At 36.8% G+C, this 144,179-nt stretch overlaps 1 non-coding gene and 5 pseudogenes across 1 annotated transcript; 2 read left to right on the forward strand and 4 right to left on the reverse strand.

The window, feature by feature from the left end:
• Positions 1–22,520: 22,520 nt before the first annotated feature.
• Positions 22,521–22,628, reverse strand: LOC148555046 (small nucleolar RNA R71). Its single transcript, XR_015888273.1, has one exon. It is a non-coding gene; the product is annotated as a small nucleolar RNA R71 (small nucleolar RNA).
• Positions 22,629–31,785: 9,157 nt separating this feature from the next.
• Positions 31,786–34,237, forward strand: LOC107648175 (proline transporter 1-like; annotated as a pseudogene).
• Positions 34,238–35,648: 1,411 nt separating this feature from the next.
• LOC148555047 (uncharacterized) lies at positions 35,649–35,946 on the reverse strand (annotated as a pseudogene).
• Positions 35,947–39,112: 3,166 nt separating this feature from the next.
• LOC107646850 (organic cation/carnitine transporter 4-like) lies at positions 39,113–72,385 on the reverse strand (annotated as a pseudogene).
• Positions 72,386–76,627: 4,242 nt separating this feature from the next.
• On the forward strand, positions 76,628–80,626 carry LOC107648174 (proline transporter 1-like; annotated as a pseudogene).
• A 1,441-nt stretch (positions 80,627–82,067) lies between these two features.
• Positions 82,068–88,940, reverse strand: LOC107646849 (organic cation/carnitine transporter 4 pseudogene; annotated as a pseudogene).
• Between the last annotated feature and the right edge of the window lie 55,239 nt (positions 88,941–144,179).

Raw genomic sequence — 144,179 nt, forward strand, 5'->3', positions numbered from 1 at the left:
GTTGTTAGGCATGCGGTCCTAGTATGATGAACAGAGCTAATTGTCACTGATCATCCTATTCACCATGTTGAAGAACGAGTATACATCTTAGAATTAAATCAAGCATGGATCGAAGAGAAACAGTAATACTTTTATTAATTCATAGGACTCAGCAGGGCTCCTCCCCTCAACCTAGGAGGTTTAGAAACTCATACTGAAAAGAAAACACAATGGTAAAATGAAATATGGTGTAAAGTATGGTAAAAGTGTTCTAAATAACATAAATCTAATCCCTTAAATACTAAACAGATGACTAGTAAGGGTAAAACAGTTTAGTGCTAAAATCTACTTCTAGGGCGCACTTGGTGAGTGTTTGGGCTGAGCTTTGATGAGATCCACATGCTATGAGGTCTCTAGGGTGTTGAACGCTGGCTAGGGGGTCCTCTTTGGGCGTTTGGACGCTGGTCTCTACTCCTTGGGCGCTAGACGCCTGAAAGGGGGCAGGAGGCTGGCGTTGGAGGCCGATTTTAGGCCTTCTAATCTGAAGCAAAGTATAAACTATTATACATTGCTGGAAAGCTCTAGAAGTTAGATTTCCATAGCCATTGCGAACGCTCCATTTGGGCTTCTGTAGCTCCAGAAAAGCTCTTCCGAATGCAAGGAGGTCAGATCCGGACAACATCTGCAATGCTTTCTCTGTCTCTGAATCAGAATTTTGCTCCAGCTCCTCAATTTCAGCCAGAAATTACCTGAAATTACACAAAAATACACAAACTCAAAGTAGAATCCAAAAATGTGAATTTAACACTAAAACCTATAAAAACTTAATGAAGACTAAACAAAACATGCTAAAAACTATATGAAAATGATGCCAAAAAGCGCATAAAATATCTGCTCATCACAACACAAATCTTAAACTCTTGCTTGTCTCCAAGCAACTAAAAAGACAGTAGGATAAAAAGATAATTAAGATACAATAAATCTCAGAGTTTCCAATGAAGCTCAGTTACAATTAGATGAGCGTGACTTAGTAGCTTTTTGCTTTTGAATAGTTTTGGCATCTCACTATCCATTGAAACTCAAAATGGTTGGTATCTTTACGAACTTAGAATCTAGATGATATTATTGACTCTCCTAGTTTAGTTCTTTCTTATTCTTTAACACAGCTTTCAAATTCATGACCGTGACCCTGAGCACTTTGTTTTCCAGTATTACCACCGGATACATAAATGCCATAGACACTTTACCTGGGTGAACCTTTGCAGATTGTGATTCGGCTTTGCTAGAATCCCCAGATAGAGGTGTCTAGAGTTCTTAAGCACACTCTTTTTGCTTTGGATCACGACTTTAACCACTCAGTCTCAAGCTTTTCACTTTACACCTTCACGCTACAAGCACATGGTTACGGACAGCTTGGTTGAGCCGCTTAGGCCAGGATTTTATTCCTTGTAGGCCCTCCTAACCACTGATACTCAAAGCCTTGGATCCTTTTACCCTTACCTTTTGGTTTAAAGGGTTATTGGCTTTTTCAATCAGCCCTCATTTTCTTGCATTTTTGGGAAGTAATGGATTTTTCTCTTTTATTTTTTTGCCATTTTTTTCTTTCTTTTTCGCATGCAATAAAATTTGTTTCTTTTGCAACATGCTTTTTCTTTTTCTTTTTGCTACTTTTTCTTGCTTCAAGAATCAATTTATTTAGATTTTTCAGATTACCAAATGTGGGAGAAACAATACAAAGGAGAGTGCCTTTCCACGTTTCCCACACCGTCATCACGACAAGAGACGGAACTTCCGTCCTCAACTTGCCATTCGAAACATTTTCAAGTTAACGAGCAAGTGGGATCGCACCCAAATCTTGCCCTCTCGACCATTCCGGCCACACACATCAACATTTAGAACTATATAAACCATTCAACACATTCCTCATGAATTCCAGTACAATTGCAACCACAAATTGTCAATCTTTTTCTTTTAAATACGTATACATACACATATCACAACTTCTCATCCCAGCCAACCAATTCATTTTAATTCATTAACAACCACATTAACTTCAATATTTATGTCCTATATCCACTAACATACACTATACACGAATTCAACTTATCCTGCTGTCAACTAGCCTAAGTTTTCACGTTACATTATATATTATATACGAGAAACCAAAACCATACCTTGGCCGATTTCTCGAGGGAGAAGGCTCGGGCTACTGCTACAGAGGCTGCTGCGAATTTCGCTGAGGATATGGCCAAGAAGGCTAAGGAGAGTTACACCCGGACCTATGGTGAGCTTCTGGACGCCAAGGAAAAGCTCCAGTCTGCTTATGATAATTATGCTGAGCTTTAGGGCCATGTGGTGAGTGGCATGACTACCCTGTATGAGAATTTGAAGGCTCAGGTTCGGATTCTTGTTCCAGATGCCGACCTTACCTTATTCAGCGTGGATAACATTGTTGAGGATGGTAAGACCGTGCCAGCTCCTGATGACGACGAGGTTTCCGCACCAGATCCTTCCGTCAAATCCTCTTCAGCCCCTTCTACCGAGGTGCCCCGACCTGAGGCAAATCCCGAGGTCAAGATCTTGAATGGTCCAGACGGTGTGGTCGGCGCTACGCCGATCTCAGTCATCCCTCCTTCTCCTCAGGATGCAGCGATCGGAGCAGTGCTGGACCCTTTGTGATTCTCTCTTTTATTTCTTTTTGTAATTATGTATTTGATAAGGTCCGACTTGTGGGCCTTTGAACTCCTGATTTTGTAACAGTTTGGATACTTTTTCTTTGATAGTTGCTATTTAGCAACTTTTTGGGTTTTAATCAAAGCACTTTCGCCCTTGAGCTTAGGTAATCCCGCGGGCTTTTGATGCTTCATATTGTGCTATATTTTGTGTTAACTGTGCTGGTGATTCGAGGAGTGATTTTTGTCCTTGTGGGTTCTTGTGTTCTGGGATGTTTGGAACTTTCTTTGGCTAACATCCTTTGAGGTAGTGTTCACTTTGTGAACTTCTACCTTTGCTTTTTGGATCGCGCCTCTTCTTTGTTTTGGCGATATCGTCCTTGCGGCTTGTTTCCCGGCCTTTTCAGTCGACCTTCAATAACCTTTTTGGGTAGTGTTCTCATGCGGAACCTTTTCCTTTTTGTTTACTTGGACGAATTTTTAGCCCTTTTCTTGGGGGTGCTTTTGCTTTTTAAGTAATGTCCATTTCATACTTTTAACCTTTCTAGCTTAGCACTTTGGCGCTAGGTTTTTCAACCTTTTTGGCCTTTGTATGGGGTTGTTCCTTTTTTAGTGATCCTTTCAGATGGTTCGACTTTTCTGTCGGGTCTTTCAAAGTTATTTTTAGCAACCCTTTTTATCCGACCTCGTTAGGTCATTTTACATAGGTTACTTTGTATAACTTCTTGCATTAATTTGAGTTTTGTTACTTCACCTTGCTGACCTTTGTGATCGGGCGATGAACTTTGCGTTATTAATGTGTCTTGGTAGGAAATTTTTTAGAGAATATTTTGTTTCTATTAAGTAGTAAAATATGAAGATAAGATATAAATAAGAGTATGTACATATGAGGGCGTACCCTACAAGTCGGGCATCCTTTGGGCCTTGGCGTGGTGCCTCATTAAAAAACCTTTTGGTGGGGGAAAAAGAGCGCACCTTGATTAAAGGCCTTGTTCTAACTATAGTACCTTCTTAGGTTACAGGCGTGCCAAGACCTCAGGAACTCTTGCACTTGGAGGTCGGCCACCTTATAGTAACCTTTTCCTAGTACTTCTGTAACCCAGTATGGTCCTTTGCAATTAGCTGCTAGCTTTCCTTCTCCTGAACGACCTGATCCGATGTCATTTCGGATCAGGATGAGGTCGTTGGTAGCGAAGCTTCATTGGATTACCTTCCGGTTGTACCTTGTGGCCATTCGACACTTCAGGGCTTCCTCTCTGATTCGAGCTCTTTCTCGAACCTCTGGGAGCAGGTTGAGTTCTTCCTTTGGTGCTTGGGTGTTGGTGTCCTCGTTGTAAAGGATCACCCTAGGGGATCTTTCCTCTATTTCTACGGGGATCATTGCCTCCATTCTGTAAGCAAGTCAGAAGGGTGACTCCCCGATGGTGGAGTGTGGTGTCGTCCGGTACGCCCATAGGACTAGTGGGAGTTCTTCAGCTCAGGCTCCTTTTGCGTCTTGCAGACGGCATTTCAACCCGGCCAGTATGACCTTGTTGGCGGCTTCCGCCTGCCCGTTGGCTTGTGGGTGTTCTACTGAGGTGAACTGGTGCTTTATTTTTAGATCAACCACCATGTTCCTGAAGCCTGTGTTAGTGAACTGAGTACCATTGTTCATAGTGATAGAGTAGGGAACCCCGAACCTTGTGACAGTGTTTCTATATATAAACTTCCGACTTCTTTGGGCAGTGGCAGCGGCTAACGGCTCTACCTCAATCCACTTTGTGAAGTAGTCTACTCCTACAAGGAGGAATTTGACTTACCCTGACCCCTGGGGGAATGGTCCAAGGAGGTCGAGCGCCCACTTTGTGAACGGCCAGGGTGAAGTGACGTAGATGAGCTCTTCGGGAGGGGCGATATGGAAGTTGGCGTGTTTCTGGCATGGGGGGCACATTTTGATGAACTCTGTTGCTTCCTTCTGCAAGGTCGGCCAGTAGAAGCTGGCTCGGAGGACCTTTTTGGATAGAGCCCGTGTCCCGAGGTGGTTGCCACACATGCCACTGTGAACTTCCTCCAAGACCTCCTTTGTGGAAGAGATCGGGACACACTTGAGGAAGGGTGTTGAAATCCCTCTTCTGTATAGGATATCGCCTACCAGGGTGTAATATTGTGCTTCCCTTATGAGCTTTTTTGCTTCCTTTTTATCTATGGGGAGCGTTTCAGACTTGAGGTAGCTGATGATGGGGGTCATCCATCCTTGGTCTTGGTCGGATATGTTTAGGACCTTCTCTTCCTCCGAGGTCGATGGGTTTTGTAGGGTTTCCTGGATGAGGCTTCTATTATTGCCCCCTGGTTTGGTGCTGGCTAGTTTTGAAAATGCATCGGCTCGGACATTTTGCTCCCGAGGTATGTGTCGGATCTCATATCCCATGAATTTTCTGAGCTGCTCTTTGGTTTTGTCTAGGTATTTTTTCATGGTGGGATCCTTTGCCTGGTAACTTACTTCTATCTACGAGGTAACTACTTGTGAATCGCTGAAGATGGTAAACTTTTGGGCTCCGACATCCTTGGCCATCTTCAAACCAGCCAGTAGGACTTCATATTCGGCTTGATTATTTGAGGCGGGGAACTCAAACTTTAAGGAGAGTTCGAGTCGGGTCCCTTGGTCACTCTCCAAGATAACGCCAGCTCCACTCCCGGCTTTGTTTGATGAGCCGTCAACATAGAGGTTCCAATCAATGGGGGTTCCTGGGGTGTCAGTGTATTCTGTGACGAAGTCGGCCAGGTACTGGGACTTGATGCCCGTCCAAGCTTCGTACTTGAGGTCGAGTTCGGACAGCTCGATTGCCCATTGTAGGATAATTCCAGCCAAGTCGGTTTTCTGTAAGATACCTTTCATGGGTTGGTTGGTCCGTACTCTGATGATGTGGGCTTGAAAGTATGGTCGAAGCCGACGGGAGGTAAGTATGAGAGCGTAAGCAAACTTTTCTATCTTTTGGTAATTTAGTTCAGCCCCTTGTAATGCCTTACTGATAAAGTAAATGGGTTGTTGCCCATTATCGTCTTCTCTGACTAGCACTAATGCTATCGCCCAACTTCCAACGGTGAGGTATAGTATCAGTTCTTCTCCTTGTTGAGGTCGGGTCAGGATAGGTGGTTGCCCTAGGAATGTCTTAAAGTCTTGAAAGGCTTGTTCGCATTCTTGGGTCCATTCAAACATCTTTCCTTTCCTTAGGGTTGCATAGAAAGGCAGAGATCTTAGGGCCGATCCGGCTAGGAATCTAGACAGGGCTGCTAGTCTTCCATTCAACTGTTAGACCTCCTTGACGTAGGTCGGGCTTTTCATGTTGATTATAGCTCGACATTCGTCCGGGTTTTCCTCGATCCCTCTTTGGGTGAGCATGAACCCTAGGAATTTGCCAGCTTCTACCGCGAAAGTACATTTCGTGGGATTTAGTCTCATCCCGTGTTTTCTTATGGTACCGAATACTTTGGCGAGGTCGGGTAGCAGTATTTCTTCCCTTTGGGTTTTTACCATCATGTCATCTACGTAGACTTCCATCATCTTTCCGATGTGGTTGGCGAATACTTTGTTCATCAACCTCTGATATGTAGCCCCCGTGTTCTTGAGTCCGAATGGCATGACTACGTAGCAGTAGTTTGCCTTTGGGGTGAGGAACGAGGTTTTCTCTTGGTCGGGTTGATCCATTGGGATCTGGTTGTACCCTGAGTAGGCGTCCATGAAGGAGAGGTACTTGTACCTTGATGAGGCATCGACTAGGGTGTCGATGTTTGGAAGGAGGTAGGGATCTTTAGGGCAGGCTTTGTTGAGATCGGTGTAGTCTACGCACATTCGGCATTTTCCATTTGGCTTTTTGACCAGTATAATGTTGGCCAGCCATAGGGGGTACCTGACTTCCCTTATGAAAGCTGCCTCTAGCAAGGCTTGTAGCTGTTCCTCTATGACTTGTGATCTTTTTGGCCCGAGCTTTCTGCGCTTCTACTGCACTGGTCGGGATCCAGGGTACACCATCAGTTTGTGGCACATTAATCCAAGATCTATGCCAGGCATGTCTGCGGCCTTCCAAGCGAAGAGGTCAGAGTTGTCCTTTAGGAACTTTATTAGCAGCTCCTTTAGGTCTCCTTTTAGGTTTGCACCAATGTTTGTTGTTTTATCTATGGTGTCTCCAATTTGGACCACTTCAGTCTCGCCTTCTGGTTGAGGACAAAATTCTTTGCAAGCCTGGGTTCCCCCGAGCTTGATGGTATTGGCTTTTTTTCCTCTGGGGTAGCCTTTAAGGTTCAGAGTTTCGTTATAATAGCATCGCGCAAGCTTTTGGTCTCCTTTTATGGTGGCTATGCCTTCTGGGGTTGGAAATTTCATGCATAGGTGGAGAGTGGAGACTATCGCAGCAAGCTGATTTAATGTCATCCGACCTATAAGGGCGTTGTATGTGGAGTTCACGTCAACCACGATATAGTCTATGTTCAACGTTCTAGACCAGGTTCCCTTTCCAAAGGTCGTGTGCAGTGGGATGTACCCAAGGGGCTGGATCGGGGCGTCTCCTAGTTTGAACAGTCTGTTGGGATATGCTCTAAGCTCCTTTTCTTGTAGTCCGAGCTTGTCGAAGGTGGATTTGAATAAGATGTCTGCGGAGCTCTCCTGATCAACCGGTGTTCGGTGGAGGTTGGCATTGGCTAGTATGATGGTAATGACCACGGGGTCATTATGCCCAGGGATGATGCCCACGGCATCTTCTTTGGTGAAGGCGATAGTGGGGAGGTCGGGTGACCTGCCCCCTTCCCCGACATGGTATACTTCTTTAAGGTGTCTTTTGCGGGATAATTTGGAGATTCCCCCTCCTGCAAATCCTCCGCTGATCGTATGGATGTGCCTTTCTGGGGTGGGGGGGGACGTTCAGCTCGTCCGCCCTCTTCATCAGTGGAGTGTCCGGGATAATTTGGAGATTCCCCCTCCTGCAAATCCTCTTTTTTGGCTCATTCGTTCTGTTAGCGAGGAATCGATCTAATCTTCCTTCTCGGGCCAATTTTTCTATGACATTCTTTAAGTCGTAGCATTCATTAGTGGAGTGTCCATAGATCCGGTGGTATTCGTAGTATTTGGTCTGACTTCCTCCCCTCTTGTGTTTAATTGGGCAGGGAGGTGGGATCTTTTCTATGTTGCATATTTTTCGGTAGATGTCTACTAAAGATACCCGAAGGGGGGTATAGTTATGGTATTTTCTGGGCTTCTCTGTGGATTGATCTTCCTTTTTCTTTAATTCCTTGTCTTTGTCCCGAGGTGGGTAGGAGAACTCGAGTTTAGAGGTTTCTCCTAATCGGAAGTTTTTCTTCATGTTAATGTATTTCTCAGCCCGTTCTTGCACTTTATTTAGGGATGTGGGGTGTTTTTTAGATATGGAGTGGCTGAAAGGTCTCTCACATAGACCGTTGATGAGTCCTATGATAGCTGCTTCTGTGGGAAAGTTTTGTATGTCGAGGCATGCTTTATTGAATCTTTCCATATAGCTACGGAGGCTTTCCTGATCTCCTTGTTTGATTCCTAGCAGGCTTGAAGCATGTTTGGCTTTGTCCTTTTGTATGGAGAAACTGGCTAAGAATATTTTGGCAAGATCGTCAAAGTTTGTGATTGATCTTTGGGGCAGGCTGTTGAACCACTTTATTGCTGTTTTGGTCAGGGTAGTCGGGAAGGCTTTGCAACGGGTTGTGTCCGAGGCATCCGTGAGATACATCCGACTCCTAAAATTGCTGAGGTGATGGCTCGGGTCAGACGTGCCATCATACGGGGTCATGTTGGGAGCTTTGAACTCTTTCGGGACTTTAGCTTTCATAATTCTTCTGTGAACGGGTCTCGGTCATTGTGGGGGCTAGTTTCGTGGTTGGATCAAGTGGTTTTAGTTTTTAGGTCAGTTTCGAGTTTTAGGAGCTTGTCTTCTAGCTCCCGTCGCCACCTTGTTTCTCTTCGGAGGTTTCGCTCGGCTTCTCGTTGCCGTTCGGCCTCTTGTTCTAGCTGTTTTAGGTGATCCTGCTGTTCACGAATGGCCTCTAGGATTTCCGTGCTTTGAGGCTGCTTTTCTCCCTTGGAGTGGTGTACATCCTTGGGGGAGGTTGGCGTAGCTTCTGTGTTCTTAAATGGCGTTCCTTCTTCTAATATGGATGTATGGTCGTTGGTAGGAGGGTTGTTTGCCATGACGGTAGGATGACTTCCAGGTCTCCGACAACAGCGCCAATGTTCCGAGGTTTACCTGAAACAGGAGAGGCCGATCTCGGACGAGATCTTCTATTCTGGCTGAGACTGCTGCGTCCGACTGGTTGGAGGAGGAGGTATTGCTGATCCTCTTTCACCGGATGAGGGTAGTACCTGCAAGAGACTCCGATGCTTAAGTCAGTACGGGCTTTTTTGGCAGGTTTTCTGTAGAATTGGAATATGAGTTATACATGGGTGCTTCAGTGTATTTATAGTAGTGTTTGACGATCTTCCTTTGAGATAAGTTTGTTATCTTATCTTATCTTTTGTGAATGAGATCAAATTTTTTGCCAACCGCCTTCTGGTAGTCGGTGGTCCTTTCATTCTGGGCCTTCTTGGGCCTCTGTGGCGGTTTACCCGAGCTCTTTATGAAGAGGTCAGTGGTGAGCCAACCTCTAAAGAGGTCGGTCGATTTGCTTTAGTCCAACCCAGACCTTCTAGCTCAGTCCAGGGTATGAACAGTAGGCATTCTAAAATTAAAAATGTTTATCTTTAAAAATAAATCCCCTACCTCAATTAGCCAAAATTGAAGAATTTAAATACGGTAAACCCAATATTATGAATCCACAGCAGCAGCGGCGCTCCATCAAATTCCAGCACATGTTCTCAGCTTCGGTGGTGACTCAGCAGCAGCCTCCAAACAAAGCCGGCAGCTACCTCCAGTAACGACGGCGGCAAGGTAATTTACGATAACCACAAAACAGTAGTGATTCTAACGGTGGTTTCCGACAGCGATGGTAGCGTGCAGCGTGACGGCGGACCACACCCGCAGCAGCAACGACAGTCACAGTGGCTCCTCTATCTCGCGGTTCTGCCTCCCTTCCTCTACGCCTCTGGCAGCGATGGCCAAGGCTTTAGTGACGGCTTCGTTCATCACCTCTTCTCTCTCACTCTCTCGCTCTCCTCTGTTTGCGATTCACAGTGGCGACAGAGGCAAAGCACGATGGCGACGCGACGACAAAGGTGAATGGCGACGAAGGCGGCTAGCTCCAGCGACGGTGACAGGTCCTAATGAGGACGACGATGGCGACAGCGGCTGACCTCGGCAGCGAGCTCGCAACAGACGTGACGCCATTCTTCTCTGTTTTTCCTTTCTCTCTCTCTGCGTTTTTTTTTCTCTGGTTTTGTGTTAGGTTTAGGAAGAAAGGGGTGGGGGCTGCGTTCAGAGGATGGGGAAAGAGGAGAATAAGGGTTAGGCTTTCCGAATTCAGGAATTAGGCTTTCTGATTTAATTTTGGAATTTATGGTTAGAAATTTGGATTTTATAAAGGAATAAGGATAGATATGAATAGATATTTTGATAAAATTGGAGGGTAGAGTAATTTTAAAATCAAATGTACTCTATTAAAAATATTTCAGAATATTATTTATCAATATGTTGCTAAGTTCAATTAATTGTTTCTAATTTAAAATATTAAATTAATGAATTAATTATACTCTATAAAGTATAGTTTAAATTTGAAATATCAATTATCTAATTTAAATTATTTAAATCTTTATCATTTTTCATTACCAGAACTTAATTTTGAATTATATAAAATAATCAATTTCAATAAAATTTTACAAGAATATTAATTAACTTAAACTCAAAATATTTATAAGATCAATTTAATTATTCTTATTAGATTATTTTCAAGAAATAAGAAACTTGAGTTAAATTATAATTTATTCAAATTAAAAGTTACTTAAATTAAGTTATATAATTCTTTCTTTTTTTCAATTACAAAAATTATAATTTCATTTATATCAAATATTCAATAAAAATTATATAAAAATTCTAATTAATTTAATCTCCAATTATTATATAAAAAATTACATATAACTCCTAATTATTTTTAAATTCAAAGTATCATAAAGTTTTTATTTAATTACTTTCACTAAAAAATAATTTTCTTAAAATAAAATCCTCAACAAACATAATAAATTTAATTATCCAAAAACTCAGGATGTTACATTCTACCCACCTTAGAAAAATTTGTCCTTGAAAATTGTTATAATAAAATAAGTTCAAACTTAAATCAAACAAAACAGAATCCATGAAGAGAAGCTTAGGCATTGTCAAGGATGATGGATGAATATTCGAAAAGAGTCACGTAAGCAATCAGATTCACAGGCAAGCAAAGGTATACTAGAATAACAAAGTATGGTTGGAAAACATTTGAAACAAAAAATTTAAATGATGGATGTTCGAAACAAAGAATTATGCTGCAAGTAATCAAGGAAGATATAACACCAAGTCACATTGGCACGAATAGAGATTATACATCGAAACGGAGATAACTTCATAACCTCTAACGCTCCTAAACCCCGCGAATCGCATTATCTATTACTTCTATTTCATCTATGATAACCCATTAGTGTTCCCATATACATAAATCATTAGTGTTAAGTTGGCCAGACCTAATACCATGAGGTATACAATAGTAGACTAACAACGTTAATCATCAGACAGTCATGCATATAAAACTCAAACTCGATCTTCTTATCAAAACAAGCCACAAAGCATGTCAGACACTCAGAGTATGCAGTGAAGCATAGACAGTCCATTCCCAAGGCTCTAACAGGAATGAACTGCTCTGATACCATATTGTAACGACCCAACTTCCAGTACATCATGATCATACCAAAAGTAAGGCGTTACTATCCTGTTTCTCTTATTAACCATTTAATATTGAGCCTTTTATTCGATATCGCATTTCAACTTTTAAGAAAAATGTCAGAAAATTATGTTATTTATCAAAATCATATATCAAAGACCACCAAAGAATATTAATCACATAATTATTAATAATAATAAATGTTATACAAAAGAATTTAAATAAAACTCAGTTATAACTCCTATCCCTCTATACAAGATAAAATCTAAAGCAACAAGGGCGAGGGAATTCAATGAAAGAAACTTAACTCATAAACCTATCTCATAAATAAATTCTATAATCGCCCCTAGCTTTAAATGGATTCCTCGAACCTGTGTCACTGAAAGGGTGGAAGATTTTGGGGTGAAAACAAACCACACGTTTTTAGTAGGGAATGCAAATGCCGTAAAAGTAATGAAATAAAATGCAAATAATTAACATACTCAAGAAAACTATATTTTATCAAACCTTTTGAAAATACTCTTAGTTTTACTTTAACTAATAAATCACCTCTTTTAAAATCTCTAAACTCAAAACAAATTTTAATTCTAAGACTAGTCACATAAACCATTTTCAGCTACATAATTAATTTTCAATCACAACGTCAATTCTTAATCATTTTAAAACATTCACAAACTAATAGTACAAGCAAGAGATTCAATTCAACATACAACCAAATCACAACAAGACAAGTAGCATGATTATAAAGAAATAAAACAAGAAAACATAATCAAATACAGATGCGCAAACAAGGATGATGCATGTCTAGTCCTAATGCAGGCAATGAGCTCATTTGTTTGTTACTAACCCGCTCCCGACGTTACCTAGCGACCTTTGTCTGAATAAGGCTTTCCTGTTGGCAATACTCACTGCAAGCAACCTTTGTCTTGCAGGGCAGCACTTATTAGCCGATATACACCCAATACACTCACTGTAAGCAACCTCTGTCTTACAGCAGTACAACACACACACACACTGTAAGTAACCTTTGTTTACAGGAGTACAACACACTCACTGTAAGCAACTTCTGTCTTACAGGAGTACACTTTAACTGTGTGTATCTCGATACCTTTATAAGCAGCCTCTGTCTTACAGCAAAGCATTATAGCAAGGTATCCCAGGAAAGCGTTCTCAGTGGTCCCACCACCATCTATCTGACTGTCTTCTCGCAGTAGATGAGTATACAATAATACTTTAATCTTTATTCTCTTTCTCATTTAGAGTTTCTTTTATAATTGTGAATATGCAAGCGGGACAAAACCCATGTCCTTGCCAACAACTTCATAAACAGAATACCTTTCCTCAAAAGAATCATTGAAGTTATCATCATTAGTTATTATTCTTGTTATTCATCTTTAGTTTCATATTCTTATGTATATCTCTCTCTTTCTCTATTCAATCATGCTGTACAAACTTTACGACTTCCACTTTTTTAACATCTTAACTCGAACCAATTTTAAAACTAATTTCCAGTTTAATTCTCTTTCAAATGACTCAAGAAAATCATTTGTTTTAAATTCTGCAAATACTTTTCAAAACATAATTCTTTCATTAAAAGTAATCAAATAAAACTCTTTCTCAAGTTTACTAACTTCCCAAAGACACAAAAACCATCTCTCTTTACCATTCAAATTTAAATGTTATAAATTTGTTAAACTTCTAAAAAAGTAATCATTTATTTCAAGCCCAAAGGATAACTCTCTTCATATTGAATCAATCTGAAAACATAATTTCTTTCTTAAATAATTCAAACTCAAAACATAAACCTTTCCTTGGTAAATTGAATTCAAAATAGTGTAATTCTTTTCTCAACTAAATAAAATTCAAAACATAATTCATTCTATTCTTAATGAATCAAGTCTAAATAAAATTATTTTCGTAATAAATTCAGCCCAAACATAATACTTTACTCAATAAATAAAACTCAAATAATATAACTTTCCAAATCTAAATCCTCTAAAATAACTTTTTCAAGTAAAACCTCAGATTTTACAAAATTTCGGCAACACCTCTTCTAAAACTCAGACTTAGCCACCCTTACGGGTTCCCTCTTTCTCAACAAATCACCAGCCCTTTTATCAACAGTTATCACGACGACATATTCTCAATAAACAACTCACCCCAATTTAGTTCAACGACTATCATTCTATCATCAAATAAAATTAGAATTTCCACCAATCATTCTTTTAAAAGTAAACCTGTCCAACTTCAAGAATTCATAACTATTCAAAATCAGCCTCACATAATTCCAGTTATTTTAGAGTTATCTATTCATTAGCAAAGTTACTATTTTGTTGTGAAACTCATATTTTAAGAAAACAATTCAATAATCAAACTTCAATCAGTCACCAACCAAGTCCACTACCATCACAGTACATCGAATAACCAGCTCATCAACAGCCAATTCAATATAATTCATCAAATATCAGAATTTCAATCCATTCTCAACCATCAAGCAAACCAACCTATAGCAACCAGCTCAACATAATCAAATAACAAGATTCTCTACAATTCCAAACAATAAAAAAAACTGGTAACAGTCACAGCCTCAAACCAATATCAATATCACCAACTAATCACTCACAGCAATAAAATCAATCACAATTCAAACTTAATTCATCAATTATCAACATGTCAATTTTTCAATAATTAACTCAACATATTTCAATTTAGCAAATAATACCAGTTTAATCACCATTTACAACCGCATTTAATTCGAATCATAACTCAGAATAATCACAATAGCTAACTATTCTCAAACACATTTCAAGCTATTCACATTAATCAATTAATTCTTAACCACTATTAACCATTTTCAATTATTCAATTAACTTTGTAGGCATTCTAAAATTAAAAACATTTATCTTAAAAAATAAATTCCCTACCTCAATTAGCCGAAATTGAAGAATTTAAATACGGCAAAACCCAATTTTACAAATCCACAGCAGTAGCAACACTCCGTTAGATTCCAGCACCTATTCTCAGTTTCAGTGGTGACTCAGCAGCAGCCTCCAAACAAAGCTGGCAGCTACCTCCAGTAACGGCAGCGGCAAGTTAATTTACAATAACCATAAAATAGTAGCGATTCTAACGGTGGTTTCTGACAGCTCGACGGCGTGCAGCTCGATGGCAGACCACACCCACAGCAGCAACGACAGTCATAGTACTGTCACCGTAGTAATATCATAAGTCCTACGTGTAAGAATCGAGTTTTTCACGAATAAAATAATTTAAATGCGAAAATTAAGTTCTGGAAAGTTAGAATGAGAATTTGGGGATTTAAATATAATTTTTGGACTCAGTAGGTCTTTCTGAGTTAGAAAATGTGTTTTCTACGAAAAATCGTGAAAAACTGCGAACCAGCAGTTGAACCGGTTGAACTGGTTTAAGTATACCCGGTTCTGTGCGAGAAAAAGTGAGAACAGTCGAAAACCTTAGAAAAATATTAGGAATGGAAAACCGGGCGTTGGTATTAAAGATTTGGCCCAAAGTTGGGTCGAACGGGCTAAAAATGCTAACGGGTTGGACCGGGCCCAAGTTGGGCCCAAGCCCAACTTATATAAGTCTCCTTTAATGAGCTTTCAGCTCATTTTTCATTAAAGAGAGAGAGAGAGAGAGAGAGAGAGTTTGGTTATCAGAGAAGAGAGAAGAGAAGCCATGGGAGTACTATTCGTCCTCCACTTCCGGGAGCCATAACTTGAGCTACGGACCTCCGATTGACAAGTCGTTTGCAGCCACGCGAAGCTCTTGACAAGATCTTCCTTTCTATCTAAAGAAATCTGGTAAGAGCTCGCATCTCACTCCCCAGTTTTGTGCCCTAAGTTTCTGCGCGTTTTAGGTTTGGTTTTTGAGCAAGTTTTGTGGTTTTGCTTGTTTAGGTAATCTCTAGTAGCGGGTAATTGTTGGATTTTACCCCTAATCATGTTGGGTAAGGTAAGGTTTCACTAAACCCTTGTGTTTAGTTATTTTGTGTATATTAGGTTTTGATGTTGGTATATATATGTGTTGTTAGTTTGAGCTTTGGTGTTTGTTGGAGTTGGTTGAGACTTTGGATCAAGTTTGGTGGTTTCGTTTTGGTGTTTGGAGCGTTTGGGAATCGGCCAAGGTATGGTTCCGATTTCCTTTGTGTAATATGTAATGTTCTTGGACACTTAGGCTAGTGGCCCATAGGATATGATTGAATTGAATATGTGGTTGTTGTGGCATATGTAGATGATGGTAATTGTTGAGGATTATTGGTGCTAATGATGTATTATGATGTTGGTTAATGTTAGTTATTATATGGTGATGAATTGTTGGAATTGATGAGGATTTATAGTGGTTGTTGATATTGGTTGGTTGATGATGCTTGATGAATGGATGTTGTGAATGTTGTTAAATAATGATATTGAGGTATGAGGTATATTGAATTTTGAATGAATGTATATTATTGATTATTGGTACAAAGCATGAATGAGGTTGTTGATGAAGATTGATAGTGAAAGAATGATGATTGGTGAAGGTGTTGGTGGAAGATTGATTATAGTATATTATATTGATGTTTGGATTGATGAGTGTTGAAGGGGTTGATAATTTGAGATATTAAATGTTGGATGTGGTATAGTTGAATAATGATGGAAGTGGTGAGAAGTCACGTTGATAATAATAAGGTTAATGGATATTTGGAAAATGTGAATTAGGTTGGATTTAGAATTGTTGAATGGTTAGAAGGTTGTGTGAATGAGAAAATGGTTGAGGTAGTGTTTGTATGAATTCTGGGTTGTTTTGGTTTGGTTGATATGTGATTGATTGGTATTGGATTGAGGTTTGGTTAAATTGGAGGTTATGTGATTTTTAGGTAAAAATAGATTTTTGGTGAACTTTGTCTGATCATAATTTTTGCCTCGATTTTCAAAATTTGTTGAATTTAGTTTATATTTGAAGATTATTGAAAACCCTTCGATTTGATATAAAGTTTGCAAAATTTGGGATTTTGTAAAGGAATTTATGATCATTTAAAGTTGGTGTTGAAAATCTGAAATTCTGCAAAGTTGCAGAATTTCAGGATTTCTGATATGTGCACACGCACAGCCTTGTGCGCATGTACAACCCTGCAAAAATGTTATTCTGTGTGGACGCAAAAATCTGTGCGTACGCACAGGCAGGGAAAAGGGCTCTGGTAACAACGCTAGCATAGGTTATGCGCACGCACATCAATGAAGATTTACGACCTGTGCAGACGCACAGCCCTATGTGCACGCACAAGTCGGGAAGGGTCGTCTATTGGGGGCGCTCGCACAGCTTGTGCGAGTGAACAGACTTTATAAATTTTAGTACCTGTGCATACGCACACCCCTATGCGCATGCACACTTTCAAAATCTTCCTGGGTGTGCGCACTCACACCCCTGTGCGGACGCACATGCCCTGTTTCATAATTTTAAACTTTGTTTTCAACTATTTCACCTTCCCAACAAGGTTATAAGCTTCTATAACACCATTTTAAGGCTTTTGGGCATAATTTTGAGTATGGGAATATGAGAGATAAGCTAAGAGTTTTAGTTGGTGATTATTTTGAAAAGTTAGTAGACAGAGGTCTAGGTTTCTGGGGTATGGAGGATGAGTGTGGTTGAGAGAGAAGGAAGAGTAGTGAACTTGGTGAGTACTGACAATGAATTGAGAAATTGAGGAACTAATGAGTTCGGAATGGAATTAAGAACTGATGATGGGTATTATGAGCTTGATGTTTATCGAGGTAAAGTGTGCCAAGCACTATATCCTTGGAATGTTTAAAATGGATAATTGAAGGAGATGTGAGATGAGGAATGGTAATGACTGGTGATGATTTGGGGTTGTTGATGGATTTGTTGAATGTGGAAAGTGTGCCAGGCACTATATCCTTGGGATGATGATCTTGTTAAATAATGAGAGTGTGCCAGGCACTATATCCTTGGGTTGAGTATGACAGTGTGCAGGGAATTATGTCCCTGAGATTGACTTATGATTGAATATCTTTTCTGCTGCAAGAGTGTGCCAAGCACTATATCCTTGGGTTATGCATGCAAGTGTTCCCGGCACTATATCCGTGGGTGAATAGCGTGTGCCCGACACTATATCCGTGGGTCAATAGAGTGTGCCCGACACTATATTCGTGGGTGCGGCAGAAAAGCGACATCTGAAAGGATGTGTCGGGTTGGCATTTATGGACCGACAAGTGATATCACTAGCCAATAGGATAGACATTCATCATATGCATTTTCTATCTATTTGTATGCTTTGCCGACTTGTAATTGTATGCCCAAATGAATAACATGCCTATTTGCTTACTTGAACTACTTGCTCTATATGCTTCTACTTGTGTTTTACTTGCTTGCATTTCTTTTGTGATTGTCTGGTGCTGAGGAGGTTAGGTAGGCAGTGGCGATGGGATCGCACGGAGGTAAGATTGGCGAAGGCTGTGGGATACAGCGGTGTGATTAGTGTTAGTTAGAATCCCCCTAAGTTTAGATAAGGTTTAATTACTCTGTTGGTCCCTGTAGTTTCACCAAATTTTTAATTAGGTCCCTATACTTTTTTTTCTTTCAATTGGGTCCTTACACTGCTTTAATTTTATAATTAAGTCCTTTCTAGTATAAAAATTATTAGAGTTAACTGAATATTTCTTTGCAAATTGAAGGTATTTATAATTAAAAACTTAATTAAATCTTTGATCGCATGTATTTTGGTAAAAATATTATGTTAATTTTATCATTTTTAACATGAAAAGGACGTGATTACAAAATTAAAAGTAGTATAGGGACCCAATTGAAAGGAAAAAAAGTATAAGGACCTAATTAAAAATTTGGTGAAACTATAGGGACCAACAGAGTAATTAAACCTTTAGATAACCCGGTTATGGTTTAAGTTCTTTGAATATTTATTTATTTTGTTCCAAGCTTGAATATCAGTATGTGAAGTGAAGTTATAGGATTGCCTTCGGCGTCCCGGGGCCTTACATCTTACATTATTGGGCACTATTACCATACTAAGAACCTCCGGTTCTCATTCCATACGCTGTTGTTATTTTTCAGATGCAGGTCGCAACCCACCACAGTGAGTTGGGTGATGATAGCAGAGCGGAAGATCTTATTCTATTTTGTTTTCATCTTGGTTATTTTAACTTGTACTCTCACTTTTATATTTTGTTTTGTCTAGAGGATTTTATTTGAGGGAACAAAACTTGTATAAGCCCTTTGGAACTACAGTCTTCTAATTGTCGGTATATATGGCTAGCCGGCTGATGAGCGGATAATTTATACGCTTTTTGGCATTGTTTTTAGTATGTTTTTAGTATATTTTAGTTAGTTTTTATTATGTTTTTATTAGTTTTTAAATAAAAATCACATTTCTGGACTTTAATATGAGTTTGTGTATTTTTCTGTGATTTCAGGTATTTTCTGGCTGAAATAGAGAGACCTGAGCAAAAATCTAATTTAGAGGCTGAAAAAGGACTGCAGATGCTGTTGGATTCTGACCTCCCTGCACTCGAAGTAAATTTTCTAGAGCTACAGAAGCCCAATTGGCACGCTCTCAATTGCGTTGGAAAGTAGACATCATGGGCTTTCCAGCAATATATAATAGTCTATACTTTGCCCAAGATTTGATGGCCCAAACCGGCATTCCAAGTCAGCTTGAGAATTCTGGCGTCAAAACGCCAGAACTGGCACAAAAGCTGGAGTTAAACGCCCAAAGTGGCACAAAAGCTGGCGTTTAACTCCAAGAAAAGTCTCTACACATGAAAGCTTAAATGCTCAGTCCAAGCACACACCAAGTGGGCCCGGAAGAAGATTTCTGCATTAATTACCTATTTCTGTAACCCTAGGCTACTAGTTTTCTATAAATAGGACCTTTTGCTATTGTATTTTCATACTTTTACAAAAAGACTTTGATAGACCTTTTCACGTTTGGGGGCTGGCCTCACGGCCATGCCTAGACCTTGTTCTTATGTATTTTCAACGGTGGAGTTTCTACACACCATAGATTAAGGTGTGGAGCTCTACTGTTCTTCATGAATTAATGCAAAGTACTATTGTTTTTCTATTCAACTCACGTCTATTTCTTCTCCAAGATATTCATTCGCACCCAAGAACATGATGAATGTGATGATTATGTCACACTCATCACCATTCTCACCTATGAATGCGTGCCTGATAACCACTTCCGTTCTACATGCAAACAAGCTTGAATGCGTATCTCTTGGGTTTCTAATCTAAGATTAGAACCTTCGTGGTATAGGCTAGAATTATTGGCGGCCATTCCTGAGATCCGGAACGTCTAAACCTTGTCTGTGGTATTCTGAGTAGGATCTGGAAAGTGATGACTGTGATGAGCTTCAAACTCGCGAGTGTTGGGCGTGTGACAGACGCAAAAGGATCAATGGATCCTATTCCAACATGATCGAGAACCGACAGATGATTAGCCGTGCGGTGACAGCGTACGTAGAATATTTTCACTGAGAGGACGGGAAGTAGCTATTGAAAATGGTGATGCCCAACATAAAGCTTGCCATGGAAAGGAGTATGAATGATTGGAAGAAGGCAATAGGAAAGTAGAGGTTCAGGAGGAACAAAGCATCTTCATACGCTTATCTGAAATTCTTACCAATGAATTAAATAAGTATCTCTATCTCTATCTTTATTTTATGTTTTATTTATCTTTAATTATCAATCCTCCATAACCATTTGAATCTGCTTGACTGAAATTTACAAGATGACCATAGCTTGCTTCAAGCCGACAGTCTCCGTGGGATCGACCCTTACTCACGTAAGGTATTACTTGGACGACCCAGTGCACTTGCTGGTTAGTTGTGCGGAATTGTGACAAAGTGTGATTCACGTTTGAGAGCTCCAAGTCTTTGGCGGCATTGTTGATGATCACAATTTCGTGCACCAAGTTTTTGGCGCCGTTGCCGGGGATTGTTCGAGTATGGACAACTGACGGTTCATCTTGTTGCTTAGATTAGGTAATTTTATTTTATGTTCATGTCTAGTGTTTTGGACCGGAGCTTTCATTGAAAGCTTGGCTGGCTAGTAAGCCATGTCTAATTCCTGGACCGGAGTCTTAGACTAGCACTGCAATGATTCCTGGAACTCTTATTAAAAATTTTGAATCCCTTTATTTTCTTTTCCACTCAATTTTCAAAAAATCACAAAAATTTTTATAAAACCATAAAAATCAAAAATATTTTATGTTTCTTGTTTGAGTCTAGTATCAATTTTTAAGTTTGGTGTCAATTTCATGTCTTTATTCTTCTTGCATTTTTCGAATATATGCATTATGTTCTTCATTGATCTTCAAGTTGTTCTTGATAATTTCAGTGCTTTGATCTTTAATTTCTCTTATTTTGTGTCTTTTGTTGTTTCTTATATGCATTTTCAAATTGTTATAGTCCTTAGTATACAAACTTCTAAGTTTGGTGTCTTGCATGCATTGTTTATTTGATCCTAGTTGCATTTTTTTTGTTTCTCATCATTAAAAATTCAAAAAAAAATTTCAAAATTGTGTCTTTTCAAGTCAATAATACAGAGAATTGAAGATTCAGAACATTCAGCAGAGGAATTAAACAGAAAAAGCTGGGCGTTCAAAACGCCCAGTGAAGAAGGAAAACTGGCGTTTAAACACTAGCCAGGGTACCTGGCTGGGCGTTAAACGCCCAAAAAGGTAGGATTTTGGGCGTTAAACACCAGAATGGATGCCATTCTGGGCGTTTAACGCCAGGATGACACTAAAGGGAAGATTTTGTTTTTAATTTAAATCTTTTCCAAATTTTCATAATTTTTCAAAATCAAATCTTTTTCAAATCATATATTTTCAATCATATCTTTTCAAAATCAATTTCTTTTCAATTTTTTTATTTATTACTATTTTCGAAAATCCTTGCTACAATTAGTGATTTAATTCAAAATTTTCAAGTTGTTACTTGCCTATTAAGAAAGGATCAAATTTTAAATTCTAGAATCATATCTTCTAATTTCTTGTTAGTCAAGTAATCAACTTTAATTTTAAAACTTTCTCTTTGTAATTTGATTTTCAATCATATCTTCTCAATCATATCTTTTCAATCACATCTTTTTCAAAATTAATTTTCAATCATATCTTTTTTATTTCTAATTTCAAAATCTTTTCAAAAATCACTTAATTTCTTTCCCAATCTTAGTTTTCAAAAATCATCAATCAAATTTTCAAAATTTCTTTTAATTATTTCAAAATCTTTTACTTTAATTTCGAAAATTCTTCCCCTCTTCTCACATCCTTCTATTTAAGGACTAACACTCCTCCACTATCAACAATTCGAACTATATCCCTCTTGATAAGTTCGAATTCTTCTCTTTCTACCTTCTCCTTCTATTCTTATTTTCCTCTGACACTTCAAGGAATCTCTATACTGTAACATAGAGGATTCCATACTTTCTTGTTCTCTTCTCTTTCATATGAGCAAGAGCAAAGACAAAGGCATCCTTGTTAAAGCTGATCCTGAACCTGAAAGGACCTTGAAGCGAAAGCTAAGAGAAGCTAAAGTACAACTCTCTGTAGAGGACCTAACAGAGCTTTTCAAACAAGAAGAAGCCATGGCAGCCGAAAACAACAACAATGCCAACAATACAAGGAAGGTGCTTGGTGACTTTACTGCACCTACTCCCGACTTCTATGGGAGAAGTATCTCAATCCCTGCCATTGGAGCAAACAACTTTAAGCTTAAGTCTCAATTAGTTTCTCTAATGCAACAGAATTGCAAGTTTCATGGACTTCTATTGGAAGATCCTCATCAGTTCTTAGCTGAATTCTTGCAAATTTGTGACACTGTCAAGACCAATGGGGTTGATCCTGAGGTCTACAGACTTATGCTCTTCCCTTTTGCTGTAAGAGATAGAGCTAGGACATGGTTGGATTCACAACCCAAAGAAAGCCTGAACTCTTGGGAAAAGCTAGTAAATGCCTTCTTGGCAAAGTTCTTTCCACCTCAAAAATTGAACAAGCTTAGAGTGGAAGTCCAAACCTTCAGACAGAAGGAAGGAGAATCCCTCTATGAAGCTTGGGAAAGATACAAGCAATTGATCAGAAGGTGTCCTTCTGACATGCTTTCTGATTGGAGCATCATAGGTATCTTCTATGATGGTCTGTCTGAACTGTCCAAGATGTCATTGGACAGCTCTACTGGAGGATCTCGTCATCTGAAGAAGACGCCTGCAGAAGCTCAGGAACTCATTGAGATGGTTTCAAATAACCAATTCATGTACACTTCTGAAAGGAACCCTGTGAATAATGGGACAAATCAAAAGAAAGGAGTTCTTGAGATTGATACTCTGAATACCATACTGGCTTAGAATAAAATATTGACTCAGCAAGTCAATATGATTTCTCAAAGTCTGTCTGGAATGCAAGCTGCACTAGGCAGTACTAAGGAAGCTTCCTCTAAAAAAGAAGCTTATGATCCTGAGAACCTAGCAATGGAAGAGGTGAATTACATGGGAGATTCCTATGGAAACACCTATAATTTTTCATGGAGAAATCATCCAAATCTCTCATGGAAAGGCCAACAGAGGCCTCAACAAGGCTTCAATAATAATAATGGTGGAAGAAACAGGTTTAGCAATAGCAAGCCTTTTCCATCATCTTCTCAGCAACAGACAGAGGATTCTAAGCAGAGCCACTCTGACTTAGCAACCATAGTCTCTGATCTAGTTAAAACCACTCAAAGTTTCATGACTGAAACAAGGTCCTCCATTAGAAATTTGGAGGTACAAGTGGGTCAGCTGAGTAAAAAAGTTACTGTACTCCCTCCTAGTACTCTCCCAAGCAATACAGAAGAGAATCCAAAGAGAGAGTGCAAGGCCATAAACACGTCTCACATGGCCGAACCTGGAGAGGAGGAAGAGGCAGTGATCTCCACTGAAGAAGACCTCAATGGACGTCCACTGGCCTCCATGGAATTCCCTGATGAGAAACCATGGGAATCTAAGGCTCACACAGAGACCATAGAGATTCTATTGAATTTACTCCTGCCATTCATGAGCTCTGATGAGTATTCTTCCTCTGAAGAGGATGAAGATATTACTGAAGAACAAGTTGCTAAGTACCTTGGAGCAATTATAAAGCTAAATGCCAAGTTATTTGGTAATGAGACTTGGGAGGATGAACCCCCCTTGCTCACCAAAGAACTAGATGACTTGACTAGGCAGAGATTACTTCAAAAGAGACAAGATCCTGGGAAGTTCTCAATACCTTGTACCATAGGCACCATGACCTTTGAGAATGCTCTGTGTGACCTAGGGTCAAGTATAAACCTCATGCCTCTCTCTATACTGGAGAAGTTAGGGATCATTGAGGTACAAGCTGCAAGAATCTCACTAGAGATGGCAGACAATTCAAGGAAACAGGCTTATGGACTTGTAGAGGATGTCTTGGTAAAGGTTGAAGACCACTACATCCCTGCTGATTTCATAATCCTAGAGACTAGGAAGTGTGTGGATGAATCCATCATCCTTGGCAGACCCTTCCTAGCCACAGCAAAAGCTGTAATTGATGTTGACAGAGGAGAATTGATCATTCAAGTGAATGAAGACTCCCTTGTGTTTAAAGCTCAAGGATATCCCTCTGTAACCATGGAGAGGAAGCATGAAGAGCTTCTCTCAATACAGAGTCAGACAGAGCCCCCACAGTCAAACTCTAAGTTTGGTGTTGGAGGCCACAACCAAACTTTAAGTTTGGTGTTGAACCCCCACATTCAAACTCTAAGTTTGGTGTTGGGAGGTTCCAACATTGCTCTGAACATCTGTGAGGCTCCATGAGAGTCCACTGTCAAGCTATAGACATTAAAGAAGTGCTTGTTGGGAGGCAACCCAATCTTTAATTATCTATGTTACATTTCTATTTTCTTTTATTATTTTATATTTTTTGTAGGTTGATGATCATGTGAAGTCACAAAAACAATTGAAAAAGAAAAAACAGACTAAAAAACAGAATAAAAAACAGAACACCCTGGAGGAGAAACTTACTGGCGTTTAAACACCAGTAAGGGTAGCAGAATGGGCGTTAAACGCCCAGTCTGGCACCATTCTGGGCGTTTAACGCCAGAAATGGGCACCAGACTGGCGTTTAACGCCAGGAATGGGCAAGAAGCTGGTGTTAAACGCCAAAAATGGGCAGCAGCCTGGCGTTTAATGCCAGGATTGGCAGAAAGGGGCATTTTTGCACGCCATTTGGTGCAGGGATGAGATATCCTTGACACCTCAGGATCTGTGGACCTCACAGGATCTCCACCTACCCCACCTCTCTCTCTCTTCTTCACCCATTCACCAATCACCTCAATACCTCCTCCCCAAAAACTCCTCACCTATCAAATCCCACCATTCTCTTCACCACTCACATCCATCCTTCATAAAACCCCACCTACCTCACCATTCAAATTCAAACCACTTTCCCACCCAAACCCACCCATAATGGCCGAACCATACCCCCCTCTCCACTCCTATATAAACCCATCTTCACTCCTTCATTTTCACACAACATACACACTACTTCTCCCCCTTGGCTGAAACACTAAGCCCTCTCCATCTCCTCTATTTCTTCTTCTTCTACTCTCTTCTTTCTTCTTTTGCTCGAGGACGAGCAAACCTTCTAAGTTTGGTGTGGTAAAAGCGTTGCTTTTTATTTTTCCATAACCATTTATGGCACCTAAGGTCGGAGAAACCTCTAGAAAGAGGAAAGGGAAGGCAAAAGCTTCCACCTCCGAGTCATGGGAGATGGAGAGATTCATCTCAAGGGTGCACCAAGACCACTTCTATGAGGTTGTGGCCAAGAAGAAGGTGATCCCCGAGGTCCCTTTCAAACTCAAAAAGGGTGAATATCCGGAGATCCGACATGAGATTCGAAGAAGAGGTTGGGAAGTTCTCACCAACCCCATTCAACAAGTCGGAATCTTAATGGTTCAAGAGTTCTATGCCAATGCATGGATCACCAAGAACCATGATCAAAGTGTGAACCCGGAACCAAAGAATTGGCTTACAATGGTTCGGGGGAAATGCTTAGATTTTAGTCCGGAGAATGTAAGGTTGGCATTCAACTTGCCCATGATGCAAGGAAATGCACACCCCTACACTAGAAGGGTCAACTTTGATCAAAGGTTGGACCAAGTCCTCATATACATCTGTGAAGAGGGCGCTCAATGGAAGAGAGATTCAAGAGGGAAGCCGGTTCAACTAAGAAGGCATGACCTCAAGCCCGTGGCTAGGGGATGGTTGGAGTTCATCCAACGCTCAATCATTCCCACTAGCAACCGGTCTGAAGTTACTATAGACCGGGCTATCATGATCCATAGCATCATGATTAGGGAGGAAGTAGAAGTTCATGAAGTTATATCCCAAGAACTCTACAAGATGGCGGACAAGTCCTCTACTTTGGCAAGGTTAGCCTTCCCTCATCTCATTTGTCACCTCTGCAATTCAGTTGGAATTGACATAGAGGAAGACATCCTCATTGATGAGGATAAGCCCATCACTAAGAAAAGGATGGAGCAAACAAGAGATCCCACTCATAGACATGAGGAAATTTCTCACCATGAAATCCCTGAGATGCCTCAAGGGATGCATTTTCCTCCACAAAACTATTGGGAGCAAATCAACACCTCCCTAGGAGAATTAAGTTCCAACATGGGACAACTAAGGGTGGAGCACCAAGAGCATTCCATCCTCCTCCATGAAATTAGAGAAGACCAAAGAATCATGAGAGAGGAGCAACAAAGGCAAGGAAGAGACATTGAGGAGCTCAAGCACTCCATTAGATCTTCAAGAGGAAGAACAAGCCGACATCACTAAGGTGGACCCGTTCTTTAATCTCCTTGTTCTTTATTTTCTGCTTTTCGAATTTTTATGCTTTATGTTTATTTATGATTACATGATCACTAATGTCTAAGTGTCTATGCCTTAAAGGCAATGAAAATGAATCCATCACCTTTCTTAAATGAAAAATATTTTTAATTGAAAAAGAAAAAGAAGCGCATGAATTTCAAATTTTAAAATAGTTTAGTTATTTTAATGTGGTGGCAATACTTTTGTCTTTATGAATGAATGCGTGAACAGTGCATATTTTTGAATTTGTTGTTTAAGAATGTTAAAATTGTTGGCTCTTGAAAGAATGATGGAAAAGGGAGAAATGTTATTGATAATCTGAAAGATCATAAAATTGATTCTTGAAGCAAGAAAAAGCAGTGAATAAAAAGCTTGCAGAAAAAAAAAGAGAAAAAGAAAGAAAAGCAAGCAGAAAAATCCAGTAACCCTTTAAACCAAAAGGCAAGGGTAAAATAAAAAGGATCCAAGGCTTTGAGCATCAGTGGATAGGAGGGCCCACAGGAATAAAATCCTGGCCTAAGCGGCTAAACCAAGTTGTCCCTAACCATGTGCTTGTGGCGTGAAGGTGTCAAGTGAAAACTTGAGACTGAGCGGTTAAAGTCGTGGTCCAAAGCAAAAAGAGTGTGCTTAAGAGCTCTGGACACCTCTAATTGGGGACTCTAGCAAAGCTGAGTCACAATCTGAAAAGGTTCACCCAGTTATGTGTCTGTGGCATTTATGTATCCGGTGGTAATACTGGAAAACAAAATGCTTTGGGTCACGGCCAAGACTCATAAAGTAGCTGTGTTCAAGAATCAACATACTTAACTAGGAGAATCAATAACACTATCTGGATTCTGACTTCCTATAGAAGCCAATCATTCTGAACTTCAAAGGATAAAGTGAAATGCCAAAACTGTTCAGAAGCAAAAAGCTAAAAGTCCCGCTCATCTAATTAATACTGATCTTCATAGATGCTTTTGGAATTCATTGTATATTCTCTTCTTTTTATCCTATTTGATTTTCAGTTGCTTGGGGACAAGCAACAATTTAAGTTTGGTGTTGTGATGAGCGGATAATTTATACGCTTTTTGGCATTGTTTTTAGTATGTTTTTAGTATATTTTAGTTAGTTTTTATTATGTTTTTATTAGTTTTTAAATAAAAATCATATTTCTGGACTTTACTATGAGTTTGTGTGTTTTTCTGTGATTTCAGGTATTTTTTGGCTGAAATTGAGGGACCTGAGCAAAAATCTGATTCAGAGGCTGAAAAAGGACTGCAGATGCTGTTGGATTCTGACCTCCCTGCACTCGAAGTGAATTTTCTGGAGCTACAAAAGCCCAATTGGCGCGCTCTCAATTGCGTTGGAAAGTAGACATCCTGGGCTTTCCAGAAATATATAATAGTCCATACTTTTCCCAAGATTTTATGGCTCAAACCGGCGTTCCAAGTCAGCTTAAGAATTCTGGCGTCAAAACGCCAGAACTGGCACAAAAGCTGGAGTTAAACGCCCAAATTGGCACAAAAGCTGGCGTTTAACTGTAAGAAAAGTCTCTACATATGAAATCTTCAATGCTCAGCCCAAGCACACACCAAGTGGGCCCAGAAGAAGATTTCTGCATTAATTACCTATTTCTGGTAACCCTAGTCTACTAGTTTTCTATAAATAGGACCTTTTGCTATTGTATTTTCATACTTTTACAAAAAGACTTTGATAGACCTTTTCACATTTGGGGGCTGGCCTCACAACCATGCCTAGACCTTGTTCTTATGTATTTTCAACGGTGGAGTTTTTACACACCATAGATTAAGGTGTGGAGCTCTGCTGTTCTTCATGAATTAATGCAAAGTACTATTGTTTTTCTATTCAACTCAAGTCTATTTCTTCTCCAAGATATTCATTTGCACCCAAGAACATGATGAATGTGATGATTATGTGACACTCATCACCATTCTCACCTATGAACGCGTGCCTGACAACCACTTCCGTTCTACATGCAAACAAGCTTTAATGTGTATCTCTTGGGTTTCTAATCTAAGATTAGAACCTTCGTGGTATAGGCTAGAATTATTGGCGGCCATTCCTGAGATCCAGAACGTCTAAACCTTGTCTGTGGTATTCTGAGTAGGATCTGGGAAGGGATGACTGTGATGAGCTTCAAACTCGCGAGTGTTGGGCGTGTGACAGACACAAAAGGATCAATGGATCCTATTCCAACATGATCGAGAACCGACAGATGATTAGCCGTGCGGTGACAGCATGCGTAGAACATTTTTACTGAGAGGAAGGGAAGTAGCCATTGACAACAGTGATGCCCAACATAAAGCTTGCCATGGAAAGGAGTATGAATGATTGGATGAAGGCAATAGGAAAGCAGAGGTTCAGGAGGAACAAAGCATCTTCATACGCTTATCTGAAATTCCTACCAATGAATTACATAAGTATCTCTATCTCTATCTTTACTTTATGTTTTATTTATCTTTAATTATCAATCCTCCATAACCATTTAAATCTGCCTGACTGAGATTTACAAGATGACCATAGCTTGCTTCAAGCCGACAGTCTCCGTGGGATCGACCCTTACTCACGTAAGGTATTACTTGGACGACCCAGTGCACTTGCTGGTTAGTTGTGCGAAATTGTGACAAAGTGTGATTCACGTTTGAGAGCTCCAAGTCTTTGGCGCTATTGTTGATTATCACAATTTCGTGCACCACCAGCTTAAACTCTCCGAGTCGTGGCTAGATCCTTATGACATTATACTATGATATTTTGATATAAATTGTATCTATTTCTTGTGCTTTAAGTTAGTTGCTCCATTTATGCGTTTTGCGCTTTTCTTACCCTAACTTTGAGCTTTATTCCTTCATCAGACTTCTAGATTATATTATTCTTTCTATATAAATATGTATAAGCCTTAGAATTTTCGTAACCTTTGGTTAACCCTTGCTTTACGGCTAAAGGTAAGGCTTGGGTTAATTGGGGTGTTACACTACGAGTATATGTAAACGTTATTATCATGAATCTAATTACAAAAGAGATGAGGTTATTTACAACTTAATTAATCATTTAATATTATTCGTAAAGATATGATAATAAGCAATGTTATTTCATTTGATTTATACTAATTCATTACAAGAACAAAAATGGTTTGTTATTCTAGGGATATGACTTTAGTTATTTCACTTATTTCCTGCCAAAGAAAATTGATATTTGTAAAACTAAATTGTTGTTTACTTTTGCATATTTAATGTACAAGGTAACTATTAATTCTATAAAAAATTTTAGTTATCTAAAATTAAATTTAGATTAATATCTCAAATATATATAAATTTAAGTTGAAAATAATAGTTGACATTTGACATATCATTTTCTATCAAGCGAGTATTTTCTATTTTGTGTTCCTCTTTTTTAAGCCAACCAGCATTATGTTTGACTAATTTATTTATGAAAAGCTTTTCGTTTATTGATTGATATCGAATACCTACTTTTATTTTATAAAAATAATAATAGGCTAAGTGGCTAAATGTCCAAAGTAGTAAAAAAAGTTTCATGCTGGAACAAAAAAGGAGGTGATTCTAAATTGAAAAAAGTGATTGGCTGGTTGGAAGTGAACAGTTTGAATGGAGTCATGGACAGAATAAGAGACTGTAGTTTTAGGGGAGGTTGGTATTAGGTAACATATTAGTTCAATACATATAATTAGCATCTATATATACTAGTGGTTCGTTAGATGAGTTTACAACATTTTTAGCAAGATAGTATGTTAACATTGTACTTGAATATATATAGTATACAAGACCCAAGGGAATAAGTTGCATTTGAATGACTCTATATACTTAAATAGTGAAAGGTTCTATATAAATGAATTGCATGAAATGACTCATACCTATGACTATATAACTTGATTTTAAGATTTAACTAATGATAAAATATAATAAAATAATATATTTATATATAATATATATAATCTTTTTATCTAATTTTTTATCAGAATTTTTAAACATAAAATTCCAACTTCTTCAATTGATTTACCAATTTCTTTTACAATTTTGTTTTAACCATTAAATCTAAACAATTTTGTGTGTGAGTTGTTCAATCTAAATATATATATATATATATATATATATATATGATAAAATTATTAATGAAATAAGTTTATTTTAGCAATTTAATTATGTGAGATATAAGATATTATTCACTAATTGGTGTGAGTTATTAATCTCTAAATATATAAACAACACGATGAAATTATTAATGAAATAAGTCTATTTTAGTAATCTAATCATATAAGATATAAAATGTTAGGTTTAAATTATCTATTTTCAAATATAGATAAACAATAAGATGAGATTCCTAATAAAATATAAATCTATATAGATAAACAATAAGAAGGAAGCTTAGCAAAAAGAGAGAAAAGATAAAACAGAAATAAAAGCAAGGGAATGAAAGTAGAAAGACACGAAGAACGGTAGTCCTGTTTAATTAATTATTGTCATCAAAAGTCCTTCCTAATTAATAAAGTTGCTCCTGCTAAAGAAAATTGATATTTGTAAAACTAAATTGTTGTTTACTTTTGCATATTTAATATATAAGGTAACTATTAGTTCTATAAAAAATTTTAGTTATCTAAAATTAAATTTAGATTAATATCTCAAATAGATATAAATTTAAGTTGGAAATAATATTTGACATTTGACATATCATTTTCTACCAAGCGAGTATTTTTTATTTTGTGCTTCTCATTTTTAAGCTAACCAGCATCAAGTCTAGGGGGCCAGCAACTTTATTAAATTCTGGCCAACATGTAATCAGCAAAAGAAAAGTGAGTAATCCTAGTCATTGGATGAAATCTCACACCATTAAAATCATCATTGATGGCTACAAATCACAAAAGTTTCTGGCCGCCTAGCACTCCTCATTTATGAAAAACTTTTTGTTTATTGATTGATACCGAATACCTACTTTTATTTTATAAAAAATAATAGAAGGCTAAGTGGTTAACTGTCTAAAGTAGTAAAAAAAATTTTGCGCTGGAACAAAAAAGGAAGTGATTCTAAATTGGAAAAAGTGATTGGCTGGTTGGAAGTGAATAGTTTGAATGGAATCATGGACAGAATAAGAGACTGTGGTTTTAGGCGGGGTTGGTATTAGGTAACATATTAGTTCAATACATGTAATTAGTATCTATATATACTAGTGGTTCGTTAGATAAGTTTACAACATTTTTGGCAAGATAGTCTGTTAACAATGTATAGCTGGCACACTGCAATGGATTATTTTAAATCTCAATTTGTTGCAGTAGTTGAGTGTATATATACAGGGTCATTGTTGGAGCTAAGGAGCAGCTTGGCATGATTGTGTTGCTATCTTCTTATGCAATTTAACCGTTGCAATGCCTAACAAAACAATGGGAAAGAACGATAGTAACCATGAAAATCACAAAGATGGTAATGACAACGTTAAAGTGCCGGAAACCATGCACCAGATTAGCAGTGGTTAGTAATAATCAGTTTTACTTATATATCATAAATATTGCTGATTGAGATAGAAGTTAAGCATGCAATTTGTAACCCAATATAGCTGGCACTCCGGGTGTAATTGAAATCAGAACATTTTGAAATATATACATCTTCCTCTGTTCAATCTTATCTCCATAATATTAACTCATAATTTGTTTTCCTTTGGAATTTGTTTGGTGGCAGATTCATGGTTTCAAGTGGCTTTTGTCCTAACCATCGGAATCAACAGTGCTTATGTGCTAGGATATTCCGACACCATCTTGGTGCCACTTGGTCTAGTAATTTTGCTCTATGCAGATGCTCTTGTTGCTATGCTCCATGAGTCTAGGGGGACAAGGCGCATTTGATATAGAGACCTTGCTGAATTCATATACGGTAACAAATACTCATCTTCTACAAATGTTTTCCAATAACATGCAGCTATTTCTTTTTCTCTCATGTTTCATCCCTTTCTTACCGCAGGAAAAAAGGCATATACTCTTACATGGGCTCTACAATACGTCAATCTTTTCATGATCAATACTGGCTACATCATTTTGGCCAGTTCAACCTTGAAAGTAACACAAATTCAATCTCTTCCTCAGTTTAGAATATGTTTCTTTAGATAGTGTATATGTCTAGCCATTCTGTTACATGCATACAAAAAATATATAAAAAAAAACAATATGCATTGGTTAATTTGGTAATTGAATTTCTTTTTTTTTTTTGGTATTTCTAGAGGGTTCTTTTTGTAAATTTCCTTTTTTATTTTTATATGTTCAATGTGGTACAAGCTACTTATCTTCTATTCTGGGATGATCACACAATGAAACTTCCATATTTTATTACTATAGCTGGCTTTGTGTGTGCACTGTTTGCCATTGGAATCCCTACTCTTTCAGCTCTTGGAGTTTGGCTGGGTTTTTCAACTCTCTTGAGTCTAGCTTATATTGTTATAGCATTTGTGATGTCCCTTAAAGATGGTAATATTTCATTTCTGCTATTACGTTATATGTCCCCCCTTTTTTTGTCCACCAAGGTCTTATTGCAAACTTGGTATTCATGTGAATACAAATCTTGCATCTCTATCCGAACTGAGTTAAAAATTTTCATGCATTAAGTTGAAGACACTATTTTTTTTAACTGTCCATTAAACAAGATGATTGTTATTAACATCAGGATTGAATGCACCACCTAGTGATTTCAGTATTCTGGACGATGGCGCTGGTAAAATATTTTCGATCATTGGAACAAGCGCTAATCTCGTGTTCGCATATAACACTGACATGCTTCCCAAAATACAGGTCCCATAAACTTACATTACATGTTATTCAAACATATTTAATGTACAAATAGATACTGATGCACAACATAAATTGATTGAGGTATATAACAGAAAACAATTAAGCAGCCAGTTGTGAAGAACATGATGAAAGCTCTGTATTTTCAGTTTACGGTTGGTGTTCTTCCATTGTACCTGGTTACATTTATAGATTACTGGGCTTATGGAAATTCCACATCAGCATATTTGCTGAACAATGTGAATGGTCCTGTCTGGGTTAAAGCTGTAGCTAACATTACAGCTTTTCTTCAATCAGTCATTGCATTGCATGTACTTACATCTAAACTTGAACTTCTGCTAATATCAATTGTTTTAACCCTGATAAATAATACAGGCCAAAATCATATCTTACAATTTAAGGAAAACAAAGTTGTCTCTCACTAGTTAAAGAAAGATCAACTGGGATTTCAAATCTTGAGAAACTAAGATTTGTTTGGTTAGCATTTTCATTTTCAATAGTTTCTATTTCAAGATTTTGTGAAGAGAAAAGAGAAAACAATAAAAAAAATATCAAAAAAATTGAAAATAAAAGCGCAAACCAAACACATCCTTTATTAGCTCGTGCTTTTCGTCTGGGATGAAATTTGGTTTACTCGAATTGTTTGAGTGTCCTAATGATCCTCTATTTTCACTTCTGCTAGATATTTGCTAGTCCTATGTATGAGTATATGGACACCAAATATGGGATCACCGGAAGTGCCCTAAAAATTAAGAACTTATCATTTAGGTTTTTACTAAGAGGTGGCTACCTCACCTTCAATACATTTGTATCTGCTCTGCTATCATTCCTTGGAGATTTCATGAGCCTCACAGGTGCAATAAGCACATTCCCACTCACATTTGTTCTTGCAAACCATATGTACCTAACGGCAAAGAAGGACAAACAATCATCCATGCAACAACTCTGACACTAGCTCAACATTGTTTTCTTTAGCATCATGTATCTTGTAGCAACAGTTTCGGGCATAAGGCTTATCTTCGTAGACTCCAAAATATACCATCTTTTTGCTGATTTATGATCAAAATCTAAATGTTTTCTTTGCAGATTTTCTTCCATATCTATAATGTAATCTTTTGCTATATATCTCTTTATAGAGATATCGCTTGTTGGATCAAGTCATTTTCATTTGCATGTTTGAAAGAAATTCCCTTTTATTTGCTTGGAATGATGATTCATATCTAGAAATACGAGTCTTTCTTATCTTTAATGGATTGATATGAATAAAGATCATATTCATATTGTGTGTATTTTTTTTAATGAGCCTAATTGTTGATTTTTGTAAAGAATTGATCTGATTTTTTCATATGAATCATATTTTTTTAAATCTTTATTTTGAATGACATTTTTTAGTCTTTTTTTTTTCTTTATTCTTTCAGCCAGTGAACTAATTTTGCTTAGTGCAAGTTCTAAGCTAGCTAAATAAAATGAAATGAAATAAGATATCCAGATTTGAGAGTTAAGATTTAATAATGAGATGAGCATATCAGTAGAGATGAGTTACTTTAGCGGCATCGGTTAGATTAAATTCCAACAATTAAGTAGGCAAGATGTTTATAAAAATAAAATGAAAATTTAAAGGAAAAAGTGATAATCGATATGTAACTTCATAAAAAAAATTGAATATACATGATGTGTGGTAAAGAACATAATTGTGTGGGTGAAAATAATACAAAGACATACATTGATAGGCATTTCTAAAGTAGAATTTGGTAAACTAGGTTGCCTGGAATGCTTTGTTGAAATCTCTAATTAAAGATCTGGAACCTGCAACCATATAAGAAACGGATCTAGGTTAAGACTACATTGTACTAACCACTCGGGCTCATCATAGCCAATGACTTGCATGCTTAATCCAAAACTATACATCTATACGAATTCAGATAACATGATTCTAAATCAAGGCACATTCAATGAGTTACTATCAGTTAAAGGTTTAGTATGTTTTTTGTCTTTAATGTTTTTAAAATTCAATGAGGCTACAGTGAAAATAATGAAATGAGGGAGTGCAGGGAGAGTGCTTATGGCAGTGGCGGATGTGATGTGATGATTGTGGTGGTGGTGGTGATAGGGAGGTGAAGAGTTGGAGGGGTTAAAATTGGTTAGGATTAGATGAGAGAAGATTAAAATTGAAAAAAGAATTGACTAACTGTGAATTAAATTGTGTTTATAAAGTGTACATGAATATATTACATAACAATATAACATATAGAACAATTGTAACAGCAATCAAGTTTGCCCTGCTAGTTGGGGGCTTTAAGAAAAATAATTTTCAAAAAGCAGGTTTGATCTTAAGTCAACAATTTAACTCAACCATTATCTTAAGTCTTAGAAACACAAGCATCTAATCGGATGACACACACATGTACGGAGCATATCATTTAAATTTTAAACTCTAACAAAGCATTGACATCGCAGCTTGCTTATCATCATCATCTTCCGGACAGAAAATTTACAATAATGAAGATGGTGTTGAGAAGTACTGAGAGGAACTCTCATGTACGAACTTGCATGAATGAGACCTATAATCTGGCCTTTCAAGGACTTTGTCCTCCCAACTGAAATATCTGAGAAGCCCCACCCACTCGGTGCAAGAAACAGATCCTCGTTTGTTATTGCCAGTGCATTTGCAAGGATCAAGAACCCCTCTAGTAGTGTCCACAAACCCATCTCCCTGCACTGCAAACAAGAAATATATCACTATAAGAGATAGAGAACTCATCCAATCCATTAAACATAACACACAGTAGTGAAGTTATCAAATTCTGAAGTTACCTCATAAGAACTTTTCCCAAAATTAAAATTACAAGTTCAGTTTCAAGGTTCAAATTTTGTAGAGTTTAGTCCCAAAATTTGGTAAGTTTGCATTGCAGACACAGACAACAAATAGCAAGTAGTGCCATTTCTAAAAAAATATGCATTTTGTGGAACCAAAATCTCACTAGCAAAGTTACAATCACTTAGACGGCATAAAAAATTCAAATAACAGATTATGAAATTATTTTCTAATTAAATATCATCAAAATTAGGAATGCACCAACAAAAAGTCTCATAAACTTTACCAAAAAAAAAGAATATCCTGAATTAGACTTTGAGCATAGAATATACAAATTTCAGTGCAAACAACTGAAGATACAACTAAAATAAAGTCGGGAGAAACATAAGAGAGAAATAAGTGAAATTTGAAAGAACATTGGAGCGCAAGAGTTAACCTGGTACCGGAATGGCGGGTAGCTTCGGCGAGGACTGGACAGTGGAGGGAAAAGGGTTACACATGGACATCGACACAGACACACTCACCGAGAGATCATGTTCTTTCGTTTCATATCCATGGAAAACTGGGATCAGAAAGAAAAGAAAGCTGACCCATTCTTCTTCTTTTTCTCTAGCAAGTGCACTTGTTCGCTCAAAGCGTCAGGAATTTGAATTCTACCGGACGCATACAGTAATTTATTAGTTTTTAATTAAAAGGTGCCCTATAGAGTTTTGCTACGTGCTCTGCTAGGGCTTTGGAAGGAATCCTAATTTTCAAATTTGAGTGAGTCATTGACTTTGCCTATACTAGTAGACACCAGCAGCAGCATTCTCTGGATGAGGACATTAAAGAAGGGATTGATAAATGCTGATGAAAGTCTAATGGGGAGGGTCATGGCTGATCGGCTCTTTAGTTCACGCAATTTGGGGCCAGTCAGAGGGGTTCAAAGTGCACCATCTCCCTTAAAATTTTCATTATCGATATTAGAAGATGGAAACAAGGAGAAACAGTTGAGGATAAGGATTTTGCAAATGTTCCTATTTGGATATAATTATGGGGTTTACCTGAATATTGTAAGACTAAGGAGCTCGGGCAGAAGATAGGAAGGGCTTATGGTGATGTTGTTGATGCTGACATATTCCAAATATGTGGCAAAGAAGAGAAAATCGTAAAAGTGCACGTTCAGATGGATGTTACCAAGCTACTAATAAGAATAACTCTTAAAATAGTCAGGTCTGATCAGAGTGCAGCCAAGGTACGAGAGAATTGGTACTTTCTGTAATTAGTAATTACTGCGGTTTCATTGGTCATGATAGTAGAACTTGTGACGAACAAGTAAAGGCGGCTATTGTGGGAGAGGTGGTGGGAAAGAGTTAAGGAGAACTGCTACGGATATATCAGGTGGGTAGGAGAATGGGCGAACAAAGAGAATATGGCAGGGCTAGAACCATGAGTAGAGGAATAGGGGGAGGATTTAAAAATACGAACCCAACTCCTATCAATCAGCTCAAAGGTTTGGCTAACCTCTTTGTTAACAAAGAGGGGAGGAGCTGGGAGAAAGAAGAGGAAGAAGTGTAGTTCGTGGCAGCAGCTATAGTAGTTAGGAAGGAAGAAATCAGGGGCAAACAAAAAATTGTCTTGGAGAAGGCTGTTGATAATTTTAATGAGGAGGAATGGGTTACAAAGTCAAAGGAAGGTAGCGAAGGAAGCCTCGAGCAAAACTGTATATCAAGAATACTGGGGATTAAGAAAAGCTCGGAAGGAAAGGTGAAGGAAGCAGGCCTGTAGAAGATGAGCCAAGTTGAGTTGATTGTTATCGAGATGGGAGAGGGTGCCACCCCACAAGAGGCACCAAGATGTCCATGAAGATGATGATGATGACTTGTCGGAGTTTGGGATAACTCTTGACCGTTCACAGCATGTAAGACTTGTGTAAGACTTATTCTCTTGAAGTAGTGTTTCTCTGTAGAACAAAAAATATTACTCTGAATATAGAGAGAATAATGCATAATACTTGCTTTAAGCACCTATACTGTGTTGATCCTAGAGAACGTGTGGAAGGATTGATGGTTGAATGAAAGGAAGACGTGGATTTACAAATAAAGAACCATGAAGGATTTTAAATTCACTTTAGTATGGTAGAACTAAAAGGGAAAATAACCTGGGATTTGATAGGGGTATACTTACATACAGAGGAGAACCAGAGAGAATCAATTTCAAACTATTCTTGGTATCTTGAAAACGGTCTAGGAACATAAATTGGTGATTGGAGACTTCAATGCAATTAAGGTGTTTCATGAGAAAGAGGAGGGATGTATGAAATCCGCATCATTCATTAGAAGTTTCAACGACTTTATTAATGCTGGTGATATGGTTGATTTACGGTATGAAGAGCCAAAATTCACTTGGTCAAGCAGACAGTTCGGAAATAATTGCATTAAAGAGAGGTTGGACCAAATAATGAGCTCAGGTTCTTGGAGATCGGATTACCTAAGAGCTTCGATGGCGTACCTTAATGACATAAGTTTTGATTACAGACCTCTACTGTTGGTGTCTAATTCAGAATCTCCCAAGCCAAAAAGAAAATTTCACTTCCAAAAGAGATGGTATGATAATGAGGAGGTAGTTATGGAAATTGTGGATCGAAAACATTTTAGCAAAAAATGAACTAGGCACGCGTTTAGAATAAATTAGGATTAAATGAAGAATGTGATTTGGAATGCAAAGTAAGATTAAATGAAAGTCTAAACACATCATTTTCTCTCTTACAACTACTAATACGTAAATTAGAAATTTAGAATTGCTCGGTAACCTTGAACTTTACTAAAATTTGATCACTAGAAAACAATATTAATAGAGATAACCATAATTTTTTTTAAAATGGATTGAATAGTCCCAATCATAGACATTACAAATTCATTCACACCATATTCACACACACAATATTTAAGTCATCCATTACTTGGTCTAACCAAGTTTTTAACCATTACAAACTTACCTACACCACACTCATTCATACACACAATATTCAAGAATTTCATCCAAACTTGTTGCAAGACATACATGATCACAATAAGATTAAAGTCTTGCTTGAATATGATACTAAAAAGTTAATCTTAGTGGACTAATAATATAAAAACATCAAACAAGCCCAGCTTCCAACCCAAAGAATGTATCATACAGTGGTTGATTCAAAGTTTTCGGCAAGTAAAATGCAAACATGCCACCCACAATCCCACACACAGCAACACCACGAATGGCAGCTGATGAGTGGATATTTTATACGAAATTGTAAGAGAGTAATGTGAACATTGACATTACAACTTCGTGCACCAAGTTTTTGGCGCCGTTGCCGGGGATTGTTTGAGTTTGAACAACTGACGGTGAATCCTGTTGCATAGATTAGGAAAATTTTGTCTTTTGGGTCAGAGTCTTTTATATTCTTTTCAAAAAAAAAATAAAAATGAAAATAATATTTTTTCTTTGTTATTAAAAATATTTTTCAAAACAAGTGTTACATTTACTGCCCATTTGGCTAGAGCGTTGGTCTGTGTTCTTGGTAAATTGGGTACCTTCTTTTTAAAATTCTTTTTTAAAAATAATTTTTACATTAAATCTTGTGCCAAACTTTAAGTTTGGTGTTTTCTTGTTGATTTTTCTTGGGATTTCGAAAAATCTTATTTTGGTTTTCTAAAAATTTTAAGTTTGGTGTTCTTTCTTCATGTTCTTGTGTTCTTGTGAATCTTCAAAGTGTTCTTGAGTTTTCCTTGTGTCTTGATCTTAAAATTTTTAAGTTTGGTGTTCCTTGGTGTTTTTCCTCCAAAATTTTCGAAAACAAGGAGCATTAGATCTAAAAATTTTAAATCTTGTGCTATCTTATTGTTTTTCTCTCCCCTCTTTAAATTCAAAAATATCTTTTCTCCCTATTTTAAAGCAAATTTTCGACATTTACCTTTAAAATTCAGATTTTTATTTCAAAATTTAAAATTTTTTTCAAAAATCATCATATCCTTTTCAAAACTTCCCAACCACTTTCTCTCTCCTCATTTTTTTCGAAAATCTTCACCCATTTTTATTTATTTTATTTTCACTTTATTTTATTTTCGAAATAAATAAATAAATAAATAAATAAATAAATAAAAATAATTTTTTTATTACATCATCTCCCTTTCTCCATCATGGATCTAAGTGGAAATGAACAGTCCAGAAGGACTCTGGGGTCATATGCTAACCCCTCTACTGCTTCATATGGGAGTAGTATCTGCATACCCTCCATTGGAGTCAGTAGCTTTGAGTTGAATCCTCAGCTCATTATCATGGTGCAGCAAAGCTGCCAGTATTCCGGTCTTCCACAAGAAGAACCTACAAAGTTTCTGGCACAGTTTTTATAAATTACTGACACAGTACATCATAAGGAAGTAGATCAGGATGTCTACAGATTATTACTGTTTCCATTTGCTGTAAAAGACCAAGCCAAGAGGTGGTTAAATAACCAACCTAAGGCTAGCATAAGGACATGGAAACAGCTGACAGAAAAATTCCTGAATCAATACTTTCCTCCAAAACGGATGACACAGCTAAGGCTGGACATCCAAGGCTTTAAACAAGGAGATAATGAATCTCTTTATGATGCCTGGGAGAGATACATAGAGATGCTATGAAAATGCCCCTCTGAAATATTTTCAGAGTGGGTTCAGTTAGACATCTTCTATTATGGGCTTACAGAAAGAGCTCAGATCTCTCTAGATTACTCAACTGGTGGATCTATCCACATGAGAAAGACAATTGAAGAAGCTCAAGAGCTCATTGATACAGTTGCCAGAAATCAGCATATGTACCTAAGCAGTGACCCTTCCATGAAAGAAGAGGCTAAAACAGTAACTGCTGAACTCAGTCTGTAGAACAAGCTGCTGAATTCAATCAGCAATTAGACTTTCTAACACAACAGTTAGCCGAATTCAAAGATAGACTACAAGAGACAAGGGTGGCTAATATAAATATGGAAGAACAATTGAAGCAAACAAAACAACAGCTGTCAAAACAAATAACAGAAGAATGCCAAGCAGTTCAATTAAGAAGTGGGAAAACATTAAATACCCCACCTCAAGGCAGCAGGAAGCCAAGAAATGAGCAAACCACCCAAAATCCATCTGAGGACAGTAAGAGCCCAGGAAAAAATAATTCTGTCGTTAAAACGCCAGAAATTGGGTGGAAGGCTGGCGCTGAACGCCCAGACCATGCTCAAGACTAGCGTTCAACGCCAGAAACAAGCAAGGAACTAGCATTGAACGCCCAAAGGAAGCACAGTTCTGGCGTTCAGACGTCAGGAACAGATGAGAAATTGGCGTCTAACATCACTCCAGCTTCTAACTCTGGCACTCAAATGCCAGAGAGGGATCAGACACACACAAGTGCTAATGACAACCCCTCTAAAAAGGCTTCTTCAACTATTTCTGTAGGAAATAAACCTACAGCAACCAAGGTTGAGGAATATAAAGCCAAGATACCTTATCCTCAAAAACTCTGCCAAGAGGAGCAGGATAAGCAATTTGCTCGCTTTGCAGATTATCTCAGGACTCTTGAAATTAAGATTCCGTTTGCAGAAGCACTTGAGCAAATACCTTCTTATGCCAAGTTCATGAAAGAAATCCTGATTCATAAGAAGGATTGGAGAGAAACTGAAAGAGTTTTCCTCACTGAAGAATGCAGTGCAGTCATTCTGAAAAGCTTTCCTGAAAAGCTTAAAGATCCCGGAAGCTTTCTAATACCATGCACATTAGAGGAAAATTGCACCAGGACAGCTTTATGCGATCTTGGGGCAAGCATCAACCTAATACCTGCATTAACTATCAGAAAGCTTGGTGTAACTGAAGAAGTTAAACCAACCCGGATATGTCTCTAACTTGCTGATGGCTCCATTAAATACCCATCAGGTGTGATTGAGGACATGATTGTCAGGGTTGGGTCATTCGCCTTTCCCACTGACTTCGTAGTGCTGGAGATAGAGGAGCACAAGAGTGCTACTCTCATTCTAGGAAGACCTTTCCTAGCAACTGGACGAACTCTCATTGATGTCCAAAAGGAGGAAGTCACCCTGAGAGTCAATGAAGATGAGTTTAAGTTGAATGCTGTCAATGCCATGCAGCATCCAGACACACCAAAAAACTGCATGAAAGTTGATCTTATTAACTCTTTGGTAGAAGAGATCAACATAGCTGAGAGTCTCGAATCAGAGCTGGAAAACATCCTTAAAGATGTTCCACCTGATCTAGAGGATTCAGAGGAATTGAAAGAGTCTCTAAAATTTCCTCAAGAAGAGGAAAAACCTCCTAAACCCGAGCTCAAACCATTACCACCATCCCTGAAATATGCATTTCTGGGAGAAAGTGATACTTTTCCAGTGATCATAAGCTCTGCTTTAAATCCACAGGAGGAGGAAGCACTAATTCAAGTGCTAAGGACACACAAGACAGCTCTTGGGTGGTCCATAAGTGACCTTAAGGGCATAAGCCCAGCTAGATGCATGCACAAGATCTTATTGGAGGACAATGCTAAGCCAGTGGTTCAACCACAGAGGCGGCTAAATCCAACCATGAAGGAAGTGGTGCAGAAAGAGGTCACTAAATTACTGGAGGCTGGGATTATTTATCCTATTTCAGATAGCCCCTGGGTGAGTCCTATTCAAGTTGTCCCTAAAAAGGGAGGCATGACAGTGGTTCATAATGAAAAAAATGAACTGGTTCCTACAAGAACAGTTACAGGGTGGCGCATGTGTATTGATTACAGAAGGCTCAATACAGCCACCAGAAAGGATCATTTTCCTTTACCATTCATAGACCAGATGCTAGAAAGACTAGCAGGTCATAATTATTACTGCTTTTTGGATGGCTATTCAGGCTACAACTAAATTGCAGTAGATTCCCAGGATCAAGAGAAAACAGCATTCACATGTCTATCTGGAGTATTTGCTTACAGAAGGATGCCTTTTGGGCTGTGTAATGCGCCTGCAACCTTTCAGAGATGTATGCTCTCTATTTTCTCTAATATGGTGGAAAAATTTCTGGAAGTCTTCATGGATGACTTCTCAGTATATGGAGACTCATTAAGCTCCTGTCTTGATTACCTGACACTGGTTTTGAAAAGATGCCAAGAGACCAACCTGGTTTTAAACTGGGAAAAATGTCACTTTATGGTGACTGAAGGGATTGTCCTTGGGCATAAAATTTCAAACAAGGGAATAGAGGTGGATCAAGCTAAAATAGAGGTAATTAAAAAATTACCACCACCTGCCAATGTTAAGGCAATCAGAAGCTTTCTGGGGCATGCAGGATTCTATAGGAGGTTTATAAAGGATTTTTCAAAAATTGCAAAACCTCTGAGCAACCTGCTAGCTGCTGACACGCCATTTGTGTTTGACACAGAGTGTCTGCAGGCGTTTGAAACTCTGAAAGCTAAGCTGGTCACAGCACCAGTTATCTCTGCACCAGACTGGACATTATCGTTCGAATTAATGTGTGATGCCAGTGATCACGCCATTGGTGCAGTACTGGGACAGAGGCATGACAAGCTTCTGCATATCATTTATTATGCTAGCCGTGTTTTGAATGATGCCCAGAAAAATTACACAACCACAGAAAAAGAATTGCTTGCAGTGGTTTATGCCATTGACAAGTTTAGATCATACTTAGTAGGATTAAAAGTGATTGTGTACACAGATCATGCTGCTCTTAAATATCTACTCACAAAGCATGATTCAAAACCCAGACTCATAAGATGGGTGTTGCTTCTGCAAGAGTTTGATATAGAAATAAGAGACAGAAAAGGGACAGAGAACCAAGTGGCTGACCATCTGTCCCGGATAGAACCAATGGAAGGGGCGTCCTCCCCCTCTATTGAGATCTCTGAAACTTTTTCGGATGAGCATTTGTTCGCCATTCAGGAATTACCATGGTTTGCAGATATTGCAAACTACAAAGCTGCAAAGTTCATTCCCAAGGAGTACAGCAGGAAAAAAAATTAATTACTGATGCAAAGTACTACTTGTGGGATGAACCCTATCTCTTTAAGAGATGTGCAGACGGCATAATCCGTAGGTGTGTGCCTAAGGAAGAAGCACAAAGGATCTTATGGCATTGCCATGGGTCACAATATGGAGGTCATTTTGGAGGTGAGCGAACAGCCACCAAGGTTCTCCAATGTGGTTTCTACTGGCCTACACTTTACAGAGATTCCAGAGAGTTTGTACGTAACTGTGACAGTTGCCAAAGAGCTGGTAATTTGCCTTACAGTTACGCCATGCCTCAACAAGGAATCTTAGAGATTGAGTTGTTTGACGTATGGGGTATTGATTTCATGGGACCTTTCCCACCATCATACTCAAACACTTATATTCTGGTGGCGGTTGACTATGTATCAAAGTGGGTAGAGGCCATTGCCACACCTACCAATGATACTAAAGCAGTACTAAAGTTCCTCCAGAAACATATATTCAGCAGGTTTGGTGTCCCTAGGGTACTAATCAGTGATGGGGCACTCACTTCTGCAACAAACAGCTTTACTCTGCCATGGTTCGGTATGGGATTCGCCATAAGGTGGCAACTCCATATCATCCACAGACAAATGGGCAAGCTGAAGTCTCTAACAGAGAACTAAAAAGAATCCTGGAACGGGCTGTAAGTACCAATAGAAAGGATTGGGCACGAAGCTTGGATGATGCTCTGTGGGCTTACAGAACAGCATTCAAGACTCCCATAGGGACCTCTCCTTACCAACTTGTGTATGGTAAGGCTTGTCACCTACCCGTGGAGCTGGAACATAAGGCCTACTGGGCAACCAGATTCCTTAAATTTGATGCCAAATTAGCTGGAGAGAAAAGATTGCTCCAGCTGAATGAGCTAGAAGAATTCAGATTCACTGCTTTCGAAAATGCCAAGCTTTACAAAGAGAAATCAAAAAGGTGGCATGACAGAAAGCTGTCATCTAGAATCTTTGAACCAGAACAAAAGGTTCTGTTGTTTAACTCTAGGCTTAGGCTATTTCCCAGGAAACTGAAGTCCCGGTGGAGAGGACCATATGTGATTACAAGTGTATCACCATATGGTTATGTGGAGCTTTAAGATATTGATTCTGATAAGAAGTTCATTGTTAATGGACAGAGAATCAAGCACTATCTTGAAGGCAATGTTGAGCAAGAGTGCTCAAGGCTGAGGCTAGATTAAAAACTCAGCAAGGTCCAGCTAAAGACAATAAAGAAGCGCTTGCTGGGAGGCAACCCAGCCAGGGGGCATCACTTCCTCTAAGCATTTTGCCCTATTCTTGATTTTATTTGTTTATATAAAATTCATTGATACTAAGGTAAAGAATCAATTGTATAAGTTTACAGGGTTACAGAAGGATTCTGCACACAAAACAGAGAAAAAGAGCTCACTGGCAAGAAAATGCCAGTAAAAGTCTCTTTTGGGCATTCAACGCCCAAAAGAAGCATCCACTGGGCGTTGAACGCCAGTAAGGATAGCCATCTGGGCATTAAATGCCAGAAAGAAGCATCTTCTAGGCGTTGAATGCCAGAAAAAAGCTCCTTCTGGGCGTTTAACACCAGATTTACAGCATCCTGGGCGTTCAGAAAAATGCCCAGTGACAAAGGAGTTCCTGGCGTTCAACGCCAGAAAGAAGCAACAGCTGGGCGTTGAACGCCCAGGAGAAGCAGCAGTTGGGCGTTCAAATGCCAGGATGGTGGGGAGGAGGTAAATTCGTTTTTTCTTCATATTTTTTATTTTAATCTTAATTTTCATGTTTCAATTCATGATTTCTTGCATAAACATGTTACAAACCCTGATTTCTAAAATCCCTAATTTCTAAAAACCCCACTTTAAAAATATCAAATGTATCTTAATCCATAAGCACAAATCCTTTTTATCCAATTCAACTCTTTTTCAAAATTTTCAAAACAGATCTATCTCTTTTCATTCAAAAATCTTTTCAACTAATCAATATCTTTTTCAAATCTCTATATTATCTTTTTCAAAAAAAAATTCCAAATTTATCTTTTTCAAATATCTTTCATATCGTTTCAATTTTAAATTATATCTTTTCTTATCATACTTATCTCTTTTTAAATTATATCTTCTATCTTATCTTTCTCCCTATTTTCGAAAACCCACCCCCCTCCCTTTTAAAAACACATTCGGCCTCCTTCCTCTCATCCACCATTCAACACTAGCTCTCTTTCTATCCCTCTCCTTTCTTTTCTTTTGCTTGAGGACAAGCAATCCTCTAAGTTTGGTGTGTTTATCCGTGATCACTAAATCATACCCACTAAGATCATGGCTCCTAAAGAAAAACAACCCACTCCAAGAGGCAAGAAAGAGAGTGTTCCAAAACCACTTTGGAATCAAGGGAGGTTCTTAACCAAAGAACATTCAGACCACTACTACAAAATAATGGGTCTAAGATCTGTGATCCCGGAAGTCAAGTTCGATCTGAAAGAAGATGAATATCCGGAGATCCAAGAGCAGATTCGAAACAAGAACTGGGAAGTCCTAGCTAATCCTGAAACGAAAGTGGGAAGGTATATGGTTCAAGAATTCTACGCTAATTTGTGGTAAACAGACAGGCAGAGAATATCTGGAGCTGCCCTCTATGACTACAGGACTGTGGTCAGAGGAAAGATTGTTCACATCCACCCTGACAAAATCAGGGAGATCTTTAAGCTACCTCAGCTGAAAGATGACCCAGACTCCTTCAATAGGAGAATGATGAGAACAAAAAGGGCCTGGATAAGATTCTAGAGGATATATGCATCCCTGGATCCAGGTGGACCACCAGCACGAAGGTGCCCCAAGTCAACTCAAGAGAGAAGATCTCAAACCAGTCGCCAGAGGATGGCTGGACTTCGTTGAGCGTTCTATATTGCCCACCAGCAACCGTTCTGAAGTCAATATTAGAAGAGCAGTGATGATCCATTGCATTATGTTTGGAAAAGAAGTAGAAGTTCATCAACTGATCCCATCTGAATTCTATGTACTTGCCAACAAGAACTCCAAGGATGCTAGGTTGGCTTATCCAAGCCTAATCTCTATGCTCTGCAAAGATGCTAGAGTAAAGATGGGAATAACAGAGTATATCTCAGTGGAGCAACCAATCACTAAAATCACAATGGAAAAACAACAAATGCAGGATGACCCCATCAAGAGGAGGGCGCAAGAATTCCTACCAGAACTCCCTCAATTTGAATACTAGGAGCATCTTGAGGCATCTGTCACTAAGTTGCAAGAAACCATGGACCAATTGAAGGAAGAACAGCAAAATCAAAACAGCATGCTTTGCAAACTGCTCAGAGAACAAGAGGTGCAAGGGCGTGAATTAAGAGAACTAAAGCGTCAGAAACTATCTCTTGAAGGGCCAAGCACCCCACAGACTAAAGAGGCATCCGCTTCCCAAAGTCAAGGTTGTTGAGTTCTGATCTTAACCTTAACCCTGTGATAACTTTTTTTTCTATTATTTGAGTTTCACCTTAGGAGTCATATAATGGCAATTAGCATTTATATTTTGATTTTATCCCCAATTAAGCTATAATTTATTTTTCTCATCATCATTAAACATGAATAAAATAAAAGATTTTCTTTAAAACAAGGAGGCAATAATTTTCGAGTTTTTAATAAAACAAATTCTAATTGTTTACATGTGGTGGCAATGCTTTCTGCCTTCTGAATGAATGCTTGAACAGTGCATATGTCTTTGGAATTTAATGTTCTTGAATGTTAAATATGTTGGCTCTTGAAAGAATGATAAACATGAGATATGTTATTGGTAATCTGAAAAATCATAAAAATGATTCTTGAAGCAAGAAAAAGCAGTGAATACAAAGCTTGCAAAAAAAAGCAAGCAGAAAAAGCCAATAACCCTTAAAACCAAAAGGCAAGGGTAATAAAAAGGATCCAAGGCTTTGAGCATCAGTGGATAGGAGGACCTGAGGGAATCAAATCCTGGTCTAAGCGGCTAAACCAAGCTGTCCCTAACCATGTGCTTGTGGTGTGAAGGTGCCAAGTGAAAACTTGAGACTGAGCGGTTAAAGTCAAGGTCCAAAGCAAAGAGAAGAGTGTGCTTAAGAACCCTGGACACCTCTAATTGGGGGCTTTAGCAAAGCTGAGTCACAATCTGAAAAGGTTCACCCAATTATGTGTCTGTGGCATTTATATATCCGATGGTAATACTGGAAAACAAAGTGCTTAGGGCCACGGCCAAGACTCATAAAAGTAGCTGTGTTCAGAAATCAATATACTGAACTAAGAGAATCAATAACACTATCTAAATTTTTAGTTCCTATAGATGCCAATCATTCTGAGCTTCAATGGATAAAGTGAGATGCCAAAACTGTTTGGAAGCAAAAAGCTACTAGCCCCGCTCATTTAATTAGAATCTGAGCTTCACTCAAAAACTCTGAGATATTATTGTTTCTTGACTCATTTGTATTCTATTTTATTTAACTAGTTGCTTGAGGACAAGCAACAGTTTAAGTTTGGTGTTGTGATGAGCGGATATTTTATATGCTTTTTGGGGTTAATTTCATATAGTTTTTAATATGTTTTAGTTAGTTTTTAGTTTATTTTCATTAGTTTCTAGGCAAAATTCATATTTTTGGACTTTACTATGAGTTTGTGTGTTTTTCTATAATTTCAGGTATTTTCTGGCTGAAATTGAGGGAACTGAGCAAAAATCTGATTCAGGCTGAAAAAGGACTGCTGATGCTGTTGGATCCTGACCTCTCTGCACTCGGAATGGAATTTCTGGAGCTGCAGAAGTTCAATTGATGCGCTTCTAATTGCATTGGAAAGTAGACATCCAGGGCTTTCCAGCAATATATAATAGTTCATACTTTGCTCAAGGATAGACGACATAAACTTGCGTTCAATGCCAGTTCCATGTTGCAGTCTGGCGTCCAGCGCCAGAAACACGTTACAAGTTGGAGTTCAACGCCAGAAACAGGTTACAGCCTGGCGTTGAATGCCCAAAACAGCCCAGGCACGTGAGAAGCTTTAGTCTCAGCCCCAGCAAACACCAAGTGGGCCCCAGAAGTGGATTTCTGCACTATCTATCATAGTTTACTCATTTTCTGTAAACCTAGGTTACTAGTTTAGTATTTAAACAACTTTTAGAGACTTATTTTGTATCTTATGACATTTTAGATCTGAATTTTGTATTCTTTGACGGCATGAGTCTCTAAACTCCATTGTTGGGGGTGAGGAGCTCTGCTGTGTCTCGATGAATTAATGCAAGTATTTTTGTTTTCCATTCAAACATGCGTGTTCCTATCTAAGATATCCATTCGCACTTCAACATGAATGTGATGAACGTGACAATCATCATCATTCCCCCACGAACGCGTGCCTGACAACCACTTCCGTTCCACCATAGAATGAATGAATATCTCTTGGATCTCTAAATAAGAATCTTTGTGGTATAAGCTAGATTGATGGCAGCATTCAAGAGAATCCGAAAAGTCTAAACCTTGTCTGTGGTATTCCGAGTAGGATTCAGGGATTGAATGACTGTGACGAGCTTTAAACTCGCGAGTGCTGGGCATAGTGACAAACGCAAAAGGATAGTAAATCCTATTCCGGTACGATTGAGAATATGCAGATGATTAGCCGTGCGGTGACAGTGCACCTGGACCCTTTTCACTGGAAGGATGGATGGTAGCCATTGACAACGGTGATCCACCAACACACAGCTTGCCATAGGAGGACGTGCGTGCGTGAATCAGAAAACAGAGGAAAGTAAAATTTCAGAAGACAAAGCATCTCCAAAACTCTAACATATTCTCCATTACTGCATACAAGTATAATTTGTGTTCTGCCCTTCTTACTTTTTACAATTCAAATTAAAAATTATTATTGATATTATATCCTGACTAAGATTTACGAGATAACCATAGCTTGCTTCAAGCCAACAATCTCTGTGGGATCGACCCTTACTCACGTAAGGTATTACTTGGACGACCCAGTGCACTTGCTGGTTAGTTGTCCGAAATTGTAAGAGAGTAATGTGAACATTGACATTACAACTTCGTGCACCAGCAGCCTTCCCAAAACCACCACAACTGGCGACAATATCGCCCCTATTTGCCCCGCCTGCATCGTGCACCCTAGTGCGGCGTTCCTCACCACCATGGGGAACAACTCGGCCGTGTAAATAAACAATAAGTTGTAGGTTCCCGCCATCCCAAATATTCCCAAAATACCACACACCATTCTAACTAACATCCACACTCCAACATTCCCCATTAAACTACCCAATAAACAAAACAAACCACTGAACCACATTGTCCCTATTGTCAACGGCTTCCTCCCAAACTTGTCCAACAAAACCGCCGTTATCCCATACGTCGGCATCTCTGCCACCGCGTTCAGCGCCACGTTCATGTAAAGGTTAGTATCAAGATTCACCACGTTCAAACTCAGACCAAAGTACACAATAGCGCAAAAGAAGTTAATTGCCACCATTAGAATCAACCTTATTCTAGTGACTGGGGATCGAAGAAGAGAATGGAGGGGATGGAGGACGCAATGTAAAGCTCGCGCTATGTTTGGAAGAATAGGCAATGGCGAAGAGGATGGCAATGCCTATAGAGAAGAAGTAGAAGGTGGACATTCCGGCGATGCCACGTTTTGTGGGGCTGATGGGCTCGGTGGCAAGAACGAATGCACATAGGCCAACGCCACCGGTGCTAACGCCGGTGAGGAAGCGGAGAATGACGTAGATCCAATAGGCTGGGGAGAATGCTGTGAGGCAACCAAAGATGGCATTTAAGGCACAAATCACCATTAGTGACCCTTTCCTCCAAGAAATGAGTCTGACAGGTGACCAAATATTCCAGCACCTAAAAAATACAAATTAATTCTATGATTAAACAACAATAATAATACTAGTATATAAATTATTTTTTACATTGATATCAAAATTACTTTCATAATTTTGAACCTACATTATTTCTCTTTTTTGTGATTAATTGATTTTTTTATGAGTATTTTGAATATGCAATATATATATATATATATATTAGAGAAGAATATATTTTGGAATTAAACTTTTAGTTTACGAAAATACTTTTAGATTAAGAAAGTGTTCAGAATTATTCAAAAAAAAAATCTAATTATATTACAGTATCTTTTATCTAAATTTAAAAATAAAATATTTTCTATTTTCATTTATTAAAATATTTTATTATTAAATACTATATATAGTCTAAGATAGAAAATATTTATTTTTCTAGTAATGCAAATATTTTATGAAAAATACGTTAAGTTTATACTTTTTAATTTTATAATTGGACTAAGAATAATATTTTTTAATGTTATTAGGACTTAGTATGTTTTATTATGAAATAGAGTTGGATAATTAGATTTAAGGCTTTACAAATCTAAATGTTAGATTTATAGTTTTAATTTTTTAAATATACAAATTTAATCCTTAAATTATGTTCTACTAAATTTTAACACTAATTAAACTTTTCTATTTATGTTATACGAAATTTTAAATTTTGTGAATTAGATTTATTAATTAAATAAAAAAATAACAACCATAATAAAAAAGACATCAGATTATCATTACAGTATAGGAAGATGTTCACGTGTGTCACTCTATTTGCTTGGAATATAATATATCAATTTCTACCCCATTGAGATATATATTAAATAATACATGTGGTCAAGATTTGGTGAATAATAATATTGTGCATATCAATCACGAAAAGTCTAAAAAAATCTGCAACAAATTTTTCTTTTTTTCAGTTTGGAATGCATGAAAATATTCAATCTACCCAATTTAGACTATTTCATTATAATATATAATGAGTCAATCTGTCCATGACTTATGTGAATTATGTCAAGCCATTTTTTTTCAAACAGTTTTTTACAGTGAAATTTTATTTTTTATTTTTTATTTTTTTTAAATTAACTCTTAAATACATATGTTATCATTAATTTTATAGAATTAAAAGTTCATTAAAAAAATCGATAAAAAATAATGCTAGAATATTTAATTTTGCTCATTTTTTCATTTCTCTCAAATTTTTTTTATTTGTGTAAAATCTTAAAATTTATTATTTTATATATCATTTTCATATTTCACTAACAAAATAACAAAATATATATTAAAAGTTTTATTCATATTTTGTAATTTTATATATGAAATATATGTAAATATTTTACCTACATATTTCGCTTCTATATAAGTAAAATATACACAAACTGAACCAAAGAGAAAAAAATATATATATTTTAGATCCTATACTAAAAAAATTGTATTTTTACATTTAATGTATTTTTTATTTTTTATTTTTATCTAAGATATTTTTCAAACATATTTAAATTATCAAATTCCTATTGCTAAATTTTTTAACCATATTCTCTCCTATTTAATTTATTATTTACTTAATTACGCTTTGACCGGGTTTTACATTCTACTCCCGTAATAGAAATTTTCGCCCTCGAAAATTCCATCTGCCACCACGAGTACGTGAGTGTAGTCTGCCTTTATATCCAACGCATAGTAGTCCCAAGGTGTTTTTACTCTGCGCGCTTCCATTGCCACGCTCTGATTCCTCTATCTCCGAGGGTCTCGATCATTCGTCCAACGCCACTACAAGAATTTAACAGATTAGCGACAGATTTTTGCGAGAAAATTTTTTTGTCACTAATTCATCACTAATTAGAGATAAATTAGCAATGCACTAACGACAAACTTAATAAACGGTCACAAAATATCCGAACTTGAGAATAACGACTAATTAGCGAGAGATTTACGAGTAAGTTTGTTTCTCACAAATTGAGTTCTGTAGCTAAAATAAGAGTGGGAAAAATTTTCTCGCTAATTTGTCACAAAATAATTAGCGAGTGACAACGTTCTAGCAAATCAGTCACTTGGGGGTTCAATCGAATAAAAGTAAAGTAGCGAGCGATATGATTGTCACTATTCCGTCGCAAATGTTTGATATACAATTAGCGAGAAACAATTTACGCACTAGTTCGTCACTAAATAAATTTTGTGGGAAAAGGCTAATTAGTGAGGAACAATGTTACTTTCGTCATCTCACCAACTCACATCTTATTAAATCTCAAATCACGTCATCAATAATATTACCATCATCACTAATCATAGTCATCATCCCACATTACTATAATCAACCAAGAATCATCACCATGCCATAATCATACTCCATCACTATCCTCTCTCTCTATCAAGCCAATTACCACTAATCACAGCTCAACTCCGAGCAAAACCTCCAGACTTACTTTCTTATTCCTAAACCCTCAAATTTATATATAAATTTCTGTTTTAAAGTCTTTGACTAATTAATCAAAACTCTCTTCGTTTTGAAAAGTCAAATGAGTTTGAAATAACAAGTTAACAAAATCATAAGAATCCGATTTTCTTTAATAATTTATAAAAGCATTCGAAACATATCTCTTTTGTTAAAATTACTCAAATCAAAAATCATTTTTCAAAATCATAACCAACAATCTTTCAAACTCTTGGGGAAATTTTGACGGCACCTTCCCTAAAAACTGGAGTTTGCCACCCGTCACGGGTTCCTTCAAACCAATCTCAGTACAACATCAGCATTTCAATTTAATGGTTTTTAAATTCGTCTTTCAAAACCAATCATTCTCAATCTAAATCCAAGGTCACCATGACCAAATATCATAGTACTCATCTCTTAAACATGACGACTTACACTCATTCATCATCTAAATCCAATTACGCATCAACGATCATTTCCTCATCCATTTCAGAACCATCCAAGTTCATAGCCACAATTTATCCTAATTATCTAGAATCATTATCTGCATTAGTTCACTAACCGTTTAATTACTCAAAGCATAAAGCATTTCTAATCATACCCTACTATTCCTTATTATTACCATACTATGTTAACGCTCCAGCAAGCTTCTACTGCGCTACTCTAATCATTAACCACCAAGAATCCAATCATGAATCAATGTCATATTCCCTTATCGAATCACAAAATCTAGGTCCACTTTTAAGCTCTCTCAACCAGACAGGAATAATGCTCACGCTCATCGTGAGACTCAATCGCATCCTCTTAAAAATCCTTGATCTCTATACTCACATTACCTAATCGTTTAAAACCTATCATATCCACTGCCTAACAATTTGTCATCCTCCAATTTCTACACAAGTGCTCGATTTTCACAAACTTTCATTCCCATTCAAATCCAACTATTCCAAGGTCATTTACAAGCCCCTTCTGCCCTAAATCATCAGACTCCAATCAACTCAAACCTAATTAAACAAATCGTTCAAGCAACTATCCACCTCTAAGTGTTCCACTCAACAATCTAAAATCAACACACTATTCCCACATATACCACTGCCAAGATTCCTATCATGGCGTTCCCTCACCAGTTCATTCTTGGGAATTCCTCCCCGGTTACTTCATTCAAGTTCATGAGACACCATTCGAATCTTGTCCACACTAGACAAGCGATATTGAGGTGATCAGACTCAATATCTCAAGTTAAGTGCTTCAATTTACCAAAGGTACACTCATGGACTTCATGCTAGATGTATCGGTTAGATACCCTAACTAGCACAGGCACAGACTCAGAGTATGCATTGAAGCATAAGCAGTTCCATCCCTCAGGCTCACAAGGACGAACTGCTCTGATACCATAATGTAGTAAAATTTAAAGGAGTATTAATCGAGAAGCCTAAAAAGAGTAAAAATAATTCGCAAAGTCGTATCACTCACGCATCGACAACTAAAAGATAAAGCGTGAAGTCGAAAGCGATATACAGATAATATATATATATATATATATATATATATATATATATATATATATATATATAACATAAGTAATTAGCCACTAGTCGTGGCCCGCAGAGTTTAGGCCGGCTAGGGTACAGTATGAAAGTAGTTGATAACAGTATCTCATAATCTCTCCCAAAAGAAACATAAGAGCCTCTGTAGGCAAGTTCAAAAGAGTTCAATACATAATATAAGCTTTTCAAAATAAAGGTGGAGAGATTCTAAGCAAAATATAAAGTAGAGAATGTAAAGATCTTCGCCGTCTCTCAGATGAACCACAGCTCACTTCTGAGCACCTGGATCTGCATCTGAAAAACAAGAGATATATACGGAATGAGAACCCCCGACCCATGGGTTCCCAGTACGGTAAAAGTGCCAAATAAATACAATGCATTGTAATAAAAACTCGCTAAGCATCTTAAACTTCCTTTCACCAAATATTCACCCTATGTTCTTGCTAATCCATAAATAGGCAACTGTCATAAGGGAATGCTAAGTTTGATTCATATTCCTCATGCTTCCCAACTTTCTAACTCTCCGATGATTCACAATCAGAATTATAAACGAAACCATCCCCAGTCATTCTATCTCAACAATTCTATATCGTTACCTCATATCCTCACCTGAAGCAAGTGAAATCACTTCACTGTGTCTACCCAGGGAGCTCAAATTATCTCATTCAATAATCATCATCATTATTCAATTACATCATCAACTCATCTCATCAAGAACAGCCCTCAGCGTCCACCGACACCAGCATAAGGGACCTCTCAGTTGTACAAACACAAGCAATACAGACAAGTAAGACACAATTAAAGTACAAGTGGAACAAGTAGCACATAATCAGGTAACATAGCATATATGATATAGCAATCCAAAACAAATAGGCAAACCCAAACAATTCAAACATATGCAAATAATGTATGCCTGTCCTATGGCTGATGATATCATCTGTCGGTTATATAGCCAATCCGACATGTCTTGGTAGCTAACCATGGACTGAAACACCCATCGCGGAGCAAGTAGGTTTGAGCTACAACCCTCTTGCTACTACCCGCTCAACCCAGAGCCAGTGGAATAACCACTACTACAGCTACTACCCAGGCGGGTGTTTAAAAGCTCAACCTGGAGCGAGTGGAATCACCACTGCTGTCGCTACTTCCCAGGTGTCACAATCTCTGACTTGGAGCAAGTGGGACGAACCACAACCCTCGCTACTACCCAGGTATCACAATCTCTGACCTGGAATAAGTGGGACGAACCACAACCCTTGCTACTACCCAGGATCTCAAAACATACATTCATTCAGTTCAGAATCAATCATTATTGTTATCAAATCTCAAACATTAACCTGAAGCAAGCGGGACAAATCACCACCCTTGTTACTACCCAGGTATCACAAATATACATTTATTCATAATCACCCCTCATTATTATCAATTCTAAGACAATGACCCGGAGCAAGCGGGATGAGCCACGACCTTTGCTACTACCTAGGTATCACAGACATACATTCATTCCAAACACCATAATTAAACTCATTTATCATAATCCTTCTTCCCATCTCATACCCGGAGCAAGTGGACAACGCCACTGCCTACTACCCGGGGTCACACATCACATTCACCATGTTCCACAATTATTCCCTTACCACATTTAGTCATTAATCATATACATATACATACTCAGCCATAATTCAATTCTTATCACAACCATCCGGCTCATACTGTACAGAGTACTTTCACCTTCATCCTTGGCAACTCATAGAATTATCATTACTCATAATTCATCATTGGTTCTCACTTTACTTCATCCACAAGTTACCACATGTCCTATCTTCTTTTCATTACTAGGCATACTATAAAAATTTAGGGCTTAAAGGATGAAAGTGGAGGCTTAGAAGTATGAAATTCGGCTTTAAAACTCAAAAATTAATTTCTGCCGAAAACAAGGTCATGCGTGCGCGTTGCCCACGCACACGCATGGAAGGCTGAAAAAGTAGAGTGACGCATGAGTGTTGCCCATGCACACGCGGGAGAAGTATAGACGTAGGGTGACGCGTAAGCATCAGAGTACGTTTTACCAAAAAATTTACTAAGTTTAAAAAGCTGCAGGATCACATTTTCAAACCCCAAAGTTCCAACACACATAACTTCTTCTACAAAATTCTTTTTTCATCCATTTCTGAACCGTTGGAAAGATCGTTGAATAAACTTTCATAAAAATCTAATTTTGAAGAATTCCAAACTTTGTGGACTGAGTTACGAACCGCCAAAGTTGGTCAAAAAATCAGTTTCTACCCAAAAGTAAAAATCACCAATTTTTCCAATATTCACAAACCAAATTCATTTCCACTCATCCAAATGACTACAACCCAATCACATTCACATAATTACACTCAACCAAATCCAAACCTACCTCATCTATACAATTTCACCCAAAACCATCAAATTTCACACCTCAATTCCTCAAACCTTATTATTCAATAATCAAACCAATTATTCACACATTCAATATCTAAAATCCATCCAGTCTCTTATATCATCACACAATACATACATCAACTTATCTTCTTTATCTCTTTCCGGCCTCCGACCCAATTTCACAATTTAAATGCATATTCCACAAACCAACATTCATTATCCAATTCACCAAATTCTCAACACACCAAACATACAAATTCACACAATTCTCAACTCAATCATTAATTCACATTACATATCAACTATGCATATTAGTACCAACCATTTGCACAATCCAAACTTATCTTAGGGGCATCTAGCCTAGGAATTCTCATCACACCACACGATACTTAAATGAAACTTATTCTTGTAGCCAAAATAATTGAGCTTATTCTTGAGAGTCTCCACCAACCCTTAGCTCCAAGCCTCACCAAGGTCCCATAAGCAATATCAATCTTCAAATTGTGCACCAAAATCACCCAATACTCTAACATAATCAATTTTCACACTTATAATCAACCTAGGATTCATGAAATTGATAAATTACAAGGGTTAGAGAGTTTTTTACCTTAACCCACGAAATTGGTTGATGGAACTCACTAATGGCTCATACTAGAGTACTCCTAAACAACCAAAATCACAAGATTTCCTCAAAACCCAAACCAAATTCGAATTTAAAGAGAAAAACAAAACTGGGCAGAGGACAGTGGAATACTTACCACAAAAATTAGATAAAATTGTAGAAGATGAGAAGGGCAATGCGTGGCCACAAACGGCTCGTCAATCGGAGTTCTGAAGAGAAATTTATGATTATTTGAAGTTTGGAAGGCTAGGTTTCCTTCCTCTCTTCTCTCTATCCGCCCTCCTCATTTTTAGGGTAAATAAGCTGAAATGCTCATAACTAATATTTATATATGTTGGGACTTAGGCTCACTTTGGCCCGGTTCACTTGGTTTAATCCGTTGGCCCAATTTTGGGCCAAAACCTCTAAGATTAGAGTTTTAAATCGTATTTTAAATATTTCTATCTTCCCAAATTATAAATTCTTATTTCTTAAAATTATTCACTTCTAATTAATTTTCTCAGCTACAGTACCGTACAGATCGCAGCCAGTACTGCCAGTCAAATTTCCAGTGCACATTTTTATTCAGAAAACTATGTTTTCCGACTCAAAAAAATTCACTGAATCCAAATATCATATTTAAATTATCAAATTCCGATTGCTAAATTTTCTAACCATATTCGCTCCTATTTAATTTATTATTTACTTAATTACGGTTTGACCGAGTTTTACATCTTAAATATTAAAACATGTAATTTCATAAAAAAAATTCTTCAAATTAAAATTTTAAAATAAAAAAATAATATTTAGCTATATCTAATAAATTTTAGTTTTCAATATCACATGTTTATGATTTGTTCAAAGATAGATTATCAAAAAAACTATTTAATAAAATAAAGTAAAATTTTATTATTGAGTTTTGATTGCTTAATTGATATGAAAAAAATAAATTAGAAAAGACTTGAAGTTATTTTATGGTAAAATATTGATATATAACTAAAAGAATTTGCATTCAACTTTCAAGTAATCTTTAAAATAAATTCAAATTCTATTTAGATGATTTATTTGATCAAATCAAACTTTATAATTTTTTTTTTTTGGTGACATCAAACTTTATAATTTAATTATCAAATAATAATTAAATAATAATTTAACAAATATTAAAATACTTATTAGTATATGATGAACTTATAAATTTTAACACTAAACAGATACTAATGTAACAAATAATAAGTATTGCTATTTAACACTAAATTTAACACTAAATTATTGCTATTTAAATTAGTAATTATTTAAAATAAGTTAAATTAGTAATTATTTAGCACTAACCAGATACTAATTTAACAAATAATAAGTATTGCTATTTAACACTAACTTAATAATAAATTAGTAATTATTTCTATTTAACAATAAATTTAACACTAAATTATTGCTATTTAAATTAGTAATTATTTAAATTAATAATTATTTAAAATTAGTTAAATTAGTAATTATTTAACACTAAACAGATACTAATTTAACAAATAAGCAATTAATGATACCAATTAAGATTGCTATTTAACAATAATTTTCAAAGACATAATAACATGAAGTAATTATCATAATAATTGCACGCCAAAAAAAAAATTAGTACTATTTTATATTTTCTCATTAAAATATCCTATTATTAACAAATATTATATATAATAATTATGACCATAAATAATTATCGTATTGTCAGTCAATTTAATAATTATATTTATATGTATATAATTTAATAAATAAGATATATTAATTTTTTTTTCAATGAAAATTATTATTAATAGCAAACATAATTATTGTATTGAGAATTACATACATAACAATTATACTACTTGTTTAGATAACAAAGTGCGAAAACGTTAATAATTTATACTAACACATTCAGTTAATATTACTATTGTTTCATTAAATTATTATTATTATTTAAATTGAAATTTTAAAAAAATAATTATTCTGATACTTTTCAAAATGTTAGAAAGTAATCATTATTATTTATATATTATTATATAACAAACTGAATTGCATACATATTATTATCGTATCATTTATATCTTTCGATATTATAAAACAGAAAAAATATATACATGAAATATATTTATATTTAATGTGTTTTTAACTTTTTTTAATTTTTTTTATTCAAATTCATTTGGCAGATAAGATGAATCTTGAAAGTAGCAGTTAAAAAGGATTTTATCTGTAACACCCTACCATACAAAGTCTTATGCTTAAGTTATAATTTCGAGATGGCAAGGTATTACGACCTCTAGAAGTAAAATTTAGTACATATAGTAGTATGAATGATTGATTATAACTAGGAGCCTTTGCAGAAAAAGGGGTAAACAAAAACCATAACTCGAAAGCGCAACACTCCGATCGATAACGTAACAAACAGGGATAAGCTAACGCGAGATTATATATATACAAAAGAGTGTCAAAAACGGGAATATCAAAACTCAAATCCGGATGCGAAGATAACCGGTCCGAGCATAGCAATATATACATATAATAAAATAAGGAAACCCCAAAGGAAACCCAAAGGGACACAAAAAACAGAGAACCTAGTCTCCAAAATCTCCTCTAAGAGGAGTCATCACAGTTTTTATTATTCAATGGAGACAAAAGTATCTAAGAGAAATCATAAAATCAAACAGAGTCCCGAGAACAAGGATCTTCGCTAATCCAGAAGTCTCCAGCATGCCTCAACGAGAAGCCTCGCGTCCTGCATCTGAAAACCACAAAATCCGCATGGGTGAGAACCAGAGGTCCCCAGCATGGTAACAGTTCCCCATATATAACATGTAATAATAGAGGAAAGCCGAAGGCAATCCTAGGACTTCCTCCAGATAATATCAAAGCTTATAAACAAGTTAAACCATAAGTGGCAACTGACTAAAGATCCTTCAGTCTAACTAATATTTCCCTTTCCAATTTCTTCAGACCTCCCAACCACCAGCAGGAGTATAATGTAGCAATCACAGCTAAATCAAACAAGAGATATACAAATAGGAACAGATAAGGCATTTAGACAATTAGCAAGTAATATGCAGTCAAATAGGCAATCTCAAACAATTCATATAGTAGGAATATGATGAATGCCTATCCCTAGTAGCTGATGATATCATCTGTCGATTATAGAGCCAACCTGACAAGTCCTGGTAGCTAACCATTGGACTGTCCCTCTGTCGTGTCTCCCCAACTCGAGTTATACTCAACAAATCGTGATCATAATCATGATCCATATCCATCACCCTCACTGGTGAATATTTATGGGGGTGAGCTCATCCGGAGCTTTCACAGTGCCCGGCCACCCTGACGACATAGGGTCAAAAGAGCTTTGAGTCTCAACCTGGAGCACGTGGTGGCTAGCCACTGCTTCCTCTCAGGGAAACCCTCATCTCCGATAGTGGAAGTGCAAACATTCACAATTCATTCAACAGCATATATGCATTTATACTTAACCATAATCATGGCTCCGCCGTAACAAGGCAATGATCCAGCCATCCGGCTCACGGTTAAATCCATAACCATCCAATTCATTAACAAATACGGCCCTTCGGCCCATGGCATAACAAGCACTTCTACCGCCATCCTTCACATCTCACATAATCATCTTTGATCCTTATTGATCATTCATTTTTCCCTTGCTTCACTCGCAAGTTACCACATTCACTAGCTCCTTGTCTCATTGCTAGGCATATCATAATGATTTAAGACATTAGTGGTGAGATCGGAGGCTTAGAAGTATGAAATTTGGCCTTTAAAACTCAAAAATCAACTTTGGGATGAAAACAGGACCACGCGTACGCGCACTTCACGCGCACGCGTGGATGGCCACAAAACTCATCGACGTGCAAGCGTCATACGCGCAGACGCGCGGATTGAAAAATAGCCAAACGACGCGCAAGCGTCAGCCACGCGTACACGTGGGTGCTCTTGTGCCCCAGGCACAAAACTGGCACAACTCTGGCACAACTCTCGGGAAAATAGCTGGGCATTTGGTGCAGCGCATCGACGCGCCCGCGCACACCATGCGCACGCGTGGATGGTGCTTTCTTGAAGAACGGCGCGTACGCACCAAGTGAGACTACGCGCGGAGGGTCATTCTGCTAAAAATTTTCTAAGTTAAAAGCTGCATAATTCACAAATTCAACCCCCAATCTTCCGACGGACATAACTTTCTCATTTTAAATCGTTTTCCGCCCGTTCTTCTAGCGGCGTAGACATCCCGGATCCAATTTCATTTTTAAACAAGTTTGGTACAAAACGAGAATCTGTTGTCCAAGTTATGTCCCGTCAAAACATGCCTGAAAACCATATTTTCATACAAAACCACAAGGTGCCATTTTCAAAACAAACTATTTTCAACTCTTTTCAAAATCAACCAAAACATGCCAATTTCACCTTTTTCAAAATCAATCAAAATGTACCAAAATCAACATCAAGCCATCCTCAACTCACACATTGACATTTTACCAAAATTCCCAAACCACCGTCTAACCATTTTAACACTTCTCAATTTAATGGCTACAGGGAAAACACAATATCATATCACACATCCTTCCTCATCCCAATTTCCGATAATACCATTTCCAAATCAAACATCATTATACATAATCATCATCATACTCACCATCAACATGGTACCACCCACCAATTCAACCTCAATCATTCATCAAGCATATAACACAACATGCAGTTTCTCATATATCACACAATCAAGGCATCAATATTCATAATCACTTATATGATGACATCATATATCTCAACCATTCAATAACATCATCAATTCAATGCCTATCTTAGGGCCTCTAGCTTAAGTATTTCCTACCACATTACATATTAGATACGAGAAACCGAGACCATACCTTAGCCGATTTCCCAAGCTCAACCGGAGCACTTCCAAACCACTCGTCCACAAGTCCTCTAGGTCTCAACACCTCCAAGAACAGATTTTTAACACCAAAAATTCCTTTTCAAGCTTTCCAAGGTCTTAATCAAGCCCCAATATTCACATATACACAACCTAAGCCACAATCATCATACCCATACACAACATCTCAATACCCAAACATCATAGAACAACAAATTACACTAGGGTTGAGAATCTTACCACACCCAAGGTCCAAGGAGACAAGATTAATCTTCTCCTTCAAAAGAGTTGGGTCCTATAACATCAAAGAGCCCAAAATCTCAACATTTTTGCTCATGAAACTCGAAATCAAGGCTGGAAATTCGAAGAGAAAAACGTGGATTACCTCAAGATTGATTGTATGGATTTTGTAGAGCTCTCAGCAATGAACGCGTGGCCGCAAGTAGTGCAGCGATCGGAGCTTTAGATCAAAAGTTATGGTGGTTTGAAGATCAAGTGAGAGATAGAAGTTTGAGAGAGTGTTCTTCCCCTCCCTTACTCCATTTCAGCGTGTGTATGTAACAAATAAGGAGAGAGAGTACTAAAAACTAGGGTTTTGGCTTAGTTTAGTTGGGCCAAGGACCCACTTTGGGTCCGGTTGGCCCGATTTGGCCCGTTCGGTCCAATCTTGGTCCGATTTCTATAAAATTGGTACCGAAATTCTCGTCTCAATCTCCTCTATCATCTTTAGCCATAAAAATCACATTTTTGGCTTTCTAGAATAAATTCTCATTTATGGGTTAATTAGTCGTTAATTAACCGGGTTTTACATTCTACCCACCTAATTGGGAATTTTGCCCACAAAATTCAAATTCAATTACCTGAGAATAAGTGCGGATAATCCGATCGCATCTCCGACTCAAGTTCCCAAGTGTGTTCCTCAATACCGCCTCGACTCCATGCCACTTTGACTAATGAAACCTCTTTTCCACGCAACCGTTTGATACTAGTATCATCAATTCTGACTGGAGCCACTGGAAGCGTCAAATCTTCCCTTAACTGAACCGATTCAAGTTCTAACACATGGCTAGCATCAGGAGTGTACTTCCGAAGCTGCGACACATGAAACACGTCGTGCAGGTTTGAAAGATGAAGTGGTAGAGCCATCCGATATGCCACCGGTCCAACCCTTTCCAGGATCTGAAATGGACTGATGTACCGAGGATTCAACTTCTTTGCTATAATCGCCCTACCTACTCCCGTGGTTGGAGTAACCTTAAGGAAAACATGATCTCCTTTCTCAAATTCCAAGGGCTTCCGCCTCTGATCGGCGTAACTCTTCTGGTGACTCTGCGCCATAAGCATCCTATCTCGGATTTTCTTGACTTGTTCAGTGGTCTCAGCTATCATCTCCGGCCCCAACAAGCCTTTCTCTCCAGCTTCATACCAACATAGCGGAGATTGACATTTTCTCCCATACAAAGCCTCATACGGAGCCATTCCGATACTCGCATGGTAACTATTATTGTATGCAAACTCCACTAACGGCATATATCGATCCCAACTCGCCGGCTGGTCCAGAACACAAGATCTCAACATATCCTCTAGTGTTTGGATCGTCCTCTCGGATTGACCATCTGTTTGAGGATGGTAAGTCGTACTCAAGCTTAGTCGGGTTCCGAAAGCTTTCTAAAATGCACCCCAAAACCTCGAAGTGAAGCGAGGATCTCTATCAGAGATTATAGTATCCGGTACGCCATGAAGTCTCACAATCTCCTTTATGTACAACCGTGCTAGTTCCTCAAGGGTGTAAGTCATCCGAATGGGTAAAAAGTGGGCTGATTTCGTCAGTCGGTCCACAATCACCCAGATAGCATCAAAACCAGTCCTAATCCTTGGCAATCTTGACACAAAGTCCATTGCAATAATTTTCCACTTCCATTGCGGAACCTCTAAAGGTTGCAACATTCCGGAAGGTCTTTGATGTTCAATCTTTACCTTTTGACAGGTTAAGCACTTTGAAACATATTCCGCCACATCATTCTTCATACCCGGCCACCAAAACATCGCCTTTAAATCATGGTACATCTTAGTACTTCCCGGGTGAATGGAGAATCCGCTTTTGTGTGCCTCATTTAAGATATCTTGCCTCAAAGTGCCAATATCCGGCACAATGATCTTACCTTTGAATCTCCATAACCCATATTTTTCTTCCGACACTCTTCACTGTTTCCCTTGCTCAATAGCCGGTAACACCTTCCATAACGCTTCATCATTCTCATGGGCCTTTAGGAGTTCGGACTTAAAGTCACTTGAGATTTCTAATCGGCTCAAACACAAAGTTCCAGATACTTCTTGAGCACCAATTTTTAGACTCTCGAATCCCTTGAGCAACTTCTCCTCTTGAAGCATCATCCAAGCCGCATATAACGACTTCCGACTTAACGCATCCGCCACTACATTCGCCTTTTTCGGATGGTAATTCAACTCAAAATCGTAGTCCTTCAATAATTCCATCCACCTTCTCTGCCTCATATTAAGCTCTTTCTGATCAAAGAGATATTTCAAGCTCTTGTGATCGGAGAAGACTTGGAACTTAACCCCATAGAGATAATGCCTCCACACCTTCAAGGCAAACACGACTGCAGTGAGTTCCAAATCGTGCGTAGGGTAACTAACTTCATGAGGTCTCAACTGTCGTGAGGCATACGCCACCACATTATGATGCTGCATCAGCACGCACCCTAGACCCTTTAATGAGGCATCACAGTACACCTCAAAAGGCTCGTTCGGCTTAGGTAACACTAACACAGGTGCAGTGGTCAACTTTTTTTTCAATGCCTGAAAGCTCTCCTCGCACTCAGGAGTCCAAACAAACGGAGTGTCTTTGCGGGTTAACTTTGTCAACGGCAAGGCTAATTGTGAAAAGCCTTTGATGAACCTTCGATAATAGCCAGCTAAGCCCAGAAAACTCCTTATCTCAGTTACTGTGGTTGGTTGCTTCCAATCTATTACAGCCTCCACCTTAGCTAGATCTACAGCTATCCCCTTCTTACTCACCACATGACCCAAAAACTTCACCTCACTCTTCCAAAACTCACACTTAGACAGTTTCACATAGAGTTTCTTCTACTTTAGGATCTGCAACATGATCCTCAAGTGTTCCGCATGCTCTTCTTCAGTCTTGGAATAAATTAGTATGTCGTTAATGAAGACAACAACGAATTTATCCAGAAACGGACGGAACACTCTGTTCATATAATCCATGAATACTGCAAGAGCGTTCGTCAACCCAAAAGACATTACAGTGTACTCGTAATGACCATAACGAGTCCTGAAAGCGGTCTTAGGGATATCCTCACCTCTCACCCTTATCTGGTGATAACCGGATCGCAAATCGATCTTGGAGAAAACCCTAGCTCCTTGTAACTGATCCATGAGATCATCAATTCTCGGCAATGGGTACTTATTCTTTATTGTGACCTTGTTCAGCTGCCTGTAATCCACACAGAGCCGCATACTCCCATCTTTCTTCTTTACCAGTAACACTGGAGCACCCCACGGGGAAAGACTTGGTCGGATAAAGTTCTTACCCAACAAATCCTCTAACTGAGACTTTAGCTCGGCCATCTCTAACGGTGACATTCTATAAGGAGCACTTGAGATTGGTCCCGCCCCAGGCACCAATTCAATAGCAAACTCGACCTCTCGGTTAGGTGGAAATTCATCAATGTCATCGGGAAACACTTCCGAAAACTCACACACCACCAGAATCTTTTCCAACCTTTGATCATCACCCGAAACACCCGCGGTTAACAACAGGATACCCTGACATTTGATTCCGGAACAGTTCACCATCATCGAATTCAAGTAATAATTATTCACCACAACCGGTCCTCCTGTATCTTCCGGCATAAAGTATACCGATTTTGTAGAACAATCAAGCAGGACATGGTTCTCAGATAACCAGTCCAATCCCAAGATAAGGTCAAGACCGATTATCGGTAAGCAGATTAAATTATGGACAAAATCACGCTGCTTGAACCTAAACGAAACTTTCGGGCATCCTAGCCTAGTTATCATGGCCTCATGGGTAGCATTATACACTTTTAGGTCATAACCTAAGGTTACGATCTTCAATCCTAACTCATGGGCTTTCTTAAATGCAATGAACGAATGCGATGCTCCCGAATCAAATAAAGCATTTAAAGTTTGACCAGCTATTTCACAGTTACCTCGGATAAGTGCCTCAGATCCCTCAGCATCTATAGCTGAAGTGGTGAACACCCGACCAGTCTGCTGTGCTTTCTCAGCACCTTGTTTCTGCTTCTCCGAAAAATTTACGGCTTTATGCCCCGCCTTTCCACAATTGTAGCACAAACCCCATCCGGCCTTGCATGGTGCTCCCGGATGGTGACTTCCACACCTAGTACAAACTTGATCATTCTGAGGCTGCTTCCCAAACCTTTTCCCTTGGGAGTTGTTGTTGTTAGGCCTCCTAAAAAAACCTCCCCTCTTGAAAGGTGGACCTCTAGGTGCAAAGCTCTTCCCTCGGTTCTGTGGGAATGATCCTTTGTGACTCCCTCTCTCAGCAGTCGCCTTCTTCACGCACTCTTCAGCAACTCTACACTTGTTCACCAACTCAGAGAAAGTTTTGATCTCCATTGGTCCCACTAAGCTGAAAATATCACTCCGGAGTCCTCCTTCATACTTAACGCACTTCCATTCCTCATATTCCACCGGAGTCCCTTAACACATACGAGAGAATCTGAACAGTTCCTCAAACTTGTCAGTATACTCAGATACAGACATAGTACCCTGCTTCAGCTGCAATAATTCAAGCTCCTTGGCCGTCCTAGCAGAAGTAGGAAAGTACTTCTTATAGAACTCCTCTTGGAAGACATCCCAGGTGATATAATCGTCACCCTACTGCAGGAGGCATCGGATTCCTTGCCACCAATGCGACGCTTCCCCAGTGAGCAAATAGGTAACAAACTCCATACGCTGCCCTTCAGGTACCACCTGCGCTTGCAGTGCTCGTTCCATGGCCTGAAACCATGTATCGGCCTCAGTCGGGCTAGTGGTTCCCTTGAACTTAGGTGGATTAACCTTCAAAAAGTTTGCCAGTGTCATCGGACCCTGAACTCCACCTCCATCATTACCATGGTTGTTCATCTGTTGACCAAGAGCCTCAGTAGTGGCTTGCATAGCAGCAGCCATGTTCTCCATCGCAGTTATAAAGTTCACCGGGTCATTAGGGTTAATCTCTGGCGCACAAGCGTTCGTATGACCTCTCCCACGGCCTCTACCGCGTCCACGAGGTGCCATCTGGTTCCTATACACACCAAACAATCGATATTAAGTTGATCAGTCTCAATATCGGAAGTTTAGTGCTTCAAAGTCCCAAATGCATGCTCATGAACGTTTATGCCAACTATATCAAGTAGATATACTAACAGCACATAACACACATACAGAGGATGCACAGAAGCATAGTCAATCCGTCCCTCAGGCTCTACAGGAACGAACTGCTCTGATACCATAATGTAACACCCTACTATACAGAGTCTTATGCTTAAATCATAATTCCGAGATGGCAAGGTATTACGACCTCTAGAAGTAAAATTTAGTACGTATAGTAGTATGAATGATTGATTATAACTAGGAGCCTTTGCAGAAAAAGGGGTAAACAAAAACCATAACTCGAAAGCGCAACACTCCGATCGATAACATAACGAACAGGGATAAGCTAATGCGAGATTATATATATACAAAAGAGTGTCAAAACGGGAATATCAAAACTCAAATCTGGATGCGAAGATAACTGGTCCGAGCATAGCAATATATACATATAATAAAATAAGGAAACCCCAAAGGAAACCCAAAAAGACACAAAAAACAGAGAACCTAGTCTCCAAAATCCCCTCTAAGAGGAGTCATCACAGTTTTTATTATTCAATGGGGACAAAAGTATCTAAAAGAAATCATAAAATCAAACAGAGTCCCGAGAACAAGGATCTTCGCTAATCCAGAAGTCTCCAGCATGCCTCAACGAGAAGCCTCGCGTCCTGCATCTGAAAACCACAAAATCCGCATGGGTGAGAACCAGAGGTCCCCAGCATGGTAACAGTTCCCCATATATAACATGTAATAATAGAGGAAAGCCGAAGGCAATCCTAGGACTTCCTCCAGATAATATCAAAGCTTATAAACAAGTTAAACCATAAGTGGTAACTGACTAAAGATCCTTCAGTCTAACTAATACTTCCCTTTTCAATTCCTTCAGACCTCCCAACCACCAGCAGGAGTATAATGTAGCAAACACAGCTAAATCAAACAAGAGATATACACATAGGAACAGATAAGGCATTTAGACAATTAGCAAGTAATATGCAGTCAAATAGGCAATCTCAAACAATTCATATAGTATGCATATGATGAATGCCTGTCCCTAGTGGCTGATGATATCATCTGTCGGTTATAGAGCCAACCCGACAAGCCCTGGTAGCTAACCATTGGACTGTCCCTCTGTCGTGTCTCCCCAACTCGAGTTATACTCAACAAATCGTGATCATAATCATGATCCATATCCATCACCCTCACTGGTGAATATTTATGAGGGTGAGCTCATCCGGGGCTTTCACAGTGCCCGGCCACCCTGACGACATAGGGTCAAAAGAGCTTCGAGTCTCAACCTGGAGTACGTGGTGGCTAGCCACTGCTTCCTCCAAGGGAAACTCTCATCTCCGATAATGGAAAGTGCAAACATTCACAATTCATTCAACAGCATATATGCATTTATACTTAGCCATAATCATGGCTCCACCGTAACACGGCAATGATCCAGTCATCCGGCTCACGGTTAAATCCATAACCAGCCAATTCATTAACAAATACGGCCCTTCGGCCCATGGCATAACAAGCACTTCCACCGCCATCCTTCACATCTCACATAATCATCTTTGATCCTCATTGATCATTCATTTTTCCCTTGCTTCACTCGCAAGTTACCATATTCACTAGCTCCTTGTCTCATTGCTAGGCATATCATAATGATTTAAGATATAAGTGGTGAGATCGGAGGCTTAGAAGTATGAAATTTGGCCTTTCAAACTCAAAAATCAACTTTGGGATGAAAACAGGGCCACGCGTACGCGCACTCCACGCGCACGTGTAGATGGCCAGAAAACTCATCGACGCGCAAGCGTCATACGCGCGGACGCGCGGATTGAAAAATAGCCAAACGACGCGCAAGCGTCAGCCACGCGTACGTGTGGGTGCTATTGCGCCCCAGGCACAAAACTGGCACAACTCTGGCACAACTCTCAGGAAAATAGCTGGGCATTTGGTGCAGCGCATCGACGCACCCGCACACACCATGCGCACGCATGGATGGTGCTTTCTTGAAGAACGGCGCGTACGCGCCAAGTGCGACTACGCGCGGAGGGTCATTCTGCTAAAAATTTTCTAAGTTAAAAGCTGCATAATTCACAAATTCAACCCCCAATCTTTCGACGGACATAACTTTCTCATTTTAAATCGTTTTCCGCCCGTTCTTCCAGCGGCGTGGACATCCCGGATCCAATTTCATTTCTAAATAAGTTTGGTACAAAACGGGGATCCGTAGTCCAAGTTATGTCCCGTCAAAACATGCCCGAAAACTATGTTTTCATACAAAACCACAAGGTGCCATTTTCAAAACAAACCATTTTCAACTATTTTGAAAATCAACCAAAACATACCAATTTTGCCTTTTTCGAAATCAATCAAAATGTACCAAAATCAACATCATGTCATCCTCAACTCACACATTGACACTTTACCAAAATTCCCAAAACCACCGTCCAACCATTTTAACACTTCTCAATCAAATGGCTACAGGACAAACACAATATCATATCACACATCCTTCCTCATTCCAATTTCCGATAATACCATTTCCAAATCAAACATCATTATACATAATCATCATCATACTCACCATCAACATGGTACCACCCACCAATTCAACCTCAATCATTCATCAAGCATATATCACAACATGCAGTTTCTCATATATCACACAATCAAGGCATCAATATTCATAATCACATATATGATCACATCATATATCTCAACCATTCAACAACATCATCAATTCAATGCCTATCTTAGGGCCTCTAGCCTAAGTATTTCCTACCACATTACATATTAGATACGAGAAACCGAGACCATACCTTAGCCGATTTCCCAAGCTCAACCGGAGCACTTCCAAACCACTCGTCCACAAGTTCTCTAGGTCTCAACACCTTCAAGAACAAATTTTTACCACCAAAAATCCCTTTTCAAGCTTTCCAAGGTCTCAATCAAGCTCCAATATTCACATATACACAACCTAAGCCACAATCATCATACCCATACACAACATCTCAATACCCAAACATCATAGAACAAAAAATTACACTAGGGTTGAGAATCTTACCACACCCAATGTCCAAGGAGACAAGATTAATCTTCTCCTTCAAGAGAGTTGGGTCCTATAACATCAAAGAGCATAAAATCTCAATATTTTTGCTCATGAAACTCGAAATTAAGGCTGGAAATTCGAAGAGAAAAATGTGGATTATCTCAAGATTGATTATATGGGTTTTGTAGAGCTCTCTGCGATGAACGCGTGGCCACAAACGGTGCGGCGATCGGAGCTCTAGATCAAAAGTTATGGTGGTTTGAAGATCAAGTGAGAGATAGAAGTTTGAGAGAGTATTCTTCCCCTCCCTTACTCCATTTCAGCGTGTGTGTGTAACAAATGAGGAGAGAGAGTGCTGAAAACTAGGGTTTTGGCTTAGTTTAGTTGGGCCAAGGGCCCACTTTGGGTCCAGTTGGCCCGGTTTGCCCCGTTCGGTCCAATCTTGGTCCGATTTCTATAAAATTGGTACCGAAATTCTCGTCTCAATCTCCTCTATCATCTTTAGCCATAAAAATCACATTTTTGGCTTTCTAGAATAAATTCTTATTTATGGATTAATTAGCCGTTAATTAACCAGGTTTTATATTACCTGAATCATGAATTACGTTATTCTAGAGATATGGCTTTAGTTATTTCACTTATTTTAGAAAATTGAAGAGGAGGGGGGTATGTAAGGGTGTCAAGGGAATTAGTTGTAATTGAATGAATCTATATACTTAAATAGTGAAAGGTTCTATATAAATGAATTGCATAAAATCACTTATATTTATGACTATATAACTTTATTTTAAGGTTTAACTTTACGTAAAAAAAAAAGAAGTGAAAGTAAAAGTAGCTCACCAATCATACATCCTACAAAGAATAAAGCTTGGACAAGCCCAATTTTAAATTTGTCGCCGCAAATAAGTCCCCACTCCAACACGGTGGCGCTGCCACGTCCAGCAACCCACTCCTACTCCTCCGGCGGGATTCGCAGGTGCTCCCAACCACTCCGCAGGCGGCGGCAGTGCATCGCCACTCCGGCTCGCGGTCGGTGAAGATCATGACCATGGAGTGGCAGGCCTCCAGCTCTCACGCGAGGCTTGTGAAGATGAAGTGTCTCAACTGCCATTTTCCAAACTCTCCGCAATACTTTTGGAGCATTTCATCGATGCAGAGCTTCTCCGTCTCTGCCTCCCTTGCTGTCATCTGCACCAGCAGCGTACTGAGCTCGTGGTTGTTCGAGGACAGCATGGTTGCCATTTTAAAACCCTCTTAGCACAGATGTATGAAACTTGTGTTAATTAGCTAGGGTGTAGGTAAGAGAAGGAGAGGCAGAGAGATTAGAGAGTGGTTGGATTATTATATAGTTTTGGAGGGTGCCATTTAACAGAAGTTTCTGAATGTCTTTGGCTCACGTGGCAGGTTATTTATATATGTATGTCTCTAATCTAATAGAACTTCAATATTGTCCAATAGAAATTGGGAGCTAATAATGTTTTGGAATTCCACTGTACCGTCACCGTAGTAATGTCATAAGTCCTACGAGTATATGTGAACGTTATTATCATGAATCTAACTACAAAAGAGATGAGGTTATTTACAACTCAATTAATCATTTAATATTATTAGTAAAGATTTGATAATAAGCAATGTTATTTCATTTGATTTATACTAATTTATTACAAGAACAGAAATTGTTTGTTATTCTAGGGATATGACTTTAGTTATTTCACTTATTTCCTGCTAAAGAAAATTGATATTTGTAAAACTAAATTGTTGTTTACTTTTGCATATTTAATGTATAAGGTAACTATTAATTCTATAAAAAAAATTTAGTTATCTAAAATTAAATTTAGATTAATATATCAAATAAATATAAATTTAAGTTGAAAATAATAGAAGACTAAGTGGCTAACTGCCCAAAGTAGTAAAAAAAGTTTCGCGCTGGAACAAAAAAGGAAGTGATTCTAAATTGGGAAAAATGATTGGCTGATTGGAAGTGAATGGTTTAAATGGAGTCATGGACAGAATAAGAGACTGTGGTTTTAGGGGAGGTTGGTATTAGATAACATATTAGTTCAATACATATAAATAGTATCTGTATATACTAGTGGTTCGTAAGATGAGTTTACAACATTTTTGACAAGATAGTCTGTTAACATTGTACTTGAATATATATATATAAGACTTAAGGGAATCAGTTGCACTTGAACGACTCTATATACTTAAATAGTGAAAGGTTTTATATAAATAAATTGCATGAAATGACTCGTACCTATGACTATATAACTTGATTTTAAGGTTTAACTAATGATAAAATATAATAAAATAACATATTTATATATAATATATATAATCTTTTTATCTAATTTTTTATTAGAATTTTTAAACATAAAATTCTAACTTATTCAATTGATTTACCAATTTCTTTTACAATTTTGTTTTAACCATTAAATCTAAACAATTTTGTGTGTGAGTTATTCAAAATCTCTCTCTATATATATATATAATGAAATATGATGAAATTGTTTATGAAATAAGTCTATTTTAGTAATCTAATCATATAAGATATAAAATATTAGGTTTATCTATTTTCAAATATAGATAAATAATAAGATGAGATTCCTAATAAAATATAAACCCATTTTGATAAGAGATTAGTCTATTTTGATAAGAGATATAAGAGGTTAGGCTTTCCAAAAAAAAAGATGGAATGCATAGAAAGCTATCCGGTGCGTGGGCTAGAGACTAGGATTTAGGAACACCTAATATTCATCTAAATGTCGAGAGAAATTCAACCTTTATTTAGAAGTCAAAATAAGGATGCATTCATGAATTGAGTGAGTTTTGTAATCAACATGCTTGTTTATTTATATAAAATAGAAATGTGGGTATCTTTTAGATTTATGTAGCTATTTTTTTTTTTTTTAATTTGAAATCAAGATTAATCATTGATTCCAATACTCATTTTGCATTTGCATTAATCATTGATTCTAATACAAGAAGAAAGCTTAGCAAAAAGAGAGAAAAGATAGAACAGAAATAAAAGCAAGGGAATGAAAGTAGAAAGAGACGAAGAATGGTAGTGCTGTTTAATTAATTATTGTCATCAAAAGTCCTTCCTTATTAATAAAGTTGCTCCTGCTAAAGAAAATTGATATTTGTAAAAATAAATTGTTGTTTACTTTTGCATATTTAATGTATAAGTAACTATTAATTCTATAAAAAATTTTAGTTATCTAAAATTAAATTTAGATTAATATCTCAAATAGATATAAATTTAAGTTGGAAATAATATTTGACATTTGACATATCATTTTCTACCAAGCGAGTATTTTCTATTTTGTGCTCCTCATTTTTTAAGCCAACCAGCTTCAAGTCTAGGGGTCCAGTAACTTTATTAAATTCTGACCAACATGTAACCAGCAAAAGAAAAGTGAGTAATCCTAGTCATTGGATGAAATCTCACACCCTTAAAATCATTATTGATGGCTACAAATCACAAAAGTTGCTTGCCGCCTAGCACTCCTCATTTATGAAAAGCTTTTCGTTTATTGATTGATACCGAATACCTACTTTTATTTTATAAAAAATAATAGAAGGCTGATAAACCACTATTTTATGATTTATCTTGTGCTAATTTGAGTGGTTTTTATCAATTCTTTGCTCACTTATTCTTATAATTTGCATGGTTTTACAAATCCTTCCTAATTTCGTGATATAATTGAAAACATATTTCCTAGGCCTTTAAACTGTCAATTTTAATTATCTTTTATTACCATTCGATGCCGTGATCTGTGTGTTAAGTGTTTTCAGGCTTTATAGGGCAGGAATGGCTTAGAGGATGGAAAGGAAACATGCAAAATTGAAAGGAACACAAGAAAATGAAGTTTTGAGAAGCTGGCAGCGACGCACACGCATAAGCGACGCGTACGCGTGCCTAGCGCAAAAGACGAGCGACGCGTACGCGTGACTGACGCGTACGCGTGACAAGGAATTTCGCCAAACGACGCGCACGCGTGACCTACGCGTACGCGTGACATGCGCCACGTACAGGATTTGCAGAAAGTGCAGGGGGCAATTTCTGGGCTCCTTTTTGGCCCAGTTCCAAGCTCGAAAAACACAGAATAAGAGCTGCAGAATGGGGAAAACACAACACACAACATTCATTCACATAATTTTAGGTTTTAGATGTAGGTTTTAGGATTTCTCTTAGTTTTAGGTTTATTTCTTCTCAATTCCAGGTTCAATGTTCCTTTAATTTAGTTTCTCTTCTACTTTTAATTGTTCTAGAACTTTAGTTTATCTATTTCTCTTGTTGGTCCCAATTTAGCTTTATGAACTCTAATGTTAGATCTGATTTAATATTTAATGCAAATTGGGGTATTTCAGATTTATGCTTGCTTTCTTCTTTTGCAATTATTGATGCTTACAATTGTTGGTTTTAGATTTTACATTTCCCATTACTTTTCTATATTTCTCTGTTATGCCTTCCAAGTATTTAATAAAATGCTTGGGAGAGTTTTAAGTTAGATTTTTATGATCTTGGCTTTGGTTGAGTAATTGGAGACGCTTGAGTTATCAAACTCCTTTGTTGATTGATAATTGTAAGTTGCTGGTTGATTTGGATCCCACTAAAGCTAGTCTTTCCTTAGGAGTTGACTAGGACTTGAGGAATCAAATTGATTAGTCCACTTGACTTTCCTCCATAGTTAGAGGTTAACTAAGTGGGAGCAATGAACAATTGAGGTCACAATTGATAAGGATAACTAGGATAGGATGTCCAATTCTCATACCTTGCCAAGAGCTTTTCTTAGTTATTGATTTAATTCTTGCAATTTACTTTTCTCGTTTCTTATTCAAAACCCCAAAAAGATACTTTTTCCATAGCCAATAACAACTACACCTCCCTGCAATTCTTTGAGAGACGACCTGAGGTTTAAATACTTCGGTTTATTTTTATTGGGTTTGCTTTAGTGACAAACAAATTTTTGTATGAAAGGATTCCTTGTTGGTTTAGAAACTATCCGCAACGAGAATTTATTTGTAAAATTCTTTACCGACGAAAATCCGTTCATCAAAGGCTAAGTGGCTAACTGTCCAAAGTAGTAAAAAAAGTTTCGCACTGGAACAAAAAAAGGAGGTGATTCTAAATTGGGAAAAGTGATTGGCTGGTGGAAGTGAATAGTTTGAATGAAGTCATGGACAGAATAAAAGACTTTGGTTTTAGGCGGGGTTGGTATCAGGTAACATATTAGCTCAATACATGTAATTAGCATCTATATATACTAGTGGTTCATTAGATTAGTTTACAACATTTTTGGCAAGATAGTTTGTTAACATTATACAACTATCACACTGCAATGGATTAGTTTAAATCTCAATTTGTTGCAGTAGTTGAGTGTATATATGCAGGCTCATTATTGGAGCTGAGGAGCAGCTTGGTGTGATTGTGTTGCTATCTTCTTATGCAATTTAACTGTTGCAATGCCTAACAAAATAATGGAAAGGAAAGATAGTAACCATGAAAATCACAAGGATGGTAATGACAACGTTAAAGTGCGGGAAACCACGCACCAGATTAGCAGTGGTTAGTAATAATCGATTTTACTTATATATCATAAATATTGCTGATTGAGATAGAAGTTAAGCATGTAATTTGTAACCCAATATAGCTGGCACTCTAGGTGTAATTGAAATCGGAATTTTGTGAAATATATACATTTTCCTCTGTTCAATCTTATATCCATAATATTAACTCATAATTTGTTTTCCTCTGGAATTTGTTTGGTGGCAGATTCATGGTTTCAAGTGGCTTTTGTCGTAACCACCGGAATCAACATTGCTTATGTGCTGGGATATTCCGGCACCATCATGGTGCCGCTTGGTTAGGTTGGTGGCGTGGTTGGTCTAATCCTGGCCACCGTGTTTTCGTTCTATGCAAATGCTCTTGTTGCTATGTGATGCAAAGAATTGTCATCGGTAAAGAATTTCTCAATAAAATCTCGTTGCAAGTATAGTTCGAACCAACAACAATCCTCAAATCAAATTTTAATATATGGTTGTCACAAAGTCAACCCCAATATAAAGTAACCGAGAGTATTGGTCTCGGGTCGTCCTCAAGTGAATGGGCAAACATGTGCATCAATATTGGTTAGAATTCCGAGGTTGGGAGTCATGAGCAAGAATTTAAACTACTAAACTTAACATGCAAGGAATCTTAAAATGCAAGGAACTAAATCAAGTAACTAAAGCTAAGTATGAGAAATTTTAATCTAGCAAGAGAACATATGAGCTACTTCTATTTTGAGACTAAGTAAACAACTAAACTAGCTACAACAAGAACTAAACAATTGGAATTTTTGGGTTACAAATATGAATGATAAAAGGCACTCTTGGCTAAGCATAGGAATTGGGGTCACCATCCTTGTCCAATAACCATATCTTGACAATTATGAGGAACCAAACTCATTAAGTCTACCTCTATGCTTAATGTACATATAATGTCTACTCTCAAGCTTGAAGTACATTAAATGGCTTGGTCAATTTCAACTCATAAATCCCAATCCAACTACTAATTGACTTAGTAGTAGATTAGTGTCAATGGGTATCAAGTTGACTACAAAGGATTCTCAAATCACCAAATCAATTAGACCCAGTGACTTAAGTTTACCCAGTTCCCTTAGCCTAGGCCAAGAGTAAAGAAAACTACTCCATAATCAAGGAAAACATTTCATCAAACACATGGTGTGCATTAATAAAAGACATATTCAAATTGCAAATTAATTGGAAACTACAAGTAATCACTAACAATTATCAATAGAAAACAACTCAAACAACACTATTAATCATAGAAACATCAATGCATCAATAGAAATTCTAGATCTACAAAGTTCATAAGATGGGAAGAAAAGGGAAAATAATAAGAAAATTCAAACTCAAACACAAGATCTAGACAAAGTGAAAACTAGATAATTCAAATTGAGTAATTAAAACTAAAATTAACAAAATCCAATTCAGAAATTCAACAATGGAAGATCAAATCAAACTAGATCTAGAGAGAAAATAAGAGTTTCTCCCTCTAGAATCTGAGAACCAAAAACTAGCCAAAATGTGTGTAAAGTGTATAATGAATGATCCCCTCCTTTCCCCCTAGAGTTTCTGGGTCTTTTCCATGCAGAATCCAGCTGAATTTGGGCCTGGAGCTCCTCAGAAATCGCCAGCCACGATTTCATTAATGAGGTCACGTGCTGGGCGTCACGCGTGCGCATCGGCCACGCGTGCGCGTTGTCTGAGTTTTGCGAGCCACGCGTACGCGTCAGGCATGTGTACGCGTCAGGCATGCGTATGCGTTGATGGGAGTTTCGCCATTCCATGCGAATGCGTCAACTCTCGCGCGCCATTCCTAACTTCTTGCACCCACGCGTGCGCGTCGGCCACACATGCGCGTCGCAGCCAATTCTCCAAAGCTCAATTCTTCATGTTCCTTCCACTTGTCCATGCTTCCTTTCTCTCTTCTAAGCTATCCTTGTCCTATAAGCTCTGAAATCACTCAACAAACGTATCACAACATCGAATGGTAACAGAAGAGGATCAAAATACGGCATTTTCAAGGCAAAAGAAGCATGTTTTAAATCATGAAGTGAAATTAGGAAGAGAACACAAAATCATACAATTTATATGAATAAGTGTGAAAAATATTGACGAAACCCCCCAAATTCTACACAATATAAACCACAAAATTGGAGTTTAGAATATGTTTCTTTAGATAGTGTGTATGTCTAGCCATTCTGTTACATGCATACAAAAAATATATAAAAACAATATGCATTGGTTAATTTTGTAATTGAATTTTTTTTTTTTTTTGTATTTCCAGAAGGTTCTTTTCTTGAATTCCCTTTTTTATTTTTATGTGTTCAATGTGGTGCAGGCTACTTATCTTCTATTCTAGGATGATCACACAAAGAAACTTCCATATTTTATTGCCATAGCTGGCTTTGTGTGTGCACTGTTTGCCATTGGAATTCCTACTCTTTCAGCTCTTGGAGTTTGGCTGGGTTTTTCAACTCTCTTGAGTCTAGATTATATTATTATAGCATTTGTGCTATCCCTTAAAGATGGTAATATTTTATTTCTGCTATTATGTTATGTGTCCCCTTTTTTTTGTCCACCAAGGTCTTACTGCCAGCTTGGTATTCATGTGAATACAAATCTTGCATCTCTATCCGAACTGAGTTAAAAATTTTCATGCATTAAATTGACGACACTATTTTTTTTAACTGTCCATTAAACAAGATATTTGTTATTAACATCAGGATTGAATGCACCACCTAGAGATTTCAGTATTGCAGGCGATGGCACCGGTAAAATATTTTCGATCATTGGAGCAAGCGCTAATCTCGTGTTCACATATAACACTGACATGCTTCCCGAAATATAGATTCTATAAACTTACATTACATGTTATTCAAACATATTTAATGTACAAATAAATACTGATGCACAACATATTTGATTGATGTATATGACAGGCAACAATTAAGCAGCTAGTTGTGAAGAATATGATGAAAGCCCTGTATTTTTCAGTTCACAATTAGTGTTCTTCCATTGTACCTGGTTACATTTACAGGTTACTAGGCTTATGAAAATTTCACATTAGCATATTTGCTAAACAATGTGAATGGTCCTGTCTGGGTTAAAGCTGTAGTTAACATTACAGCTTTTCTTCAATCAGTCATTGCATTGCATGTACTTACATCTAAACTTGAACTTCTGCTACTATCAATTGTTTTAACCCTGATAAATAATACAGGCCAAAATCATATCTTACAATTTAAGAAAAACAAAGTTGTCTCTCACTGGTTAAAGAAAGATCAACCGGAATTTCAAATCTTGAGAAACTAAGATGTGTTTGGTTTGCATTTTCACTTTCAATAGTTTCTATTTCAAGATTTAGTGAAGAGAAAAGAGAAAACAATAAAAACATAAAATATCAAAAAAATTGAAAATAAAAGTGCAAATCAAACACATCCTTTATTAGCTCGTATTTTTGGTCTGGGATGAAATTTGGTTTACTCGAATTGTTTGAGTGTCCTAATGATTCTTTATTTTCACTTCTGCTAGATATTTGTTAGTCTTATGTATGAGTATGTGGACACCAAATATGGGATCACCGGAAGTGCCCTAAAAATTAAGAACTTATCATTCAGTTTTTTATTAAGAGGTGGCTACCTCACCTTCAATACATTTGTATCTGCTCTGCTACCATTTCTTGGAGATTTGATGAGCCTCACAGGTGCAATAAGCACATTCCCACTAACATTTGTTCTTGCAAACCATATGTACCTAACGGCAAAGAAGGACAAACAATCATCCATGCAACAACTCTAGCACTGGCTCAACATTGTTTTCTTTAGCATCATGTCTCTTGTAGCAATAATTTTGGGCATAAGGCTTATCTTCGTAGACTCCAAAACATACCATCTTTTTTATGATTTATAATCAAAATCTAAATTTTTCTTTACAAATTTTCTTCCATATCTATAATGTAATCTTTTGCTATATATCTCTTTATAGAGATATCGCTTGTTGGATCAAGTCATTTTCGTTTGCATGTTTGAAAGAAATTCTCTTTTATTTGCTTGGAATGATGATTCATATCTAGAAATATGAGTCTTTCTTATCTTTAATGGATTGATATGAATAAAGATCATATTCATATTGTGTGTGTATTTTTTTTAATGAGCCTGATTGTTGGTTTTTGTAAAGAATTTATCTGAATTTTTCATATGAATCACATTTTTTTAAATTTTTATTTTGAATGACATTTTTTTGTCTTTTTTTCTGTATTATTTTAGCCAGTGTACTAATTTTGCTTAGTATATGTTCTAAGCTTGCTAAATAAAATGAAATGAAATAAGATATTCAGAGTTAAGAGTTAAGATTTAATAATAAGATGAGGATATCAGTAGAGATGAGTTACTTTAGTAGCATCAGTTAGATTAAATTCCAACAATTAAGTAGGCAAGATGTTTACAAAAATAAAATGAAAATTTAAAGGAAAAAGTGATAAACGATTTGTAACTTCATAAAAAAATTTGAATATACATGATGTGTGGTAAAAAACATAATTGTGTGGGTGAAAATAATACAAAGACATACATTAATAGGCATTTCTAAAGTAGAATTTGGTAAACTAGGTTGCCTGGAATGCTTTGTAGAAATCTCTAATTAAAGATCTGGAACCTGCAACCATATAAGAAACGAATCTAGGTTAAGACTGCATTGTACTAACCACTCGAGCTCATCATAACCAATGACTTGCATGCTTAATCCAAAACTATACATCTATACAAATTCAGATAACATGATTCTAAATCAATGACCTTACCATGAGAATTGAGAGGAGAGGATTTTAAGTAGGTTTGAGTTGAAATTACGGAAATTGTGGATCGAAAACATTTTAGCAGAAAATGAACTAGGCACGCATTTGGAACAAATTAGGATTAAATAAAGAATGTGATTTGGAATGCAAGGTAAGATTAAATGAAAGTCGAAACGCATCATTTTCTCTCTTACAACTACTAATACGCCAATTAGAAATTTAGAATTGCTCGGTAACCTTGAACTTTACTTAAATTTGATCACTTAATAGAGATAACCATAATTCTTTTTTAAATGGATTGGATAGTCCCAATCATAGACATTACAAATTCATTCACACCATATTCACACACACAATATTTAAAGGTTTCATCCATTACTTGGTCTAACCAAGTTTTTAACCATTACAAACTTACCCACACCACACTCATTCATACACACAATATTCAAGAATTCCATCCACACTTGTTGCAAGACATACATGATCACCAGAAGATTAAAGTCTTGCTTGAAGATGATACTAAAAAGTTAATCTTAGTGGACTAATAATTTAAAAACATCAAACAAGCCCAGCTTCCAACCCAAAGAATGTATCATACAGTGGTTGATTCAAAGTTTCCGGCAAGTAAAATGCAAACATGCCACCCACAATCCCACACACAGCAAACACCACGAATGGCAGCTATCCCAAAACCACCACCACTGGCGATAATATCGCCCCCATTTGCCCCGCCTGCGTCGTGCACCCTAGTGCGGCGTTCTTCACCATTGTGTGAAACAACTCGGCCATGTAAATAAATAATAAGTTGTAGGTTCCCGCCATCCCAAATATCCCCAAAATACCACACAGCATTCTAACTAACTTCCACACTCCAACATTCCCCATTAATTTACCCAATAAACAAAACAAACCACTGAACCACATTGTCCCTATTACCAATGGCTTCCTCCTAAACTTGTCCAACAAAATCGCCATTATCCCATACGTCGGCATCTTCGCCACCGCGTTCAGCACCACATTTGTGTAAAGGTTAGTATCAAGATTCACCACATTCAAGCTCTGACCATAGTACACAATAGCGCAAAAGAAGTTAATTGCCACCATTAGAATCAACCTTATTCTACTGACTAGGGATCGAAGCACGTCAACGATAGAACCACCAACGGCATCTTTGTTTTCCAGAGACTTGTTCTTATAGGTCAAGGTTAGTGCTTCTGTTTTTGCTTCTTCTTCTACTTTGACTTCTTCATCGAGTACAAGAAGAACACCACCAGGGAGGTATTTTCCATTAGTGAAAGCAATGGTGGACATGATTTTCATGGCTTCGGTTACTCTTTCGTGAACAAGATACCATCTTGGAGACTCTGATAAGAAAGGGATGACGAGGATCAAGAGAATGGAGGGGATGGAGGACGCAATGTAAAGCTTGCGCCATATTTGGAAGACATAGGCAACGGCAGAGAGGATGGCAATGCCGATGGAGAAGAAGTAGAAGGTGGACATTCCGGCGATGCCATGTTTTGTTGGGCCGATGGGCTCGGTGGCAAGGACGAATGTACATAGGCCAACGCCACCGGTGCTAAAGCCGGTCAGAAAGCAGAGAATGACGTAGATCCCATAGTTTGGGGAGAATGCTGTGAGGCAACCAAAGATAGCGTTTAAAGCATAAACCACCATTAGTGACCCTTTCCTTCCAAGAAATGAGTCTGACAGGTGACCAAATATTCCGGCACCTAAAAATACAAATTAATTCTATGATTAAACAACAATAATAATACTAGTATATAAATCATTTTTTACATTGATATCAAAATTACTTTCATAATTTTAAACCTACATGTAACACCCTAATATTCAAATCCTTATGCTCGAGTCATAAGTCAATGATATCATGGTGGTACGACTCTCAAGTCGATTTTTAATACACAATTATAAGTATAATTGAAAGAAGTATTAAATGAGAAGCCTGAAAAGAGTAAAAATAAAATTCGCTAGGTCGTAACACTCACGCGTCGACAACTAAAAGATAAAGCGTGAAGTCGAAAGCGTTATAAGGATAAAGGCATAAAGGAGATAAGAGAAGAAGAGTCTATAGATATATAACATAAGTAAATAGCCACTAGTCGCGACCGGCAAAGTTTAGGTTGGCTAGGGTACAGTATAACAGTAGTTGACAACAGAATCTCCTAATCTCTCCCAAAAGAAACATAAGAGCCTCTATAGGCAAGTTCAAAAGAGTTCAATACATAATGTAAGCTTTTCAAGGTAAAGGTGGAGAGATTCTAAGCAAAATATAAAGTAGAGAACATAAAAATCTTTGCCATCTCTCAGATGAACCACAGCCCACTTCTGAGCACCTGAACCTGTATCTAAAAAACAAGAGATATATACAGAATGAGAACTCCCCGACCCATGGGTTCCCAGTACGGTAAAAGTGCCAAATAAATATAATGCATTGTAATAAAAACTCGCTAAGCATCCTAAACTTCCTTTCACCAAACATTCACCCTATGCTCTCGTTAATCCATAAATAGGCAACTGTCATAAGGGAATGCTAAATCTAATTCATCTTCCTCATGCTTCCCAACTTTCTAACTCTCCAACAAATCAGAAATGTAAACAAAATCATCACCAGTTATTCTGTCTCCAGAATTCTATATCAATACATCATATCCTCACCTGGAGCAAGTGAATTCACTTCACTGCGTCAACCCAGGGAGCTCAAATTATCTCATTCAATAATCATCATCATTATTCAATCACATCATCAATTCATCTCATCAAGAACAGCCCTCAACGTCCACCTACACCAGCATGAAGGACCTCTCCATTGTACAAACACGAGCAATACAGGCAAGTAATACACAATTAAAGTACAAGTAGAACAAGTAGCACATAATCAGGTAACATAGCATATATGATATAGCAATCCAAAACAAATAGGCAAACCCAAACAATTCAAACATATGCAAATGATGAATGCCTGCCCTATGACTGATGATATCATCTGTCAGTTATATAGCCAACCCGACAAGTCATGGTAGCTAACCATTGGACTGTCCCTCTGTCGTGCATCCCCAACTCGAGTTATTCTCAATCATAATCATACAACACCCATACTGGTGTTTATCCATACAACACCCACACTGGTGTTTATCCATGGGGGCGAGCTCATCTAAAATTTTCACAGTGTCCGGCCACACTTACGACATAGGGTTAGCAGAGAATCGAGTCTCAACCTAGAGCACGAGGTGGCTAGTCACTTCATCCAGGAAAACTCGTAACTCAGATAATTATTCCACATTCATTCATAACATTCCATAATCATTCATCATGACCATATCGTCATTTATACATCACATGATTGCACATTTATACATCACTCGTCATAACCTGGGGCAAGTGGGGCGGAACCACAACCCTTGCGTCCACCCGGAGAGCTTCTATACTAACCAACATGGAGCAAGAGGGGCGCAACCACAATCCTTACATCTACCCAGGAGGTACGTTCTCATATGCCCAGGAGGAACCAAGGAGGGGATCCTAACCTCACACCATCTTGTTGGGGGCGATTTTACAATACCAGGAGGAACAAGGAAGGGGATCCTCACCTTCCTTCATCTCTCTGGGGTCGCACTTCCGAGAAAGAGAGCTCAAGATAAAACAATTATTCAAAGCCATATTTTCATTTTCAGCCATAAATCAATATTTATCATAGCCATCCGGCTCATGGCATAACCCATAACCAGCAAATAATCATTATCAAATACAGCCCTTTGGCTCACGGTATACACCGCACTTCCATCATCACCCTCAGCAACTCATACAGTCATCATTAATCATTACTCATCATCAATTCTCCTCTTACTTCATCCACAAGTTACCACACCTCTTAGCCTATTCTCATCGCTAGGCATACTATAAGTATTTAGGACATAAAGGGTGAGAATGGAGACTTGGAAGTCTGAAATTCGGCTTTAAAAACTCGAAATCAGCTTTGGGGTGAAAACAGGGTCACGCGTGCGCGTGGGTGATGCGCACGCGTGGAAAGAAGAAAAGTTACAGTGACGCGTACGTGTCGCCCACGCTTACGCGTGGATGGGAGAAAAGTAAAGTGACGCCTACACGTCAGCCACACGTATGCGTGGGTACGTTTTGTGCCCCCTCGCACAAAACCAGCACAATACCCGCACAACTCTCGGAAACTTTGGCTGGGAACTTGAATCGGTACATCAACGTGTACGCGTCAGCCAGGCACACACGTGGGTGTACGAGCTGCCAAAAATTTTATTAAGTTAAAAAGCTGCAGAATTTCGTTTTTAAACCTCAAACTTCCACCACACATAACTTCTTCTACAAATTTCCTTTTTCAACCATTTCTGAACCGTTGGAAAGATCTTTGAATAAAATTTCATAAAATTCATTTTCGAAGAATTACAAACTCCGTGGACCAAGTTACGGACCACCAAAGTTGGTCAAAAATCAGTTTTTACCCAAACATAGAAATCACCAATTTTTCCAATGTTTACAAGCCAAATTCATTTCCACTCATCCAAATGACCACAACTCAACCACATTCACATAATTATACTCAACCAAAACCAAACCTACCTCATCTACACAATTTCACCTAAAACTATCAACTTCCACACCTCCATTCCTCAAACCTTATTATCCAATAACCAAACCAATTATTCACACATTCAATATCTAAAATCCATCCAATCTCTTATATCATCACACAATACACACATCAACTTACCTTCCTTACATCTTTCCGGCATCCGGCCCAAATTCACAATTTAAATGCATATTCCACAAACCAATACTCATTATCCAATTCATCAAATTCTCAACACACCATACATACAATTCACACAATTCTCAACCCAATCATTAATTTATATTACATATCAACTATGCATATTAGTACCAACCATTTACACAATCCAAACTTAATCCTAGGGGCATCTAGCCTAGAAATTCTCATCACACTACACGGTACTTAAATGAAACTTAAATCGTACCTCTTGTAGCCAAAATAATTGAGCTTTGACTTGAGAGTCTCTAACAACCCTTAGCTCCAAGCCTCACCAAGGCCCCACAAGCAATATCAATCTTTCAATTGTGCACCAAAATCACACAATACACTAACATAACCAATTTAACATATATACATTAACCTAGGGTTCATGAAATTGATAAATCACAAGGGTTAGAATACTTCTTAACTCAGCCCATATGAAATAGGGGTAGAACCCACTTAGAATCCATATTAGAGTATCCCTAAATAACCAAAATCACAAGATTTTAACACTAACTACCCAAAAATGCGTAATACTGGAGAATCTCAAAAACTGGGAAGATATGAATAGAATAATCACCACAAAACTTAGATAGAATTTTAGAGGATGAGAAGAGCGACGTGTGGCCATAAATGGCTCGTCAATCGGAGTTCCGTAGCAAAAGTTATGGACATTTGAAGGTGGAGCTAGGATTAGGTTTTCTCCTCTCTTCTATCTTCTCCAAAGCTGCGCCCCTATCCTCTTCCTTTAGAGTAAATGAGCTGAAATGCTCATGACTAATGTTTATATATGTTGGGTCTTGGGCCCACTTGGGCCCGGTTCACTTATTTTAGTCTGTTGGCCCAATTTTGGGCCAAAATCTTTAAGATTAGAGTTTTAAATTACATTTTAAATATTTCTATCTTCCCTAATTATAACTCCTAATTTCTTGGCCTTATTCACTTATAATTAATTTTCTCAGCTACAGTACCAAACAGATCTCAGCCGGTACTGCTGATCAAAATTCCAATGTGCATTTTTACGCAGAAAACTATGTTTTCCGACTCAGAAAAATTCACTGAATCCAAATATCATATTTAAATTATCAAATTTCGATTGCTAAATTTTCTAATCATATTCGCTCCTATTTAATTTATTATTTAATTAATTACGATTTGACCGGGTTTTATATTCTACCCCCCTAACAGAAATTTTCGCCATCGAAAATTCCATCCGCTACTACGAGTATGTGAGCGTGGTCTGCCTTTATATCCAACGCCTAGTAGTTCCAAGGTCTTTTTACTCTGCTCGCTTCCGTTGCTGTGCTCTGATTCCTCTATCTCTGAGGATCTCGATCATTCGTCCAACGCCGACCAACAGCCTCGTTCGTTACTTTCGTCATCTCATCAACTCACATCTTATTAAATCTCAAATCATGTCATCAATAATATTATCATCATCATTAGTCATAGTCGTCATCCTACATCACTATAATCAACCAAAACTCATCACCATACCTTAATCATACTCCACACTATCCTCTCTCTCTCTCTCTGTCAAGCCAATTACCACTAATCGCAGCTCAACTCCGAGCATAACCTCCAGACTTACTTTCTTATTTCCAAACCCTTGATTTTCTATAAAAATTTCTGTTTTAAAGTCTTGACTAATTAATCAAAACTCTCTTCATTTTTTAAAAATCAAATGAGTTTGAAATAACAAGTTAACATAATCATAAGAATCCGATTTTCTTTAATAATTTATAAAAGCATTCGAAACACATCTCTTTTGTTAAAGTTACTCAAATCAAAAGCATTTTCAAAATTATAACCAATACTCTTTCAAATTCTTGGAAAATTTCGACAGTACCTCCCCTAAAAACTGGAGTTTACCACCCATCACGGGTTCCCTCAAACTAATCTCAGTACAACATCAGCATTTTAATTTAATGGTTTTCAAATTTGTCTTTCAAAACCAACCATTATAAATCTCAATCTAAATCTAAGGCTACCATGACCAAATATCATAGGACTCATCTCTCAAACACAACGACTTGCATTCACCCATCATCTAAATCCAATTACGCATCAACGATCATTTTCTCATCCATTTCGGAACCATCAAAGCTCATAGCCATAATTTATCCCAATTATCTAGAATCATTATCTGCATTAGTTCACTAACAATTTAAGTACTCAAAACATAAACCATTTCTAATCATACCCTACTATTCCTTATTATTACCATACTATGCTAACGCTTCAGCAAGCTTCCGCTGCGCCACTCTGATTTCTCGTCTAGTACTAGTCCTATCACTTATTTCCTCAAGCACTAAACCACAACTTAGCATGACTGACATTCACTAGATTTCTATCTATGATAACCAAAACTAAATACCAACTTAATCATACTTTTAACATGTTGTTACCGATCTTTCACTTACCTCTTCCCAAACTGTCGAATCTAGCGGTATCCCCGTCGTCATAGTGAACACACGACCTTGTTGTTGGCTCTTGGCAATATTCTGGTTAACCTTCTCAGGACAGTTCCAGGACATGTGTCCGGCTCCTCCACAACTATAGCAAGGTCCCAATCCAGCTCGACATGGAGTTCCCAGATGGTAGCTTCCACACCGCCTACAAGTCATTTCATTCTGAGGTTGCTTTCCATACCTCCTCCCTTGGTGATTGTTGTTGTTGTTTCTTCGAGAATTGTCTTGAAAAATCTCTCGTATAGGGATTTGGTCTCGTCTTCACTCGCCCCTCAAACGATGAGCAACTAAAGGTTGAATCTGCTCTATTCTCTTTTCTCGCAGTTCACTGTCACTGGATTTCGAACAATAACTCCGTACAGTTCCCAACACTTCTGATCCCTTAGATATAATCCAACTCGCTTCTGCTATATCACTCTTATTCTTAACTTTCAAGAGCCTAGCTACTCCTCTAAGTTAACTAAATATCGCTCCGTTTCAGCAACTAATGGTCCTCGACTAATCGTCGACTTGGACTTTATGATTATCAACACTTGTCATGCATCATGAGCGAATATTAATATTAATGATCTGCAGGGAAGTTAGAAATTCAACTGCTAGTTTATAATTACCTCGGGTATGAGAATCAAATTCAGTTGCATCTCGGCCTTCTCTGTAGGGACAATTCCATGACATATGCCCTGATCTCCCATACTTGTAGCATACACCTAACCCCAATCAGCACGGCCTATTTGGGTGATGACTTTCACATCTCTAACAGCTCGAAACATCTGAAGCAGCCGTTGTCTGTTTTCCCTTACCGTTCCCTTGGAACTCCTCATTCGTTGTAGTTATTCCGTCCTTGGAGAAAAGTGTTATGTGTATCCTCTCTCCTTAAACTCTCGACCCCTTGGTGCGAATCCTTGGTTGTGCTCCCTATGACTTCCTTTCTCTGCAGCCACCTTTTTCACACACTCTTCAGCAACTTTGCTCTTATTCTTCCTTAAGCATAACGCCATAGCCTTACATACTAAGCATCCGATAAACCCCATTTATCATAACTACATGCACATACCAACCAATATCAAACTCAGCCAAGTCCAAGCCTAATTCATACTCTAGCTACCTCAACACTTAACAATTCACCATCTAACTAATGTTATTCCAATTCCTACACAAGTGTTCAATTTTGCAAACTTTTATTCCCATTCAAATCCAACTATTCCAATGTCAATTACAAGCCCCTTCTGCTCTAAATCATTAGATTCCAATCAACTCAAACCTAATTAAACAAATTGTTCGAGCAACCATTCGCCTCCAAGTATTTCACCCAACAACCCAAAATCAACATATCATTCTCACATATATCACTGCCAAGATTTCTATCACGGTGCTCCCTCACCGGTTCGTTCTTGGAAATTCCTCCTCAATTACTTCATTCATGTCCATGAGATACCATTCGGGTCTTGTTCACACTAGACAAGTGATATCGAGGTGATCAGACTCAATATCTCAAGTTAAGTGCTTCAAATTACCAAAAGTATATTCATGAACTTCATGCTAGACGTATCAACTAGATACCCTAACTAGCACAAGCATGGGCTCAAAGTAAGCATTGAAGCATAAGCAGTTCCATCCCTCAGGCTCATGAGGACGAACTGCTCTGATACCATAATGTAACACCCTAATATTCAAATCCTTATGCTCGAGTCATAAGTCAATGATATTACGGTGGTACGACTCTCAGGTGGATTTTTAATATATAATTATAAGTATAATTGAAAGAAGTATTAAACGAGAAGCCTGAAAAGAGTAAAAATAAAATCGCTAGGTCGTAACACTCACGCATCGATAATTAAAAGATAAAGCGTGAAGTCGAAAGCGTTATAAGGATAAAGGCATAAAGGAGATAAGAGAAGAAGAGTCTATAGATACATAACATAAGTAAATATCCACTAGTCGCGACCCGCGAAGTTTAGGTCGGCTAGGGTACAGTATAACAGTAGTTGACAACAGAATCTCCTAATCTCTCCCAAAAGAAACATAAGAGCCTCTATAGGCAAGTTCGAAAGAGTTCAATACATAATGTAAGCTTTTCAAGGTAAAGGTGGAGAGATTCTAAGTAAAATATAAAGTAGAGAACATAAAGATCTTTGCCATCTCTCAGATGAACCACAGCTCACTTCTGAGCACCTAGACCTATATCCAAAAAACGAGAGATATATACGGAATGAGAACCCTCGATCCATAGGTTCTCAGTACGATCAAAGTGCCAAATTAATACAATGCATTGTAATAAAAACTCGCTAAGCATCCTAAACTTCCTTTTGATGACAAGTCATCTTAGCCTATTTTAACTATCCTTTTTCTTTTGTTTTCAATTGAATTATGCACGTTCTTGAGCCATAAGCAAGCCAATTGGGTATATTTTCATGTTTCCCTTGATTGAACCAACCATATATGAATTCATGCCATTTCATGAGGTTTTATGCTATATTTGTTACATATTATGAAAGATTGAATATCTCATGATTTTGAGCATAGCTTTGATGATTTTGGTTGATTAATGATAGGTGAAGAAAGCTTGGAGAAAGGTTGAAGCAAAGAAGGAATGGCTAGGAGTGAAGAGAGAATAATGGAATAAATGAAATTGAACCACGTTAGCCCCAACGTTAGCCCCCTAACTTGGAGGCTAACGTTGGAGCTTGAGAGATTCTCCCTGGGCTCCCCACGTTTGAGCCAACGTTAGCCCCCTAACTTGGAGGCTAACGTTGGCAAGAGAATTTTCCTCCCTGGCCATCCAACGTTTGCGCCAACGTTAGCCCCCTAACTTGGAGGCTAACGTTGGCACATGAAGACATAAGGGAGAAGGGCTAACGTTGGCACATGAATTACAATGGGGAAGGAGCTAACGTTTGCGCCAACGTTAGCCCCCTAACTTGGAGGCTAACGTTGGCGCCACACACCACAAGGCATACAAGGGGTATACTTCCAACAAGAATAACTTGAGTTACAGAGCTCCAAATGAGGTGATTCAAGAAGCATTGGAAAGTAGGAATCAAGAGCTTTCCAAGCATATATGGCACTGCATGGTGAACACTAAAATTGAGGGAGAAAACTGCCCCGCAATGTGCATAAACGAACATGGTGGCAACCTGCAGTGAGGCCAACTGACCTCTGCACCTTCAAAGGAGTATAACTCGAGCTGTAGAGCTCCAAATAATGTGCTCCCAACGGCATTGGAAAGTAGACATCCAGGGCTTTCCAACAATGTATAATAGTATGGGGTGGACAATACATTTGAGCCTCCAGAACTGGCGTTTTCGCCAACGTTTGAGGGCTAACGTTACCTCAAACGCTGCACACCAAAGCCAGCGACCATGCCCTCTTCAAATGATCATAACTTGAGTTGTAGATGTCCAATTGAAGTGATTCCAAGTGGGTTAGAAAGCTGACATTCAGAGCTTTCCAACCATATATGATAGTCTATATTGGGCATAAAATTGGCAACATGACAAGAGGACAAAGTTGGCCCCATAAATGTGCATAAGGGAGGCCAACGTTAGGGTCAAAGTTAGACCCCTAACGTTGGCACCAACGTCCAAACCAGAGAAATATGCTTGCTGCTAGGAAAAGTTAGGGCCAAAGTTAAACCCCTAACTTTGGCTCAAACGTTAGGTCCAACTATGGCTAATTTCAAAACCGGTTCAATTGGTTCAATTCGGTTCCTCTTCAAACTCCAAGAGCAATCAACCAAGGCCTTTATCAACCCAATTCCATCAAGAGCAAGGGCCCAAATGATCATCACTCAAAGGCACAAGAAATAGATAAAATAGGAATTTCATTTAATTGTAATTTGTTTTTAATTTCATTTTCATTTTCATATTTGTGAGGAGGCTGGCTCCACGAGGGAGCATTAGGATTTGAGAGCTCTCTCTTAGTTTTCAATTTCGTTTTAAATCTTGGGTTGAGAATTGAAGAAATTCTGTTTCAATCTCACCTTGAGAATTCTCTCTGTTTACTTGTCAGCATAATTTCAGTGAATTGTGATTTGAATCAAAACTCTCTTTACTGCTTTCTTCTCTATTTTCTTCTGCAATTATTCTTTGTTGGATCAAGGAAGGAATTGAGATCTAGACTTGGTCTCTAGTCTCATCCAACCCCTGAGATCTTCAACCTCTCATTTAGATTTTGCAATTGAGCCAAGTTGCTCTCTGTTTTGATTTTAAAGTGATTTTCCAAATCTGTTGAACCTACTGCATCTTTTACTTCTCTGTTTGATTGTCATTTACACTTCCATGTTTGATTTCATGAATCCTAGTACCTAATTTCTTTTATTCTTCTTGCAATTTAACTTTCCAATTACTTGATTTACTGCTTCTATTTAATTTCCCTGCACCCAATCCCCTTTACTTTCATGCAATTTACATTTCTTGCTCTTTAAGTTTCAATGCAATTTACTTTCTGCACTTTAATTTTCCTTGTCATTTACATTCTGTTGGCTTCAATGGTCACTCAAATCACTCAATGTTAGCTTGACTAAACTAATCACCCACTAAAATTGCTTGATCCATCAATCCCTGTGGGATCGACCTCACTCCCGTGAGTTATTATTACTTGATGCGACCCGGTGCACTTGCCGGTTAGTTTTGGGTGTTTTGGGGGAAATTTATTTTTCACCAAAATACTCATCAAGTTTTTGGCGCCGTTGCCGGGGATTGATTAGATCGACAATGATTATGTGGGTGAGAAGTCTAGATCAAGAATTTTCTTTGTTTTTGTTCTCTGCTCTAAGTTGAAACCAAGGTGTTTGAGTTATTGCCTCACTAAGAAATTCTCATCTCTGATATGAGTAATTTCAATTTTCCTTGGTTGTGTGTTTTACAAAACTCAAATGGAGTTCAACTCATCTTATGATCAAACAAATTCTATGGGATATCACCCACCATCACCAATTTCTAATGATGGATGGGAATATCACCAAGAAACTTCAAATTCTGGGCTCTCCAATTCATGGAGCCATGCTTCAGAACCACAAGATGAGAAAGAAAATCATATTGGACATTTCCCTCCACCACAAAATGATTCAAGTCATTATTCCACTGGTGGCTGGGAGTATTACCAAGAAACTGCAAATTCTGAGCAGTCAACTCACATGAGAGATTGTCCAATCTCACCTCCCATTTCTACATTTGAAAATTCTTCATCACCTAAATATGCCTCAACACAAACTTCCACGAACCTAGGCCTCTCAAAGCTAGAGATCATGTTTGAAAAATATGAGAGGGAGGTGCAAAGATCTTGGAACGAGCAAGAAAATTCATTCAAAAACATGGAAGTGATGGCAGGCCAATTGTTGAATGCAAGGAAGGAGAAAATGGAAAAACAAGAATGCAAGGTCCCTGTGTTAAGTGAAATTGCAAAAAAGGAGGAGGTGGAAGAGCAAAATGAAGATCCACTTCAAAAATCCAGAGAATTGTTGAAAAGACAAGAACAATTCATGAAGGAACAACAACAAGCCTGGAAAAGGGAAGAAAGTCTCTTAAAAAATATGAATGAAGATTTAGAGAAAATAAGGAAACACTTAGAACCACTGAGCAAGAAAAATGAAGGCCAACTGATGGATATGAAGGAGAAAGTGGAAGAGTAAGATAAGGAGGCCACTGCATCAAGTGAACTTTCAATGAAGAATGAGGTGGTTGAACCTGAAACTGCACTTGAGATGACAAGAGAACATGAAGACTCACAACTCTCACAAACCTCCTTGGACCAAAACGCCTCAACATTTGAATCCATGATTGAAAGGTATGACGAGGAGATGAAGAAATGTTGGGAAGATCGACAAACCTCCCCCATGATAGAGCGATTGAAACAAATGTTGGGTGTAAAAGAGGAAGTGGAGGAGCAAGAAAGTGAAGAAGTCATTCCAAACTCAAGTGAGGCAGAGAAGTACATAAAGGAGGAGTTCATGGAACCACCAATACAAAAGGCTCTGGATGAATACAAAACTCCAAAAATCACACAACCACCAAGACTTGGATTCAAAGAAGTGAAGACAATTGACAAAAGCACCGAAAAGAGGATTGCGACCAAACTACCAAGGACAACATTCAAGAGGAGGTCAACCACAAGCAATCCAACCCCTGGACCAATAGCAGGCAAGCTCAATCAAGCCATGTACAACAAAAAGCTTGCTGAGAGGAAACCAAGACAGGGGGCAATAGCTGAATCTTCTCCTCCTTTGAAGTCATTTCTCTTAACAAATTGGAAGAAGAGGAAGAAAGTAAAGAACAGGTAGACAGTAGGTACATTTCTTCTCCTTGCTTTGTTTAAAATTCAATAAATTGGCATATGGTTACATTCTAAGTTTGGTGTTGCCTTGCAACAAATTGTTTTTCAATCTTTTTGGATGATTGCATCAAATTAAAAATGAAAGTGACACACCAAGATTCTAAGCTTGGTGTGCCACCTATTTTTCTATGCAAATCATTCAGCAACACCACTTGTCTGCATAACCATAATGTCTTTGCAGTGTTAATTTTCTTTTGGTTTGATATTTTGTTATTCTGTTTACTTTAGTTAATTCTTTGTTTTTAATGCTTTCATTTTAGTCTGCTTATTTGCTGTGTTTATTAATACATCACCAAGAGAGCTTTATTAATGACAGATTCTTGGCTTAGTGATTGTATTTAATAAAGAACAGTTTCATTTGCTTGGTTTTAACTCAAATAAATGGACATAGGATTGCATTCTAAGTTTGGTGTTGCTATGCAACACAATTTGCTTCAAATCTTGACTGAATACTTGCATTGATTCCAAAGTGAAAGTGTCACACTAAGTATGGTGTGCCACTTATCTTTTATGCAAAGTATTATGCTCACCTTCTTAAGCTTGCAATCACAATGTCTCTGTCTCTTGTGCCTTGATTATTATCTTTAATTTTGCTTGCTTGAAACACATGTACTACTAACATTCCTTGTGAAAGACATTCATGATCCATCTTAGCCCCATAGCCACGGTTCTAATAGTTGCTTGAGGATGAGCAAGCATTCTGAGTTTGGTATGGGAAGGAGGAGAATGGGAGGAAAATGACAACAATAGAGAAGATGAACTACAAGGTTGTAAAGTTCCTTTTCCTCTCATTTGTTTCAAGCACTATGAACTGCATGATTGTCTTTACCTTCTCTGTATGCATGTGTGTATGAAAAGGCATAGTTTGATTTCTAAATTGCAACATGGTGCTATGTCATTATGATTTCCAACTTGAGTTTTGTGAATTCAAAAGCAACAAAAGTATCATGATCATAAACAAACAAGGCATTAAAGAAGATTTTAGCATGTGCATAAAAGTATTGGTAAGCTAGTATGTTTGATTGTTGCTTAATTGCATTAGATTTTATTTAATTGAAGTTTTCATCTAGGACATTTTGTGAAATCTTTTAAAATCATGAAAACCTTGAAGAAGCAAATGCAAAATAAAGCAAGAAAAGAAAAAGGGAAAGAATGAGAAAGCTGAAGGCTCTGAGTACCAATGGCAATTTATTTGCTAAGTACTTGTGGTGTTTATGTATCAAGCCAAATGCTTGAAAACAAAACACTTAGAAGTCAAGGTTAGGCTCAAAGTGCAAAAGCACTCCCTCAAAGCTCAAGGCTCTGAGCATCAATGATTAGAGAGTCAAGAAAAGAAAAGAAAAATGAGCTTAATGAAGTTCTCTAATCAAATGCTTGTGGTGCTTATGTATCAAGTGGTAATACTTGAAAACAAAGCATTTAGAAGTCGTAGCTTTGTTATCAACTCATGGGGCAAAGCACCCAAAAAGGAGAAGCTAATAAGAAAATCAAAAGCTTGTTTCAAGGAAGAAATATAAGAAAAAGATTTCATAAATTGAGCTAGATGGAAGCATCAATCATTTACATTTCTTTTGTGATTGTAGTATGCTTAGAAAACTAGCTTACCATGAACATTGAGTTGCTATTCTTCTTGCCTTGGATTGTCAATCTTTATTGCATGATTCTTTTCTTGCTTGGGGACAAGCAAGCTTTAAGTTTGGTGTTGTGATGACAAGTCATCTTAGCCTATTTTAACTAGCCTTTTTCTTTTGTTTTCAATTGAATTATGCACTTTCTTGAGCCATAAGCAAGCCAATTGGGTAGATTTTCATGTTTCCCTTGATTGAACCAACCATATATGAATTCATGCCATTTCATGAGGTTTTATGCTATATTTGTTACATATTATGAAAGATTGAATATCTCATGATTTTGAGCATAGCTTTGATGAGTTTGGTTGATTAATGATAGGTGAAGAAAGCTTGGAGAAAGGTTGAAGCAAAGAAGGAATGGCTAGGAGTGAAGAGAGAACAATGGAATAAATGAAATTGAACCACGTTAGCCCCAACGTTAGCCCCCTAACTTGGAGGCTAACGTTGGAGCTTGAGAGATTCTCCCTGGGCTCCCCACGTTTGAGCCAATGTTAGCCCCCTAACTTGGAGGCTAACGTTGGCAAGAGAATTTTCCTCCCTGGCCATCCAACGTTTGCGCCAACGTTAGCCCCCTAACTTGGAGGCTAACGTTGGCACATGAAGACATAAGGGAGAAGGGCTAACGTTGGCACATGAATTACAATGGGGAAGGAGCTAACGTTTGCGCCAACGTTAGCCCCCTAACTTGGAGGCTAACGTTGGCGCCACACACCACAAGGCATACAAGGGGTATACTTCCAACAAGAATAACTTGAGCTACAGAGCTCCAAATGAGGTGATTCAAGAAGCATTGGAAAGTAGGAATCAAGAGCTTTCCAAGCATATATGGCACTGCATGGTGAATACTAAAATTGAGGGAGAAAACTGCCCCGCAATGTGCATAAACGAACATGGTGGCAACCTGCAGTGAGGCCAACTGACCTCTGCACCTTCAAAGGAGTATAACTCGAGCTGTAGAGCTCCAAATAATGTGCTCTCAACGGCATTGGAAAGTAGACATCCAGGGCTTTCCAACAATGTATAATAGTATGGGGTGGAAAATACATTTGAGCCTCCAGAACTGGCGTTTTCGCCAACGTTTGAGGGCTAACGTTACCTCAAACGCTGCACACCAAAGCCAGCGACCATGCCCTCTTCAAATGATCATAACTTGAGTTGTAGATGTCCAATTGAAGTGATTCCAAGTGGGTTAGAAAGCTGACATTCAGAGCTTTCCAACCATATATGATAGTCTATATTGAGCATAAAATTGGCAACATGACAAGAGGACAAAGTTGGCCCCATAAATGTGCATAAGGGAGGCCAACGTTAGGGTCAAAGTTAGACCCCTAACGTTGGCACCAACGTCCAAACCAGAGAAATATGCTTGCTGCTAGGAAAAGTTAGGGCCAAAGTTAGACCCCTAACTTTGGCTCAAACGTTAGGTCCAACTATGGCTAATTTCAAAACCGGTTCAATTGGTTCAATTCGGTTCCTCTTCAAACTCCAAGAGCAATCAACCAAGGCCTTTATCAACCCAATTCCATCAAGAGCAAGGGCCCAAATGATCATCACTCAAAAGCACAAGAAATAGATAAAATAGGAATTTCATTTAATTGTAATTTGTTTTTAATTTCATTTTCATTTTCATTTTGTAAAGCCTATATAAGGCATCATTTTCATATTTGTGAGGAGGCTGGCTCCACGAGGGAGCATTAGGATTTGAGAGCTCTCTCTTAGTTTTCAATTTCGTTTTGAATCTTGGGTTGAGAATTGAAGAAATTCTGTTTCAATCTCACCTTGAGAATTCTCTCTATTTACTTGTCAGCATAATTTCAGTGAATTGTGATTTGAATCAAAACTCTCTTTACTGCTTTCTTCTCTATTTTCTTCTGCAATTATTCTCTGTTGGATCAAGGAAGGAATTGAGATCTAGACTTGGTCTCTAGTCTCATCCAACCCCTGAGATCTTCAACCTCTCATTTAGATTTTGCAATTGAGCCAAGTTGCTCTCTGTTTTGATTTTAAAGTGATTTTCCAAATCTGTTGAACCTACTGCATCTTTTACTTCTCTGTTTGATTGTCATTTACACTTCCGTGTTTGATTTCATGAATCCCAGTACCTAATTTCTTTTATTCTTCTTGCAATTTAACTTTCCAATTACTTGATTTACTGCTTCTATTTAATTTCCCTGCACCCAATCCCCTTTACTTTCATGCAATTTACATTTCTTGCTCTTTAAGTTTCAATGCAATTTACTTTCTGCACTTTAATTTTCCTTGTCATTTACATTCTGTTGGCTTCAATGGTCACTCAAATCACTCAATGTTAGCTTGACTAAACTAATCACCCACTAAAATTGCTTGATCCATCAATCCCTGTGGGATCGACCTCACTCCCGTGAGTTATTATTACTTGATGCGACCCGGTGCACTTGCCGGTTAGTTTTGGGTGTTTTGGGGGAAATTTATTTTTCACCAAAATACTCATCACCTTTCACCAAACATTCACCCTATGTTCTCGCTAATCTATAAATAAGCAACTGTCATAAGGGAATGCTAAATCTAATTCATCTTCCTCATGCTTCCCAACTTTCTAACTCTCCAACGAATCAGAAACATAAACAAAATCATCACCAGTTATTCTGTCTCAGCAATTCTATATCAATACATCATATCCTCACCTGGAGCAAGTGAATTCACTTCACTGCGTCTATCCAGGGAGCTCAAATTATCTTATTCAATAATCATCATCATTATTCAATCACATCATCAATTCATCTCATCAAGAACAACCCTCAGCGTCCACCGACACCAGCATGAGGGACCTCTCAGTTGTACAAACACAAGTAATATAGGCAAGTAATACACAATTAAAGTACTAGTTGAACAAGTAGTACATAATCAGGTAACATAGCATATATGGTATAGCAATCCAAAACAAATAGGCAAACCCAAACAATTCAAACATATGCAAATGATGAATGCCTGCCCTATGGCTGATGATATCATCTGTCGGTTATATAGCCAACCCGACATGTCCTGGTAGCTAACCATTGGACTGTCCCTCTGTCGTGCATCCCCAACTCAAGTTATTCTCAATCATAATCATGATCATGATCATAATCATAATCATACAACACCCACACTGGTGTTTATCCACGGGGGCGAGCTCATCCGGAACTTTCACAATGTCTGCCCACACTTACAACATAGGGTCAGCAGAGTATCAAGTCTCAACCTGGAGCACGTGGTGGCTAGTCACTTCTTTCATCCAAGGAAACTCGTATCTCAGATAATCATTCATCATGACCATATCGTCATTTATACATCACATGATTACACATTTATACATCACTCGTCATAACCCGGGGCAAGTGGGGCAGAACCACAATCCTTGCGTCCACCCGGAGAGCCTCTATACTAACCAACCTGGAGCAAGTGGGGCGCAATCACAACCCTTGCATCTACCCAGGAGGTACGTTCTCATATGCCCATGAGGAACCAAGGAGGGGATCCTAACCTCCCAGCATCTCGCTGGGGGCGATTTTACAATACCAGGAGGAACAAGGAAGGGGATCCTCATGTTCCTTCATCTCTCTAGGGTCGCACTTCTGAGAAAGAGAGCTCAAGATAAAACAATCATTCAAAGCCATATTTTCATTTCCAGCCGTAAATCATTATCAAATATAGCCATTTGGCTCACGGCATACACCGCATTTCCATCATCACCCTCAGCAACTCATACAATCATCATTAATCATAACTCATCATCAATTTTCCTCTTACTTCTTCCACAAGGTACCACATCTCCTAGCCTATGCCTATCGCTAGGCATACTATAAGTATTTAGGACATAAAGGGTGAGAATGGAGACTTGGAAGTCTGAAATTTGGCTTTAAAAACTCAAAATCAGCTTTGGAGTGAATACAGGGTTGCTCATGCGCGTCGCCAACGCGCACGCGTGGAAAGCAGAAAATTTACAGTGACGCGTACGCGTCGCCCACAGTTACGCGTGGATGGGAGAAAAGTAAAGTGACTCCTGCGCATCAGCCACGCGTACGCGTGGGTCCATTTTGTGCCCCTCGCACAAAACCAGCACAATACCCGCACAACTCTCGGAAACTTTGGCTGGGCACTTGAATCAGTATATCGACGCGTATGCGTCGGCCAGGCACATGCGTGGGGGAGTGAAAATTTGAAAGTGATGTGTGCGCGTCAGCCACGCGTACGCGTGGGAGTACGATCTGCCAAAAATTTTACTAAGTTAAAAAGCTGCAGAATTTTATTTTTAAACCTCAAACTTCCACCACACATAACTTCTTGTACAAAATTTCTTTTTCAACCATTTCTGAACCGTTGGAAATATTTTTGAATAAACTTTCATAAAAATCTATTTTTGAAGAATATCAAACTCTGTGGACCGAGTTACGGACCGCCAAAGTTGGTCAAAAATTAGTTTTTACCCAAACATAGAAATCACCAATTTTTCCAATATTCACAAGCCAAATTCATTTCTATTCATCCAAATGACCACAACCCAACCACATTCACATAATTACACTCAACCAAAATCAAACATATCTCATCTACACAATTTCACCCAAAACTATCAAATTTCACACCTCAATTCCTCAAACCTTATTATTCAATAACCAAACCAATTATTCACATATTCAATATCTAAAATCCATCAAATCTCTTATATCATCACATAATGCACACATCAACTTACCTTCCTTACCTCTTTCCGGCCTCCAGCCCAAAAGCATATTCCACAAACCAATACTCATTACCCAATTCATCAAATTCTCAGCACACTAAACATACAATTCATACAATTCTCAACCCAATTATCAATTTACATTACATATCAACTATGCATATTAGTACCAACTATTTACACAATCCAAACTTAATCATAGGGCCATCTAGCCTAGGAATTCTCATCACACCACACGGTACTTAAATGAAACTTAAACTGTACCTCTTGTAGCCAAAATAATTGAGCTTCGACTTGAGAGTCTCCACCAACCCTTAGCTCCAAGCCTCACCAAGGCCCTACAAGCAATATCAATCTTCCAATTCTGCACCAAAATCACCCAATACACTAACATAACCAATTTCACATATATACATTAACCTAGAGTTTATGAAATTAATAAATCACAAGTGTTAGAATAGAATACTCACCACAAAACTTAAATAGAATTGTAGAGGATGAGAAGAGTGACGCGTGACCTAAAACGGCTTGTCAATTGGAGTTCCGTAGCAAAAGTTATGGACATTTGAAGGTGGAGTTAGGATTAGGTTTTCTCCTCTTTTTCCTCTTCTCCAAAGCTGCGCCCCTACCCTCTTCCTTTAGGGTAAATGAGCTGAAATGCTCATGACTAATGTTTATATATATTGGGTCTTGGCCCACTTGGGCCCGGTTCACTTATTTTAGTCTGTTGGCCCAATTTTAGGCCAAAACCTTTAAGATTAGAGTTTTAAATCGCATTTTAAATATTTCTATCTTCCCTAATTATAACTCATAATTTCTTGGCCTTATTCACTTATAATTAATTTTCTCAGCTGCAGTACCAGACAGATCTCAGCCGGTACTGCTGGTCAAAATTTCAGTGCGTATTTTTACGTAGAAAACTATATTTTCCGACTGAGAAAAATTCACTGAATCCAAATATCATATTTAAATTATCAAATTTTGATTGCTAAATTTTCTAACCATATTCGCTCCTATTTAATTAATTTCGGTTTGACCAGATTTTACACTACATAATTTCTCTTTTTTGTGATTAATTTATTCTTTTTATGAGTATTTTGAATATGCAAAATATATATATATTGGAGAAGAATATATTTTGGAATTAAACTTTTAGTTTACGAAAATACTTTTAGATCAAGAAAGTGTTCAGAATTATTCAAAAAAAAATCTAATTATATTACGGTATCTTTTATGTAAATTTAAAAACAAAATATTTTCTATTTTCATTTATTAAAATATTTTGTTATTAAATATTATATATAGTCTAAGATAGAAAATATTTATTTTTCTAGTAATGCAAATATTTTAAAGAAAATACGATAAATTTATACTTTTTAATTTTAAAATTGGACTAACAATAATATTTTTTAATGTTATTAGGATTTGGTATGTTTTACTGTGAAATAGAGTTGGATAATTAGATTTAAGGTTTTACAAATCTAAATTTTAGATTTATAGTTTTAATTTTTTTAAATATACAAATTTGATCCTTAAATTATGTTCTACTAAATTTTAACACTAATTAAACTTTTCTATTTATGTTATACGAAATTTTAAAATTTGCGAATTAGATTTATTAATTAAATAAAAAAATAACAACCATAATAAAAAAAGACATCAGATTATCATTACAGAATAAGAAACTGTTCACGTGTGTCACTCAACTTGTTTGAAATATAATATTTCAATTTCTACCACCATTGAGATATATATTAAATAATACATGTGCTCGAGATTTGGTGAATAAAAATATTGTGCATATCAATTACGGAATGTCTAAAAAAATTTGCAGCAAATTTTTTTTTCAATTTGGAATGGATGAAAATATCCAATCTACCCAACTTAAACTATTTCATTATAATATATAATGAGTCAATTTGTCCATGACTTATGTGAATTATGTCAAGCCATTTTTTTTCAAACAGTTTTTTACAGTGAAATTTTATTTTTTATTTTTAATTTTTTAAATTAACTCTTAAATACATATTTTATCATTAATTTTATAGAATTAAAAGTTCATTAAAAAAATCGATAAAAAATAATGCTAGAATATTTAATTTTGCTCGTTTTTTCATTTCTCTCAAATTTTTTTTAATTTGTTTAAAATCTTAAAATTTATTATTTTATATATTATTTTCATATTTCACTAACAAAATAACAAAATATATATTAAAAGTTTTAGTCATATTTTATAATTTTATATATGAAAAATATGTAAATATTTTACCTAAATATTTCTTTCTATATAAGTAAAATATACACAAACTGAACCAAAGAAAAAAAATATATATATATTTTAGATCCTATACTAAAAAAATTGTATTTTTATATTTAATGTATTTTTTTTATCTAAGCTATTTCTCAAACATTACATTAAATAGCTTAAAGTTATTGTCTTTTGCACTTTAAGATTGAAATAATTGAGTTATTCTTTTTACCTCGTAAATCTCAATCCTTTTTTACAATTTTTATTAATTATTAAGACTTTTTCACAAGTTTAAACTATTTTTAATATATATCTTGTAATAAATGTTTTTTTTATTTTTGTTTTTAGCATATAAGTTTGTTCACTACAAATAAAGAGTTTATCTTAATTAAAGCGTACGTGTATTTAATATTAACAATTAAATAATATTCTTTTTATATATAATTCTGTTAATCTTTTATCTTTTGAGACTAAATTTATAATTTTTTTTCTTGTAAATTTTGATTTGATATATTCATAATTTGCTTTTACAGATTTTATTTTGTAGAAAATAAAGTTGTTAAATTTTTACAACTTTACGAATTTAGATTAATAAAATAAATTTAATAATTAATAATTTATATTTAAATAAACTAGGATGAATTTGTGTAAATTTCATAAATTCACATAAATATGTATATATTTGATAACTCTCGAATATACTATTTTAAACCTATTTTAGCCTCTAAGTATTAAAACATATAATTTCATAAAAAAATTCTTCAAATTAAAATTTTAAAATAAAAAAATAATATTTAACTATATCTAATAAATTTTAGTTTTCAATATCACATGTTTATGATTTGTTCAAAAGATAAATAATTAGAAAAAAAATATTTAATAAAATAAAGTAAAATTTTATTATTGAGTTTTGATTGCTTAATTGATATGAAAAAAATAAATTAGAAAAGACTTGAAGTTATTTTATGGTAAAATATTGATATATAAGTAAAAGAATTTGCATGTTTCAACTTTCAAGTAATCTTTAAAATAAATTCAAATTCTATTTAGATGATTTATTTGATCAAATCAAACTTTATAATTTAATTATCAAATAATAATTAAATAATAATTCAACAAATATTAAAATACTTATTAGTATATGATGAACTTATAAATTTTAACACTAAACAGATACTAATTTAACAAATAATAAGTATTGCTATTTAACACTAATTTAACACTAAATTAGTAATTATTTCTATTTAACACTAAATTTAACACTAAATTATTGCTATTTAAATTAGTAATTATTTAAAATTAGTTAAATTAGTAATTATTTAACACTAACCAGATACTAATTTAACAAATAATAAGTATTGCTATTTAACACTAAATTTATCACTAAATTATTGCTATTTAAATTAGTAATTATTTAACACTAAACAGATACTAATTTAACAAATAAGCAATTAATGATACCAATTAAGATTGTTATTTAACAATAATTTTCAAAGACATAATAACATGAGGTAATTATCATAATAATTTCACGCCAAAAAAAAATTTAGTACTATTTTGTATTTTCTTATTAAAATATCCTATTAAGCAATGTTATTTCATTTGATTTATACTGATTTATTACAAGAACAGAAATTGTTTATTATTCTAGGATATGACTTTAGTTATTTCACTTATTTCTTGCCAAAGAAAATTGATATTTATAAAATTAAATTGTTGTTTATTTTTGCATATTTAATGTATAAGGTAACTATTAATTCTATAAAAAAATTTAGTTATCTAAAATTAAATTTAGATTAATATCTCAAATAGATATAAATTTATGTTGAAAATAATATTTGATATTTGACATATCATTTTCTATCAAGCGAGTATTTTCTATTTTATGCTCCTCATTTTTTAAGCCAATCAGCATTATGTTTGACTATTTTATTTATGAAAAGCTTTTTGTTTATTAATTGATATCGAATACCTACTTTTATTTTATAAAAAATAATAGAAGACTAAGTGGCTAACTGTCCAAAGTGGTAAAAAAATTTTCGTGCTGGAACAAAAAGGGAGGTAATTCTAAATTGAAAAAAGTGATTGGTTGGTTGGAAGTGAATGGTTTGAATGGAGTCATGAACAGAATAAGAGAGATTGTGGTTTTAGGGGAGGTTGGTATTAGGTAATATATTAGTTCAATACATGTAATTAGCATCTGTATATACTAGTAGTTCATTAGATGAGTGATAAACTACTATTTTATGGTTTATCTTGTGCTAATTTAAGTTGTTTTTATCAACTCTCTACTCACTTATTCATATAATTCGCATGTTTTACACTTTCCTTCCTAATTATGTGCTATGATTGAAAACATGCTTCTTTGGCCTTAAATTACTAATTTTAATCCTCTTTTATTACCATTCGATACCTTGATATGTGTGTTAAGTGATTTCAGGGTTTATAGTGCAGGAATGGCTTAGAGGATGGAAAGGAAGCATGCAAAAGTGGAAGGAATACAAGAAGTTGAAGGAATTGCTAAGCTGTCCAGCCTGACCTCTTCGTACTTAACTGACCATAACTTGAGCTACAAAGATCCAAATGAAGTGTTTCCAGTTGCGTTAGAAAGCTTACATCCGGAACTTTGAAATGATATATAATTTGTCATAGCTACCATGCTGTTAGGTGATGCGCACGCATGGATCACGCGTACACGTGACCTGGTGAAAGTTCAATCCACGCGTACGCGTGGATGACACGTATGCGTGACAAAGCCACGTGCTGGACGTATCAGAAATCACTGGGGGCGATTTATGGGCTGTTTTTGACCCAGTTTTCGGCCCAGAAACGCAGACTAAAACCGGGGGACAAGCAGAGACTCAACACACTTCTCATTATTCACAATTTTAGGTTTTAGATGTAGTTTCTAGAGAGAGAGCCTCTCCTCTCTCTAGGTTTTAGGATTTCTCTTAGTTTTAGGTTTATTCCTTCTCAATTCTAGGTTCAATGTTCCTTTAATTTAGTTTCTCTTCTACTTTTATTTATTCTATCATTCTAGTTTATTTATTTTCCCAATTTGGTTTATGAACTCTTCAGGTTAGAATTGATTTTATATTTAATGCAATTTGAGGTATTTTAGATTTATGATTTTAATTTAGCTTTTTACAATCTTAGCTTGAATTGATTAATTGGAGACGCTTGAGTTATCAAACTCCTTTGTTGACTGATAATTGGAATTTGCTGGTTGATTTGGATCCCTCTAAGCTAGTCTTCTCTTAGGAGTTGACTAGGACTTGAGGAATCAAATTGATTCATCCACTTGACTTTCCTTCATAGTTAGAGATTAACTAAGTGGGAGCAACGAACAATTCTTATCACAATTGATAAGGATAACTAGGATAGGACGTCCAGTTCTCATACCTTGCCAAGAGTTTTCTTAATTATTAATTTACTTTCTTGCAATTTACTTTTCTTGTTCCTTATTCAAAAACCCCAAAAAGATAATCTTCCATAACCAATAATAAATACACCTCCCTGTAATTCCTTGAGAGACGACCCGATGTTTAAATACTTTGGTTTATTTTTATTAGGTTTGCTTTAGTGACAAACAAGTTTTTGTACGAAAGGATTCTTTGTTGGTTTAGAAACTATACTAGCAACGAGAGTTTATTGTGAAGTTCTTTACTAGCAAAAAATTCGATCGTCAAAATGGCGCCGTTGCCAGGGAATTGCAAACGTGTGCCTTATTATTGGTTATTGTAAATAATTTTGCTTTTCGTTTCTCTGTTAGTGTTTTTAGTTTTAAGAGTTTATTTTCATTAATTTTTATTTCTCTTACTACTATGAATTCTCACCCCTTTCGCTATGAATTTGGTTCCAATTATGTTGCAGGGAATGGACGCTATAATGAGAACATGCATCAAGGTCAGAATAATCAAAGACGGGAGGAGCCACGAGGATTTGATCAACCCTTTCGGCAACAACCTCCTCCAATGTTCCATGGACAACGACCGTTCTACAATGCATCTCCAGATAATGGTTATGGTGGACCCTTTCGTGACAACCAACCTCCACCAAATTACCAGGGTCAAGAGCCATTCCAAGAGACATACCCGGACCATGGTTATGAGCCACACTATACCTATGAGCCCCCTCCTCAACATAATTTTGAACCACTATACTCACAAGCCCCCTTACCACCAAACACCCCCATATGACCCTAATCCTTATCCACCATATGAACCATACATAGAACCACCCCAATTCCAAAATAATTGCCCCCCTTCATTCCCCAATGACGAGTTGCTTCACTCTGTTAAGACCATGAAAAGCACACTTACCGATCTGACCTCCGCTATACAAGCCCTCATCTCCCAGATTGGATCATCGAATACCTCCAATATTCAATCCTCAAGCTTTACTGCACCACCATTCCACGTGCAAGAATACCCATATCCATCAATCCAAGAGCAACACGACCCCAATTATGCTAGTGACATGGAACAAGAGAGAATGGATCGTCTTAGGAACGAAATGGATCTCATACTTCACAAGAAGCTAGAGGAGGCCCTAAAGGTAAAGGTAGTAGAGACCCTTGAGAAAAGTTATTATGAAGGGGAAGACATCAAGGAGGAGTCTGATTTTGTACTAGAGCAAGTAGAGAAAGCCGAAATTATAGAAGAAAAGGAAGTGCTTGAAGACTTGGGAGATGCAGAACCTCCATGGGAAAGTCCAGTCATAGAGCCTCCTTCCAAGGTATTTGATGTTGATATTGAGGAGGGTGTACAACCTCCGAAACATATCATGGTTGAAGACTTTGCAGAGGTTGATCAAGAGATGGAGATTAAAGAAGAAGAAGCACAACCTTCCATGCCCTTGGTAAGTAGTGATGAAGAGATTGAACTGGAAGAAAGCTACCAAGAGGAAGAGGTTGAAATGGAAAAAGCTTGCAAAAAGGTGGAAGTTGTCAAGGAAGAGCTCAAGGGAATGGAGCTGGAAATTGTAACACCCTACCATACAGAGTCTTATGCTTAAGTCATAATTCAGAGATGGCAAGGTATTACGACCTCTAAAACAAAAATTTAGTACGTATAGTAGTATGAATAATTGATTATAACTAGGAGCCTTTGTAGAAAAAGGGGGTAAACAAAAACCGTAACTCGAACGCGCAACACTCCGATCGATAACGTAACGAACCGGGATAAGCTATCACGAGATTATATATACAAGAGTGTCAAAAACAGGAATATCAAGACTCAAAATCCGGCCGCGAAGATAACCGGCCTGAGCATAGCAATATATACATATGATAAAATAAGGGGAAACCCCAAAGGAAACCCAAAGGGACACAAATACAGAAAACCTATTCTCCAAAAATCCCCTCTAGAAGGAGTCATCACAGTTTGTATTATTTAATGGAGATAAAAGTATCTAAACAAGATATATAACCCAAAACAGAGTCCCGAGAACAAAGGATCTTCGCTAATCCAGAAGTCTCCAGCATGCCTCAACGAGAAGCCTCGCGTCCTGCATCTGAAAACCACAAAATCCGCATGGGTGAGAACCAGAGGTCCCCAGCACGGTAACAGCTTCCACATATATAATACATAATAATAGAGGAAAGCCGAAGGCAATCCTAGAACTTCCTCCAGATAATATCAAAGCTTATAAACAAGCTAAACCGTAAGTGGCAACTGACTAAAGATTCTTCAGTCTAACTAATACTTCCCTTTCCAATTCCTTCGGACCTCCCAACCACCAGCAGGAGTATAATATAGCAAACACAGTTATATCAGACAAGAGATTTACAAATAGGAACAGATAAGGCATTTAGGCAATTAGCAAGTAATATGCAGTCAAATAGGCAATCTCAAACAATTCATGTAGTATGCTTATGATGCATGCCTGTCCCTAGTGGCTGATGATATCATCTGTCGGTTATAGAGCCAACCCGACAAGTCCTGGTAGCTAACCATTGGACTGTCCCTCTGTCGTGCATCCCCAACTCGAGTTATACTCATCATAAACTTGATCATAATCATGATCAATATCCATCACCCTCACTGGTGAATATTTATCCATCACCATCACTGGTGAATATTTATGGGGGCGAGCTCATCCGGGCCTTTCACAGTGCCCGGCCACACTTACGACATTGGGTTAACAGAGCTTCGAGTCTTAACCTGGAGCACATGGTGGCTAGCCATTGCTACTACCCAGGGAAACCCCATCTCCAATGGTGGAAGTGCCAACATTCACAATTCAATCAACAGCATATATGCATTTATACTTGGCCATAAACATGGCTCCGCCGTAACACGGCAATAATCTAGCCATCCGGCTCACGGTTAAATCCATAACCAGCCAATTCATTAACAATTACGGCCATTCGGCCCATGGCATAACAAGCACTTCCACCGCCATCCTCCACATCTCACATAATCATCTTTGATCCTCATGGATCATTCATTTTTCCCTTGCTTCACTCGCAAGTTACCACATTCACTAGCTCTTTTCCTCATGCTAGGCATATCATAATGATTTAAGACATAAGTGGTGAGATTGGAGGCTTAGAAGTATGAAGTTTGGCTTTTAAAACTCAAAAATCAACTTTGGGATGAAAACAGGGCCACGCGTACGCGCACTCCACGCGCACGCGTGGATGGCCTTAAAACTCATCGACGCGCAAGCGTCATACGCGCGAACGCGTGGGTTAAAAATTAGCCAAACGACGCGCACGCGTCAGCCACGCATACGCGCGAATACATTGTGCCCCAGGCACAAATCTGGCACAACTCTGGCACAACTCTCTGGAAAATGGCTGGGCATTCGATGCAGCGCATCGACGCGCTCGCGCACACCACTCGCACGCGTGGATGGTGCTTTCTCGAAGAACGGCGCGTACGCGCCAAGTGCGCCTACGCGCGGAGGGTCATTCTGCTAAAAATTTTCTAAGTTAAAAGCTGCAGAATTTACAGATTCAACCCCCAATCTTCCGACGGACATAACTTTCTCATTTTAAATCGTTTTTCGCCCGTTCTTCGAACAGCATGGACATCCCGGATCCAATTTCATTTATAAACAGATTTGGTACAAATCAGAGATCCGTAGTCCAAGTTATGTCCCGTCAAAGTATGCCCAAAAACCATATTTTCATACAAAACCACAAAGTGCCATTTTCAAAACAAGCCACTTTCAACTCTTTTCAAAATCAATCAAAACATGCCAATTTCAACCTTTTTCTTTGAAATCATTCAAAATGTACCAAAATCAACAACAAGCCATCCTCAACTCACACATTGACCCTTTACCAAAATTCCCAAAATCACCATCCAACCATTTTAACACTTCTCAATCAAATGGCTAAAGGACAAACATAATATCATGTCATACATCCTTCCTCATTCCAATTTCCAATAATACCATTTCCAATCAACCATCATTATACATAATCATTATCATACTCACCATCAACATGGTACCACCCATCAATTCAACCTCAATCATTCATCAAGCATATATCACAACATGCATTTTCCCATATATCACACAATCAAGGCATCAATATTCATAATCACATATATGATCACATCATATATCTCAACCATTCAACAACATCAACAATTCAATGCCTATCTTAGGGCCTCTAGCCTAAGTATTTCCTACCACATTACATATTAGATACGGGAAACCGAAACCATACCTTAGCCGATTTCCCAAGCTCAACCGGAGCACTTCCAAACCACTTTTCCTCAAGCTCTCAAGGTCTCAACACCTCCAAGAACAGATTTTATCACACAAAACCCTCTTCCAAGCTTTCCAAAATCACCAATCAAGCTCCAATATTCACATATACACAACCTAAGCCACAATCATCATACCCATACACAACATCTCAATGCCCAAACCTCATAGAACAACAAATTACACTAGAGTTGAGAATCTTACCACACCCAAGGTCCAAAGAGACAAGATTAACCTTCTCCTTCAAGAGAGTTGGGTCCTATAACATCAAAGAACCCAAAATCTCAACATTTTTACTCATGAAACTCGAAATCAAGGGCTGGAATTTCGAACAGTAAAACGTGGCTTACCTCAAGATTAATTGTATGGGTTTTGTAGAGCTCTCCGCGGTGAACGCGTGGCCGCAAACGGAGCGGCAATCGGAGCTCTGGATCAAAAGTTATGGTGGTTTGAAGATCAAGTGAGAGATAGAATTTGAGAGAGTGTTCTTCCCTCCATGGCCTCCATTTCAGCGTGTTTAGTGTCTCAAATGAGGAGAGAGAGTGCTGAAAACTAGGGTTTTGGTTTAGTTTAGTTGGGCCAAGGGCCCACTTTGGGTCCGGTTGGCCCGGTTTGGCCCGTTCGGTCCAATCTTGGTCCGATTTCTATAAAATTGGTACCGAAATTCTCGTCTCAATTTCCTCTATCATATTAAGCCATAAAAATAACATTTTTGGCTTTCTAGAATAAATTCTCATTTATGGGTTAATTAGCCGTTAATTAACCGGATCTTACATTCTACCCACCTAATTGGGAATTTTGCCCACAAAATTCAAATTCAAATTCAATTACCTGAGAATAAGTACGGATAATCCGTTCGCATCTCCGACTCAAGTTCCCAAGTGTGTTCCTCAACACCGCCTCGACTCCAAGCCACTGACCAATGAAACCTCCTTTCCACGCAATCGTTTGATACTAGTATCATCAATTCTGACTGGAGCCACTGGAAGCGTCAAATCTTCCCTTAACTGAACCGATTCGGGTTCTAACACATGGCTAGCATCAGGGGTGTACTTCCGAAGCTGCGACACGTGAAACACATCGTGCAGGTTCGAAAGATGAGGCGGTAGAGCCATTCGATACGCCACCGGCCCAATCCTCTCTAGGATCTGAAATGGACCAATGTATCGAGGATTCAACTTCTTTGCTTTAATCGCTCTACCTACTCCTGTGGTCGGAGTAACCTTAAGGAAAACATGATCTCCTGCCTCAAATTCCAATGGCTTCCGCCTCTGATCGGCATAACTCTTCTGACGACTCTGCGCCGTAAGCATCCTATCTCGGATTTTCTTGACTTGTTCAGTGGTCTCAGCTATCATTTCTGGCCCCAACGAGCCTTTCTCTCCAGCTTCATACCAACATAGCGGAGATTGACATTTCCTCCCATACAATGCCTCATACGGAGCCATTCCGATGCTCGCATGGTAACTATTATTGTATGCAAACTCTACTAACGGCATATACCGATCCCAACTCGCCGGTTGGTCCAAAACACAAGCTCTCAACATATCCTCTAGTGTTTGGATCGTCCTCTCGGATTGACCATCTGTTTGAGGATGGTACGCTGTACTCAAGCTTAATCGAGTTCCAAAAGCTTTCTGAAATGCACCCCAGAACCTCGAAGTGAAACGAGGATCTCTATCAGAGATTATAGTAGCAGGTACACCATGGAGTCTCACAATCTCCTTTATGTATAACCGAGCTAGCTCCTCAAGGGTGTAAGTCATCCGAACGGGTAAAAAGTGAGCTGACTTCGTCAGTCGGTCCACGATCACCCAGATAGCATCAAAACCAGTCTTAGTCCTTGGCAATCCCGACACAAAGTCCATTGCAATACTTTCCCACTTTCATTGTGGAACCTCTAAGGGTTGCAACATCCCGGAAGGTCTTTGATGTTCAATCTTTACCTTTTGACAAGTTAAGCACTTTGAAACATATTCCGCCACATCATTCTTCATACCCGGCCACCAAAACATCACCTTTAAATCATGGTACATCTTAGTACTCCCCGGGTGAATGGAGAATCCGCTTTTGTGTGCCTCCTTTAAGATATCTTGCCTCAAAGTGCCAACATCCGGCACAATGATCCTACCCTTGAATCTCCATAACCCATCTTTTTCTTCCGACACTCTCCACTGTTTTCCTTGCTCGATAGCCGGTAACACCTTCCATAACGCTTCATCATTTTCATGAGCCTTTAGGAGTTCGGACTTAAAGTCACTCAAGATTTCTAATCGGCTCAAACACAAGGTTCTAGATACTTCTCGAGCACCAATTTTTAGACTCTCGAATCCCTTGAGCAACTTCTCCTCTTGAAGCATCATCCAAGACGCATATAACGACTTCCGACTTAACGCATCTGCCACTATATTCGCCTTTCCAGGATGGTAATTTAACTCAAAGTCATAGTCTTTCAACAATTTCATCCACCTCCTTTGCCTCATATTAAGCTCTTTCTGATCAAAGAGGTATTTCAAGCTCTTGTGATCGGAGAAGACTTGGAACTTAACCCCATAGAGATAATGCCTCCACACCTTCAAGGCAAACACAACCGCAGCGAGTTCCAAATCGTGCGTAGGATAACTAACTTCGTGAGGTCTCAACTGTCGTGAGGCATACGCCACCACATTATGATGCTGCATCAGCACGCACCCTAGACCCTTTAACGATGCATCACAGTACACATCAAAAGGCTCGTTCGGCTCAGGTAACACTAACACAGGTGCAGTGGTCAACTTTTTCTTCAATGTCTGAAAGCTCTCCTCGCACTCAGGAGTCCAAACAAACGGAGTGTCTTTGCGAGTTAACTTTGTCAATGGCAAAGCTAATTGCGAAAAGCCTTTGATGAACCTTCGGTAATAGCCAGCTAAACCCAGAAAACTCCTTATCTCAGTTACTGTGGTTGGTTGCTTCCAATCCATCACAGCTTCCACCTTAGTTGGATCTACGGCTATTCCCTTCTTACTCACCACGTGACCCAAAAACTTCACCTCGCTCTTCCAGAACTCACACTTAGACAGTTTCGCATAGAGTTTCTTCTCCTTTAAAATCTGCAACATGGTCCGCAAGTGTTCCGCATGCTCTTCTTCAGTCTTGGAGTAAATTAGTATATCGTCAATGAAGACAACAACGAATTTATCCAGAAACGGACGGAACACTCTATTCATGTAATCCATGAATACTGCAGGAGTGTTCATCAACCCAGAGGACATTACAGTGTACTCGTAATGACCATAACGAGTCCTGAAAGCGGTCTTAGGGATATCCTCACCCCTCACCCTTATCTGGTGATAACCGGATCGCAAATCGATCTTAGAGAAAATCCCAGCTCCTTGTAACTGATCCATGAGATCATCAATTCTCGGCAATGGGTACTTATTCCTTATGGTGACCTTGTTCAGCTGCCTGTAATCCACACAGAGTCGCATACTTCCATCTTTCTTCTTTACCAGTAACATTGGAGCACCCCACGGGGAAACACTTGGTCGGATAAAGTTCTTACCCAACAATTCCTCTAACTGAGACTTTAGCTCGGCCATCTCTAATGGTGACATTCTATAAGGAGCACTTGAGATTGGTCCCGCCCTAGGCACCAATTCAATAGCAAACTCAACCTCTCGGTTAGGTGGAAATTCCTCAATATCATCAGGAAACACTTCCGGAAACTCACACACTACCGGAATCTGATCCAACCTTTGATCATCACCCGAAACACCCGCGGTTAACAACAAGATACCCTGACATTCGATTCCGGAATAGTTCACCATCATCGAATTCAAGTAATAATTATTCACCACGACCGGCCCTTCTGTATCTTCCGGCATAAAGTACACCGACTTTGTAGAGCAATCAAGCAGGACATGGTTCTCGGATAACCAGTCCAATCCCAAGATAAGGTCAAGACCGATCATCGGTAAGCAGATTAAATTATGGACAAAATCACGCTGCTTGAACCTAAACGAAACTTTTGGGCATCCTAGCCTAGTTACCATGGCTTCATGGGTAGCATTATACACTTTTAAGTCATAACCTAAGGTTACGATCTTCAACCCTAACTCATGGGCTTTCTCAAATGCAATGAATGAATGCGATGCTCCCGAATCAAATAAAGCATTTAAAGTTTGACCAGCCATTTCACAGTTACCTCGAATGAGTGTCTCAGATCCTTCTGCACCCACAGCTGAGGTGGTGAACACCTAACCAGTCTGTTGTGCTTTCCCAGCACCTTGTTACTGCTTTTCCGGACAATTTGCGGCTCTATGCCCCGCTTTTCCACAATTGTAGCACAAACCCCATCCGGCCTTGCATGGTGCTCCCGGATGGTGACTTCCACACCTAGTACAAACTTGATCATTCTGAGGCTGTTTTCCAAACATTTTTCCTTGGGAGTAGTTGTTGTTGGGCCTCCTAAAGGAACCTCCCTTTTTGAAAGACGGACCTCTAGGTGCAAAGCTCTTCCCTCGGTTTTGTGGAAATGGTCCTTTGTGATTTCCTTTCTCAGCGGCTGCCCTCTTCACACACTCTTCAGCAACCCTACACTTGTTCACCAACTCGGAGAAAGTCCTAATCTCCATTGGTCCCACTGAACTGAAAATATCACTCCGGAGTCCTCCTTCGTACTTAACACACTTCCATTCCTCATATTCCACCGGAGTCCCTTGACACATACGAGAGAATCTGAACAGCTCCTCAAACTTGTCAGTATACTCAGATACGGACATAGTACCCTGCTTCAGCTGCAACAATTCAAGCTCCTTGGCCGTCCTAGCAGAAGTCGGAAAGTACTTCTTATAGAACTCCTCTTGGAAGACGTCACAGGTGATATAATCATCACCCTGCTGCAGGAGGCATCGGATTCCTTGCCACCAATGCGACGCTTCACCAGTGAGCAAATAGGTAGCGAACTCCACACGCTGCCCTTCAGGTACCACCTGCGCTTGCAGTGCTCGTTCCATAGCCTGAAACCATGTATCGGCCTCAGTCGGGCTAGTAGTTCCCTTGAACTTCGGGGGATTAACCTTCAAAAAGTTCGCCAGTGTCATCGGACCCTGAACTCCACCTCCATCATTACCATGGTTGTTCATCTGTTGACCAAGAGCCTCAGCAGTGGCTTGCATAGCAGCAGCCATGTTCTCCAACGCAGTCATAAAGTTCACCGGGTCATTAGGGTTAGTCTCCGGCGCACGAGCATTCGTATATCCTCTCCCAAGACCTCTACCGCGTCCACGAGGCGCCATTTGGTTCCTATACACACCAAACAATCGATATTAAGTTGATCAGTCTCAATATCGAAAGTCTAGTGCTTCAAAGTCCTAAATGCATGCTCATGAACGTTTATGCCACTTATATCAAGCAGATATACTAACAGCACATAACACACACACAGAGAATGCACAGAAGCATAGTCAGTCCATTCCTCAGGCTCTACAGGAACGAACTGCTCTGATACCATAATGTAACACCCTACCATACAGAGTCTTATGCTTAAGTCATAATTCAGAGATGGCAAGGTATTACGACCTCTAAAACAAAAATTTAGTACGTATAGTAGTATGAATAATTGATTATAACTAGGAGCCTTTGTAGAAAAAGGGGGTAAACAAAAACCGTAACTCGAACGCGCAACACTCCGATCGATAACGTAACGAACCGGGATAAGCTATCGCGAGATTATATATACAAGAGTGTCAAAAACAGGAATATCAAGACTCAAAATCCGGCCGCGAAGATAACCGGCCTGAGCATAGCAATATATACATATGATAAAATAAGGGGAAACCCCAAAGGAAACCCAAAGGGACACAAATACAGAAAACCTATTCTCCAAAAATCCCCTCTAGAAGGAGTCATCACAGTTTGTATTATTTAATGGAGATAAAAGTATCTAAACAAGATATATAACCCAAAACAGAGTCCCGAGAACAAAGGATCTTCGCTAATCCAGAAGTCTCCAGCATGCCTCAACGAGAAGCCTCGCGTCCTGCATCTGAAAACCACAAAATCCGCATGGGTGAGAACCAGAGGTCCCCAGCACGGTAACAGCTTCCACATATATAATACATAATAATAGAGGAAAGCCGAAGGCAATCCTAGAACTTCCTCTAGATAATATCAAAGCTTATAAACAAGCTAAACCGTAAGTGGCAACTGACTAAAGATTCTTCAGTCTAACTAATACTTCCCTTTCCAATTCCTTCGGACCTCCCAACCACCAGCAGGAGTATAATATAGCAAACACAGTTATATCAGACAAGAGATTTACAAATAGGAACAGATAAGGCATTTAGGCAATTAGCAAGTAATATGCAGTCAAATAGGCAATCTCAAACAATTCATGTAGTATGCTTATGATGCATGCCTGTCCCTAGTGGCTGATGATATCATCTGTCGGTTATAGAGCCAACCCGACAAGTCCTGGTAGCTAACCATTGGACTGTCCCTCTGTCGTGCATCCCCAACTCGAGTTATACTCATCATAAACTTGATCATAATCATGATCAATATCCATCACCCTCACTGGTGAATATTTATCCATCACCATCACTGGTGAATATTTATGGGGGCGAGCTCATCCGGGCCTTTCACAGTGCCCGGCCACACTTACGACATTGGGTTAACAGAGCTTCGAGTCTTAACCTGGAGCACATGGTGGCTAGCCATTGCTACTACCCAGGGAAACCCCATCTCCAATGGTGGAAGTGCCAACATTCACAATTCAATCAACAGCATATATGCATTTATACTTGGCCATAAACATGGCTCCGCCGTAACACGGCAATAATCTAGCCATCCGGCTCACGGTTAAATCCATAACCAGCCAATTCATTAACAATTACGGCCATTCGGCCCATGGCATAACAAGCACTTCCACCGCCATCCTCCACATCTCACATAATCATCTTTGATCCTCATGGATCATTCATTTTTCCCTTGCTTCACTCGCAAGTTACCACATTCACTAGCCCTTTTCCTCATGCTAGGCATATCATAATGATTTAAGACATAAGTGGTGAGATTGGAGGCTTAGAAGTATGAAGTTTGGCTTTTAAAACTCAAAAATCAACTTTGGGATGAAAACAGGGCCACGCGTACGCGCACTCCACGCGCACGCGTGGATGGCCTTAAAACTCATCGACGCGCAAGCGTCATACGCGCGAACGCGTGGGTTAAAAATTAGCCAAACGACGCGCACGCGTCAGCCACGCATACGCGCGAATACATTGTGCCCCAGGCACAAATCTGGCACAACTCTGGCACAACTCTCTGGAAAATGGCTGGGCATTCGATGCAGCGCATCGACGCGCTCGCGCACACCACTCGCACGCGTGGATGGTGCTTTCTCGAAGAACGGCGCGTACGCGCCAAGTGCGCCTACGCGCGGAGGGTCTTTCTGCTAAAAATTTTCTAAGTTAAAAGCTGCAGAATTTACAGATTCAACCCCCAATCTTCCGACGGACATAACTTTCTCATTTTAAATCGTTTTTCGCCCGTTCTTTGAACGGCATGGACATCCCGGATCCAATTTCATTTATAAACAGATTTGGTACAAATCAGAGATCCGTAGTCCAAGTTATGTCCCGTCAAAGTATGCCCAAAAACCATATTTTCATACAAAACCACAAAGTGCCATTTTCAAAACAAGCCACTTTCAACTCTTTTCAAAATCAATCAAAACATGCCAATTTCAACCTTTTTCTTTGAAATCATTCAAAATGTACCAAAATCAACAACAAGCCATCCTCAACTCACACATTGACCCTTTACCAAAATTCCCAAAATCACCATCCAACCATTTTAACACTTCTCAATCAAATGGCTAAAGGACAAACATAATATCATGTCATACATCCTTCCTCATTCCAATTTCCAATAATACCATTTCCAATCAACCATCATTATACATAATCATTATCATACTCACCATCAACATGGTACCACCCATCAATTCAACCTCAATCATTCATCAAGCATATATCACAACATGCATTTTCCCATATATCACACAATCAAGGCATCAATATTCATAATCACATATATGATCACATCATATATCTCAACCATTCAACAACATCAACAATTCAATGCCTATCTTAGGGCCTCTAGCCTAAGTATTTCCTACCACATTACATATTAGATACGGGAAACCGAAACCATACCTTAGCCGATTTCCCAAGCTCAACCGGAGCACTTCCAAACCACTTTTCCTCAAGCTCTCAAGGTCTCAACACCTCCAAGAACAGATTTTATCACACAAAACCCTCTTCCAAGCTTTCCAAAATCACCAATCAAGCTCCAATATTCACATATACACAACCTAAGCCACAATCATCATACCCATACACAACATCTCAATGCCCAAACCTCATAGAACAACAAATTACACTAGAGTTGAGAATCTTACCACACCCAAGGTCCAAAGAGACAAGATTAACCTTCTCCTTCAAGAGAGTTGGGTCCTATAACATCAAAGAACCCAAAATCTCAACATTTTTACTCATGAAACTCGAAATCAAGGGCTGGAATTTCGAACAGTAAAACGTGGCTTACCTCAAGATTAATTGTATGGGTTTTGTAGAGCTCTCCGCGGTGAACGCGTGGCCGCAAACGGAGCGTCAATCGGAGCTCTGGATCAAAAGTTATGGTGGTTTGAAGATCAAGTGAGAGATAGAATTTGAGAGAGTGTTCTTCCCTCCATGGCCTCCATTTCAGCGTGTTTAGTGTCTCAAATGAGGAGAGAGAGTGCTGAAAACTAGGGTTTTGGTTTAGTTTAGTTGGGCCAAGGGCCCACTTTGGGTCCGGTTGGCCCGGTTTGGCCCGTTCGGTCCAATCTTGGTCCGATTTCTATAAAATTGGTACCGAAATTCTCGTCTCAATTTTCTCTATCATATTAAGCCATAAAAATAACATTTTTGGCTTTCTAGAATAAATTCTCATTTATGGGTTAATTAGCCGTTAATTAACCGGATCTTACAGAAATCACCTTGCTAAAGTTGTTGGAGACCTCTCCCCCAAAGCCATCACCATCACCATCCATTCCTTCATTCAAGTGGGTAAATCTTTCGTCTCTAAGCTTAAATAGCCCACTTGAATATGCTTTGCTCGAAACGGATGGGCAACTTAGAGCTCTTTGTGGCTATAAGAGTAAGAGGGAAATGTTTAGTGGTAAGAGTTATCAAGCAAGGTTCAATACGGTTGCATACTCAAAGTTGAAGTGCAAGGATTGGTGTAGAGCTCGATTGAATGGGTCTAGGAGGTTGTTTGGATATCTCAGTGAGAATTTCAATTGCTCACCACCCAAGTGGAAAAATGATGATCAACAAGAAGACGGGTGTAGAAACAATATTTGGGATCCCGGCATACAAGAGGATCAATTTTGGGAGCTCAAAACTTGTGAAGAACTCCATCAAAGCTTGGGGAATTTACTTGGAGATGTTAGAGATTGTTGGAAGTCCAAGCGTTGGTGGAAGTTTCAGGATGAGTTCAAGCACAAGCCTCCATGACAAGGAGCTCACCAAATATCCAACTTAAGGACAATAACTAAAAGTGTTAGGTGGAAGACAACCCACCATGGTATGATCTTTCATTTTTATTCTTAGTTTTATTTTATTTTATTTTTATTAGTGTTCATTCATAATTTCTGCATATTCATCTACATTTTGCATTTTGCATTCTGCATAAAAAAAAAAAAAAAGAAGGACAATACACGCGTGCGCATAGGCCACGCGTGGGTGTCGATTCCCAATTTTTCTGTCTCATCCAACGAACAGAAAGTTGTGATGGAATCGTGCGGCTGGTGTGCTCTGCGCATAATTCAAGCCACGCGTACGCATCTACGACATAAAATTCCAACTTATTCAATTGATTTACTAATTTTTTTTACAATTTTATTTTAACCATTAAATCTAAACAATTTTGTGTGTGAGTTATTCAATCTCAATATATATATAATATGATAGAATTATTAATGAAATAAGTTTATTTTAGCAATTTAATTATGTGAGATATAAGATATTATGCACTAATTGGTGTGAGTTATTAATCTCTAAATATATAAACAACATGATGAAATTATTAATGAAATAAGTCTATTTTAGTAATCTAATCATATAAGATATAAAATGTTAGGTTTAAGTTATCTATTTTCAAATATAGATAAACAATAAGATGAGATTCCTAATAAAATATAAATTCATTTTGATAAGAGATTAGTCTATTTTGATAAGAGATATAAGAGGTTAGGCTTTCCAAAAAAAAAAAAAAAAAAGATGGAATGCATAGAAAGCTATATGGTGCGTGGGCTAGAGACTAGGATTTAGGAACACCTAATATTCATCTAAATGTCGAAAGAAATTCAACCTTTATTTAGAAGTCAAAATAAGGATGCATGCATGAATTGAGTGAGTTTTGTAATCAACGTGCTTGTTTATTTATATAAAATAGAAACGTGGGTATCTTTTAGATTTATGTAGCTATTTTTTTTTTAAATTTGAAATCAAGATTAATCATTGATTCCAATACAAGAAGAAAGCTTAGCAAAAAGAAAGAAAAGATAGAACAGAAATAAAAGCAAGGGAATGAAAGTAGAAAGAGACGAAGAACGGTAGTGCTGTTTAATTAATTATTGACATCAAAAGTCCTTCTTAATTGATAAAGTTGCTCCTGCTAAAGAAAATTGATATTTGTAAAACTAAATTGTTGTTTACTTTTGTATATTTAATGTATAAGGTAACTATTAATTCTATAAAAAAATTTAGTTATCTAAAATTAAATTTACTTTAACATCTCAAATAGATATAAATTTAAGTTGAAAATAATATTTGACATTTAACATATCATTTTTTATCAAGAGACTATTTTTTATTTGTTGCTCCTCATTTTTTAAGCCAGTCAGCATTATGTTTGACTATTTTATTTATGAAAAGTTTCTTATTTATTGATTGATATCGAATACCTACTTTTATTTTATAAAAAATAATAGAAGGCTAAGTGGCTAACTGTCCAAAGTAGTAAAAAAAGTTTCGCGCCGGAACAAAAAAGGAGGTGATTCTAAATTGGGAAAAGTGATTGGTTGGTTGGAAGTGAATGGTTTTAATGGAGTCATGGGCAGAATAAGAGACTGTGGTTTTAGGGGAGGTTGGTATTAGGTAACATATTAGTTCAATACATGTAATTAGTATCTGTATATACTAGTGGTTTGTTAGATGAGTTTACAACATTTTTGGCAAGATAGTCTGTAACACCCTACCACACTAAGCTTTACGCTTAAATTGTAAAACAGAGGTGGTGTGGTATTACGACCTCTAAAATAAAATGAGTATATATATAATAGCAGAAGAATTATAATATGTTAGGAGCCTTGAAGAATAGAGAAAATAAAAATCGCAAAATAAAAGCGCAACGCTCAAGGTACGAGTTAACTTACGTGTTAAGAAAATCATAATTATTAAACATAAGATAACAGAAGTAGGAATAGAGTGCCAAAGATACAAAATAACAATCTCCTAACTCAGCTCGCGAAGTCAAGATTGGCCGGAGAATATTTACACATATATACATACATATCCAAAATCCAAAAGTTCATATACATAGTCCTGCCTCTCCATAAACCTCTAAGAAGATCCAAAAAGAACAAATTATGCGGAGAGAAAACTAAGTACATATATATACATCACTGTACAGCAAAACTACCCAGTAACCACTCCGCTTCAAGAGTCCAGATGCCTAACGAGATGCCTCTCGACCTGCATCTGAAAAACAACAACATAGTATGGAATGAGAACCGGAGGTTCTCAGTATGGTAAAGGTGCAACACACATAATATATAAGGTCCTGGGAATGCCAGAGGCAATCCTAGAATGCCGACACTCAGATTATAGAGCTTAAAGTATTAAACAGGAGCCATAAAAGGTGGTTTTCTAAGAATATTTAAACCTAACTTAACTTAACCTTAAATCTAAGTCCCATACTGTCATTCCTCTATACCTCCAACTCCATCATGCATTTTCACAGACAAATAGACAGATAAAGGCAAGCACAAGAAGGTTACAAATACCGCAAGTAACAAATACACATTTAGCATGGCAAGTACATATAGGCACACCCAATTAAAGCACAAGCAAGTAATTCAAGTAATATGCATATGATGCATGCATGTCCTATGGCTGATGAGGCTCATCTGTCAGTTATCCAGCCAACCCGACAAGTCTGAATTGAACTTAGACTGTCCCTTGACGTGCATCCCCAAGAGTCTATGCATAGCTTTTTCTCAAATAATCAATATTGCTCAATGGGGGTAACATTCTCGGAAATTTATATAGTGCCCGGTCACACATACGTCATAGGGTCAACAGAGTATCGAGTTTTTAACCTGGTACACGTGGTTGCAAGCCACGACACTTTATCCAGGGAATTTCGTATCTCAGATTATTCAAATTCATAAGCCATATAAATAATTCAATTATAATTCATCAACATCCACATCATTCTCAATCACATCTCATTCATCATCATACATCAATCATATTCAATCCTTATTCTTCATTATCACACCTCTCATTCCGTCCATCAATAGTTCCAATTCAAAACATAATTCATTCTTTTCTAAATGAATCAAACTTAAAACATACTCATTTTCTTAATAACTCAAAATCAAACCATATAACATTTGAATCTAAATCTTTTTAAATAATCATATAAACAAAATCTCTGATTTTTATAAAATTTCGGCAGCATCTTCTCTAAAACTCGGACTTTGCCACCCTTTTCGGGTCCAGACCTGCATTCTTTTCAATTCAACATACCCTTCCTCATCATCATAACAATCACCACAATAAATCTACCTCAGATCAACAATTAAACTCATACAATATTCAAATCCAACAGCCAAAATTCAACTAAGAATCATAGTTCACAAATCCTAGGCTTTTAACATAAAATACCTCATTATCACAACAACCTCCACAATAGTTATACCTCAAATCAATAATTCACCAAATCACCAGTTAATCAACAAGCACCAAACCAACCATGTTTATCAACAGGATACTAAGTATTAAAAATACATATGCAATCCAACTTATCCTATAGTCATCTAGCCTAAGTTTTCACAGAACATTATATATTAAATACAAGAAACCTAAACCATACCTTAGCCGATTCCCAAGTATTATTCCAAGACAATTTTCATAAAAGAACACATCCCTCAAAACCTCAACTAATCTGCTTCCTCCAAGTTCCAGTATTCACGATTTCGAGCTCCAATTATTTATTTTCAACCTAATACACATTCATAACACATATATATCCAATTTAATACTCAAAGCTCAAATTCAATGAAGCTCCAATTATTTATTTTCAACCTAATACACATTCATAACACATATATATCCAATTTAATACTCAAAGCTCAAATTCAATGAAATTAAAATAGAATTATCGTATCCTCACCTTACCCAAGCTTCACATAAGCAAGAGTGAATATTTTCCTCAAGCTAATTGGATCCTAAAACATCAGAAATCAAAGAAATTCAACATTCCTTCTCAAATTTTAAAAATTAGGGGAAAGAAGAGGCTGAGGTAAAATAACAAGTTACCTATGAAATTGTTCTGGTAGAAACATAGAGTTCGACGCGGTGAACGCGTGGCCGCAAACAGTGGGGCGATTGGAGCTCGGACGGAGAAGTGACGGCGTATAGAAGATTGCCATAAGGGTTCGATAAAGTTTCGTTCGTCCCTCCCCTATGTGTGATTCAATTTCGTTTCTGTTAAAATGAAGGGGACAAAAGGCTTTGGGCTCACTTAAAAGGTCTGGTCCGGTTGGACCAACGGTCTGATTTGGATTCGGTTCAACTAGTTCGGTCCAATCTTGGACCGTTTTCTTCAAAATTAATGTCAAAATTCTTGTTTCGATAAGTTCTATCCTATTTTGATATAATATTCACATTTCTAATCTTCCTTATTAAAATCTAATTTATTGACTAATTATCTACTAATTAATCGGAGTTTACATAGTCTGTTAACATATATATATATATATATATATATAGTATACAAGACTCAAGGAAATCAGCTGCACTTGAATGACTCTATATACTTAAATAGTGAAAGGTTCTATATAAATGAATTACATAAAATGACTCATACTTATGACTATATAACTTGATTTTAAGGTTTAACTAATGATAAAATATAATAAAATAATATATTTATATATAATATATATAATTTTTTTATCTAATTTTTTATCAGATTTTTTAAACATAAAATTCTAACTTATTCAATTGATTTACCAATTTCTTTTACAATTTTGTTATACATTTAATTTTTTTTAACCATTAAATGTAAATTATATATATATGATTGAATTATTAATGAAATAAGTTTGTGTGTGAGTTGTTCAATCTCAAAATATATATATATATATATATATATATATATATATATATATATATATATATATATATATATATATGATAGAATTATTAATGAGATAAGTTTATTTTAACAATTTAATCATGTGAGATATAAGATGCTATGTACTAATTGGTGTGAGTTGTTAACCTCTAAATATATAAACAATATGATGAAATTATTAATAAAATAAATCTATTTTAGTAATTTAATCATATAAGATATAAAATGTTAGGTTTAAGTTATCTATTTTCAAATATATATAAACAATAAGAAGAGATCCCTAATAAAATAAATCCATTTTGATAAGAGGTTAGTCTATTTTGATAAGAGATATAAGAAGTTAGGCTTTTCAAATTTGCTTTCCAAAAAAAAAAAAAAAAAAAAAAAGATGTTATGCAAAACCCACGGTGCCCATAGGCTAGAGATGAAGAACACCTAATTATTCATCTAAATATCGAGAAAATTCAACCTTTATTTAGAAGTTATTAAAAAATAAAAGTTAAATATAAAATAGAAACGTGATATCTTTTAGATTTATGTAGGTATTGTTTTTTTAATTTGAAATCAAGATTAATAAATTGTAGAACTTATTATAGAAAGTTGTAAAATAGAAAATGATAATTTTGGAATTATTAAAAATTAAAACTACTATGGTGTGTGAGGTTTGACCAACTCAGTTATTATTCTCATTATTGTTGAATTATTGTTAAATTTTGTTTACCATAAGAATGTAGCATACACTTTTAACAACAGCTATGCATTACACTTATTACATTAGTATTGCAAATTATCTTTCTAATTTACTTACTTGGATGCTTTGAAAGAGCATACAAGTGCAAAGTGGAGAACAAAAAAGAAAAGTATTTGTTTTCTATTGTAAACTTTGATGAGGTCTAATAATTGTTTCTTCATTAGTTTAAAACAATACAAATCTTTAATAAGACTAGACTAGTCCAAATAAGAATATTGAAAGGTGTGTATGGAGCATAAAATAGTTAGGATTAGGTTAATAAGTTATGATGTATATATATACCTAATAGAAATGATGACATTGTTTTATAAAATATTATATATCTAATATATGTCTTTTTTTATGTAAGAATTTTTATTAATTTTAAATGAAAAGTTGTAGTTATTTTGTTTTGATTATGCTGCAATTTTATTTATAATAATATGAGCAACAAATAAAGACTAAACATTAAATAAATCATTTGGTTATATGAAAAAAGTATGATATTATTATGTTATGAATTATTAATTTTGAAAATTTTAACTAGTTAAGTCGAAGTGTATGAATGCCTCTATATTCAACTAGTTTTAGAATCTTGTTAACTAAATAGTATTCTAAACATATTATTTGCATTTAAAAAATTGAATCAATTATTTAAATTTTAAGATTTTCAATACATTATACTATCTTTTTACATTTAATTAATAGATTATTAGAAACCTTAGCAAATTCCTTAATTTTAAAATAAGATGTGATGATTATAAGATGTGATGATTATGTTTTTTTAAAAGTTTGTGAGTGGATAAGATCAGAAGAGGCAAATGAATGTATATATATATATATATATATATATGTTTTTCTCAAATAAGAGTATTTTTTAATTTGAATTTTTTTAAATTTTTACATAAGTTTTTTTTTATTTTTTAAAAAATTTTAAAGATTGAATTTTAGACATTTCGATTATAAATGATATTATATAATAAAATTATTTCTCTCAAAAAATTAATTAAACTAATAAAATTAGAAGAAGTACATAAATAATTATATATTAACACAAGAAAGATCATATAATAATTAGTATTATAAGTCTAATATCTTTTAACAATATAATTTTCAAAGTATTTATAAGGGCAAAGTACCATTTTTCTCTTAACTTAAAATTACTCAGTTCTAATATAATATTACAATTTATCTAATCAAATCTAATTAGTTCATCCACAAATACTAATTCCTGCAATCAAAATTTTTCACGCCAAATATTCATTTTTCGATGTGCGAGGTGTGTCTCCTTTATGGTAGTAGGCATAGAGAAAAAGAAATTACAATACCACAAGCAATCCTACCTCCAGATTTATTATAGTGAATGGTGTTAGATTTTGTCCAATCTATGAAGCAAAAAAAAAAAAAAGAGTTACTAGAGTAGATTAGATAAAAGATATGTATGAATGGTGCAAAAATTTAGAAGTATGCTAATGCGATGTGATATGAAATTATATATAATATATAGTATTAGATCAGAATGCTTTTGTTCAGATTCATCATCAATTGTGTTGTGGCTTCTGAGGGAGAATACATTATTTTGTGTCTCTTTTTATTTCAACGACACTCAGTGGAGCACAAACACTCTCTGATTTTTTATTTTAATAAATAAAATAAATACAATATTTATCAAAATAAATAATTTTTAAAATATTTATCGGTTTAAATTTTGTTGCCTTATTTCGTTTACAATATAAACGAGATGATAATGCATATATCTTGTTTACCGTGTAAACGAAATAAAGTACGTCAGTGTGACACGTATATATCTCGTTTACACTATATGTCATACTAAATTAATAATATATATCATACCAACCTAGCACAAGAATAACAGAATTTCAAACTAATAATATATATCATACTAACCTAGCACAACTAAATAGAGTTCTAAATTCCTTCCAGAGACCTAACTGCTAACTCATATATATAACTATGTTCTAATTCTTCATAACTACCCTAACAATGGCCCCATCCTAAAATTAAAAAAACATACGAAATCTAACTTCGAAGTCGGCCGCCCCGGCGTAATGCATCGTCTCGTTCAGCCTGTTGGTGTCTCCATCATTTCCCGCCTCGCGCGCCATCATCGATTCAGTCGAAGGTATGGTCAGAAAGGATTAAAAGAAGGGAGAAAAAGGTTGACAAAGTCAAACTGGGGCCTGGAATCAAGCTATAAACGATTTGTATATATAGGCGCGGACAGGCCTTATCTTATTTACAGTATAAACGAGATAAGCCTACGTATCTCGTTTAGACACGTATCATACTAACGTGCCTTATCTCAATTACACTGTAAACAAGATATATGCAATATCATCTCGTTTACACTGTAAACGAGATAAGACAAAAAAATTTAAATCAGTAAATACTTCAAAAATTATTTATTTTAGTTAATATTACATTTATTTTATTTATTAAAATAAAAAATCCAACACTCTCCATACATACAAATTTAATGAATTGACGTGTCTATATATATATATATATATATATATATATATATATATATATATATTATAAATTAAATATATAATAATAGATATACATCAGTTAAAATAATAAATATTTTATAAAAAAAATTTAGATTCAAATCTTTGAAATAATAAAAATACTTATTATAAATTATATATAATAGATTTAATTACTCAGGTAAAAAACGTAAATAAGTCAAGAGAGCTCAGAAATTACGCAAATGTGCCAAACTGAAAATTGCTTCATGAATGAGCCAAAGCACTTCTCTATGCAATTCGAACCAGCTTAGTTCGATTTGTACTTGTATATAATTCGAATCGAATCAGTTCGAATTGTTTAGCAAAATTAAGAGTAATTCGAACCAGCTTGGTTCGAACTAAGAACACACATAATTCGAACAAGATGAGTTCGAATTATATAGGATGAGGCTTCTCAAAGTAATTCGAACCAGGTTAGTTCGAATTACATACACAACACGTGTTTCCAAGTAATTCGAATTTGACTGTTAAAAAATTAATAATTTATTAAAAAAATTTAATTAAAAATTTTATTAAAAAAATTAATAATTTAAAAATTAAAAAATATATATTTTTTATTTCATACATTAAAAAAAAACTAACAAAATATTTAATTACGAGACTTCTTTAAAATATTTGTGATCTATCAATTCGAATTCCATACAATACTCTTTTGTCCATTTTTAATAGCTCATGAATATTTTTTGATAAATTTTTTTAATAAATTTATTTAAATTATACTACAAAAAATATTTTATCCTATGCAAAATAATTTAAAAAGAATGGCTTAAAAAATGTTAGGAGTACTATAAAAATTTGTAATGTTCTAATAACTTAGGTAAATACATGTATGTACTCAAATTTTAAATAAAATACTCTACATAGTCAATAATAATTTAAAAATGAAAGAAAATATTTTATTGAATAATTAAAAAATATATTTTATGAAAATAAAATATATTTCATAACATCTTTTAAGCCATTTTTTTAAAAAGAATGGCTTAAAAGATGTTATAAAATATTTTGTATTAGAATAAAATATATCTTTTAAGCCATTTTCATAACATCTTTTAAGCCCATTTTTAAAAAATGGCTTAAAAATGGCTTAAAAGATGTTATGAAATATTTTGTATTAGAATAAAATATATCTTTTAAGCCATTTTCATAACATCTTTTAAAAAATGGCTTAAAAGATGTTATGAAATATATTTTATTCTCACAAAATATATTTTTTAATTGTTTTGTATGGAATAAAATATTTTTTTTCATTTCTAAATTATTATTGACTATGTAGAGTATTTTATTTAAAATTTGAGTACATGTATGTATTTTATAACATCTTTTAAGCCATTTTTAAGCCATTCTTTTTAAAAAAATGGCTTAAAAGATGTTATGAAATATATTTTATTCTCATAAAATATATTTTTTAATTATTTTGTATGGAATAAAATATTTTCTTTCATTTTTAAATTATTATTGACTATGTAGAGTATTTTATTTAAAATTTGAGTACATGCATGTATTTACCTAAGTTATTAGAACATTACAAATTTTGATAGTACTCCTAACATTTTTTAAGCCATTCTTTTTAAATTATTTTGCATAGGATAAAATATTTTTTGTAGTATAATTTAAATAAATTTATTAAAAAATTTTATTAAAAAATATTCATGAGCTATTAAAAATGGACAAAAGAGTATTGTATGGAATTCGAATTGATAGATCACAAATATTTTAAAGAAGTCTCGTAATTAAATATTTTGTTAGCTTTTTTTTTTATGTATGAAATAAAATATATATATTTTTTAATTTTTAAATTATTAATTTTTTTAATAAATTTTTTTAATAATTTTTTTTAATAAATTATTAATTTTTTAACAGTCAAATTCGAATTACTTAAAAACGCGTGCTGTGTATGTAATTCGAACTAACCTGGTTCGAATTACTTTGAGAAGCCTCATCCTATATAATTCGAACTCATCTTGTTCGAATTATGTGTGTTCTTAGGTTCGAATTACTCTTAATTTTGCTAAACAACTCGAACTGATTCGGTTCGAATTATATACAAGTACAAATCGAACTAAGCTTGTTCGAATTACATAGAGAAGTGCTTTGGCTCATTCATGAAGCAATTTTCAGTTTGGCGCATTTGCGTAATTTCTGAGCTCCCTTGGCTTATTTACGTTTTTTACCCTAATTACTCTATTAGTCTTTATGATTTTATTAAATTTGTAATTAAATTCTTATATTTTTTTAAGAGAAATGTTGGGGCTAACAAATTTTGTAATTTGTAGCTATCAATCAGTTATCATTAGTATTTTTAATGGTGTGAGATTACTCACTTTTTTTTGCTGGTTAAGTGCTGGCCAAATTTTAATAAAAATGCTGGCCCCTAGACTTTTTCTTTTCTTAATTAAGTTTTTATATTATTTTTAATTTTATAATTAGGTCATTTTTATGTTAAAATATTAAAATTTATAGAATATTTCTCCTAAAAAATATGTTGTCAAAGATCTAATTATTATATTCTTAATTGTGAATACCTTTAATTTGTAGAAAAATATTCAGTTAATTCTAATTTTTTTTTATAATAGAAATGAATTCATTATAAAATTAAAGTAGTGTAAAGATTCAATTAAAAAGTAAAAATATATAATTTAATTATAAACTTGATAAAACTATAAAGATTAACAGAATAATTAAATTTATATAATAAAAAATATTTAAAAAAATTATACACTCTCCTATTATCATATTCCCTTTATATAATTCATACATCCATGCACTTATTATTAAATAAATTCTGAGTTATTTAAGAACAAACGATACAATTTCTTTTATAAAAAAACTCTAAAAAAAAAAATACTTAACTAAATTTAATCAAGTTATTACAACATGTTTCACGTTCACACGCTTTTTCTTCTTCTTTCGTACACCGTTGTTGTTATTTTTTTTTCTCCTCTTTCTCCTTTTTTCTCATCTTTCTCTTTTGTTATTGTCATTGTTGTCGTCATCACTACCACCACCTCTTCCTCCTCTTCCTCCTACTTCCTTTCTCATTTGAATTTCTTCTCTTCATTCCTTTTTCCCATTGTCATTGTCGCCATCATCGTCATCATTATCGTCATCGTCGTCATGCCATTTTCTTCTCATACGTAAATAATAGTGTTCTTTTTTCTTCTTCATTCTAGTTCAAATTTTTGCACATATAAGATTTCAAACCAATAAATATGCATTCAAGTCTAATATGAGAAGTAATATTCCTATAAGACCTAGAACTTTTGAAAAAAGTCTATCATGAGCTAATTTCAAATTCAGTATTTCTGTAGCTTTAATTTCAGAAATTTATTTATTAAAAAAAATTAAAGTAAGTTTCGATTAATTGAATTTGAAATGAATTAAGATTATTATCCAATTTTATAATTATTGAATTATTTTCTATATTCAAATTATAAAGTTGGTAGTTGTGAAATAATAAGGATTTTATATGTTTTGGATTAAATAATTAATATTTTAAATATTAATACTGCTATTTTGGAAAATAAAAAATTAAGTATATTATTTCTAATTTTTGGATTTGAACTTTTTATTGAAAATAAATTGTAAAATTGATAAACAAATAATATTTTCTATATACAATTAGTGTTGGATTTAATTTGGGTTTCAATTATTATATTATCCCCAATTTTATTTAAAACTACCAAATTACTCCTAACCCTAATTTTCAAAATAATGAAACCCTAACCCAATAATCCGTTACCCGATCCGGTTCCCCTTTCCCCCACACTCAGCAGCAGCAGCAGCTAGGGGTGACAATATGTACCCTACCTGCGGGTACCCAACCCGACCCCATTCGATCGGGTAGGGTTGCCAACCCGATCCGCAGCGGGTAGGGTAGGGTGCAGGTAGGGTTCTCGTGCGGGTCAGGTAGGGTGCGGGTTGAGCCTCAACCCTACCCGACCAACCCGCACTCTATATATGTTTATGTTATATACTTATATAAAAATATATTTTAAGTGGATGTTGAATCAAAGACCTCTCATTAAATGCAAAAGATCCTTAACCATTAAAAGAAAATCATTAATTGATAATTTAATATTTTTTTTACATAAAAATCAGTTTTATTTTAAATTATCATCAAGTTATATAATAATGTTGTATAGTTTTTATAATCCACGGGTAAAGTCGCCCACATATTAAGAGCGGATAGAGTTAGGGTTGAGATATTCTCAACCCACGGATAGGATTAGGGTTGGATCTAAACCCTACCCTACCCTGCCCATTGCCACCCCTAGCACAGCAGACCTTTCCCCCCTTTTCTCCAATTCGATGCGCAGCACACACCCACAATGTTTCCCTCACCCAGCAGCAACAGCATGCACAACTTTCCCCTCTTCTTGAATGAAAGAAAGAAATAAAAAGGGAAGGGGAGAAAACACGGGAAACAAAGGAATAGAGCGAAGAGCTGCTGCTTCGCTGCCGCTGTGACTGCCAGAGTCGTCGCGCTCTGCACGCTCGTCGCCGCCGTTCCGTGTAGTCTGCCCTGGTGCCAGTCGAACAGGGGTGAGGGAGAGGTGTCGAGAGTGAGACGCGATGGAGGTGAGAGGGTAGAACTGCCATCACCACCGTCCTATCCGTGGGGTTTGAGATCGCGTCGCCGTCTTGGATCTTCGGTGCCGCCGCAGAGGAGAGTGGAGCAGTCACCACCGCAGGAGGAGTTTTGCGCGTCACCGTGAGCTGCGAACCACTGACCGAGAAGAAGCTCCATCCTCGTTACCGCGCTGGAGTCGTCGCCGCCAGCACCGTGCACCACCGTCGCTGCTGTCGTCGAAGGGAGCTTGCCGTCACAGGTCAGTCGCCATCGAGCCTGAAGGGGAACACCATTGATATCACCTGACAGCAGCTCCCCTGCATTCCCAAACTCCATTCTTGGAACATCGTTGCTTGTTTATCATTCAAAAATGGCATAATTGATACTGAGGCCGTTGTTGTTCTTGCTCTGAGAGATCTGATGCCACAATTGCTGCCGGGTCAATTCGGAGTTTTGGTTGTTTCGTTTTTGTCATTACAGTAAGTACCTTTGTCTCGGAACCCTTGCATTGGTTTTCAGTTGTGTATTATTAAGGTTTTCACGTTGTTAATGTTTAGGATTTAGTTATCGGGGCCACATGCTGCGATTTAAGGTTTCATATGCTGTTGCAAAAGTAACTGGAGTTGTGGTTTGAAGCTGCTCCTGTTTTTGAGGGAGCAGGCAGAGCCGAGGTTTTGATTGCCGGTGATTTTGGGCTGAGCAAAAAGGAGTCGGTTAACGAGTTTGGGTTGTGGTTTCAACGTGTTGAGGTAGGGGCACTTTTCGAAAACTATATTTTATATATTGGAATTATTACATATGAATACTGATGTGAGAAAATGTGTATTTGGTGATTGTATCGGCCTTATGTATTGTTTGATTTGTCTTGAATAATTATGAACGTTTGTTGGTTGGATTGTTGTGCGGCCTTGTGAAACGGAATGTTTTCAAGTTGATTCTTTTAAAGATTTGAGATCAAGTTTAATCCTTTGAGAATTTATTTGAGTTGAGTTAATTGTCTTGATAATGTGAAAAATAGAATACACTTTTGGATTCAGCCTGGTTTACTTTAATTGACTTAGTTTTGATAAATGAATTGTTGTTGAACCGTTTCTTTAAAGCTTTGGAAATGAGTTTAATCGGCTGATAATGAATTGATTTTGAAACGGTTTTCTTGAAATATGAAAATGAGGTGACTGTTGGATTTAGCTTGCCTTTGAACTGATTTTTGGATTTTGGGCTGTTGAAAAGGATTGTGAAACAGTTTAGTTGGGACCCGAACCGGGTGGCAAAGTCCAAGTTTTAGGGGAGGTGCTGCCGAAATTTCTATAAAATCCTAGACTTTGTTTGACAAGTTATTTAGAAAAGTAAAATATTTGAGAAATTGTATTAATTGAGTTATTAAGAAAATATTGATGTTTTTGAGCTTAAGCTATTTAAGTAAACTATATGGCTCGAGTTAGATTTATTTGGAAATGAATTATTTTACCATTTGAATCCCTGAAGGAAAATATTATGTTCTAATATTGGTTTTAATGTAAAAAAGGGCTCTTGCTTTTGGTTATACTTAAGGGCTTTGTTCAGGGGAGCTCTTTGTTAGGGGTGTCCGCAGATCGGATATGGCCAAAATTTCGATCCGATCCGCACTAAAATTATCGAATCGGATCGGATTGGATATGGCCAAAATTTCGATCCGATCCGCACTAAAATTATCGGATCGGATCGGATCCAATATCCACAGTTTTTAAGGTTGGATCCGATCCAATCCGATCCGCACATTTGCGGATCGGATCGGATCGGATATCGGATATATCCGCAACACAAAAATCTTTTTAAAAGCTTATTTTTATTAAAAAAATATCAATAAAATTTATTTTTTCTATTCTTTTAAATATGTTTACTGTTAAAATAATATTAAACATACTTTTCTTGAATAATAAATTAAAATAATTTAACATATATGATAATTATTAGTTAAAATAAAATATAAAAAGAATATTTTACTTATTTATTTCTTTATTTTTACGGATACGCGGATATGCGGATACCAACACAAAATCCGCAATCCGATCCGATCCGAAAGCCTTGCGGATCGGATCCATATCCGCAATTTTCGGATCGGATTCGGATAAACACCGCGGATATGCGGATCGGATCCGATCCATGGACACCCCTACTCTTTGTGATTTTAAAGGAAATGGGACTTTTGATTGAATAATTACGTTTGAGACCTCTTGGAAGAGGTTAGAGAATTGGTTTCAAGAAGAAATTTGAAAGTGGTTTGATTCAAATGGACTGGTTTCGTTTCAAGTGAATGGATTCTTTTGGATTGGGTTGGAACTCGTGATTTTGTATGACTCGGTTTCATAATAAATTCAGTTTTTATTTACTTGAACCGAGAATCCATGATTTTAAGAGTTTCAATGAGTTTCTAAGAAATTGAGATAGGTTGTCCTTCCCTAAAGACTTGAGATTCTGCCGAGGAACTTTTATTATAAAATCTCATTGTTGGATGGGTGATTTTGAATATTTCAAAGAGATCCTTAACTTGCCATGGTTTTGGAAGTTTTGGAAAGAGAATGCCGATGGTGGCTTTGTTTTAAAAAGGGAACTTACTTTGAGTAAAAGTGGCTTATGAGCCTGAGATGATTTGAGAAATGAGATCTTTAAAGCCAAGGATGAAAAGAGTTGAAATTTGATTTCAAAGTGAAATGAATTGAGAAAAAGTGATTTATGCCTTGAATGCCGATTTTATGAATTTGATGATGTTGGATGGTGGAAGTGCTGTTTTGTTATGAGCCGGAATGGCTGTGTATAATTATGAATTTTGGCTGGTTCTAGATTGAACTATGAGCCGGATGGCTAACTATGAGTTATGAATTTAAGTCGGATGGTTGAGATGAATGTTGATTCATGGCTCAGAATGAATGCATATATGCTGAATTATTGATAATTGTGATTTGCACTTCCACTATCAGAGACACAGTTTCCTGGAAGAAAGTAGTGGCTAGCCACCACGTGCTCCAGGTGGAGACTTAAGACTCTGCTGACCCTATGTCGTAAGTGTGGCCGGGCACTGTGAAAGTCCCGGATGAGCTCGCCCCCGTGAATATACACCTGTGAGGGTGTTGGTTATGGATTATGATTATGATCATGATGATGATCGAGAATAACTCGAGTTGGGGATGCGCGACAGAGGGACAGTCCAATGGTTAACTACCAAGACTTGTTGGGTTGGCTCTATAACTGACAGATGATATCATCAGCCACTAGGACAGGCATGCATCATATGCATCTATGTGACATTGTTTGGGTGTGCATATTGTACTTAGTTTGCCTTTGTGACTACTTGTGATGAACTGCTAATTGTTCTACTTGCATTAACTGTTTGTTTGTGCTTGAATCTTCCTATTTATATTTGCGACTGAGACTCTGTTGGACTGTGGTGATTTATTGTTGGTTGGAGTGTTTGGGCCTAGGGCCGTGGTTGAAATGAGATGGACCGATGGCTGGTTTCGGTTTTGTGTTTCTGGTTTGGAAAAATATGAAAGGCTATTTTGGTTCAGCATAGATATTTGTAAACCGTTGTTTTTTAAAAGAGGCATAAGACGGTTATTAATCACTAGTACGGTTTACCTTCACGTATCCTATTACAGTAATTCCCAAAAACCTTCTACTGATAACCCTTTCGAGGATGATGTTCTCACCCCCCCTACAATTTTTCCATTTCAGGATATGGACGCAGAAGTCATAAAAAGCTTATCTAGTTGTTGTCGTGATGTTTATATTGCTTTAGTTATTGTTTACTGCTCCCTCGCCTTTATCTTTATGTATTCTGTAAGAGGGATAGGGATTGTATCGGTTAATGCTTGTAATATTATTTTATGAGGAATTCTAGAGGGCCAGCAACTTTTGTGATTTGTAGCCATCAAATAGCTATCAATGATGATTTTAATGGTGTGAGATTGGTGTGAGATTTCATCGCAATAGCTCACTTTTCTTTGCTAGTTACATGCTGGCCAGAATTTAACAAAGTTGCTGACCTCCTAGACTTTTCCTTATATATATATATATATATATATATATATATATATATATATATATATATATATATATATGTACTCTTTGAGAGTTTTTGTAAGTTGTATGGTATGTATGGATGTACGTTACATAATAAAAGTATTTTTGGGAGCGGTATTGCGGTTTAAAGTTTTAAACAGGCTCATATTTTAGTATTAAATAGTATAAAAGTCGTAATGTCCGAGCTATTAGAGTCGCGCAGCCGAAAGCGTGAGTTTTGGTAGTTAGGGTGTTACAACTCCTATAAAAAAAGTAAGAGCAACAGAAAAAAAAAAAGAAAGAAAGAAAGAAGGAAGGATAAGAAGTAAAAAATACAACATTAAAGAAGAGATTTTTGTGTTTTTGTAGCAAAATTTCAGTGTCAAAATTAATAAATTTCAATGCTATTTTTTGATGGCAAAAATTAAATTCAATAAGTGTAAACCTAAGTTCATTCAACTAAATATGATTGCAATACAGTACAGTACAGATATATTTGTTCAAGTCTAATATGAAAAATAATGATGCTAAAAGAAGTAAGAACAACATAATAGAAAGAAAGAAAGAAAGAAAGAAAGAAGAAGAATAAGAAAAAAATGCAGCACTAAAAAAAATTTTTTTTAAGCAAAATTTCGATGTTAAAATTAAGAAATTTTGGTACTGTTTTTGTTTATGAAAAGAATTCATTCTAATAAGTATAAATTTACATTCATTCAACTAAATAAGATTACATAGTACAGATGTAAACCTCACGTAATTAGTAAATAATTAGCTAATAAATTAATTATTAATCAAAAAAATAAAAATTAAATTTTATAGTTTAATGAGGTAAAATTAATTAAAATATGAATTTTGACACTAATTTTAAAAAATTTGGTCTAAAATTGGAACAAATGGGCCGAACCGGTCAAATCGGGCCCAAAATAGGCCAATGACCCAACCAATCCACTTAATCGTATGAGCTCAGTTTATTTCTTCCTCCTTCCTTACTGTTTCAAGTTGGAAAACACAAGGGAAGAGAAGAAAAGTTCCAAACCCTTGTTTTCAATTCAAATCCATATATCTTGCTACTCCAAGTTTTGATCACCACACCGTTTGCGGCTACGTGACCGTAGCGTCGAGCTCTACAAAGTCTAATACTCAATTAGGTAAGGAAGTCACTTTTCATTTTCAATTCTCTCCTCTCCCAATTTCGAAAATCATATGATTTGGGTGTTGAGATTTTGTTGGTTTTGATGTTTAGGATCAAGCTAACTTAGTGGGCTTGCCGGGTTTTGACCCAATTTTCCGTCCGGAAGGTGAGGATTCTCAAACCCTAGTGAGTTTCTTGATTACTTGTGGTTAAGTATTAAGTTTGTGTATATGTATGTGATAATGTATATTAGGCAGTGAATATGTATTGTGGAACATAATTGAGGTGATTGAAAGCTTGGAAGTGAACATTGGGTGCTGAATTTTGATAATGGAGGCTTGTGGTCTTGAGTATTTGAGGTGTCTTTGGCGTAGGGAGAAATCGGCTAAGGTATAATTTTGGTTTCTCCTATGTAATATATAATGTCTTGTGAAAACTTAGGCTAGAGGACCATAGGATAAGATGAATCATATGTTGGTGTATATGTGGTAGTTTTGATTATTGAATTATGTGTTGTTTGATGTGGGTGTTAGGTATGTTGTTAAATGGATGTGGTGAATGGTTGATGAAATAATGATTATTATGAATAACAATGATATATTAATGATTGAGTATAGATGTGGTGTTGAATGTGAATGATTGGGATTAGAATTGGTGAAATTGTGTATGGGAGTGTTATGATATGAATGTAAAATAATAATATGTGATTTGGTATGTTTTAGAGTTATTCTAGTGTTGATAATGAGATATGATTTTGGTAAAATAGAGGTTGGAGAAGTTTTGTAAAAAACTAAATTTTTGGCTAAACTTCAGTGAGCCATAACTCGGCTTGCAGACCCCTAAACTTTTCCAAACTTATTTTATATAAAAATTGGGTCCGTGAAGTTTACACTGTTTGAAGAATGGATGAAAAATTATTTTTAACTTAAGAGTTATGCACGTCGGAAGTTGGAGATGTAAAATGTGAAATCTGCACTGATAAACCACAATTTTATGATTTATCTTGTATTGAATTTGGTGGATTTTATCAACTTTTCCTACATTTATTCATTAAAATAGTATGGTTTTGTAAATTCTCCCTAAATTTTGCTCAAGAGTAAAACCGTGCTTTTTAGGCCCTTAATTTGCCAAATTTAATTCACTTTAATTCCATTCGATGCCTTGATGTGTTTGTTAAGTGATTTCAGGTTTAGAAGGCAAATATTGGATTGAAGAAATGAAGAAAAAATATGTAAAAGTGGAGAATTCATGAAGAAACAAAATTTTGGAATATTGCCCAGTTACGCGTGTGCATGCCTTGCGCGTAGGCGTGACCTGAGATTTTCGCCATGTCACGCGTATGCATGTCTTCTACGTACGTGTGACACGAAGTACGTGACTCACTTAAGGAAAACGTGGCTGGCGATTTCTGGACCTCTTCAAGCCCAGATCCAACTCATTTTTGAAGTATTTGAGGCCAAATTCAAGAAGAATTGAGGGGAGAGCAATTAGGTTTAGCTTAGATATATGTTTTAGGTTATATTCTCGAGAGAGAAGCTCTCTCTTCTCTCTAGAATTAGGGTAGAATTAGTTTAATTTCCTCTTAGATTTAGATTTTGATGCTTATTTTGATTTAACTTTCTTGCAATTTCTTGCAATTTCATGTTGTTACATCTTTGTTCCCTTAGTTTTACTTGCTATTTTCTTTATTTTGTTGCTTTTGATCTTATGAAATCTTGTTGATTTAGATTTTCATTTAATGCAATTTGAAGTTTCTATGTATATTGTTGCTTAATTGAGTTGTTATTATTGTTATCTTGTATTTGGTAGCTTTAGATTTTACTATTATTGCACTTTTATGATACTTTCATTTTATGCCTCCCAAGTGTTTGATAAAATGCTTGGTTTGATTTTAGAGTAGATTTTAGCACTCTTGGCTTGAGATTGAGGACTTAGGTGCCTTGATGTCATTGATGTCCAGTGTCATTGGCAATTTAAGGTTATTAGTTGGTTTTAGGATCAACTACGTCCACTTGACTTTTTCCTCCGATGTTAAAGGAAAACTAAGTGGAATTAACTCTTTGTGATTACCATGTTGTGGTCAATGATCTAGATAGGAAGCCTTGACTCTTAATCCTTTCCATGAGTGTCTTTTAGCATTTATATTATCTTAGTTTTTAGCTTTATTTTCTTGTAATTTACATTTCTTGCTCATCATACTAAAAACCCCAAAATATCTCATAACCAATAATATGCACACTTCACTATAATTTCTTTGAGAGACGACCCGAGGTTTAAATACTATTGGTTTTTATTGGTTTGTATTGTGACAAACAAAATTAAACTTTGATTGAGGATTAATTGTTGGTTTGGATCTATACTTTAATGGAAATATTTTGTGAAAATTCCGAACCAACGATTTTCCTACGTCATGCACCTTAGCAGCTTTTTAAAGAAAATGAAGGGGGTGCGTACGCGGGCTTATGGCTGCGCACGTTGCCATTCGCTCTGTTTGGTGTACTCACACACGCGGGCAAGTGCCGCATGTAACACCCTCACTATTAGAATGTCACGCTTCCGATTGCGCCACTCTGATAGCAAAAGGTATTACGACGACTTCATATATTTAATAATAAAATATGAGCCTTTGACTTGAAACCGTGTCGCTATTTTATTTGAAAAACCGGAAAAATACTTTTACAATAAAACAAACAAGCATATACATAAACAAAACTACTTACTCAAGTAACTTATACATATTATATACATACAAATCATACAACTCCTATCCCTCTTACAAAAATTATAATATTGATGGCGAGAGAAGAATAATAATAACTAAACTAATACATCCATATCGCATAAGTTAAACTAAAAAAAAAACTCTTCTTAAGCTTCTTCGTCTGTTTCCTTAAAAGAGAAGTCTGTAGGCGGGTGAGAACATCATCCTCGAAAGGGTTCTCAGTAGAGAATTTTTAAGAATTATCGTAAAAAGATATTGTAATTAAAACTATTTTCAAAACATAGTGATTATCAACTTATTATTAAAATCTAAAATTCGTATTTCTCTTACAAAAATTCCATGTGAAATAACATTTTAATCGAAACTTATCACTAATCTAGTCAATCATGGCCTCCGGCCCAAACATAATCAAATCTCGGCATCTGGCCCAAATAAAAACAATTCACCATCGAAACTCAATCTCAACAGAATCAATCACAAACACAAACAAATCTAAGGCAAACATATATACAGAACAGTTACAGCAAGTATCACAGTTACCAGTTAAAAAGAATTCATCAAATAAGCAAACTAAAACACTTAAGCACACCTAAACAAAGCACACAAATGCAACATGATGCATGTCTATCCCTACAAGCGGCATAACCTCTGCAAGGTTCCAAACCTTTGCAGGCGCTGATTCTCTAGCTGAAGCATGTGCTCCTTTCTCCTGGAAGCTACTACATATACACAGGCATCCCCGCTCAACTACTCACACATAAAGCCCATGGCTTAACATTTTCACATTAGCACTTTAACTATTTACTTTTCGTCACCCTCTCGTTACCTTTTAATCATTTCATAATCACACGTGCCATGTTCTCTTTTCTCCTTCTTTCTTCTTATTAACAAACTAAACCCAAATCATAACTTAAAATAAAATCTCTCCTCAAAAGATTGAATTTAAAACATTATACTTTTCTTAATAAATCGAATTGAAAACAAGACTCTTTCAAAAATGTCATACTAAAAGGAGATTTTCTTTGAAAAGACTCAATCCTTCACTTTTAAATCATTTGTTTGACGATTTCAAATCAGATTTATTAATTAACAACCTTGGCAAAGACTCAAGACTCTAGAGAAAATGACCTGCCTCATTTCTTAAATTCTTTAGAAATCCTCGGAATCATAGTTACTTAAATTGAAATAAATTAAAACGAAGATTAAAAGTCAACATCAAGGCATGTAAGCCAAAAAGTCCCGAATCACTTTCAGAACCACTTTCAAAACCAAAGTTATTTAAGCCCAAAAACCAATTTCATTTCATGCTTAAGTTGGAAACCTTTCCAAGGCTCAGAATTGTTAGTCTTGCTAAGTCAAAGATTTAAAGAATACTTCAAAAGCAAAACGAATTTAATTAATCAAGGTTCAATTTCTTTTAAAATCCACTAAAACTGCTCCAAAAGTACTTCTTTAATCAAACTTCAAAACAGGTTCTTTTATATTTAAATCAATCTTAAAACATAAACTTTCCTTAAACGGATTAAACTCAAAACACATCTTCCTTAATAATTCAAGAACCAAATAATAGAACCTTTCAAATTCATTCCCTTTCTAAAAACAGAAGCCATAAATAGGTGGTCACCTAAAGGTTCTCAAACCTAACTACACTTAACTTATACACTAAACTTTATCCCCTTTTCCTCCGTTCCTAACGACACCAGCTCATAGTTCTTTTCATCGTCCCTACTCCCACAAATCCTATGAAACCTCCTAAGCTTCTCACAATACTCTGGATCAGCTACAATAACACACATTAACACTATGGAATCTAACCAGTCAGCCATACCAGCAGGGAGCTTTGTTGACATCTCAACAATATTCTTACGAGAAGACATAAGAAACTACACCTACAGTAAGGAAATAAAAGGAATGTCACCACCAAAACAACTCGGACATAATCAACACAAGCGAAGCAAGCACACAGCAAATGAAAGGGCGCCCCAGAGTTCGCAAGAAACAAGGAAACCATCGCCAAAACCCCGGAATGACCTTTGGAGGCAACAAAGCAGATACAGAAAAGGAAGAACAGGAGGAATCAAAGCCCTAGTCCCTTCACCAAAAAGAAAAAAAGCACGAAAGAAAACTAAAAAACCCAGCGCCGACACTTCCGAAAACAAGCGGCAAAGATAAAGATTTCAACTTCTCTCAGAGAAACAAAAAACATGCAATACCACCAGAAGATCAAATAGAGGGAAGTCACAACCATCAATCAACCAGGAAATACATAAGGCACAAAAAAGAAAGAAAAAGCACCAACCTACGATAAAAAATGTGGTGACCACAACGAATGCACAGCAGAGACACGAACAATCCCCAACGACAACTTCAAAGAAAGTAGGAAGCTTGGGGCAAAATCAATAGAGCAAGAACCGAAGAAAAGAAATTCTTTTTCAGGTATGAAGACGAAGAGCAAGCAGAGATTTCAAACAAAATGTAAAGAGGGAAAAAGAAACGGCCAAAGGGATAAAAGTCCAACTAATAGGCTTTAAAAGCGCTTGTATACTCCCAAGAAAACAACGCTC

The sequence above is a fragment of the Arachis ipaensis genome, chromosome B6, assembly GCF_059453495.1.
Source record: "Arachis ipaensis isolate K30076 ecotype BB chromosome B6, ASM5945349v1, whole genome shotgun sequence".
In the NCBI taxonomy this organism is placed as follows: Eukaryota; Viridiplantae; Streptophyta; class Magnoliopsida; order Fabales; family Fabaceae; genus Arachis; species Arachis ipaensis.